Source organism: Eumetopias jubatus, unplaced genomic scaffold (genome assembly GCF_037043125.1).
Source record: "Eumetopias jubatus isolate StellerSeaLion01/CBP00866 unplaced genomic scaffold, mEumJub1_p1.0 scaffold_6, whole genome shotgun sequence".
Taxonomy (NCBI): Eukaryota; Metazoa; Chordata; class Mammalia; order Carnivora; family Otariidae; genus Eumetopias; species Eumetopias jubatus.
In genome coordinates, this window is record NW_028274812.1 from 10,383 (window position 1) to 153,031 (window position 142,649).

At 48.5% G+C, this 142,649-nt stretch overlaps 6 protein-coding genes and 3 pseudogenes across 7 annotated transcripts in view; 3 read left to right on the forward strand and 6 right to left on the reverse strand.

Annotated features, from left to right (window-relative positions):
* Positions 1 to 9,651: 9,651 nt before the first annotated feature.
* Positions 9,652 to 10,846, reverse strand: LOC148164032 (histo-blood group ABO system transferase 2 pseudogene; annotated as a pseudogene).
* A 13,563-nt stretch (positions 10,847 to 24,409) lies between these two features.
* LOC148164033 (voltage-dependent N-type calcium channel subunit alpha-1B-like) lies at positions 24,410 to 46,584 on the reverse strand. Its single transcript, XM_088024224.1, is given in 12 exon segments — positions 24,410 to 24,940; positions 25,351 to 25,595; positions 25,831 to 26,038; positions 27,421 to 27,537; positions 27,587 to 27,604; positions 27,725 to 27,842; positions 29,198 to 29,325; positions 30,335 to 30,447; positions 30,952 to 31,059; positions 37,268 to 37,376; positions 40,399 to 40,495; positions 46,457 to 46,584. Coding segments are annotated over 12 exon segments (1,920 nt in total).
* A 1,249-nt stretch (positions 46,585 to 47,833) lies between these two features.
* On the forward strand, positions 47,834 to 48,382 carry LOC148164034 (ribonuclease P protein subunit p20-like). Its single transcript, XM_088024223.1, has one exon. The coding sequence runs from the start codon at positions 47,960 to 47,962 to the stop codon at positions 48,380 to 48,382; it is 423 nt and encodes a 140-aa protein (XP_087880349.1). The 5' UTR covers positions 47,834 to 47,959.
* A 4,232-nt stretch (positions 48,383 to 52,614) lies between these two features.
* On the reverse strand, positions 52,615 to 57,592 carry LOC148164035 (voltage-dependent N-type calcium channel subunit alpha-1B-like). Its single transcript, XM_088024219.1, has 6 exons — positions 57,503 to 57,592; positions 57,029 to 57,145; positions 56,560 to 56,628; positions 55,120 to 55,211; positions 52,761 to 52,905; positions 52,615 to 52,623 (listed from the first exon to the last, which is right to left on the reverse strand). Exons 1-6 carry the CDS (start codon positions 57,590 to 57,592, stop codon positions 52,615 to 52,617), a joined length of 522 nt encoding a protein of 173 aa, XP_087880345.1.
* A 34,221-nt stretch (positions 57,593 to 91,813) lies between these two features.
* PDCD2 (programmed cell death 2) lies at positions 91,814 to 98,184 on the forward strand. The gene is made up of 6 exons (XM_028103274.2): positions 91,814 to 92,122; positions 92,612 to 92,854; positions 93,204 to 93,335; positions 94,859 to 94,962; positions 96,678 to 96,791; positions 97,570 to 98,184. Exons 1-6 carry the CDS (start codon positions 91,840 to 91,842, stop codon positions 97,726 to 97,728), a joined length of 1,035 nt encoding a protein of 344 aa, XP_027959075.1. The 5' UTR covers positions 91,814 to 91,839; the 3' UTR covers positions 97,729 to 98,184.
* Positions 98,185 to 101,664: 3,480 nt separating this feature from the next.
* TBP (TATA-box binding protein) lies at positions 101,665 to 123,615 on the reverse strand. Of its 2 annotated transcripts, none has more exons than XM_028103275.2 (8): positions 123,513 to 123,615; positions 120,716 to 120,918; positions 116,320 to 116,699; positions 111,705 to 111,792; positions 105,984 to 106,075; positions 104,102 to 104,269; positions 102,823 to 102,917; positions 101,665 to 102,343 (listed from the first exon to the last, which is right to left on the reverse strand). In XM_028103275.2, exons 2-8 carry the CDS (start codon positions 120,767 to 120,769, stop codon positions 102,264 to 102,266), a joined length of 957 nt encoding a protein of 318 aa, XP_027959076.1. In that variant the 5' UTR covers positions 120,770 to 120,918; positions 123,513 to 123,615; the 3' UTR covers positions 101,665 to 102,263. The 2 variants fall into 2 exon arrangements, with proteins under 2 accessions (XP_027959076.1, XP_027959077.1); XM_028103276.2 differs by having other exon boundaries at positions 120,716 to 120,921.
* LOC114209246 (small ribosomal subunit protein eS27 pseudogene) lies at positions 113,232 to 114,056 on the reverse strand (annotated as a pseudogene).
* LOC114209269 (replication termination factor 2 pseudogene) lies at positions 123,121 to 133,399 on the reverse strand (annotated as a pseudogene).
* The window catches only part of PSMB1 (proteasome 20S subunit beta 1), a 22,336-nt gene continuing 13,061 nt past the window's right edge, over positions 133,375 to 142,649 (forward strand). The window contains exon 1 of the mRNA XM_028103374.2: positions 133,375 to 133,558. Within this exon, the coding sequence (XP_027959175.1) occupies positions 133,446 to 133,558 (113 nt within the window). The 5' untranslated portion in view covers positions 133,375 to 133,445. The remainder of the gene's footprint in view (positions 133,559 to 142,649) is intronic.

Here is a 142,649-nt window from a genome sequence, read left to right on the forward strand (position 1 = left end):
ACGTCCCCGTGAAGGTTCCTTCCCGGCTGTGGCTTCTCTGGGAGACCCTGGGCTGGGCTCTCTCTCTGCAAAGGCCCACGGAGAGCAGGCATATGGGTGAGCTTTTCTCCTCTCACAGCTGCTCCACCACCTGAGGAGCTAGAGCCCGATCTGGAGGGAGGGCTGGTGCCTGCAGTGACTTCAGGAGGAGACCAGGAGCCGGCAGGTGACCCGGCACCTGCCCACGGAGAGCCTGGCTCTGTCCAGGAAGAACTGGCACCTGCTCCTGCCCCAGCCCCTGCCCCTGCCCCTGCTACAGTTCCTGCCACTCCCCCTTCCCCCACCCCAGCCCCTGCCCCTGCCTCGGACCTAGATCCTGACCTGGCTCCTGCCCCTTCCCTTACCCCTGCCTCTGCCCCTGCCCCAGCCCCTGCCCCTGCCTGTGCTCTTGTTCCTGCCCCTGCCCCTGTTCCTGCTCCTGCCCCTGCCAGAGCCACTGTCCCTGACCCAGATCCTACCCTTGCTCCTGCCCCTGTCCGTACTCCTGCCAGAGCCACTGCCCCTTCCCCTGCCCCTGCCAGTGGTCCTGTTCCTCCCCCTGAGCCAGATCCTGTCCCTGCTCCTGCCCTGGATCCTGCACCTGCCACTACTGCTGACCCTGTCCCTCCCCTTGCCCCTGCCCCTGTCCCTGCCCCTATCCTGAGCCCTGCCCCTACTCCTGCTCCTGCAGGGCTCCCACAGCCACATCCAGAGCCCACAGCCCTGCAGGGAGAGCTCCTTGTACAATCACCCTTACTTCCATACCCGGAACCCGAGAGCCCGCCCGATTGTTTCATCCCCTCCCCCTGTGTTCTTTCTCTCTGGTACATATTAACTGTTATTTTATCCTTCCATGTCCTATATACTGTTTATTATTTGTTTTAAATAAAATTACTTGTTTTCAATTGAACACGTCTTGAGCATTAAGTACATGCCCAACGCTGTGCCACCACACCCCAGAACATTGCCGCAGAATATCTCATTCCCCAAAGGAGGCCCCGAACCAGAAGCCCTCCCTGCCCATTTCTCCTGCAGCCCAGACCCCGGTGACCCCTAAGCTGCTTTCTCTCTCTGTTCCTTTACCTATTCCTGATGTTTCTGTAAGTGGAATCACACAATAGGGGCCTTTGTGTCTGCCCCCCTATTTTCAAAGGGGACCCATTTTCTTCTGTGTTTATTTGTCATAAAATTTCCCTTATTTGATATTGAAATCCCCGACGGATGACACATCAGATGGAATCATAGAGGCCACTTTAGGAATTATGGGCACAATCTCGGGGCTGAGACCCCTGGTCCTGCTGGGACACCACAGCCTGAACCCAGACAGGACAGGGCTGGTTCCTCCTGAGACCCACACAGAAACCAGGGAAATGCAGAAAGCTGGAAGACACACCACAAAGGGCAAAAGCATTGCTCACAACCCAAGGCCAAAGAAAGGGTTCACCTGACTCTGGTCCAAACCACGCTCCAAGTCACTGGGTTCCACAGGGACGGAGACCAAACACATGCAAGTCCAAGGCGGAAGGATTGGCACGCAGGGAATATGGGTCAGAGATGCGGGAGCTCCTGGGGAAGGACTCCGGCAAAGGAAACCCTATGGAGGCAGCGCTGGTCACCCTCAGACTGGCAGGTGTCTGGTCTGTGGACCAGCAGCCCTGGGGAGAACATGAGGAAGTAGAGGTCCCCTGGAGAGAAGGGTGACAGGCACCCCTGTCTGGGAGAACAGTGAGCAGCACCCATCCCAGGCCACAGGTGCACCCATCCTCAGCCTCGGACTCAGCCCCGGAAACTCCGGCTCGGTTTTTCACACACCTATTGTCAGGAGTGTTCATCACAGCGGTGCTGGAGAGAGCAGGGAATGGAACAACACTAATGCCCAAGGAGATGGATGGGATCCACTGTCCCAGTTCTCATGATAGAATGCCCTGCAGCTACTGTCCCGGTGTCATCCAGGGCACAGGATCTGGGAAGCTCCTCCTGAGACCCACCCGTCCTGCCACCCTGCCCCTGGGAACATTGGGAATTGTTTGAGGAGGAGGGGGAGAGGATCCAGGATGACAGCGGGTGCAAGGAGAAGGAAGGTCAGCACTGGGAGGATAGATGGACGTGCCCTGAGCCACCATCCAGGGCCCAGGCTGTGATGCCCTCGGACTTCACCCCAACTAAGGACTCCTGATTTATGGACCCAGCTTCTGTGGTTTTACTCCCTCCCTCATTCATTCTCTCCCTCATTCATTCCCCACCTCCAACCCTCCCCTCCCTCCCCTCCCCCTCCCTCCCTCCCTCCCTCTTTCCTCCCTCATTCAGCAGAGGATCTGGGGTCCCTGCTGTGTACTGAGCACTGGGGCTTCATCAGTGAGCACCCCCCAACCCACATGGTCACGTCCACTGTGGGAGGTGACGGGGGCAGTCCTCAGGGCTAGCACTGGTGATGAGCACCAGGAATCTGCTCCTGAAAACACCGGCCAGTTGCACAAAGAATGGAGAGACCCATGCTTAGCACTTCCTCTAGAAAAATCTAGTCCTGAAAAGTGATGAAAAGTAAGTATATCCTAGACTTCATGCGATGTGAGTTCTAATGGCAGGTACCTACTGATTCCTAGAACCAACAAAGAGTAAATCATCCAGTGTCGACTGGGGTGTTGTGACCCAACTTTTCTGACCAAATGACACGTTTCAGCCAACATCTCCAGGGCCTCTGAGTTTTCCCAAGGGTCTCTGCGATTCTCTGATCCTTCCATCAACCTCCTTGGGAAGCTCTATCCTGTCGTCTTCCTTGTCTCCTGCCTCTTCTGGGACCCTTCCGTGGCCTCTCCACCAGGGCCACCCCCACCAGGACTCCCTGTGCCCCCTGGCCTGACGCCCACATCCCACGCTGGGTCCTGTGAGTCCGGTGCTTTTTGCAAGGACTGTGTGCTCCCTCTGGGGTCACTTGGCATCTCTCTTGCAGTGGCCTGCATCTTCCTGTGCTGGGTCTCCTCTGAGCAGTCTGTGAGGCCAGACTGTACCCATGTCACGGGCATGGAAGCGAGAGTCCAGAAGGTCCAGACGACCTGCTCCCAGTCCCAGCGTGTGGAGCATGGGTCAAGGATGGTCCGCGAGCAGAGGAAGACTTGGGCCCAGGGAGACTGAGGGAGGATGTGGCACAGTGAGCCTGCAGGAAGAGAGTGAGCACTATGTGGGCCTGGTGCTCAGACCTGCTGGGAGACCGCATCTCACCCACAGCAGCTCTGTCCCCAGGGCTGGAGGGTGTCAGGGTAGCCACCCTCCGAGGCTCTAGGCTGACAGTGACTGGCAGGAGAGGAGGTGCACCTGATGCAGGAGAGAACCCTCAGGCAGAGAGGAGGGGGCAGGTGCTTCCCCAGCAGCTGGAGGAACTCGGGGTAGCCACCCTCCCGGGGTGCAGGATGGCAGTGGCCGGCAGGGGAGGAGGCACCTGGTGCAGGAGAGAGCCCTCAGGCAGAGAGGAGGGGATAGGCTCTCCCCCAGCAGCAGGTGCACTGGGGCAGGCTTAGGGGGCATCCGTGGACAGCAGTGCCTGCAGCTGGGGTCTCCACACAGACCCCCTCCTCAGGCTCAGCACAAGCTTGTCTGGATGGCCTTTGTCCCCCAAATACAAAGTCTGGCCCAGGACACTCCTCAAGCCCTGACTCCCAATCCTTTGACCTCAGCTCAAGTGACAAGAAATGGCCAATAGTTTAGGTGGGGTTGGGTGCACAGGGACATTTGCTTTTCTGGCCCATGCTGTAACATTGCTGGCATTTTAAAGATCTCAGGGCTTTGATTCAAAAATGGTAGGATGCCGGGGACCCCAGTCAGCTTTCGGGAAACCTGCCTCTGGGCCTTGCAGCCCTCCCATCCCACCAGTTCTGCTCAGAATCCCTCCAGGTCACAGACCCACAGTCTTGGCTCCTCAGATGGCCCGGACGATGCACCTTCAAAAAGCGATCCCGGTGGGGCAGCAGGACACACTGTGGATTCCAGCAAATACACCTCCCAGAAACTGAGGGTGCTGCTGCACGAGCTGTCTGAAAACAGCCATGTCAGGGTTCCAGGAAGATACCAGAGGCACAGGAGTAACTGAGGAGCATCTGAAGGTCAGGTAGGGGCAGTCAGAGCTTCCAGACCCTTCTTCCCTAAAGCTCCTCATTCCTCAGCCTTTCTTCCGATGATTCTGCCTGGTTTCTATTTGCCCCAACTGTTATCCATTGCCTTAGGCAGCAGAGACTCATGTATGCCTTTAAATGTTTTGGACATTGAATGTCCTCCAGTAGCCACTTCACTACTGGGAAAGTTGGTAGCAAGCAAGAAGTCCCAGAGGACTCCAAGGGTCTGGACTTGGTGTTTCCCTCTCCTGAGATGGGGACACTTGTGAGAGGTGCAGGTGGTCAGCTGGGGGAGGGGGGCAGGCACCTGACGTGGACAGATGGGGCATAGGTGAGGCCCGAGGCCCCCGGGGTATGTGCCTGGCATCCGGACTGAACAGGTCTTCAGAGCTGCAGACTGGCTGGGATCATCTTCAGGCTGAGGAGGAAGGTGAGGGGAACAGAGGGGACTGAGGAGGTTCGGCTCAGACAGGAGAGGGCTGAGCCACACTTTTGGGGGAAAAGTGGGGTCAGGTTCAGGCTCACAGGGACAGACCTTGAGGCCATTATGCCATGTGAAATAAACCAGTCCCTAAAGGACCGACACTGGAGGACCCCACTTGTGAGGGATGGAGAGAACTCCCATCACAGAGGTGGAAGGAGCTGCTGGGTGCCGGGGCTGGGGAAAGGGAATGGGGGGTTAGGGTCTCGTGGGTAGAGGTTCAGTTGGGGATGATGAAAACATTGTGGCAATGGACCGGAAGTAGCCGGTGCAGAACAGGGAATATACTTATTGCCACTGAAACACGCTTCATGGTATCAACTGTATGTCCATTACACCACAATACAAAAGAAGTGAGTCAGGACGTCAGGGCCGTCACAAATCCCTGGAGGGCCCAGGAGCAGGGAGCCTGTATCTTAGTTCTCACTCTCACGCTCTGCCCCTTGTTGGGTGACTGAGCTCAGTAAGTGCTTGCTAAGACACAGTGCAGGCAGCTGGTCCAGAGAAAGTGCACAAGTGCAAACCCACTGGTGGGCACTGAGGAATCCCAAGGGGACGTGCATCCAGACGGAGCGAGTGCCCACATTTCACAAACACCAGCATAGAAATAGCCATTTATTTTTTTTAAACATTTTATTTATTTATTTGAGAGAGAGGGAATGAGAGAGAACACGAGAGGGAAGAGGGTCAGAGGTAGAAGCAGACTCCCTGCTGAGCAGGGAGCCCGATGTGGGACTCGATCCTGGGACTCCAGGATCATGACCTGAGCCGAAGGCCGTCACTTAACCAACTGAGCCACCCAGGCGCCCAGAAATAGCCATTTAAAACCAAGGCAGGAACCTTATATAGCCCAGAGGGCTCCACGCTCCTGGAGGCAGAGCTAGTGGCCACGGCCAAGGCCTCTGGTGGTGAGGGCACTGGGGGGTCTGAGAGGTGACTCGGCGCACCCTGACCCTGAAGCCCCACGGCTGCGGTGAGGTGTAAGGACTGGGAGGGAAGACCCGGCCAGCACCTGTTCTGGCTCCATGGCTGCTACAGGGCTGCTCCCAGCACCAACAGGCAATGTCTGTTTAGAACCAGAGAGAAAACCTTTTCCCTCAATCGTTCTTTTTAAAGATGGTTGCTCAGCATTGACACAGAAAAACCTCTGACATAAAACTGGAGCCGTTCACCGTTGCAAATGACCCCGAAATGATCAAAATGGAGTGACCACAAAGAGAGGAACGTGTGCCCCCAGGCAGGCCTCCTGTGCACAGGGGTGCCTGGGGCGTTGGCGTGCCCGTGCAAGCAGTGCTGGGCTCCACAGTTTCCCTCAAGGGGACAGAAGTAGGAATCTGCTCTGACAGCTCCGCTCAAGGCAGCACCCCCTGATGGAGACGGGGGCAGCCCCTCGTGACTTCCAGATGTCCTGGTGATTCTTGGGCACAGCCATGGATCTCAGCTTCTTCATGACCCAGGGAATGATGGGGGGCCAGCCCAGCAGCCTCGGGTCCCGCAGATCCTCCAGGGGACAGCCCAGCAGCCGCGGGTCCTGCATGGCCTCTGGGGGCAGCCCCTCATGAGTTCTGTGTGTCCTGGTGATTCTTGGGCATGGCCCGAATCTCAGCTTCTTCATGACAGGGGCCAGCCCAGCAGCCGCGGGTCCCACAGGTCCTTCAGGGGACAGCCCAATACCGTGGATCCCATAGCTCCTCTGGGGACAGCGCCTCATGAGTTCTGGGTGTCCTGGTGATTCTTGGGCACAGCCATGGATCTCGGCTTCTTCATGACCCGAGGAATGATGGGGGCCAGCCCAGCAGCCGTGGGTCCCACAGGTCCTCCGGGGACAGCACCTTGGTGGGCCTGTGCAAGTCCCGTGCGCTCCCTCTGGGGTCACTTGGCATCTCCGTTGCAGCGGCCTGCGTCTTCCTGCGCTGGGTCTCCTCTGAGCAGTCTGTGAGGCTGCACTGTGCCCATGTCACGGGCACGGAAGCGAGAGTCCAGAAGGTCCAGATGACCTGCTCCCGGTCTCACCATGTGGAGCCTGGGCAGGGAGTGGTCCCTGAGCAGAGGAGGACTTGGGCCCAGGGAGCCTGAGGGAGGATGTGGCACAGTGATCCCACAGGAGGAGAGTGAGCAATGTACAGGCCTGGTGCTCAGACCTGCTGGGAGACCACATCGCACTGGCTCTGTCCCCAGGGCTGGAGGTTGTCAGGGTATCCACCCTCCCAGGCTGCAGGCTGGCAGGGACTGGCAGGAGAGAAGGCCCCTGGTACAGGACAGAGCTCTCAGACAAAGAGGAGGGGGCAGGTGTTCCCCCAGCAGCTGGAGGAACTCTGGGTAGCCACCCTCCCAGGCTGCAGGCTGACAGTGACTCGCAGGAGGAGGCGCACCTGGTGCAGGAGTGAGCCCTCTGCAGAGAGGACAGGGCAGGTGCTCCCCCAGCAGCAGGGGCACTTGGACAGCCTGAGGGGGCATCAGTGGACAGCAGTGCCTGCAGCTGGGGTCTCCACACAGACCCCATCCTCAGGCTCAGCACAAGATTGTCTGATGGCCTTTGTCCCCCAAATACAAAGTCTGGCCCAGGATCCCCCCTCAAGCCCCAACTCCCAATCCTTTATACTCAGCTCAAGTGACAAGAAATGGCCAATAGTTTAGGTGGGGTGGGTGCACAGGGACATTTGTTTTTGTGGCCCATGCTGTACCGTGGCTGGCATTTTAAAGATCTCAGGGCTTTGATTCGAAAACGGTAGGATGCCGGGGACCCCAGATAGCTTTTGGAAACCTGCCTCTGGGCCTTACAACCCTCCCATCCCACCAGCGCTGCTCAGAATCCCTCCAGGCCACAGACCCACAGTCTTGGGTCCTCAGATGGCCCAGACGATGTGCCTTCAAAAAGCGATCCTGGTGAGGCTGCAGGACACACTGCAGATTCCACCAAATCCCCCTCCCAGAAAGTGAGGGTACGACTGGACCAGCTGCCGAAAACTGACAGGTCAGGATTCCAAGAAGACACCAGAGGCAGCATCTGAAGGCCAGGTAGGGACAGTGAGAATCTCCAGTTTTGCCTAGGGGCAGCTCCCGTCCCCCTAAACCCTCAGTGGGATGGCTTTACTGGGGGATTGGGGGGGACCATGCCTGGAGGACCCATGGCTCCACTGTTAGAGGTCGCCGACTTGATCAGTGCACAGGTGGGGAAACCTGGCCACACCCAAAGAATTTCTAGAAACAGTAGCCATCTCAGTGGTAGCTGACCTGGGAGGTCAACCTTCCAGCTGCCTGAGGTGAGATCGAGCCACAGACCAGCACACTAGCCAGAAATGGAAGAAGGAGAACAAGTTCTTCATTTCATAGTTTCTAAGTCACCGGTTTGTTCCTACGGTCAGTATACTTTGCATCCTGGGAAATCTCTGCCTGTCTAAGGTCATGAAAATGTTCTCCTCATGTTCTCTGCTGGAGTTCTTAAAAAATCTCTGGTTTATAGGTAAAAATCATCCGGAATTGACTTTGGTTGGCACAGCCATGCTGGGAAAAGGATGGATTTTCCCCAAAATACTAAAAATAGAACCCCTGTATGATCCCACTGTCAGGTAGACCTTTTTAGGAAATGTAAGTCAGTTTCTCGAAGTAAGATCTGCACTCTCCCACCCAATCTCCCTGAGGAGGGGCGGCCACCCTTAGCAACCCTCCCATTGAGGCAGGTGCCTCCCTGGACAAGGGGCTACCCCAGGGCTGGGAGGTCTCCACAGCAGCACACCCAATATCCTGGATACTAGGAGACAGAGTACAGCACCAGGCCAGTGAGGGTCAGGACACACTAACCTAAATATGGCATGTTGGCAAATTAAATATAGAAGCTAAAAGAACTTTTGCATAGAGCAGAAGCAAGAAGGTCTCTCTGACCCCCAGCCATCAGCCCTTCTTCCCTTAAGCAGGTCAGAATACTCCCATGTGGAACTTTCTCTCCCCGGACCACAGGGATGACGTGCTTATCACCAGAGTCAAGGAATTTAGGACCACGGGGTCTATACGAACACACCTGGTTAAACGAACCCTTATCTTCCTAGTTAACTTCTTTACCGTTTACGAGCCCTAGTCCAAACCCCTGTGTCTGTCAATTCTTCACACACTTACTGCTTCTTTGTCTAAAAGGTAGAAGAGCTGTCTGCTCCAGTCACCTCTGCTGGTCGTCATGGTCTTGTGAGGTTCCCACCAAAACAATCAATACATTTTGATTGCTTTTCTCCCGTCCATCTGTCTTTGTCAATTTCCAGACTCAGCCAGGGACCTTCAAAGGGTTGAGGAAAACTTTTTCCTCTCTTGCAACACTGTGGGGCGGGGGGTGCGGAGTCAGAAAAACCCATCCCATCTTCCTGGCTTTGGTGAAAACGGACCTCTACTGGGAAGCAGCACAGGACAGTGCATGGCTGGAGGAGCCAGGGAGAGAGGCACATGGAACATGTAGGAGCTATTGGCCCCCAGCCAGGGGACTTGGCCCCAGTGACAAGTCCAGGGTGTGATTATGATTATTATAATGGAAGCATCCCGAACATCAGACCTTCCCCACGCCAGGCTTCATGATTGCTGCTCGTTGTAGTTGCTACTGTTGGTTTAGTGACTTTTCTGAATTTACTTTGTCAAGTCTGTATTCTTTGCTGTGTGTATGGCTACTGAATCCCTGTGCTGTTAACTTAGTGGTCAGCCAGTGGCTGGGCAGAGAAGTCACCCCTGTTTCCGAGCTATGGGCTACAGATTGGAGGTCCCCACAACCTCTTCAGGTCTGAATAATCTGCTCCAGTGGCTCATGGAACTCAGAGAAACATGTTACTTACTAGATGACCAATTCATTGAAAGGACAGAACTCAGGGCCAGGCAGCCAGAAGCGATGAGCAGGGCAAGGTGTATAGAAGCAGCTCAGAGCTTCCCCGCTCTCTGAAAGAGGCCTTTGCCCACCTCCACTCTGACCTTCGTCTATACTTCCTAACTGATGACGTCCTTCCTTCTGACTCATCTGTTAACTCGAGTGAAAGACCCGGTGGGCACCAAAACGACTCCTCAAGTACTAACCACTGCTGCCGTCCTGGTGATTCTTGGGCACAGCCATGAATCTCAGCTTCTTCAGGATGGGGGGCAGCCCAGTAGCTGTGGGTCCCACAGGTCCTCTGGCGGCAGGCCAGCAGCTGTGGGTCCTACAGGTCCTCTGGGGACAACACCTTAATGGGCTTATGGCCCAGCAGGTACCTGTTCAGGTGGCTCTCATCGTGCCACACAGCCTCGATCCCATTGGCCAGGTTGACCCCCATTGTCTGGTGACAGGCCAAGGTCAGTTGGTGAACCTCTACCACCGACCCCCCAGAAAAGGCCCCCTTGTAGTCAAAGTAGCCCTTGCCCCTGGGAAATGTGCACCTGGGACTGTGGCCAATGCTCGTAGCTGAAATCCTTGTGGGCCGCCTGGTAGAAACCGGGGTGCAGGGTGCCAAAGAGGGTCTCCATACTCACGTGGTCGCGGAACTTCATGTCCACCTCTGTGCACACCAGGTAGTCCACCTCACAGAGGAATTGTGGAGTTAATCTTAGAAAATATATTGTCAGCCCTAAGGAGTGATTGTGGAAGCAGCTGAAACGTCAGCAGCGTTCCTGTTCTCAGGCTACTGACCACAATGGCCCGGTAGGAGCAGGATCCCATGATCCCCAGGGGCAGGGCAAAGGTTAGGAGCCAGGAAAGAATGTAACCCTCCGTGCCCCCCTTCCTGCACCTGGCGTTTGCTAGCACAAACGTCCCACTCTTCCCCGATCCCATGACGGCCTCCCTGCGTGCCTGCGCGTAGAGGAGGGTGCAGGCCTGCTTCACAGCTTCAGCATACTTGCCATCCCTTTGTCCTCCTTTCCCACGCTTTGAGGCGTCTGCCTTTGCTTTTCTGATAAAAAATGACGTAAAAGCGATGTGCAGAACCCAGCTGCTGCTGCCCTACTTACAGAGGCAGCCCTGCATGGCCGCTCAGATTGGTGTCTGAGAACTTTATTTCAGCGCACGATGATGGGAAAAGCTGCTTACAGAAGCGGCGGATCATCACGTGCTCTGCATGGACGCGTCCTCCCAGCGCGGGGTGCCGGGAACCTCGAGCACCACCACCCTCTGGCCTTCCCGGAGGGGCACATGGGGCCCGGCGGGCAACTGATTGGTGAAGACGTAGTAGGTGACCCTGTGTCCCACCGTGAACTGCTTCTCAACTCTCTGCAGGAACATCTCCAGGAAGACCATGTATCCACAGGGACAGGGGACAGGGCTGGAGGAGGGTCACTGCCAGAGGCTGGCAGCAGGATCCCAAAACTTGGGCCGTGAACGTGTGCACTTTCTTCAAGGAGGGCAGGCCCTGGGCTGCTTTAAGCAACAGCCACCCTCCTGGCCTGGCCTGAGCGCGTCTGCTGGTGGGGCCTCCCTACCTTTGGCTCCCAGAGATGGGAGCCATCAGGACCCCATCTTACAAAGGGGAGCCTGAGGCTTAGAGGCTAGAAACCCATGCAGCTGATTCTACCCAGTCTGTAGGCCATAGAAACAAGGGCTGTGCCCAAAGGTGCTCAACTCATGGCAGGTGGGGACAGAACCTGCAGGGGGTCAGCCAGGGGAGGGGACGTGCAGGGTTTGCCGGGGAGCTCAGCACAGGGGGAGTGTTCCTGGCTCTAGCATGCTGACTGTCAGGCTTCATGGGTCACAGGGTCACCTACCCTAACCCTAACCCTTAACCCTAGCCCCTAACCCTAACCCCAACCCTAACTCTAATCAAACATCATGCTCAATTTTGAGGACTGACAGCTCTACTCTGAAATCAAAAACAAGTCCATCATGCTGGCTTTCACTCATTGCTCAGTATCGTACTGAAAGTTCTACCCAGAATGATAAGGCAAGAAATCCACATGTGGAAGAAAACAGTAGAACTAGGTCTATTCAGAGACCAGAGATGACATCATCTTATAGACAGAGCTTCCTAAACAATCAACAAATGATTACAGCCAGTTAATATCAATACACAAGAATCTCTCTTATTTGTATACATTAGCCATGAATCATCCAAAAAATAATTTAAGAAAACAATTCCATTTTAGGGAACATTATCATTGACAAAATACTTAGGAATAGATGTAATCAAGGTGCAAGTCTTATACGCTGAAAATTACAAAACATTGCTGAAAGAAAGGGAAACCTAAATAAATCTGAGGACCCCACGGTGATGAAAAGACATACTATTGAAAAGATGGCAATAGTACACAATGCAATGTGGAAATTCAATGTGTTCCCAAGAAAATTCACAAAGGCCTTTGGAAAGAACTGCACAAGCTAATCCTAACAGTCATATGGAATTTCAAGGGACCACAAAACAGCCAAAACAATCTTGAAAAAGAAAATCAAAGGTGAAAGGTCATTCTTCCAAAGTTCAAATATTAATACAAAGCAACAGTAAATAAAACATTTTGATACTGTCATAAAGGTATGCATTCACCCTGAAACAAATAATACATTATATGTTAATTGAATTTAAATTTAAAACATTTTTAAAAATAAATCATTTTTTTAAAAAAGATATGCATACACATCAGTGGGATTTAACTGAGAGCCCAGAAATAAACCCCTTCATCTATGGTCCACTGAATTTTGACAAGGGTGGACAACATTACACTGGGGGAGAGAAGGGTCTTTTCAACAAAGGGTGCTAGACAATTGGCTATCCGTGTACAGAGGAATGAAACTGGACCCTTACCTCACACCACATATAAACATTAACTCAAAATACATTAAAGGCTTAAATGTAAGAGGTAAAACTATAAACTCTAGAAGAAATAAGTGGTGATGAATCTTCATAACCTTGGATCTAGCAATGCTATTAGATCTGACACCAAAGCGTAAGAAAGCAAAGAAAAAAATAGATAAAATAATATCCTCAAAATTAAAAATCTGTTCTGGGTGCCTGGGTGGCTCAGTTGGTTAAGCGTCCGACTCTTAATTTTGACTCAGATCATGATCTCGGGGTCATGAGATAGAGCCCACGTCAGGCTCCACACTGAGTGTGGGGCCTGCTTAAGGTTCTCTCTCCTTCTCCCTCTGCCCCTGACCACTCGCACACTCACTCACTCTTAAAAAAGAAATGTAAAAAAAAAAAATTAAAAATCTTTGTACATCGTAAGATACTATCTGGAAAGTGAACAGATAGCCCGCCAAATGGAAGAAAATATTTGTACATTATGTATCTAATAAGAGTCTGTTGCCCAGAACATGTAAAGAGCGTTTACAACTCCTCAGCAAAAAGACGACCCATTTCTTAAAATAGACAAAAGACTTGGATAGACCTTTCTCCAAAGAAATCATACAAATGGTGAAGAGCACATGAGTAGATGTTAAACATCCTTAGTCTTTATGGAAATGAAGGTTTAAACCAGTTAGATATCCTTTTACACACAAGAGAATCTCTATAATCAAGGAAACTAAAATAACAAATTTTGGAAAGGATGTTGAGAAACGGAAACCCTTACACCTTGCTTGTGACAAATGGTGCAGTCTACGTATAAAATATTTTGGCATTTAGGCAAATAGATCAAAGTAGAATGACCGTATGGTTCAACAATTATACTCCCAGATACATACCCCAAAATCGAAAGGAGAAGTACCCTTATTCAGCGCAGCATTTGTCACCGCAGCCAAAAGGGGGAAGCAACCCAAGTGTCCACTGACAGCCGAATGGATAAACGAAACGCGGTGCACACACCACGGAGCACGATTCAGCCTTAAAAACGAAGGGGGCTCTGACACAGGCGACACCACGCATGAAGCGGGAAGTCATCACGCTGAGCGACATCGGCCAGTCACAGAAGGACAGACGCCCTGTGGTCCCACTTACAGGAAGTGTCCCGAGACACACAGTAGAATGTGGCTGCCGGGGCCGAGGGGAAGGGGACGGGGAGCTGGCGTCTCCCGCAGACAGAGCCGCCCTCGGGGAGAAGGAAGAAGTTCTGGAGGACGACGTGCCCCCGCGGGACCCCGGCTACGGCCGGGAACTGCGCACCGGACACGTTCTGAGGGCTCGGTGGCGGGTCCGCGGGACGGCGCCCCGTCGGGGGTAACACGCCCTGAGGCACCCCGCGGGCGGCGAGGAGACGCGGCTGGGGTCTGAGTGCGGAGACGGAGGGGCTGCGCTGCGCGGGCGGGTTTCCCGCAGAGTCGGCTCCTCTTCAAACCACCACGTCCGCGCGGCCCCGAGAAGCCGAGCCGCCGACGTTCGTGCCGCAGGCGGAGCCCCGCCCCGACCCCGACGGTGCGGCCGCGGGGAGGACACGCAGGGCCGAGGCCCGGGGAGCGCGAGCGCCGCGGCGGGGGTCCTTGGAACACCTGTCCTCGCCCCGGAGGAGGAGGGCTGAGCGCGCATGCCCCGCACGGGTCGCGGGGCGGGACTCGGGCGCCTCCCGGCGGGAGGTGGGGGCAGTGCAGGATGCGGTGCACTCAGTTCCGTGGAGGCACCTGTCCCTTCTGGGGTCCAGCTGAATCCATTACATTTGGGAAATTCGAACTGAAATGGAGTCCAATTATCCTCTGACTTCTCCAGAAATAGAAACTATTAATTAGAAACCGTACGGAATTAAGTGAAATGCAGACACAGGCGTTACAACTTACACCAAAATTCATTTAAAATTGTAGATAAATTTAAAATAGATTTAAAATCAAAATAAAGGGGGCGCCTGGGTGGTTCAGTCGGTGAAGCGGCTGCCTGCGGCTCAGGTCGTGATCCCAGGGTCCTGGAATCAACCCTCCGTCGGGCTCCATGCTCAGCAGGGAGCCTGCTTCTCCCCTGCCTGCTGTTCCCCCTGCTTGTGCTTGCTCTCTCTCTCTCTCTCTCTCTCTCTCTCTGTCAAATAAATAAATAAAATCTTTCAAAAAACAAAAAGTAAAAAAAAGAAAATCCACATGGTCTTGGGTTCAGTGATGAGCTTTAACACACAACACCAAAAGCCAATCCACAAATGAAAAAAATTGATAACATGAACTTCCTAAAATTAAAACTTTTGCGGGGCGCCTGGGTGGTTCAGTCGTTAAGCGTCTGCCTTCGGCTCAGGTCATGATCTCAGGGTCCTGGGATCGAGCCCTACATCGGGCTCCCTGCTCAGCGGGGAGCCCGCTTCTCCCTCTCCCACTCCCCCTGCTTGTGTTCCCTCTCCCACTCCCCCTGCTTGTGTTCCCTCTCTCGCTGTGTCTCTCTCTGTCAAATAAATAAATAAAATCTTAAAAGAAAAAAAACTTTTGCTCTGTGAAAGACCTTGCTCAGAAAACTAAAGACAAGCCACGAACTGGGAGGAAATATTTGCAAAGCGCAAATCTGGTAAAAGATTTGTATTCAAAAAATACAAAAGACTATCAGAACTCAATGATAAGGAAACAAACATCCTAATTGATAATGGGTAAGGATCTGAACAGATGCCTGGACAAAGAAGATATTCAGATACAAAATAAGCATACAAAATTATGTTTGACATCATCATTAGGAAAGTACAAATTTAAACAACAGTGAGACAGCCAGTACTGCACACCTATCACAAATACTAAACTCCAAAAACAAGAACACCAATTGCTGGAAGGTGAGGAATGGCAGCAACTGTCCCTTCAGAAGACATTTTGGCCATTTTTTCCAAACCTAAGTTAGTCTCATGTTAAGATCCAACAATTGCACTTCTAGTATTTAGCAACTGCTTTGAAAAAACTATTTCCGAACAAAAACTCACATGCAGTTATGCACGGTAGCTCCATTCATAATGGTTACAAACTTAAAGAAACCAGGATGTCCTTCCATTAATGAATCCATAAGCAAACTAAGTGCATCCACGTGAAGGAAGCAGAATATGCCATGCAAAATATACCTCTTTGGCACAAGGGATATTTGGGCTGATTAATTTTAAGAAACGCCAGACATGGGAGAATCTCTGAAAACTGGGTAAAAGTTGCCATTTGGTGAGTGAAATGTACACTTATAAAGGAACACCCCATTTGTAAGCCTGTCTCCCTCTGTATCAGGAACAGAATTACTAAATCTCAAGAAACTCTTACCAAAAGAGAAGGCACAGACTTAAAGCTGTGTAGCAACCATACCCTCGTTTACTGTGCTCACCTGATAACATCCCTTAACTGGCCTTCCCACCACCCAAAATCTTTTGGTCTTTAGCTGAAGATAGCATTTAGGGTGAGGGCTGGGCCACTTCAAGGAATTACACCATTTTCCTGGGTATCTCCCATGAATACAGGACATATGCATGATATTAAACTTTGACTTGTTTTTCTCCTGTTAATCTATTCAGCAATAAAAAGAAATGAACCATCACCCCATACAATCACATGGATGAACTTTACATGTATTTTTCTAAGTGAAAGAATCCATTCTGAAAAGGCTGCACACTGAGTGACCCGATTTGTAGGAGATTCTGGAAAAGGCAAAACTAGAGATGATATAAGGATCTGGGAGTGAATTCCATGATATTTTCATGATTTATACCTGCCATTAAGCATTTGACAAAACCCAAACCTTTTGGGGCACCTGGCTGGCTCATTTGGTGGAGTGTGCAACTCTTGATCTTGGGGTTGTGAATTCGGGCCCCATGTTGGGTGTGGAGATTACTTAAAAATAAAATCTTTAAAAAATACAAACATTTCTACATCCCAAAGAGTAAATAATAATCTACAGAAAGTAAGTTGTTTAGGATGTGGGAGTGTCACAGGATGGTGTGGGGGCCAAGGGCAGGCTGCCCCAAATCTGCCACTTTGACATACAGATCATTTTAAATAAAAGTTACTTAAGAGACAGCCTATGCAATGAGGACACTTAGACCCTCCTCTGTCCCCCTGGGAAGGAAATCAATCTCCCATGTGAAGATGTCCCTGTACCAGGAGGTAAAGACATTTCAACATCACCAGAGATGGGAGATTTGGAGCCCATAAGGCTGTATAAACAACCCTTGTTACTTTTTACTAATTTACGACCCCAGCCCAAATTTTGTTTAGAATTCCTTACTAATCGAAGCTCCCAAGGTTAAGTTTTCTTTGTCCTGTGATTTCATCACAGCTGTAGTTTCTCTTTGTCTAAAAAGTATAAAACCTGGCTTCCTTGGTCATTTCTTTAGACCTCAGGTTCATTATTGGGTCTCCATGTGCACATCATTGCACTTTAGGTTTTTTTCTCCTATTTATCTGTCTCATGTCAATTTCTTTCTTCATCCCGCGGTAAGAACCTTGGACCAAGGACAATTTCTTCCTCCCCTTCAATGGAATACAGAACGTGACACATAATCTAACTGTATTAGAAACATATGGGGGGGAAGAACCCTCCCTGTAGGTTGTATGACAAAAGGTGCTGACCTAAGTAACTTTGGAAATGAATGGAATCTGTAGATTAAAGAAAAAATGTACTGTACGTATACAGTGGACTCTATTTGATAAAGTTCTCTGCCATCAGAGTGGTAGCTAACAGTTCTGAAAACACCACATCTGTAATCTGGTATGGAGCAATGAATTAAATAAAGGGCCGGTGGTGAGAGCCAGGTTTGTCACTGTTAGAGTAGGAAGTTACAGATCAGCAAAGGGAGAAGATCACAATCTCCATGTGGTGGCGGACCAGGTTGGAGACATCAGTATAAACTCGTCCTTAGCTTAATATGGACGCAGACGGTTCCACACAGAAATCTTTATCATTAGGTGTGTCGACATAGGTGGGAATACAGGCATATATTGCCTTGCATTGTCCACTGAGCATGGACATTTAGCTCCCACGTGTAAGACTTTAATACCATTCTCTACTACCCAGAGCTCCTTAAAGAACTTGCTGACGCTAGAACTTGGACAGTAAGTATAGGAGCCAGGATAATCTTGACGTATCAGAAAGTAAGGAAGTACCAAGAAAAGAGCCACAGAGATGGAATGATGTCAATGGAAAGCAGGAGCCAATGGAAAGTGCTCTCCATCACCAAAGGAGGAATGAGCCAGCGACCAAACACTGAGGTGCTGGAACATAACCTACCCTGGTGTCCGTGCTGGTAAAAATAAATGATTCTTTTTAAGATTTTATTTATTTATTTGAGAGGGAGAGAGAGTGCATAAGCAGAGGGGAGAGACAGAGGGAGAGGGAGAAGCAGACCCCCCCACTGAGCAGGGAGCCCGACGTGGGGCTCGATCCCAGGACTCTGAGATCATGACCTGAGCTGAAGGTAGACACTTAACTGATTGAGACACCCAGGTGCCCCCAAATAGACGATTTTTTAAAAAGAAACCACAGGGCCAAAATGGAGTCACTTACGTCAGGAGACCCAAGCCAGCAAACCAAGACTTACTACCTGACCTAACTGCAGTTCCACACACCCTCACCTCCACGTAAACTTTAACCGGTCAACCTGGAAAATGAACTGAATGGCCCCTTCTGTTCCCCTTAGGAGGGGGACATTGCCTAAAATAGTGCATCCTTTTCTAGTAATTTCTTTTTTTCAATGCCCTCTCTGCCTTTAAAATCCTTCCCCTCCCTGCAGCTCAAAGGAGCCCCTTTCTTTTTGCTAAACGGGATGCTGCCTGTTTCATGAATTGGTCAATGAAGCCAATGGGACTGGGATCTTTTAAATTACTTTGTTGCCTTTTTATTAACAATTTACATAGCTTTTTATAAGGAGGATTGAATAGACCTCTCCTATAAGAATTCCAACTAATAGATGCAGATACTCAACCATTCATCAAGTAAATGGAGCTAACTCTCCTCTCCTAAAGTGGGGGCTCAGGGCAGTTGTCTTCCTGCACATGGGAAAGAGTAACTTCCTGGTGGGGAAGCCTGACCAATGCTGCCTCAGCCAGGTGACCAACGTTAAATGGGCAGTGACAAGTGTTCCCTTGTTGTAAAGTAACGACAAAGCACTTTACCTCCCTGATCTGCTTCCTCAAAACCCCATAACCCCAGTCTAATCAGGAGGAAAACAAGTAAATCCCAATGGGGGACTTTCTACAAAACGCCTGACCGGTCCTCCTCAACACTGCCAAGGTCACTGAAACAAAGCAAGTCTGAGAAACCGTCACAGCCAAGGAGAGCCTAAAGACACATGATGAGCACATGTCACGTGGTGCCCTGCATGAGATCCTGGAGCGAGAAAAGGTAGAACAGAGGGAACCTGAATAAAATACGGACTCCCGCTAAAAATAACATATCAATATTTGTTCACTAATTGTGACAATTTTGTAGAAAACTAGAAAAAGCGGAGAAATCAGGGGCGCCTGGGTGGCTCAGTCAGTTAAGCGTCTGCCTTCGGCTCAGGTCATGATCCCGGGGTCCTGGGATCGAGCCCCACGTCGGGCTCCCTGCTCCACGGGAGCCTGCTTCTCCCTCTCCCTGCTGCTCACCCTGCTTGTGCTCTCTCTCTCTCGCTCGCTCACTCTGTCAAATAAATAAATAAGATCTTTAAAAAAAAAAACAGACATTAAGGGTCAAATAAGGGAAACCTATTGCATCGGACTGGAAGCCTAGAGGAAATGGGTGATTTCCTAATAAAAATGCACAATAATAAAATGGACGCTAAAATAAGGAAAAAACAGGCAGACCAATTAGCCATCCAGGGCCTCATCTTACTGCTGGTTCTCCTCTCACTGTTCTGGGGTTTTCCTCTCCTAGGACAGAAAAGGAACAGGGACAGAACTGTTCTGGAGCTGCCCTTAGACCCGACCCCACTCACTGTCTTCCTCTCCCCCAGCCATACCCTGCTCAGCGAGGACACTGTGCGCAGGGAGTCTCAGGGATTGTGGATCCTGATGTGTCACCCAGTTCTTTTTTGGATGGCAAGGGACTGGACACACTTACTAAAGTAAAAGAAGTTAATATTTTTTAATGGTAGAAATACCTTAATACTTGCAAGAGACAAGAGTGGGTTTGGACCTGGCAGGCCCAAAGGCTCACACTCTCACAGTGTGACCTAGACACACTCCAACACTCCATCCTGCTAGGTGCCCTGGGGTGGCCCCATTCATAGGCACAGTCTCTCTCACTGCATCTGGGGACTCCCACAACTCCAGGCTGACACCCACTCACCATCCATTCTACTGGGAAGGGTTTCTCTTTCCCTTGGCTTCCATGAAGTCATGGCTTTAAGTGTCTTTGGCCCGGCTTGGGTCACACTCTCATCCTTGAAGCCATCAGAGCACCCAGAAAATAGAGAGCAAGGGGTTGGGTAGACTTGGATCATACACCCATCTCTGAAGTGGGTGGAAAGTGGGGTCTGCCCTCTGGAACTGTCTGGATGGTAGGCAGGTGACATGGGGTTCCCAAAGGCAAGCTGAGGTGCTGGACTTGGACGTGAGAAGAGATGCCAGGCTGGGAAAGCAGCAGATTCCGCATCACTGGTGACTGACTGCACGGCTTTGGAATCTGAAGCCCAAGGAAGGAAGGGGTCACTTCATTAGGGTCACGGGCTGCAGCCGCCCATCCAGTGCTCTTGCTATTTTCCCATGACGGCAAGGCGCTCTCCCACTTGCTGAAAAAGCAACTTTGCTGTTGGTAGGAAACTCAAGGCTCCTGCCTTGGATATTGGGTCCTCACACCTCAGAGACTGGAAGGCACACAGACCTCACTCTTCTCCCTGGGAGGAAGGAGCCCCGGAGTCACACCTGCCCCCCACATTAATCGCTCCTCCCCAAAGAACAAACTGGCTCATTCTCCAGTCTCTTCTCTCTCTTTTATGAAGAACAGAGAGCAAATGTGAGGATGATAAGGAAAGTATCGCTCATTGAAACAGTGGGAGGCTCAAGGATAATTCCACACCACAAATCCACACATGGCAGACTTTCTGGAGGCCACAGTCCCTGAATCATGCATGTGACTCTCTGAAACCAGGCAGCCTCACTGAGAAACTGCCTGCTGGGAGGCACAGTTACTCCCATAACCTTAATTCTTAACAAATACGTATGTCAAAGGTTTACATCACAATCGGGAGGCCAAAGGACTGCAGGGTCAGTCTGCCGAATGGCTGTATGGCTGCTGTGGACAGGGCCACATCCAACATTTGGAGGGTTAAGAGACGGTGAAGGAGGAAGCACTTGTCTCAACCACACAGATGTTGGGAATGGAAACATCCTGTGGGGCTGTCTACACTGCCCATGGGCCTGTTAACACTGCCAGGAGCATAGTCAGCTCAGTAATGGCTGTGGGGGTTGTCAGGACCCTTTCTGGCCTGAGCTGGAGGGCCACAGATGCCTCCCTGGATGGTCAGAGGCCAAGGGCTGTCCTGTCTACTGTCTGTTTCCTGCCAATCACTCAGATGGGACGAAGGATCTAGCCAGCGCCAGGGGGGGCCCCCAATAGCCCGCAAGAAGGCCGTACATGGGGGCGGGCAGGCCACGGCAGTCAGTCCTATATGAATCCATTCGTGTCTACAGAGTGCCCTCGTGGGGTGGGGCCGTGCTGGAACTTGCGGCTGCCCAGGCAGAGTGGGGCCAGCAGCACCCTTCCCAGGTGGGAGGGCGGAAGAACCCTGTATAACCTCTGAGTCCCCCTATAACCCCTGACTGGGGATGAGTTGGATCTCAGTCAGTGATCAGGTGGACATTTCACTTTTCTTCTGTCTGAGCCCAGGAGTGAAGGGCTGAAAACCAATGCTCCAGCTCACCTCTGACTCGTGTGTGACCCTGGGTGAGTCCTGTCTACCCTGGAGGCCCAGGGAGTTGGAGGAGGGGGAAGAAAGCCAATTATGCTTAAACCTAACCCCGATCCAGACCCTGGCCCTGACCCCAACCCATGACCCTCACCCCAACCCCACCCAGATTCTCAGGCTGATCCACACTTGCATCATGAACAGGCCCAAATCAGTTTTAGGGGGTTATTTTCTCCGGAGAGCTGCTCGGCTCTGCACTCCTGCCCACACGCCCGTGGAGGTGGCCCTGCCTTCTGAAGACGCACAGGTTGCTGACTCCCACACCTCTTGCATACATCACCCAGCAGCATGGTGGGGTTTGTTTTGATTTTTTGCTAAGTTTTATTTTAATCCAAGGACTTTGATTCATACAAAATGTCATTGTAGAAACAATAGCAGAATCCAAAGTCTGGGTGATCAATATTACTCAGGCAGCAAACTCGTCAATCACAGGATTGTTTTAAAGCAGGTCCCAGTTGTGTTGCATGGTTGGGACGTCTTTTTGGGTTTTTTTTTTTTTTAACACTGTTCTTAAATATAAAGTTTTGCAACAAACCTTTGATTTATATCAAATATAATTAAAAATTAACAAATGAGTACATTGTATCAAAAAGTACGAAGATATACATTTCATGCACATACTTGTATATATGTATATATGTATATATTTTACATGCACACATAACTTATTCAAACTACAGCCACTGCTTGACTGGTCCAGATGCAGACAACTGGTTAATGCATTTCAAATTTGGCAACTCACTATGAGATCTCAGTGGAAACATATGATAGCTGAGAAGAGACGATACAGAAACAAAATCCAAAGTCAGGAAAACAAGACACAGTATCTCTTCCCCCACTCCCTGTAGTTTTCACCAATTCCAGTGTCTAGAAGAATCCAGACAGACCGGTGAGGCTGTGTGGGGCTAGAACAGTGATTCTCCACCCAACATGGTCTGGGAAGCAGCTGTGGTTCTGCACAGAATGGATACATTCACAATAACATGGGCCAGAGATGAAACATCAGTATCAAAATACACATCCTTCTGCTTTGCAACAGGAACAGAGCTATCTCATGCAGAGTCTGAGATACCATTCCAGTTATTATTTCCTATTGCGGTAAAATACTCTGTAATCTTAAAGTTTCAGAGTGTTGTGCCTTCCAGTAAGGAGATTCTATAAAATGGTTTGGTCACAATCATGCTGAAACCCTAGAACAGGTGGTGGTCTTCCATGATTTATTTCTATTGAATGTGTGTCTTTTGTTGCATAGCCCTATGGGTTAACGACATCCACTCACTGGGACACACCTCCACACAGAGAAACGCACACACACGTCACAGGCCAAGTTTCTTTAAGGTGAGTCATGGGGCAACAGCCAATGGGAACACTCAAATGATCCAGCGAAGAGATCATCTGACATTTCCAAACACGGAGGATGCACCAAAATCTAATCATCTAAATATTCCTTTTGTTCACGAAACAAAGGGTCTCCCGGCATTTTATGCACAGCCTCCTACCTACAGTGTTTCCCTTTTGACAGTGGCCATGAGGTTGGATTTCCCTTTTGCTTCCTGCTTTCCCGTGTCTTGTGCCACAGTGCTGGGCTTCAGATGGCTCCTGCCTGAGCCTCAGTCGCCAAGCTTCTCCTTGCCCCATCGCTTCCTCCGAGTTTTGGCCTCATTTCAGTCAGGCTGTCCCAAGTGCCCACACCTGCACAGACACAGGCCCTCCCTCCTGCCCCGCCGGGTCCATCTCCACTCCCCCACCTCTCCCTCTTCCCACGACCTCTCCCTCTCTCTGGCCTTATCTGAAAAGAAACTTTCACAACAGATACCACGCCCTCTTTGGCAGGCATCCCGTCCCTGAGATTCAGATGTAGAACAGACTGAAAACACCCCATACAAGGACACGCTCTACACTGCTCTGTGGCTTCCCAGGAAACCCTTCCACTCGTGGGAGGAAAACAGGGAAATGGTCGCTTCGTTTCCAACTACAACCGTCCCACTGGATGTTATATGAGTGTTCTCCATGGACACCAGCTTTCTACTTGGTTGATATTTGGAACTGGAAACAGTTCCAAGGATTCACCCACGCTTCACACAGGCTTCACGTCACCGCCCCCAGGAGCCTGGCACGAGAGGGCTCGGAAGTCAGGCACTTGGTCGAGAGCAGCAGAAGCCAGGGGAGCTGGGGGGCCACCCAGGCTGGACGCAAGAGCATCTCCTCGCACAAGCCACACACACACACACACACACACACACACACACACACACACACACACACACACACACACACACACACACCCACCCACCCACCCAAAGAGCTGAGAGCTTCCTACAGGTTGGATTTTTTTTTAAGTTGTTACTATTTCCTTCCCCATTTTTCTGTTTTCCTCTTCTTTCTAGATCAAGTGTATGGAATTGACAAAAGAGGGAAGGGTGTTTCGATTAAAAACCAAAACCAACAGCAAGAATGTTTTCCAGATTTGGTCCCTGTCAAGGTTGACAGCATCTGGGAGAGGACAGAGAATGTGTGAGTGTATTTCTGGTGTCCATCTGCTGTTTCAGGTACAAAGAGCCACGCCGGATGTGTTTGTGTTTGTGGGCGCCGACAAGAATGCACGGAGCCACAGGCCGGGCTCCCGAGGCTACTGCTGTTGACCATCAACTCTGTCTTATCTGGCCAGGCATGTAAACATGCCTGGCTCCGTACCACACACGTGGATAAAGGATGGTCTCTACCAGATCCAGACCTCCTAAAAGTGGCCCCGGGCACACCCCCCAGACGCTGGGAGCCATCACACAGGATTCAGACTGACAGGGTCCCACTCAGCACATGCAGCGACTTCCCGTGTAGGGTCTGTGGTACAAGACCCAGGCAGGCAGCATACAAGGGGACAGAGAGAGCCACGTCCCTCTCCGAAAGGGCTTTAGGAATTGGTCCAGCGTGAAAGAGGAGGTGGGGGCGGGGGGGGGGAGCCGCGGGGCCTCCCCCCAGCTGGCCCCAAAGGCGGGGCCCCTCCTCCCAGGGGCTGCTGCCCCTGCCTCGGTGCCCCTGCACATCCCTGGGAGTCCAGCGTGGATGATAAAACTCATCGGCTGGAACGCGCCCACTGAGCAGGCGCGCGGCAGAGGTGCGGCTAGCACCAGTGGTCTTGGTCGGGGTGGTGGTAGCTATGCCGAACCCGGCCGCCCGAGCTGAGCCCCAGAGTGCAGTGGTAGCCGTTGGGCACGCGGCGGAGGGGGTGCTACTGGGAGGTCAGGGAGGACACATAGGAAGTCCGGGAGGAGCGGCCTGAGTTGGTGGCCACAGCCTCCTCGAAGGTAAGCGTGTCCTCGGGCTGGGTGCGGGCAGTGTCCTCACTGTCCAGACGCTGCCCCAAGTAAGGGTCAGAGCTGATCCTAGAGCCGGCGGCCAGGGGCTGGCTGAGGGGGTCTCTCTGGAGCAGAGCATTGTGTTCGGAAAGGCCACGGCTAAGCCGGCCTGGGGAAAAGGTGGGGAGGCTGGTCTGTGCCCCAGCAAAGTGGACAGGCGAAGAGTTGGCCGTCTTGTAGGTGACACTGGGACGGGGGGTCAGCGGAGTCTGGGGGAGCTGCCTCCGCCCACCACGGCCAGGGGTGCTAGCACCGGATGTTGACAACAAGGGGCTCCCGTTCACTGAACCACCACCCTACAAGAAAATAGAACAGAGAAAAAAAAAAAAAAATCAAAGTCCCAGACCAGAGGCCAATGCATGTGAGAACCATAGAGATGGGGGGTGAGGCATGGAGAGAGGCAGGCACCCTGGAAGGGGACCCGTAGGGTGTGTGGTGGAGGGGGGAAAGCCGCTGGTGCCAGTAGGCCTGGGGAGGTGGTTGGGGAACAGTGGGTAACAAAGGGACAGGCACAGCTCAGGGAGAAGGGAGACCAGAGGCCATTCCAGGGCAGTTGGGAGGGGAGGATCGGGCTGGTGCGGGAGGAATGGAGCAAGGAGGGGGGGAGCGCAGACTCGGGCCTGGGAACCAGGACATGAAGGAGGATTCGGAGCATGGTGGAGGGGGGGGCTCGTAAGGAGGGGCAGTGAGGGGGGTCCTGACTTACCGGTCTCCGGGGTCCTGGCTCCTGCCCAGCTGTTGGTGACGTGGGGTGGCTGCTGAGGGAGGGTTTGGGCTGCGAGGGCTCCCGGCCCCCAAAGCGGTCACAGGAGTAGAAACGCTGTTTCTCCGAGGAAGAGGAAGAGGGTTGCCTCCGCTCTTGGGACCGGCCCCGCTCCTGTCTGCGCTCCCTCCGGCAGCCTGTGGGCCCCTCTCCCGGGGGTGGGCCTGGCCCTGCAGCACTGCTGGGTGCTGGCCAGGAAGAGGGGAAGTCAGAACAGCGAGCCAGGTGGGGAGACAGACCCCCAGCCCAGATCCGGTCCCCAGGGCCAGCAGGGGGACCCAGGGGGAGAGCTGAGGTGCGTGGGTGATCCTGCCTGGTCCCCAGACCTGGGCCTCACAGCCCCCTACTCAGGGCCGTTTGGATGGTGGAAGCACAGAAAGGAATGCCTCAGGCCCTGGCCATAGGAGGGACCCCCGCACGCACCGCCATCTGTGTCTGCGGACAGGCTGGGCCCCTTCTCCAAGGACTTCTGCTTCCTCTCCCTGCGGCGATGGCAGCGGTGGTGGTGATGGGGCGCAGCCTGGCTGGCTGGGGCACGGTCCAGGGCAGCGCTGCAGAGATGAGCCACGTGGGGACGCTGGGGCGCCAGTGTGGAGATGGAGCGCTTCATGGGGCTGGCGTTGGGGCCCGGCTGCAGGTGGGATGTGGGTTGGCACACAGTCTGAGAGGGGCCTGGGGCAGGCTCCAGGGCGGCACTGCAGGCCTGGGGTTCAGGAACCACCAGGCCCCTCCCTCTCCCCAGAAAGCTCTTCTCCACCCAGGCCCACCCTTTCTCCCAGAGCACGCTGCACAAGGTGCTGTCCGTCTCTGCCAGCGGGGCCCAGAGAGCTGTTGGCCTCAGTGTCCCTGGGGGACAGGGAGGATGCCAGGAAGAGGGAGGCTGCGGGCCTGGCTGGGAGAACCCTGAGGGGTGGCTGCGTGTGATGGCCCTGCTGGGCCAGGGCCATGGGGCTCCTGCCCTGGGCTGAAATCGGGACCTGCGGAAAGAGGCCCTCCAAGGGGAGCTGACCCACAGCCTCCACTCGGCGTCCTCAAGCTGGCCGCCCAGCGGGCCAGGCTCAGGAAGGCGAAGAGGGCGGGAGCCACCACCAATGGGAGGCAGAGACAAGTTTAGAGAATGAAGTCATTTGGAATGTGCAGAACCAGGAACCACAAAAGGAGGCAGGGACAGAGCCAGCCGCAGGCAAACACTGAAGGTCCCCGGCTGGAGGAATGCCCCTCTAAAGCCCCTCACCATCCCAGGAAGTGAAAGCAGGGCCCCCTGACACAGCCTCAGGTCTGCAGGCCCCTCTCTGAGTCCTTGTGAATGGGCCCACAGCCCCCTTGCCCTGGAGCTTCCTGCTCGGTACTCAAAGCATCCCCGAAGGAGCAGGGGATGGAGGTGGTGCCGCCTCCAGAGTCCAGAGAAAGAACAGGGCAGGTCGGGCGCCTGGGTGGCTCAGTTGGTTAAGCAACTGCCTTCGGCTCAGGTCATGACCCTGGAGTTCCAGGATCGAGTCCCGCATTGGGCTCAGCAGGGAGTCTGCTTCTCCCTCTGACCCTCCCCCCTCTCATGTGCTCTCTCTCTCAAATAAAATAAATAAAATCTTTAAAAGAAAAAAAGAACAGGGCAGGTCCTCCCCAGAGCATCGATGGGGGAAAGGGAGGACCAAGCTGTGAGGCACCGTGTGCATGGCGGGGGGGCTGGGAGGGGCAATGCAGGCTGGCGTGAGGAGGGGTGTCCTAGAGAGAGGGAGAGTCTGGGTCAGGGACACTGGGCTGGGAGATGGAAGCCCCAGGGCCACCGCAGGAGGCTGAGCACCGGTGGGTGGTGGGGATTCCTGGCAGGCCTCCGAGGACTCTGGCTGCACCTCTTGAGACCATCGTCCTGGGAGCTCCCAACAGGGCTGACAGTGTCCAGGCCGCCGTGCAGGTAGGGAGCCCTCACGCGGGACACAAGCCCTCCCCAAGCCAGGACTCCTCATCCCCCACGCCCCCACCCTCCCATGACCCTGGCCCTCCCAGGCCACCCACCTGAGTCTCTGCAGCCAGGCGAGGCATGGAGGCCGCGCGTCCCTGGCTCTCCAGTCCGGGTTGGGGCTCCCCGTCCGGACCTCTCAGGGCCATGCTCTGCATCTGGACGTCCACAGCCTGGGCACACAGCAGCCCGCAGTCACACCGGCCCCCACCCCACTCTCACCTTCCCCCCCATCCTGGGCTCCCCGCCACACTCCTGCCATCTCCCACCATCCCTGTCTCACCCCAATCCTTATCTCATCCCCCATCCCCAGCCTGGCTCCCCAGCCCTGGGAGCCCTCCCCGGGTTTCCTGGCTGCACCACTGGGATCTCTGTAGAGTGGCCACGCTCCAGGGGTGTCCTTGCCTCATAGGGTACCTCCTGGGTCCTCTGAGTACCCCAGGAAACAGACTCCTTGATGCCACTCTCCTGGGTTTGTCTGTAGAGAAGAGAGGATTGTGCTGTTGGCTCAGAGGTCTGTGGGCCTTGGAAGGCCCACCAAGGACCTGGCTCCAACCTGCCAGGAACCTACACTGGCCCCTTCTACTCTGGATGAGAAGCAGCCCAGATGCATGAGGCCCTTCAAGTACAGGCTCTCAAGTGGCCACACAGCAAGGGATGTGGACCCAGTACCAGGGCTCAGAGCAGATGGGCAGAGAGGGCCCCGGACATGAGTCCGAGGGAGGTCTGGGCCCACCGCTTGCTGGTCTAGGGACACCCGGCAGGTTCCTCGGCCCTAGACAGGGCCTCCCAGGAGTAGTGGGAGGCCACATGTGCAGAGCATGCATGACGCAGAGGGCGGACATCCTGTCTACGCGGGTGCACAGCAGGCCCTGACCACTACGTTAGGGGCAGTGTAGTACTCAGGAAAACCTACCTGATTAACAGTCCAAGACCCACAACCAGGCTGCAGAAAAGAACATCCAAACATGTACAGATGAGGAGGAAATCAGGAGCCCTAAACATGCATGCTGTGCCCAGTCTGGTACCAGGCCCCACACCTTAGCCCTTGCTGGATGAGGCAGAGCACAGTCCCCCCTCTTTGGGCTCAGCCAGTGATTTCCTTTAGCCAATAAGGGTGTTAGCAGACCTGGGACCCTGCTGGCCCTGAGGGGGTGGCTGAGAGGAGCCTGCCTGCTACCACCCCCCAGCGACACACGGTACAAGACAGATAGGTGACTGTTAGTTCGCAACACTTGGTTTTGGGTGGTTCATTACCAAGAATTATTGTGGCAAGAGTTAGGGGTTAGGTAACAAGGACGTTACCAATTTGTCTACAAAATACAATTGCTTCAGAAATCACTACTGGAGTGGAGATCTGAGGAAAAATGTCTTAGAGGAGTTAGGAAGACTAGACACACACAGGCCGTCAACAGAATGGGGTCGAAACAAATCATTTCTCAACGGGCAGTGAGGAAGCAGAGGCAGAGGCCCCTCACTGGAAAGGGAAATGGGCATGCACAATGGGAGGTGACAGTGGGAACCACCGACTGTCTAAATCCACTGACCTCAGTGCCATCAGAGGCACCCGTGTAACGTTTTGGGAATTAGCTTTGGAGTCCACCATGGACCGCTCCAGCAGCCCGCCTGGACTAGCTTTCAGGCAGCATCTGAGGGGAACCATTTGGGGGGAGGTGGGCACGGGGTGGAACAGAGAGGCCAGTCTCCCAAAGTGGTGATGGGACCTGAGGGCTCCATGTCCTGCAGCACAGCCTACAGGGAGCCCCTCTGGGAGGGGGAGAAACCAGGAGTCCTACCTCCTCCGTGCACCTCACACCCTGGCCAGGTACTGACACGGCCCCGCCGTTGCTGAGGGACGCAGAGCTCTTCTGCCGAAGGAAAACCCGGGCTCCTCGGAGCACAGCCGGCTGTGTCTGCTCCAGCGTGGCCTTCAGAGGGTGGAACAGGGACACAGGGCCCATCTGTAGAAGGGACGCAGGGAAGAGGAAGAGCTCTAAGGGCACAGACAGATGTGCCAGAAAGCTGGCCTGACCCCACAGCATGGGTTGGTGCTCCTTCTGCCCTGCCCCAGCCCTACACAGGAGGTAGGCGGGGGCTTACTCCCAACCTGGCCTGTGAGTGACATCAGGAAAGTCATTTTACTTCTTGGAGCTTCAGTATCCCTACCTACAAAATCTGGGGACCTCATCCAATTAAAAATGGTAAAAGGTTTCATCTCATCATCAACTTGGATTGATGGGTAGAGGCTGCATGACCCCGGACTGAGCAGAATTCTAAGGACATTTCAGGGCTCGGGGGGTGGCGGGGGGGCACTAATGGGTGTCTGCAACAGAGAGGGGAATGGGGGATGTGGTGTGGGCATCAGATACTTCCCATCCCACGATGGGTGAATGTCCCTGTAAGCTCCGAACCAGGCAACTTTCTAGACAGAGTCTACGTATGGTCACTGATGGTTTGGCTGCATGTGTGGGAAAGTTGTTATCTTTGAAGGATGACGTCAGGAAGATGGGGCCCCAAACCAGCCCAGTCAGAGTCATGAGTGGAAGAAATCATGACCCTGGACCCATCAGTTTGATTCTCTCCGGTCCCTGCCAATGTGCACGGTAATCAGGTTCTCCTCGAACCTCCCCAAACAACCTCCTCAAATATTCTTCAAACTTCTTTCTTCTAACACTTAAAACAGTGGTATCTCCAGGGAACAGGTCCTCACCCCTTGTCTACTGCTCCTGAACACTAGGTCTCCAAGTCAGGGGGCCCCCAGTACCAGCAAGAGACCAGCCGTTGGAAAGCACTCAGGCTGTATGGGGTTTCTGACTTTGGGGTCGGAGAGTGAGGCTACAGTAGGAACCTCTCATCTTCCTTTTCCCGCCGTGCAATCCCCAGGAAGGATGTGGGTTTCCTCTGCCGTCAAAACAACTGATGCGTGCCAGAGTCTGAGGTTTACTTCTTGGAAATCCTGGAACTCGGTACCTGGGACAGGCCTCCCGTGGCCTGATGAATCTGGTCTCTGGGGGTCTTGTTCTGTTTGTAGAAGTCAAGTATCATCAGAGCTGCATACACCTTTCCTACGGTCATCTCATCGGCTGGAGGGAGAGAAAACAGAGGGTGGGGTGTGGAGGAGGAAGGGGAGGTGGGGGGGCAAGGGAACAGCCTCCACCACAGGGACTCCTGGACACGCTCAGGGAAGGGCACAGGGCTTGGCCGAAGTTGCATCTGTGGACACTGAGCACGTGTCCTCTGGAGCTGTACTGACTCTCCACAGGGCCCTCCATCTCCTCCCAATGAAGTGGATGTGGGGTTTAATCTTTAAGCACCTCATCTCTAACTGTAGGAGTCTCCCTGCTGTTCTCTGGATTTTTTTAAGTATACACCCCCACCAGGAACGTGGGTGACTGTGGTCAACAGAATAAAGCCCAGGGAATCCCTTCCCACAGTCCCTATGCACCCACTGGTAAGACCGTTCTCCCTGCAGGTGGAAACTAAGTCTAGACTATTGACGAGGTCACCCTGGCCCAGGCCTCCCGGCTCTGCCTCTGGGTGGGACACAAAAGAGGGGTGAACAAGGAGAATTTCTTGCCCTCACTTACGTTTATGGGGTGGCACCAGTAAATCCAGGGTCTTCTGGGGCAGATTGGCCCACACAGAGGAAATCTCCTTCCTCAACTCTGCATCACACTGATGCTGCTTGGTGCCGGCTGGGGCAGGACAAGGGTGTGGAGGGGAAGAGAGATGTTAGGAGCTGTCTCACGGGCCCCCTGGGGGAGCCGGCAGGGAGAGGTGTGGTGTGAGGGGAAATGGGGCAAGGACCGTGCCAGGAGAAAGGGCAGAGCGGGGAGAAGCACGGCCACGGCGTCTGTCAGAGCGTCCCTGATGGGCACGTGCAGAGACAGAGGCCTGTGTGCGTGGGCCCTGGGAGTGGAGAAGGGATATGGTGGCGGTCCAGCTGTTCGTCCAGCCATTCAAAACTATCAAGAGAGCACCCTCCCGTGCCAGGGACTATTCTAGGTGATGGAACAAAAGCAAAGGAGCCGCCTTTGTGGCACCATGTGGCTTGACTCAACAATAAAGTGGCAGTAAGTTCAAAACCTAGTGTGTTGGGTGCAGAAAAAGCTTAAGTAGGGAGGGATGAGAAATATTAGGAGGGCTGAAATTTTGGACAGGGTAGTCAGGAAAGGTCTCATGAGAAGGTGGTGTGTGTGTAAGACCCCGAAGGCAGAAAAGGACCAGGGGGTGCAAAGGCCTTGGTGTGTCACACAACCAGCCAGGAAGGCAAGGCTCACTGAGCGGGGGGTGGGGGTGACGGGCTGCAGGGAGCAGATGTTGAGATAGGAAGCAGCAGAGCGTGATAAGCAGAGGGATAAAATACTCTGACCTTTTTTTAGCATCAGGTTTACTATGGTATAATGTACATACAACGAAATCCACCCTTTTCAGTTATCCCATTCTATGAACTTTGGTAAATCCATAAAGCCACACATCCACCCCACAATCGAGTCATGGTATATGGCCCCACTGCCAAAGTCCCTCTGTGCTCCCTTTGTAGCTGACCCCTTGGCCTCCTCTCACCCCGTCCCATCCCTAGTGTGTTTTCTGTCTCGGTCTGTTTTGCCTTCTCCAGAATGCCCCACAAACAACGTCATTGGGTGTATTGGCTTTTGAGTAGGACTTCTCCACTCATCGTGGTGCCTTTGAGATTCAGTCCACGTTGTTGAGTGTATAAGTAGCCTGTTTCTTTTGATTGCAGAGTACTACCTTGTGGTATGGATAGACCCCAATTTGTTTATCCATTCACCAGTTGTGAGCATTTGAGTTGCTTACATTTTGAGGAGATTATGAAATAAAGCTGTGAACATTTGCATATAGGTTTTTGTGCAGATGTATGTTTTCTTTTCTTCCCACTTGGGAGTGGGCTGGCTGGGCCGTACGGTAAGGAACTGCCAAACTAGGATCACAAGAATTCCATATTATGCATTCTCACCAGGACTTAATATTGTCATTTAGAAAAGTACTTTAACTGTATTAATAACCATGTAGTGTTATCTTACTATGGCTTCATTTTGGATTTCTCCCATCCAAGTACGAACCAGGCCCGACCCTGCTTAGCTTCCGAGATCAGACGAGATCGGGCGCGTTCAGGGTGGTATGGCCGTAGACTTCATTTTGGATTTCTCTAATGATTAATGATATTGAGCATCTTTATAGGTGTTTATTTGCCTTCCATATATATTTTTTGGTGACATGTCTATTTGAATCCTTTACCCATTTTTATTAGGTTGTTTACTTTCTTATTACTGAGTTGTGACAGACCTTTATCTATTCTGGAAACTGATCCTATATCAGATACATGGTTCAAAAATATCTTCACCAATGCTTTAGCTTTGTCTTTTCATTTTCTTAAATGTCTTTTTGAAGAGCAAAAGTTTTTAATGTTGATAAAGTTCAATTTTTCAATTTTTCTTTTATGGCTCATGCTTTTTGTGTCTTCAAAAATCTTTGCCAAACTCAAAATTGCCAAAATCTCTCTCCTGTGTTTCCTTCTAGAGGTTTTATAATTTTACATTTTACATTTATGTCTATGATCAATTTCAAGTTAATTTTTGTAGGAGGTAAAAGGTATGTGCTATGGACTGAATTGTGTGCTGCCCCCGTTCACATGCTGAAGCCGGAACCCTCATTGTGACTGTATAAGGCCAAGAAGGAGGCAATTAGGTGAAATGAGGTCAGAAGGATGGGACCCTGACCCAGAGAGTTAGTGTCCTTATGAGAAGAGACACCAGAAAATTCGTTCACTCTCTGTATGCACTCAGGGAAAGACCATGTGAGCACACAGTGAGAAGGTGACCACCCTACAAACCAAGAGAACAGGCCCAGGAATGAAACTTACCTTCCTGGCACCTTGATTTGGACTTTCAGCCTCCAGACTGTGAGAAATAAATTTCTGTGTTTAAGCCACTCAGTTGTGGTTCTTTGTTATTGGCAGCCCTAGCAGACTAAGACGCTAAATGTCAAGATTTTTCCCTTTTCTGGGTAGTTGTCTAAATTTTTCAAGTACCATTTGTTGAAAAAATTATCTTTTCTTCATTAATTGCCTTTACAACTTCATCAAAAATCCATTGGCAATGTAAGTACGAGTCTCTATTGTGTTCCACTGACCCATGTCTCTGTCCTGTCACCAACACGATACGCCTCAATTGACGTGCTTTATAGAAAGTCTTTGATTCAGGTAGAGTAAGTTTTCTTTGTTCTCTTTTCAAAATTGTTTGTTATTCAAGTTCTTTTGCTTTTCTAGATACATTTTAGAATTTGTTTGTACATTTCTACCTAAAAACCTGTTGGGATTTTGATTGGGTGAACATTTATTCTATTGATGAATGTGGGAAGAATTGACATCATGACAATATGGAATCTTCCAATGCATGAAGATGATGCAGTGCTTAATTTTTAGATCTTCTTTGCTTCTTTCAATGTTTTGAAATTTGCAACATAGAGATCTCACATATATACTTTTTAGAGTTATCCAACAACAAAGAAGTACTTCATGTTTTTGGTGTGATTTTAATGGAACTTTTTCCCATTTCAATTGTTAATTGCTAATATATAGAAATACATTTGCTTCTTGCACACTGACCTTGTATTCTGTGACCTTGCTCTATACTTGGGGATGGTTTTAGTTACTTTTTTTAATGGCTTAAAACAACAGAAATTTATTATCTCAGTTCTGGAGGCCAGAAGCTCAAAATCAAGGTGTCCAGCATGACCGTGCCTCCTCCAAATGTTCTAGTGAAGAATTCTTCCTTGCCCGTTTCTAGATGTTGGTGGCTCCCAGCCATCCTTGGCATTCCTTGGCCCGTAGATGCCTCCATTTTATTCACTTTTTCTTAGAGTCTTTCAGATTTTCTCCATAGATAATCATGTCAGTTGTGAATACAGGCAGTTTTATTTCTTCCTTTCCAATTGGTATGCCTATTTCTTTTTCTTAACTCATTACAATGGCTAGGACCTAACGTATGGTGTTGAACAAGAATGGTGACAGCAGACATCCTTCCTTTGTTCTTGATCTTAGGGGAAAAGGGGTTAGTCTTTCTTTGTTAAGTGTGTCATTCGCTGAAGGTTTTTCATAGATATCCTTGATCAGATGGAGGGGGCTTCCTTCAGTTTCTACTCTATGCAGAATTTTTAAAATCATGGATACTGAATTCTTGTGAAATGCTTTTTCTGCATCTATTGAGATGATCATATAGTTCTACTTCTTTGATATATTAAATTATATTGATTGATTTTTTATACTTGAACTCAACTTGCATTCCTGGGATAAACCCTACTTTTGTCATCAAGTAAATAGATATATATACAGCCAGACTCAGTTTGAGAAAACTGGGTGGAATATTTTTGTGTCTACAGTCATGAGGGATACTGACCTGTCACTTTCTTTTCCTATAATGTCTTTGTCTCATCTTGGTGTAGGAGCAATGTCAGCACAATATGGTAAGTCGAGAAATGTCCTCTTTTTCTCTATTTTCTGGAAGAGTTTATATAGAGCTGGTATTATCTCCCCCTTAAATGTTTGGTGGACCTCACCTATGGAGCTAACTGGGCCGGGGATTTTCTTTGTTGGAAGGCTTTTAACTATAATTTAATTTCTTTAATAACTATAGTGCTACTCAGATTCTCTCTTCCTTTTTTTAACCCACTCAGGTTATCCATTCTTGAATGAGCTTGATATTTGGTGTCAAGGAATTTTTCCATTTCATTTAAGTTGTTGAAGTTATTGACAGAAAGTTGTTCATAAAATTTCCTTGTTATCCATTTAATGGCAGCAGGACCTGTAGTGGTGTTCTCTCTTTCATTCCTTATATTCGTTATTTCTATCTCTTTTTCTTGATTGGTCTAGCCAGAGGTTTATTAATTTTATTGCTTTGGTTTTTAACATGATCATTCTAGCTGTTCTGTTGCAGGCAGACAAGAACAGAGGCAGACCAGTCTGAAGCTACTCTAAGAATCGAGTCAAGACGCGAGAGAGGGGCTTGGACCAGGAGCTAGCAGTGGGAGAGGACATAGAAGTGATCATATTCTGGTATATTATGAAGGTGGAGTCAAGAGATATGACAGGAGATCATATATGGATCAAAACTGGGAAAAGAATTTTAAAAAAAAGAAAGAAAGAAAGAGGAGGTAAGAATGACTCCAGAGGTTTTTGCCTTGAGGGACTAACTGGAAGAACAGAGTTTCCCCTGATGGAGACGGGAAAGATCATGGGGAACACGCGGCGATCAAGTTTGGCCAAGTGAACTCTGGAATGCTTCCTGGGCCTCCCAGTGGAGACAGTAAAAATTCACATGAGAATGCAGAATGCAGGTCTGGAGTTCAGGAGGAGGCCTGCACTAAAAACACAAAGTTGGAATTCCCAGTATTTAGAGCCATGAAAATAGGTGGAATGACAAACGTGGCAAAGGGAACAGTCTGAGGGGCACAGTGACATTCAGAGGGTGGGAGACATGAGAAAACAGAACAGGAAACATCAAAGGGATTCAAGAAGAACGACAGGACCACGGAGGAAGGGCTGAGCCGCGGGCGGACGCAACCACGGAGGAAAGGCTGAGCCGCGGGCGGACGCGACCACCGAGGAAAGGCTGAGCCGCGGGCGGACGCGACCACCGAGGAAATGCTGAGCCCTGGGCGGGCGCGACCACGGAGGAAGGGCTGAGCCGCGGGCGGACGCGACCACCGAGGAAAGGCTGAGCCGCGGGCGGACGCGACCACCGAGGAAAGGCTGAGCCGCGGGCGGACGCGACCACCGAGGAAATGCTGAGCCCTGGGCGGGCGCGACCACGGAGGAAGGGCTGAGCCGCGGGCAGACGCGACCACCGAGGAAAGGCTGAGCCCTGGGCGGGCGGACACGGCCACGGAGGAAGGGCTGAGCCGCGGGCGAACGCGACCACGGAGGAAAGGCTGAGCTGTGGATTAGGTAAAATGAGGACCGAGTACACGGAGGTCGCCGAACAGCTCAGCAAGAGTGGCTCCAGCAGCATTGCAGTGGAAACCCACCTGCAGACCGGACAAGAGAGACCAGAAAGACAATACAGACCAGTCTCTCGAGGAGTTGGTCGCGAGGAGGGGAAGAATAAACATAGGGAAGCCAATGGAGGGAGAAGAAAACCTTTTAAAGACGGGAGAGATCATAGCTTGTTTATAAGTTGATACAAAGAATCCAATAGGGAGGAAAAACTGACAGGCAAGAAGCAGGGTGCAGAATTTCTGGCATGACAGCTTTGGGTAGATGATGAGAACGGGACCTAGAGGGCAAGGGGGGCAGGGTACGGGACTGGCCTCGACTCATCCGCTACAAACGAAATGGCTGAGCTCAAGGGCTCGAGTGCGGCCAGGAGGGTGGTGTGGGGGCAGAGACAGTGCAGATCCCCTCTGGTGGCTCTAATTTTTCTAATTTTCACAGGAGGGTGAAGGTGGAAAGGATACACTGGAGGTTTATTCTCTCCTAGATTTGGCACAGGCTATGCAGTCCTATCAGTCAGCTCAGGAGAGGACCGGACAGGGCCCGGGGTCACTACGGGGAGCGGACAGAAGGCACACAGACGCTGCACCCTGGAAGGGTGCTACCTCATGTGAACCTATGCTCTGCCGTCCCATGCTCTGGGTAACCTGGACAGGTCATTTAACCTGCACCTCAGCTCCCGCACATGAAAATGGGATCATTACAAGGCTCAAAGGCAGGGCGGTTATCAGGGGATGAGGTCAGTGCCCAACAGAGGCGCCATGAGCAGCTGTCCTTGGTCACCTCCAGACAAGCCTCCTCACCCCCCTTCCCTGCACACCCACCTGGGGTGGCTCTGGAGTGAGACCGCCCGGTCCTGGCTTGGTGCCCTCCCCAGATGCTGCCTTGCTCACCTGGAGCCAGCTCGATCTCCAGTGCAGTCCGAATGAGGGCCATCAGCGTGGACGTGAAGTGGACGGTCATGTCCTCATTGGAGATGGGCATGTTCATGCGAACCAGGCGCTAGAGACAAGGGGAGCAGGTCAGGGCCAGGCCTACCAGGGTCCCTCCACCACAGGACTACAAGGGGCTGGAGGCCCCTAGAGGCTGGGCTTCACCTCCTAGGGGTGCTTCTGCAGGCGCCCAGGCAAAGTTGGGTGGCTGGGAGTTTTGCCAGCATTCGCACTCACCCTTGGACCACCGCCCCCCCCCCATTGGAGCAGTCCCTCCTTCTCCTAGCTGCTGAAAAACAAAGTCCAGGTAAAGACTGTAGCATAGCACCAAGCCAGAAGCCTGGATCCCTCTGAAAGAACAGGCACATGCTTAGCCAGAAGGACCCCTGCCCAAGGCTGGAATAAGGGGCATGGGGCCTGGGCTGAAGAGGGAGGGATCTGGGCTGCAGAACAGAGGCGAGGCACCCTGGGATGGCCCACAGACAGGAGGGAAGACCCCTGTCCTTACAGCTCTGCCCAACGTCATCTCCTCCACCGGCAGCCTGGAGCACTGGACAAGGGGCGGCTTAGCCAAGAGCACAGCTCTGAGCTCCCACTCCCAGTGAGGCATCCCTTCACCCCAGGAAGGCTTCTGCCTCTTACCACCCAGCCAGGGGGCCTGGAAGAGGCAGCCAGCACCTTCCAGTCAGAAGGACCCAGAACAGATGGTACTGCACAGGGCCAGCGTGGAGGCTGGTAGGGAGAGGCTCAGGGCCATTGCACAGGAGTAAAAGTACTTCGGACCAGACTGGGAGCAGTGCCCTGCTGCTTTGCTCCCTGTTTCCGCATCAGGTGAACAGCCCCTTTTCTCTCCTCATTTTTCAAGGACAGAAGAGCAGGAGACAGATGTGTGTCTGTACCACAGACCTCCGGGTACAGCCAGCAGCTGCCCAGAGCCTGAGGCTCTGAGAACTTAGGTGGTGTCCAGGAAGAAAAGTACCCTTGGTGTGTCTGGCACGGTCTCAGCCTGGGAGGTCACCTAGCTGACCAGGTAGAGCCCTAGGGGCACCGTGACCCACCTGTCTTCTCTCACCGCTCTCTTGTCGTCTACCATAAGACAGAGCTAGAGAAGTGGGCACAGGGCCCCTCCCCGGGTTGTGCCTGTCCTCTGCCAAGCCCACATCCCATGACAGAGCAGCCTCTCTTCCCCTCTCGGGGGGGCCCCCAGCCCGGCCCCCAGCCCGGCCCCCAGCCCTGCCCCCAGTGTCTGGGCCCTAGATCCAATCCTCGGCCTAGTAGAGACTGGGTAGCTAGAGACACGAGCCCAGACTCTGCCCCCCTGAATGCTGGCAAAGCCCCACCTGGCACATCGAATCGTGGTCCCAGGACCTCACACATCACCTTTGTGATGCACACCAGGAAAATCGGCTTTCCAGAGCACAGGGTCCCTGTAGACCAGCACCGATGGCAGGAGGAGAGGCAGAGGGATTCCTCTCTAGGGAAGTCAGAGAGTCCGGTCCCAGCCTGAAGGGGGAGCAAGCAGGTGATTTCCAAAAGAAGAGAGCTCTGTCCAGGGCACCTTCACCAGAGGCTCTCCTCTGCCTGTCCAGGCCCTAGAAGGGCAGGGATCTCTGGAAGTGGCAGAAGGACAAGGCCAGGGTAAACAGACAGGCATCTCTGCCCTGGGCCTAGGACCTCCTGGTCATAGCACCCTGAGCATCTCCTGGACCCTCCCCAGCTCCCCAAGCCCATCCATTCCTACCCACCCTGAGGCCTCCCCTGGTCTATTCATGACCAGAACCTTGGAACTGGCCAGCACAGCTGGGGAGGGGCCCTAAAGGCTAGCCCATCAGAGCCCTGCATGCCCAGCCTGGCCCCAGGTATCAGTGTGGACAGAACTCTCCTCCTTGGGAACAAAGCTACAGTCTTGCATGCAGGCCTCAGGCAGGCGCAACATGCATGCCAGGCAGGGGAGGGCTGAGGAGGACAGCAGAGGCATCTGCCGATGGCCTGAAGGAGCCACTTAGCTTCCAAAGGCTGTGCTGAGCCAGGTGACAGAGGGAGGCCCAGATTGAGAGCACAGAGACAGACAGCACGGACAGAACCAGAGAGAGGAAAGCTCTGCTGGGAAGCTCGCTCAGAGAGAGGGCGGTGGCAGAGAGGCTCCAGACACATGCTGGTGGAGCCGCACGACTCGGGCTGGCTCTGTTTTCTGGGAGCAATGGGAGCTGCAGCAGGGCTCTCGGTGTGGCGCGACGGGTGGGGGGTGGTGCTGGAGGGATGGGAGGTGCCTACACACCAAAGGGCACATGGGGCAGGTGGGAGCAGGCTTGGGGCTGGGCCATGTGACCTGCCCGCCCCCCAAGGAGGGAGGCCTGGAGATGTCCTTCAGTTTACCCCCTCCTTGCCGCTCAGCCTCCTGGGCTCCTCAGCGATGGAGGGAGGGGGCGTGGGACTACCTGTCCTTACCCTGCAGCAGTCTCTGAAGCCCCAGGAATGACAGCAGAACGCCTCTCCCTGGCATCCTTTCCTTCTTAATGCCACAGCGCCTCCTTCCCGCTGTGGAACTTACAAAGCCCTGGGGATGCTGCCTCCCCAGGCTGACAGCAGCCCAGACCTGGGGAAGTTCTGCATGTGCGGAGCTGAGTGGGGGTTCCTCAGAAGTGCCAGAGGCCCTGCAGGCCCCTATTACCCCAGGTTCAGACCCAAAGGGCTGGATACCTCCACCCTCATCAGGTGCTTATGGGACAGAGAAGCTGAGTGCGGTCCTGAGCCCGGAACAAAAACAGCTTCTGTCTGAAAGGTGGTCTGTCCCCTCATTTCTGGGAAAGAGAAGGAAAGGAAAAAAGGCAGGTGGAGGGCTCTGGCTCCGTCTTCCTGAGCTTCTCAGGGGCTCTCAGAGGGGGCAGACCTGTGGGCACAAGGGGCAGGTGCAGACACCATCATGGTATCTGTGTCCCTCTGTCTGGGAAGGTAGAGGACATGGCTGGAGCAGAGAAAAGGAAGAAACAGTGAGACAGCAGAGCGGCAGACAGACAGATGGACAAGCCCCGAGAGGAGACGGGAGACCAGCCCCAGCACAGCCAGCCTCGGGGTGCAGGGTCGGGGTCTACCTTGTATGCAACTCGGGCACGGCATTTCTCCCCCAGCCCCAGGGGTGGGGACATGTGTTTCAGCATCTCAAACATGTCATTGTAACTGATGCGCCCACTGGAGACCCGGCCCAGGGAGGCAGAGGCAGGGTGGGGTCCACAGGAAGGGGTGCGGCGGGAGGGGGTGGGGGGAGGAAGCAGACAAGAAAACAGATCCAGTTAACCAGCGTCCGATTACACGCCAAAAGTCAAAATACGTAAAATGAGGGACTTCTCTGCTTGACCCGACCCCTCCTTGCCCCTCCCAGCCTCACCTCCACACTCCAGCCCCACGCAGGGCAGCGGGCAGGGGTGACATCTGAGCTAATGAACATGGAGGGATGAGGAAGGGCTGCATCGGGGCGGCTTTGGGTTGTCAACTTCTGATTTTACACTTTTAGAAACCACAGATAATGCCAAATCAGAAGAGCTGCTTCACCATGCCGGGAGAGCCGGCAGACAGAATTACGTGACTGATGAGGCCGGCCTGAGAACCATGGCAGAAACATAGCTTTCCGTCACGCTCAATTTGCTTCCAAGTTAGCCTAGAGGCTAAAGAAGTGGAGAAAACTCTACAACAAGCCAGAAAACTAGAGCTGGGGGAGCCCCGAGGCTCTAGAGACAAACTTGACCGGTGAGTCCTGCTCCAAGCCCAGAGACACCCTAGGCCGCCCAGGGCGGGGCTGCTGCTGGGAGTCAGGGCTGGGCAGGAAATGGGAGATGGGGGGGGGGGTGGAGGGGGCAGGGGCGTGGTGGGCAGCTGGGGTGGGGTGTGGCTTGGAGCCACTCTTGCACCCTCCTGTCCACACCAGGGGCAGGGCTGGCCCCAACACACGGGACAAGGCTGCGGATCCAGGGAGGTGTCTGGGGGCCGATGACTGTCTTCCAAGGTAGACAGGCCACCAGGCCTGCAGCCTCACCTCCACCCCTGGGGACACCTGCCTATGGGACCTGCTTGGGGTCCTAGAGACGAGGTCGGGTTCAGGCCACCCAGGAGAGAAAGGGGACAGCTTTTTCCTGGCAGGCACAGCTGCCCCAGGGCCTGGCCCTCCTCCCAGGGTTCCCAGCCTTGGCTGAGTGGATCGATCCAGAGGTGAAGCAGGAGGGCCCGTCTTTGGGCCTCCACTGCCTCTGTCCTCGCCTCCCTCGGGGACCAGAAGCCCCTCGGTTGTCAGGCTCTTCAGACTGGGAGGGGCCGCTCCTCCTGGCCTGCTTGTGCCCATGCGCTCCTCCTCTGGGGCCCTTGGCCTCCAGCCTGTCTGACCATTAGCCCACCCTGCAGAGCCTGGAGGCAAAGCCGAGAAAGACAGCTGCTTCCTCGGGCACAGGCAGGGCCTGGCCCCCAGCTCCCACCCAGCAGCCGACCCCTGCCCTCCAGGCCCAGCCAGCAAGCTTCGTGTGCACCGCCTCAGAAGGCTGCCTCTCCCCAGCCAGCGGGAGGGGTCGGGAGATCAGATGGGGCACCAGAGCGTCCAGGAGGTTGGAGTGCGGGGCGGGGCAGGGCAGGAGGAAAGAGAGCTGAGGTGTCGTCATTCCCAAACCAGGCAGGGAGTGTGCGCTGTGTTTGCATTTCGGGCAGGGAAGGGTATGTCCCATGGAGGCTCTGAGTTGCAAACCTTGTAGGCCAACCTACGAGGGCAGTTCTTCCCTAAGCCGACGGGTGGCGCAATACAACGCAACAAACTGTACGTATCCTTACAATGAACCCGGCAAGTGGAAAGGAAATGTCACAGGTTATGGCAACCAAGGCACGATGAGCCCGTCCCGCCCGCCCACCCAGCCTGCGACAGGAAGAGGAGCCGGGCGGCTGGACAGGCAGCTCCCTGCAGGGAATCCTGGGGCTCAGAAAGCCCCAGGAGGCAGGGCAATCCCAAGACCATTTCCAGAGCCTGACGCGGGCAGGAGGCACACCATACAGAACCAGTGCTGGCCCCTGTCACAAGCCCCCACTGTGCACGCACTGCAACCACTGGTCCGCCTCCCCCCGGGGTCTTGTTCGCCCACCCTCTCTGGCAGCCCCTGCTCTCGCTCCCTGAGTTCTGGAGACCCCACGCCTGGCTCTCCTGACCGTCTCTACCTCCTGCATCTCCTGGAGTCTGCTGGCCCGGCTAAGGACCCCCTAGTCCCAGGGTGGGCACCCTGGCCAACACCGACATTTCTCTTTTCTGTCCAGTCAGCTCCAAGTCATTTCTGCAAAAGAGGGAAGAAAGAGGAAGCCCCACTTTGGCCTCACCCAAGGTGCTTGCTACCTCACTGGACCTAAAGGATCATGACGAAGGGTCTGGAAGCATGGTGAAGCCCCCAGCCCCAATAATCACCCAACCCAATTCACAGCCTGTTCTCTGGCTCATCTCCTCTCTTCCACCGAATCCCTCACACGGCACCAGATGGAAAGTGGGGGCACCATACTGTCACTGCAATGCAAAAAACTGTCCTCGCTGTCTGTAAAGCAAAGTCAAAGCTCCTTGTTTATCCCAAATTTCAAGACCTTCTCAACCTGTCCCAGCCGCCCTTCCAGCCCCTTTGCAATGCGTTCTCTTCTCCATCAGACACAATCACACCCCCTTCCCTTCAGCCCCGGCCCCAACCTCTTCTCTAGAGCTCAATCCATCCTGCCCTCTTCAGTTTGGCTCAAATGCCACCTCCTCTGACTCACCGGCCAGATGGGGTTTCTCCCTCCTCGAACACCCCGGGCTCACACTATGGCTCCTCTGTTCTCCCACAGTCCCATTGGACTCAGCATCCCGAGAGCACGTGCTTGCTTCACCTACACACCCCTGGTCCCCAGCACACGGCGGATGCTCAGGAATGTTGACTGCACAGATGGATGAACACAAAGATGAGTAGACAGATCGCTTACAGGTGTGATTGTGATTCTCCTCTCGACTCTCTACCCTTCACCAAGTGAGGCAACGGGGAAGATGGGAGAAGGCGGCACCATAAAGCAACAACCCCACGCCTTCTTCATCTCCCCACAGCAGGCATGTGTGCACGCACATGTGCACATGCATACCCATGCACACCTGCGCTCACACACATGTGCACACACAAGCATGCACGCCCGTGTATACCCATGCACACGTGCATTCACACACACGTGCACACATGCACTGCACATATCTGCACACAATCACGTGTGCACGCGCATACGCATATATACAAACCATGTGCGTGTGCGCACGTGTACACATGTATGTCTGCTGCATGTTCACACACGTGCACACAAGCACACACACGTGCACATATGCACTGCACTCACATTTGCACACACGCGTGCACGCTCATACGCGTACACACAAACCATGTGCATGTACACCCATGCACACACGCGTGCACACGTGCACCGCACTCACACATTTGCACAATCACGTGTGCACACTCGTACGTGTACACACAAACCATGTGCGTGTGCGCACATGCACACATGTATGTCTGCTGCACACGTGCGTGTACGCATGCCACATGTGCACACAAACACACCCGTGCACATATGCAACACGCACACGTGTGTACACTTGTGCACACACCCACAGAGCCATACACACATATGAAAGCTTGGGAAATTTCACAAAGTTTTGTTGTTCTTTAAGTCTCTCCAAGAACGAGGAGACAGCAGAGTGGCCACCCGGGATATAAAGCGGACCACATCCCTACATCTGCCACGGAGGTTAGGAAGGGCTCAAAGCACCCTCGGTCCTGTGCCCAGGACTCAGTCTCCTCAGCTGCCTCTGCTGGGCCTTCCCCTATCCCCTGCCATCTGGAGGCAGGCTATGTTTTCAGCCCAGCCCACTTGGGAGCAGCAAGTCTGAGTGTTAGTTGCGGGTCACATTTATGCTACTTTTGGACCATGGTCTTGTGTGCTATTTCACAGATGCCACCTCTGGGGTGACGCTTATATTTGCTGTCTACTCTTCCACAGCACTTTCTTTACCCCACTCCCAATGGCCCCTGCCTTCCAGAGGCCCCATTTTCAGAACTCTGGATTTGGGAAACAGTCTGAGCCCCCTGTGCACCATCACAAAACCACAGTCTGGCCCAAGTCCATTCCCTGTATGTCCAAATTCTGCTCCACCTGTGGCTGGACTAGGGGAAGCCCTGGGTCTACAGTTCATAAAGATTGGGGGGAAGTCCTCCCCTCTCACAGGCCTGCACTGACTTGCTTTTGTCGTGCACCTATGAACATACTGCCCATACAGCATCTCTGCTTCCCTGCAACACACCCTTTAGAAACAACGTGCCCGGTCCTCCCTTTGGCAGCACATATACTGGAAACAATGTGCCCAGAAACAGCAGCATCTCTTGAGACCACAGTGCAGATGACCCTCCTAGAATGAGCCTCAAGCCTGCCTCACTTGGAGTCTCTCCTGCTCTCTGACCTGACTGGGCCCTCCTGACCAGAGAACCCACACCTACCCCTGACCCAGAATGACACTGGGCACTGCAGGGCCGATGTGCTGACGCATCAGCAAAATGACAGGACTCTCCGAGGCCACAAAAACGGTCACCTACACCATGAAACATAAATAAATCCATGCTTGTTCTGCACTGCGTGAAAATTATTCAGTTTTCACTACAATGGAAAACACCCAGAGACACTACAGGAATGGAAATGCCCTAGGGTTGCTGGTGCTACCAGTGGTTTCAGGACTTGCCCAGCCTGGGAAGGGTCTCATACAGCATCTTCTGGATCCTCACATGATGGGGTAGGGGCTCCGGGAAGGCTGGATGAGAGGAGGGTGGGGGAGCCCAGCCAAGCTCCCAGGGGCTTGAGGGTCAGAGAGCTCTGGAGCAATCCCCTTGCTGAGCTCCAATTTAGGGAAAAACTGTGGGCAGTAGGGTCCTCACCACGACGACACTGACCATCTCCTCCAGGCCTCTACCACGCAAGGGGTGACCAAACACAGAGCTGTGCGAGGGGGACACGGGCAGGCTGGGAGCCTCGGAGAGAGGAGGTGGGAAGTGGAGACACTCCATCTTCACAGTCTTCTCATTCCCTTCGAGCGTGGGAAGGGACGGATGCCCATCCGTTTACTGATGCACTTGGTTCATTCACATTCATGTCTGCTGAGCGCTCACCATGAGTGAGGCGATGAGCCGGCCTGTGCCTTCCCCAGCAGCCAGGTGTCTTGGCCCTTCCATGTCCTGTGTTGGCCTTGCAGAGAGCATGCCCTGAATAACTACTCAAGTATCCGCTTGAGAGAATGAATAAATGAATAAGCAAATGAAGAAGCGAGTGATGAAGGAACAAATGGGCAGATGGTGAGTCCATGCTGCTTTGCTAGCCCCGAGGATAAGAGTATGTGTCCTGGGTGTGCAGGACTCTCCCATGGATCACGGAACACCCTTCTAATGCAAGCCAGTCCCCTCATGACATACTTGCTCTGTCTGGAAACAAACTACCCCTCACTTAATGCAACACAGTAACCCTTTCCCACCATGACCAAAGGGTCTTCAACATACTAGACCCTTCCTGGTAGCTCCTTTAATTTCAGTGAAAGTTCACCAAGCGCCCGCTATTTGCAGCCTGGGCTGGGGACACAGGTGCATGTTGGCTCCTGTTCCCAGGAGATGGCAGAGAGGGAGAGGCCTGAGCCCATTGGCGGGAAGAATGTCATTTCTGCCATGAAGGCCTCCAAGCTTCATGAGGATGGTGAGGCCCCAAGGGAAGGCCCTCCTGCTGTGTCCACACCCTCTCCCTTGAGCCCTCCACGCCCCTCATGTGACAGACCTGTGAGGAGACAGTACACTCCCATTTGGCAAGAGACTTGAGCCTCACAGACCCCTTGGAACCTCCTAAGCCTGGACTAAGGGTCTCACAGAGCATTTCTCTGCCCAGGGAGCTGTGTAAGAGCACTGTGGGCATGAGAAGGAGTGTGCCACCTAGAAGGGGACCTGGCACCACCCTCTACGGACCCCGCCAAAACCTGAAGGGGTTTGACAAAACCTGTGCCACATGACACAGGTCTGAAGCCACCCAGCCCTGTCCCGAGATCCGTGGCACGGACCACCCTGAGGACCACGGAACACGGGGGCCACTCACCACGCGGCCGGGTCGTACTCAGCCCAGACCCGGATGAACTCATCCAGGTGGTGAGGCCCTAGGATGGAAGAGTCCCGTGTAAGGTACTCAAAATTGTCCATGATCACGGCCACAAAGGGGTTCAACATCTGCAGGACAGGAAGGAGAAGGGGTGACGTAGAGAGACCTCAGCCCGCCCTCTACCCTACCCTTACCCTCCAGCCAAAGTCTGTGCGAAACTATCGTGGCAGCGGAGGCCACTCTGACTCAGCCAGAGCCCATCCAGCCCTGCTCCCCCCAGCCTCTGGGCCTCCCCTGCACCACCACCACCACCACCAGCCCCCGCAGCAGCCAGCCTCCTACCCCGGGGTTCTGGGTCCCGCAAACTAACCCAGGTCCCTCCCACTCCCTGCTTCTGCTGCCCTACCCTAATTCATGTTGGCACCCCTCCCGCCCCACCTCCCATCACCACCCTCTTCCCCACCTAGCCAGCCTTCAAGGAAAACAGTGACTTTGGAGTTAGTAGTTTGGACTCCAGAGGCCAAAAGCTCAGCTTCTTTTTTGTTTAATTGAGTTGAAATTCACATAACATACATTTAATCATTTTGAAGAGTACAACTCGGTGGCTTCAGTGTATTCACAATATTATGCAACCACCTCTCTAGTTTCAAAAAAATTTTTTTTTTAAAGATTTTATTTATTTATTTGACAGAGAGAGACACAGCGAGAGAGGGAACACAAGCAGGGGGGGGGAGTGGGAGAGGGAGAAGCAGGCTTCCCGCGGAGCAGGGAGCCCGATGCGGGACTCGATCCCAGGACCCTGGGATCATGACCTGGGCCGAAGGCAGACGCTTGATGACTGAGCCACTCAGGTGCCCCTCAAAAATTCTTTATCACCCCAGAAAATGCCTCCTACAGTAAGCAGTCACTCACTTATTTCCCCTTTCTCCCGTTCCCTAGCAATCTCTGTTCTGCATCTATTGGCTTGTCTATTTGGGGTACTTCACATAAAAGGAATCCTACAATACAGAACCATATAGGGCCTTTTGTGCCTGACTTCTTTCACTTAGCGTGATTTTTTGAGGCTCAGCCATTCATTTGGGTCAGAACTTTATTGCTTTTTAAGGCTGAATAATATTCCATGGTAGGTATATACAAGTTTGTTTATCTATTCATCCATTGATGGATATTTGGGTTGTTTACACCTTTGGGCTGAACTGTTTTCCACAAAAGTTGCTACATTTTACATTCCTATCACAATGTGCAAGAGTTACTATTTCTCCATGTCCTTGCCAAAGCTGGTTATTTTCCATTAAAAAATTATTATCTTTCAGGATCCCTGAGCCGTAAGGGCGGCCACAGACTCGCAATCCTCCAGCGCGCGGCTTTTCTTCTCTTCCTCGGTCCTGCGTGTCCGGCGCCGCGCGCTCAGTCCGAGCGGGTGGGCGCAGCGCTTGAGTGGCTTGGCCCGGAGCGGGCCGCGTGCTCGGGAAGGGGACTGTGGACTGGAGAGTGGCACACAGCATGGCGGAAAACCGAGAGCCCCGCGGGGCCGTCGAGGCTGAGCTGGACCCGGTGGAGTATACCCTTCGGAAGCGGCTCCCCCACCACCTGCCCTGGAGGCCCAATGACATTTATGTCAACATGAACACTGACTTTAAGGCCCAGTTGGCCCGCTGCCAAAAGCTTCTGGACGGAGGAGCTCGGGGTCAGAATTCATGCAGTGAGATCTGCATTCATGGCTTGGGCCTGGCCATCAACCGTGCCATCAGCATTGCCCTACAGCTTCAGGCAGGCAGCTTCGGGTCCTTGCAGGTGGCTGCCAATACCTCCACCGTGGAGCTTGTCGATGAGCTGGAACCAGAGACTGATACACGAGAGCCACTGACCCGCATCCGCAACAACTCGGCCATCCACATCCGGGTCTTCAGGGTTGCACCCGAGTAATGGAAATGAGGATGGCCACCTTATCCACCCACCCCCACATAAGTAGGCTCAGCTGTGGCTCTTCTTGTACTGAGTACAGTCATGGACCTTCTACCAGAGCCACTAAGAAAAAGCCTGTCCCCTTACAGCCCAGAGGACTCTGAACTTCGAGGGAGAGTATTGTCTCTTGTTGGGCCCAAGCATTGGGTCTTCCCAAGTCTTTGTGGTCTGTGACCATTGTCCTAGACAATAAAAACTACCAAGTTGTGTTAGTATGCAGCCACCCCCCCCAAAAAAATTATCATTATAGCCATCCTAGTGAGTGTGAAGCAAGTGTGTGGTTTTGAGTTTCCTGAATGCCCAAAGGTGATGAATGTCTTCATGTGCTTGTTGGCCACTTTGTATATCTTCTTGGCTAAAATGTGTATTCTGATTTTTTGCCCATTTTTTATATGGTTGTCTTTTGTAGTACAGTTCTAAGGGTTCTTTATGTATTTTGGATACTATCCTCTTATAAAATATGTGGATTAGTATTTTCTCCCATTCCTTAAATTGTATTTTCACATTTTTTATACTCCCCTTTGACACACACAAGTGTTTAATTTTGAGTAGTCTAATTTATTTTTTTCTTTTGTTGCTTGTGATTTTGGTGTTGAATCTAAGAATCCTCTGACAAATCCGAGATCATGAAGTTCTGCCCCCTATGCTTTCTTCTAAGAGTTTTGTAATGTTAGCTCTCTCATCAATTCTGGGTTCCTTTTTGTATATGGGCTGAGGTAGGGGTCCATCTTTATTTTTTTGCATGTGGACATCCAGTTGTCTCTTCACCATGTCTTAGAGAAACTATTCTTTCCATACTGAACAGCTTTGGCATCCTTGTCAAAAATCAACTGTCCATAGATATTTGGATTTATTTCCGGAATCTCCATCCCACTCCACTGGTCTATCCTTACGCCAATACCATACTGCCCCGGTATCATCCTTATTAAGATATATATAACTGACATAATTATAAGAGACTTAAAGTGCATATTGTGGTATATACACATACATAAACATTGTGAAATCATTCCTACCATCTAATTAACACATCCATCACCTATTTTTTTTGGTAGAACACTTACGTTCTACTCTCAGAAAAATTCAATTATACAATACAGTATTATCAACTATAGTCACCATGTTTTACTTTACATCCTCAGACATTATTCATATTATAGCTGAAAGTGTGTGCCCTTTTACCAACTTCTCCCTATTTCCCCAACTCTCTAGTCCCTGGCAACGACTCTTTTACTCTCTGTTCCTACGGTTTGACCTCTAAAAAAAGTTCCACATATAAGTTATACACGTAGTACGCGTCTTCCCCTGTCTGGCCTTTTTCACCTAGCATAATGCCCTCAAGATCCATCCGTGTTGTCACAAATGACAGAAGGATTTCCTCCTTTCCCATTGCTGAAAAATGTGGGCGTGTGTGCGTGTGTACACACACACCAAATCTTCCTTATCTAATTCATCTGTTGATGAACACTTAGGTTGTTTCCATATCTTGGCTCTCAGGATTTTGATTTGCATTTCCCTGATGATAAGTGATGCGGAGCACCTTTACATGTACCTGTTGGTTACCTGTATGTCTTTGGAAAAGTATCTCTTCAGCCACATTGTTTTTACTCATGGTACCTTTATAGTAAGTTTTGAAATAGGGAAATGTGAGTTCTCTCACTTGGTCTTTAATTTCAAGATTTTTTGTTATTTGGGGCTCCTTGCCATTCCATATGAATTTGAGGATCAGCTTTTCCATTCCTGTAGAAAGGCCACTGGAGCTCTGACAGGGATCACACTGAATCTAGAGCTCACTTTGTGGGGACATTACCACCTTACCAATATTAAGTCTTCTGATCCATGGACATGCATGTCTTTCCATTTAATTAGGTCTTAACTCATTTTAGCGATATTTTACAGTTTTCACTGTACAGGTTTTCATCTCCATGGGTATTTATTTATTCCTAGGTATTTTATCCTTTTGGGTGCTACTGGAAATAGATTTATTGCCTTAATTTCCTTTTCTGGTTGTTTACTGTGTGTTGATTTTGTACCCTGACACTTTAACTCATTTATTGGTATTAGTAGCATGTGTGTGTGTGTGTGTGCTTCAGGATGATCTACATATAGAATAGTATCATCTGCAAATAGAGATATCTTTACTTCTTCCTTTCCAATTTGGATGCTTTTTAATTCTTTTTCTTGCCTAACTGCTCTAACTAGGACTTCCAGCACGATGTTGAGAAGTGATAAAAAGTGGGCATCCTTGGTGATGGGTATTAAAGAGGGCACGTTCTGCGTGGAGCACTGGGTGTTATATGCAAACAGTGAATCATGAAACACTACATCAAAAACTAATGATGTAATGTATGGTGATTAACATAATTTAAAAAAAGTGGGCATCCTTGTCTAATTCCTGCTGTTTGGGGGAAAAGTTTGTAGTCTTTCACCACTGAGTATAATGTTAACTGTAGGTTTTTCATAAATGTCCTTCATCATGTTAAGGACGTTCCCTTCTACTCCGAGTTTGCTAAGTGTTTTTGTCATGAAAGGGTGTTGAATTTTGTCAAATGCTTTTCTGCACCAATGAGATAATCATGTGGGTTTTTTCCTCATCACATTGGTTAATCTTTGTATGTTGAAAATGCATCCGTGCATTCCTGGGATAAATCCCATTTGATCATGGTGTATAATCCTTTTAATGTGTTATTGGAACTAGTCTGTTAGTATCTTGTTCAGGATTCTTACTATATATTTATCAGGGACATTGGTTGTAGTTGTCTTTTTTTGTGGCATCTTTGCCTGCCTTTGGTATTAGGACAATGGCAGCATCACAGGATGTATTAGGAGGTGTTTGCTCTTCTACTTTTTGAAAGAATCTAAATAGGGGGCACTTGGTTGGCTCAGTCAGTTAAGCGTTCGAGTCTGGATTTCAGCTCAGGTCATGATCTCAGGGTCGTGAGATGGAGTCCCATGTCAGGCTCTGCAATCAGCATGGAGTCTGCTTGAGATTCTCTCTCTCCCTCTCCCCTCTAAAAAAATAAAAAGAGTTTGGATAGGATTGATGTTAATTCTTTTTTAATACCATTTTCTAAATTGTTGTAAAACATACATAGCAAAAAGCTTACCAATTTAACCACTTTTAGGTGCACAGTGCAGCGGCATCAAGCACACTGACACTGTTGTGCAATCATCCCCACAGTCCATCTCCAGAATTCTTCCATCCTCCCCAGCTGAAACCCTGACCCCATTAAACACGAACTCCCACCCCTCCCCCAGTCCCTGGCACCCGCCATCCTACATCCTACTCTGTCTCTGTGAACTTCACTCGAGGGCCTCAGATAGGTGAAACCATACAGTTATTTTTCCTTTTGTCACTGGTTTATTTCACTTGGCATAATGACTTCACGATTCATTCATATTGAAGCATGGGCCAGAACTGCCTCTCTTGTTAAGGCCGAATGATAGTCCCTTGTATGTTCATGTCACATTTTGTGTACCTATCACTTGCTGATGGGCACTTTGGTTGCTTTTACCTCCTGGCCTTTGTGAATAGTGCTGCTATGAACGTATGTGTACAAATATTTATTCAAGTCCCTGTCTTCAATTCTGGCATATGCCCAGAAGTGGAGTTGCTGGATTATACTGCCATTCTAGTTTCAGTTTACTGGGGAGCTACCATACTGTCTTCCACAGCTGCTGCACCTCGTCACATTCTCACTGGTGTGAACGAGCGCCTGTTTCTCCAGCACCCCAGCAAACGGCAGGTGCGGCTTTCTTTCTCTTTTTCTCTCATGCCTGTGCTTACTCATCAGTCATGTTGGCTCTGTCTTTAAAGTGCAGCTCAACCCCCTTCATCCCCACCCTTCTCTAGGCACTGTCACCTCCAGCCACCTCCTGACCACTCTTCAGCCTCTCCTGACCAGAGGCCAGAGCAAGGTTTTAAAGTATCAACCAGATTGTGTCATGCCCCTGCTCAAAGTTTCCCAGAGGTGTCTGCTGACTTGGACCTAGTCCACTTACCACCCCAACAACCAGTTTCCTGAGGCTCATCTGCCCCAGGCACACCAGCTGGAGTGCTGCTTCTTTGTAACTCATCACCATGGCAGAGGCTAAAGACTAAAGGACAGTTGTCCCATGGAAACTTAAAACCCTTTCTGAGAAGGAAAGGCAAGGCCCACAGGAGCTCATGACAGAGTGGGTCCGTTTAGAGGTCATCGTCTCTGGGGAAACAGGACCATCAACACAGAATCCGCTTGTAATGTGACATGAATCAGTATCAGGGATCAGTGAGAGATGGAGGGGGGGCCTGGGATGGATTGAGACAGGTGGACACATGGGCACAGTGACCAGGACTTACCAGAAAGGAGCAAAGGAAGATGAAGGAGACGAAGTAGAAGTAGGCAAAGTCGCTCCCACACTCACTGGCATTGGTGTGCTCATCACAGGCCCGGTTGCTGAGACAAGACGGCATGATCTCACGCCAGGCCTCCCCAGTGGCACCCCTGAGAAGAAGGGCAGAGCCATGAGACCCACAAAGGAAGGCCCAGGCCAGCCTGAGACGAAATCTCAGAAGAGCTGGCTCAAGTGCATACCCTCCCTGGGCTCCCTCCCACAGAGAACCCACTCATATGTAAGGTCTAGGTAAGAGATGCCTGCTTCTTAAAAAGAATCCTCTGGCATTAGGTTTTCAAATTGATCATTAACTCGGAAAGAACTAGTTACTGACAACAAGACACTGCACCAAAAATCAGCACTATGGTGAGCGCCCCTTCATGGACCTCTGGCACCTCGAAGCCCACACAGCCCTTCCTGGCCTCCCTCACCCAGCATGTGCCATCCCAGCCTTCCCTGATTCAAGAAATGAGGGCTCCATCCCGTTTCTTAGGCCAAATATACTGCAGGCATCCCTGCCTCCATTCCTTCTCACCAGCTTCATCAGCTCATCTACCTTCAAAAACCAGCTAGACTCTTACCACTTCTCAGCACCCTGGGCTAAGCAACAACCACCTCCCCTGAGCTGCTGCAATAGCTTCCTCACGGATCTTCCTGCTCTGCCCCACCCAACGGCCAAGTGGGTCCACTACACACAGGTGAGATCAGGTCACTTTTCCTCTCAATGACCCCTCACTTACTGCAAAAGCCAACATTCACACAACGGCCCACAGCTCTGTGAAACTCGCAGCCTGCTCTTTCCCCGTGGTCTCTGCTCAGTCCACTCCAGCCACACCAGCATCTGCTGTTTCCGGAACACACCAAGAACAGCCCCACCAGCCTGAGTGGGCACCCTGGAGGACCTTTCTTCATGGACTTTTGTCCCTGGGTGTGCGGCCAGCACGAGGGCCAGGTGTGCACTAGACTAGCAGGCAGACCAGAGGCCTGGGCCCCCCCCGACACTGGGTGTGCCTGCATGGCCAGCTCTCGGCACAAGTGGAGCCCACTTCCCATTAACAATGGCTAGGAGTAGGGGGCTTTTCCTGCAGGGCAGCTGTCCAATGCCAGGCCTGACTGATACTGGTGCTCACACGTGACACAGAGACCAGGGAGGAAAAGAGATCTTTGAGAACAAAGACTTAAAACTGAGGCTGGTTTCATAGGCCTGCCTCAACTCTTGCAGCACGAGGCAGGACGTTAATTAATGACGAGATGAAATGAACGTAATAGCTAAAGTCCAGAGAAATGATGTCATTTGGAGAAAGTGTAGGCCTAAGGATACTTGTCTATCTGATTTAAAAAACAAGAGTCAGACAACTCTCTCCAGGCAGCTTAGCTAAGCAGATCGGTCTGATCTCCCTCCATAAAAAGAAGAACCTCCACGGGCCCTGGATGCATCTGCCTGGGATTCACCGCGCTGGGCATCTCCCAGCACAGGCCTCACAGCATCCTGGTGCGTCTGCATGAACAAACACGCGTGTGGGCACCCCAGGCAGGGTTTTATGTCAGCACCCCTCCTCCACAAGTCCCTGCGAAGCGCTCCTTTCTTCCCTCCTAGGGTCATGTGCTGGGCTTGCCTTAACGAAGGGGACACGGAGGCAGTGAGACACATTCACCCCCTCCCCACAGCCCCCACGCCAGGATGGGCCACAGAGAGTGTGTCACGTCTCGGAACAGAAGCTGACATGCAGCCCTGTCGAGCACACAGGGAGGCGCCTGAGCCAGAAACAAGCTGCTCTGCCTGCCTTGGAGCCTGGAGCCTAGGGGATTGCAGTCCTCTGAGCCATGGGGCACTGGAGGCACTCACTCTGGCCAGTTGAGTTCCCTGGGTCCCTGAGGAGCACACTCTGTGTCCCCCTGCCCTGCCCCCGCCCCCACCCCCGATCCCACAGACCCTGCAGTCAACAAGGTGAGCAGATGCAAAGCCTATGGCCAGCACACCGAAAAAGGCCCTGCTGGACACCTTCTGTCCTCCCAGACCCTTGGCTGCAGCTTCACCAGAGGCCTTCTAGCCACCCCCAGGGATCTGAGCTGAGGTGGTCAAGGCCAGCCTCACCTGGGGCTCTCAGGTTGACCTCCCTCATGGACTTCCCTTCCATCTGTCCCAAGACCCAGGAACCCTTAGGGAAGGAAGGAGGAAGAGGGGAGAAGAAGCTGGGAAGGCCCACTGAGGGGAAGCCAGCACTGGCTGGGGTCGGAGGGGGTGGCCCTCTGGGTCAGCACACGCCCTGTCCCTCCTGAACGGAGGAGCCTCTGAGCCTGTGCTGACTCCCCAAACAACACACCTGAACAGTAGCATCAAGGCTTGCAAAAACGTCCTGAAGGTATTGTGCCGGTTGATGCTGGTGTCATCATCCAGGGCAATATTTCCAAAAACCTGAAATGAGAAAGAAGGCTGCAGGCTGGTACTGTTGGGCCCTCAGGAGCTGTGGCCAGGCAGAAGAGGATATGTGCACGTGAGGACCCATAGGGCACAGGACGCTGCCCTTAGCCACCACCACTGCTGCAGGGGCTGGAGAGGCCAGCACTTCCAGCCAAACACGTCACTGCCCGCCCCCCCGCCCAGCTCCGCATGTCTACACCTGCAAGTCTGCATGCCGGGTAAAAATGCCACCTGGAGCTAAGTTTACATGGGCTGCGCTATATATAAGACAGGAAGCATTTGAAATTTCACCCTGTCATCGATGACTCCCAAGCAGTAATTTTATTGGTAATAGCTATGGGGTCAACTTGAAAGTTTCTTTCTAAATTTCTGTGCAAATATCACAATGGGCTTTTTATCCATTTTAACTGATTTATTTTTAGGGTTAGGAATGCAAACAAGTCAGTAACTGTACTTGGCTTAAAATCTGGAATCTGGCTGAAAAATTTATGAACTATCACATATTCACCAAAAACAAAGATCAGTGACCCTTCTGGTCTTATAAATTCCCAAACCAAAGCAGGCACAAATATATATATTTTTTAAATAGCATCAGATCTCAGCAAATTTTAAAGGAAGAGAACCTTTTCAATCCCTGAAGTAGAGTTTAAAAATCACTTCTCAGCTAACCTTTAAGACAATGGCTTCTCCCACTATAATTTAACATTTGGATCCATCTCCCATCCTACTGTTGAAAAGTGGCCAGATGCCAAAGATTTAAAACTGGAACACTGCTTTCTTTTAAATGTTTTTCTAAGTAGCTGACAAAGGGTTCTTTGGCAAAATAAAGGCAATCTAACTTATCCAAGCTGAACTTGACAGTACAGTGATCTGGTGTGATCCTGTTGACTTTTTTCTTCTGTAACATATAACTTCCTGTAAAGGATCAGGTCAACTCTCTGGACTAACAGAATGACCAGCTCGTGCTTTGCAGGCCACTCAGAACCAGGCAGATGTGCTCAAAAGCTCCACCACCATGGGGGCCCAGCACCCAAACATGCCCATCAACACCCTAACAGCCCAATGGGGTTCCACTCAGGAGCACAGCAGAGCATTTTCCCACAGACGGTGGAGCTACGCCTCACTAGTGGACTCTGGGTGACAGGCCCAAACCCGTGGTGCCCAGCCTCCGTGTCCTTATCGGTAGAACAGCCTTTCTGAGAATTAAGTTCATAAAGTGCTTCAAACATAGAAATGTTCCCCAAGTGCCAATCTGTCACTGATACCATTTGATGACCATGATCAGTGCCCTTCTGCCCCAGGGCACAGGGGCCCCTTCTGCTCCCTGTCCCATCAGGCACACCCACCTGCATGCTATGATGGCGTAGATGAAGAACAGCACGGCAACGAGCAGACACACACAGGGCAGGGCCTGTGGAGACATACAGAGGACAGGGCAGCTCCAGGGAGGGCTGCCCAGCTACCTTGCTCGGGCCTCGTCTGCAGAGTGGACGGTGGCCGGGTCTCGGGGGCCACCCAGACCCCAGCGACCACAAATCCACCCCCACTGACCATGAAGCCCCTCCACCAAGAGACCGCCTCAGTTCCTTCGTCTATAATCAGTCATAGAACCCACCTCAGAGTCAGTGAGCATTACCAAGATGCTCTCTGGATCACTTAAAATGTCTTTGTAAACTACAATAGGATAACAGGTGCCAACAAGGAGCCTCCACGAGGAGGGGCTGCTCTGGTGGCGAGGAGGAGGTGGTGGCCACAGCACTGTGCATCACACAGGGGAGGGTCAGGGCACGAGGGCCGTGCCTGGGCTTCACCTTGAAGGACTGGACGAAGGTCCACAGCAGGATGCGGATGGTGTAGCCTCGGCGCAGCAGCTTGATGAGCCGGGCAGCACGGAAGAGGCGGAGAAGGCTGAGGTTGATGAAATTGTTCTGTAGGGAAGAGAGCCTGTTCTCTAACCTGCGGAGACCAGCCTCCTGCAACTGCAGGTGCTGCTCCCCACCCACCTCTCCCTGGCGTGCTGTGGTCCTGAAGAAAAGTGCATACAAAGAGAGATCAAACAAAACGTCACTGCTCTATGGTATAAGCAGCAATCAGCCACCAGAAAACCTTCCAAAAGTAAAGCTTGTCATTGCAAATCACTTCTCATGCAGCAAATCAAAGAAACCCCTCCGCTTTAGGCTCCCCTGCACCCAACAGGGAGGGAGAGAGAGAAAAATTCTCAGAAGCAGCTCCTTGCTGCCAGGTGGAGCCAGGAGACCAACTGTGGATGGGCCTCTAACACTGACCGCCTCTGGCAAGACACAGCCAAGCCGTCCAAGTGCCGGGCAAGGCTGCTTCTTCACCGAGAGCCTCTGAAGGGCCCTTCGCTTCTCCATATGGCTAGCAAAGCCCCTGCTGCCTGGGACCTGGCAGAGGGGCAAACATCTCTTCTGGGGCTGCTCCTGGTGCCTGCAGATAAGTCACCATAGGAAGGGTAAGTGTTGGCGACCCTGAGGCCCACACCACGGAAGCCACTTATGAAATTCGCAAATGGTCTCAACTCCAGAGATCCCAGGGTATCTAGCACTGCTCCCTCATCCAAGAGGTTCAAAATCAAGCACAAAAAGAAGCAATAAACTCTGGACTCCACAGATTACCTGGGAGTGAGGCTTACCCTGGCCCAGGGGCGCCTTGAGTTATTGGCATATCCCTTTCAGGGAGCACAGCTCTGGACGGTGTCCATGACGTGGGGGTGCTTGTGGCCCTGGACAGTCTCCCACCCTCTGTCTGCTTGGAGACCAGGTGCCCGCACGCAGCCTGACAGCAGCTTCCTGCCACTTTGGTGTTTTAACATATGCAAGCAGCTCAGGCCTAGACACATCGTATCGCCAGATTCAGTGGTCAGATGAAGAGAAAAGAACACGACGTGTTGAATGAGAGCAGCAGTAGGAGAGCACGTGCAGGAGGCATGGGGAGCCTGGGGAGAGCTGGCCGCCCTCCCTCCAGGGCTGCCCATCTGCTCTAGGCTGGGCTGAGGCCTTTGGTGGAGAGGCAGGTCTCACTCTTACTTCTAAGGACAGTGGCCCCAACCCAGCCCTTGTCTGCCTCTTCAGTTCCCACCGGGGTGGCTGGAGACTAGACTGTCTCTGCTGGAGGGCTAGATGTTGGAGCCATGGGGTGGGAGGTCTGGCAGTCACAAGGAGGTGCTGACTGTGGTCCAGATCAGCAAGAAGGCAGGAGTGGACCTTGAGGTGTGACCCTGGAGGGCACACAGTTTGCCTAGAGCTCCCTCACCTGCTTGTGCTGGGGAAAGAGAATCTCAGTGGTACAGGATGGCCAAGAGACATCCACCCCTGCCCCGTGGGCCCCAGGTTCTCAAATGAGCCAGTCACCTTGGGAGGATGGGCACAGAGATGGAAGGGAGACTTTGTCTACAGTGCTGGGAAATCCTGTGTACAAGACAATAAAGCAGAGGAATGGGAGGGAGCTTCCAAGGGCCCGGCCTCTAAAGCACCTGCTCACTTGGGTCTGGAGGGGCCAAGACTGTGATAACACAGTTATCATTTGCCCAGCCCAAAGCGCTCTGCTCAGGCCACTGGCACAGATGAGAAGATTTCCTGGAGATATTGGGGAAAATCGAGGCTCTGGGTGAGAAAGAAGGGATGGAAGACAAGGCAGGGGAAGGCACTGTCCATCCACATGGTGCATGAACGCAAAGCTCAACAAGTCACCTGCTATGTTCTGTTGAGACTCGAGTTCTCACCCCTCCTCCCAGATGTCTTTTCTTGGGGCTCCAGTGGGCATTCGGGAGAGGGGTGGGGGTGGCAACAGACAGCCAGCCCTAGAGAGCCATGAGGACAGATGGCGACAGCAGCCACAGGTACTCTGAGCACAGTGTGGCAGCCAGAGCACTCCGTGGCTGTGCCCAGGGCGGGAGCTGCCAGGCAACGCCATGCGAGCGCATGCAGGAGAGCAGGGGGCAGCAAGCACACGGCAGCCTCCCACGGCTATGCATAGTCGCCTCTGGCCTCGGCCAACCCCTCAGAGATGGACATAGCTTGCCCCATCCTCCCAGAGTCCGTGGTTTCTGTCACACCAGAGAGCACCTACTACTTCCCCTACTACTTCAAAGCCAGGCCCTTCCTTATTGCCATCTGCCTCTGCATCAGGACAGGTCTAGAGCACCCCAAAGATGCATCATCGCACCTCTCAATGTGGTAGCTGATTCACTTGAGGGTACACTGGTCCCTGGCTCCTCTGAGCCCCTTGCTTCCTCATCCACAAGATGGAGACATTAGGACATTGTGCCCAGACGGTGAGGAGTCCGAGATTTAAGGGATTTAAAGGTACGCCGGGCATTGTGAAACATGGCCCCCACAAAGGGGATCAACAGGCCTCAGACCCGGATCGGGTCTGAGATACTGTATGTACCCTAACCCGTACCCTAACCTGTACCCTAACCCTACCCCTAACCCCTAACCCGTACCCTAACCTGTACCCTAACCCTACCCCTAACCCCTAACCCGTACCCTAACCCTAACCCCTAACCCATACCCTAACCCTAACCCTGGCCCTACCCTAGGCCCTAACCCTAACCTTAACCCTAGGCCCTACACCTTAACCCCTATGCCCTAGCTGCTACGCTCTAACCCCTACGCTCTAACCACTAGGCCCTAACCCCAACCCTAGGTTGGCTCCAGAGTGCTTTGTTCCCTAGGGCTCGCTCCAGAGCAATACCAGAGGACTCACCTTCCACCCAGAAAGAAAGCCCGCCGTTTGGAACTCCGGAAAGAATTCACAGCAGGAGAACGCGGCATGCCCATCCCAGAGAACCCACACTTTCAGCGGTCCCCTGGCCGAAAAGAAGAGCAAGACCTCACGCTGACCCACACCCTTGACCCCCACCGCCGGGAACCTCGACGCAGCGCTGGCACATCAGGCCTCCCGTGTCCCTATGTCCTAACACTCAGCCTAGGTTGGCTTCTGAGGGGTCAGTCCCCAGAACCTGGCTACAAAGCCCCAAGATTCAGGACACCTGAGCAGTATCGAGCAACTCAGGCTGCCACCCAGAAGGAAAATGCGCCATTTGGTACTCGGGAAAGCATTCAGAGCAGGAGAACTCTGAATGCCCATCCCAAGGAACACACAAATTTTGCGCCCTCTAGCGGCAAACCCTGAGCCTGACACTCAACCTAACCCACGCCCTCAAAACAAACCCCGGGGAAGCAGGCCACAGTGCTGGCACGTTGGGCCTTCCCAGCCCCTAAGCCCTAACCCTATACCTCGCTGGCTTCTGAGGGCTCTGGCCCCAGAGGCCTGGCTCTAAAGCCACAGGGATCAGGGGCACCTGAGCAATACCGGAGGATTCAGCCTGTCTCCCAGGAGGAAACCGCACCATGGGGAACTCGTGGCAAAGCTTTCCGAGGAGAACTCTGGGTGCACATCCCGGCGAAATGCCACATTCAACGGCCCCCTGCCCGCCAACCCTGAGCCTGACACTCACCCTGACCCACACCCCCCACTCAGACCCCCCGCCCCCCAAAGCTTGCCCCAGCGTGGGCAGATCAGGGCTGAAATGACCCTAGGCCATAAGCCTATCCCTAGGTTGGCTTCTGAGTTTCTGTCCCCAGAAGCCTGGCTCCAAAGCCCCAGGGATGGCAATAACTGAGCAACACCAGAGGACTCGGCTTGCCAAAAAGAATTCAAACACACTACTTGCAACTGCAGAGAGGGTTCAGAACACAACTCTTAATGCCCATCCCAGCCAACGCACAAATTTGGCGCCCTCTGGCGGCCCACCCTGAGCCTGACACAACCTGACCCACGCCCTCAAGACACACCCCCCAGAGCAGGTTCCAGTGCTTACACATCAGCCCTGCCGTGCCCCTAGGCCCTAACCGTCACCCTAGAGGCCTCTGAGGGTCTGTCCCCAGGGGCTTGACTCCAAAGCCCTAGGGATTTGGGACACCTGACCATTACCAGAGGACTCAGCCTGCCACTAAAACGGAAAACATGCCATTGGGAACTCCAGTAAGCATTCAGAACAGGAGATCTGGGCTGGTCCATCCCAACGAAACCCAAGTTCAATGTGCCCACGCCGCAATCCCTGAGCCTGACACTCCCCCTGACCGACAGCCTCAACCCAGATCCCGGGAAGCTCATCGCAGCGCCGGCACATCAGGCCTGTCATGCCCCTCAGCCCTAAGCCTAACCCTAGGTTGGCTTCTGAGCGGTCTGTCTCCAGGGCCTGGCTCCAAAGCACAAAGGATTCGGGACACCCGAGCAGTATCAAGGGACTCAGGCTGCCACCCAGAAGGAAACCGCACCACTGGCAACTCCGGAAAGCATTCAGAGCAGGAGAACTCTGAATGCCCATCCCAGCAAAACTACACTTTCTGTGCCCCCTCGCGGCAAACCCTGAGCCTGACACTCAACCTGACCCCCACCTCCAAGACTAACCGCCCATCCCAAGCCCACCAGAGTTCCCGCAGACCAGGAGTGCCGTGCACCTGGGCCTTAACCCTAACCCTCGCTTGGCTTCAGAGAGGTGTCTCCCTAGGTCCCTGGCTCCATGCCCCACAGATTTGGGCCACCTGAGCAATACCAGAGGACTCAGCCTGACACCACAAGTCAAAATGCACCATTTGGCACTTCTGAAAGCACTGAGAGCAGGAGAACTCTGCCTGCCGTGCCCTAGGCCCTAACCCCAACCTTAGGTTGGCTCCTGAGTGCTTTGTTCCCTAGGGCTCGCTCCAGAGCAAGACCAGAGGACTCAGCTTGCCACCCAGAGAGAAACCCCGCCGTTTGTAACTCAGGAAAGGATTCACAGCAGGAGAACGCTGCATGCCCATCCCAGCGCACCCACCCTTTCAGCGGTCTCCCAGCTGAAAAGAAGAGCAAGACACTCACACTGACGCAAGACACTCATGCTGACCCACGCCCTTGACCCCCCACCCCCAGGAACCTTGACGCAGCGCTGGCAATCAGGCCTCTGGTGTCCCCATGTCCTATCCCTCACCCAAGTTGGCTTCTGAGGGGTCAGTCCCCAGAACCTGGCTCCAAAGCCCCACAGATTCGGGACACCCGGGCAATATCCAGGGACTCTGGCTGCCACCAAGAAGGAAAACGCGCCATTTGGAACTCAGGAAAGCATTCAGAGCAGGAGGGCTCTGAATGCCCATCCCAGCCACCGCACAAATTTTGCGCCGTCTAGCGGCCAACACTGAGCCTGACACTCAGCCTGACCCACGGCCTCAACTCAGACCCAGGGAAGCGCCTGTCATGCCCCTAAGCCATAAGCCTAACCCTAGGTTGGCTTCTGAGCGCTCTGTCCCCAGAGCCTGGCTCCAAAGCCCCAGGGATCTGGGACACCTGACCAGTACCAGAGGATTCTGCCGGCCACTAAAAAGGAAAATGTGCCATTGGGAACTCCGGGAGGAATTCAGAGCAGGAGAACTGTGCCAGTCCATCCCAACGAACCCCAAGTTCAATGTGCCCAGTCCGCAATCCCTGAGCCTGATGCTCCCCCAACCCACGGCCTCAACTCAGACCTCAGGAAGTTCATCACAGCGCCGGCACATCAGGCGTGTCATGGCCCTAAGCCCAAAGACTAACCTTAGGTTGGCTTCTGAGTGGTCTGTCCCCAGAGCCTGGCTCCAAAGCCCCAAGGATTCGGGACACCCGAGCAGTATCAAGGGACTCAGGCTGCCACCCAGAAGGAAACCCCGCCACTGGGACTCTGGAAAGCATTCAGAGCAGAACTCTGAATGCCCATCCCAGTGAAACTACACTTTCTGCTCCCCCTTGCGGCAAACCCTGAGCCTGACACTCAACCTGACCCCCACCCTCAAGACATACAGCCCATCCCAAGCTCGCCACAGTTCCCGCAGACCAGGAGTGCCATGCACCTGGGCCCTAACCCTAACCCTCACTTGGCTTCGGGGAGCTCTCTCCCTAGGTCCCTGGCTCCATGCCCCAGGGATTTGGGCCACCTGAGCAATACCAGAGGATTCAGCCTGACCCCACAAAGCAAAATGCGCCATTTGGCACTTCTGAAAGCACCGGGAGCAGGAGAACTCTGCATGCCGTGCCCCTGGGCCCTAACCCCAAGCCTAGATTGGCTCCTGAGTGCTTTGATCCCAGAGGTCTCGCTCCAGAGTCCCAAAGGCAAGGGACACCTGAGCAATACCAGAGGACTGAGCTTGCCACCCAGTGAGTAACCCCACCGTTTGGAACTCCGGAAAGGATTCACAGCAGGAGAATGCTGCATGCCCATCCAGCGCACCCACCCTTTCAGCGGTCCCCTGGCCGAAAAGAAGAGCAAGACACTCACGCTGACCCACGCCTTCAACCTTCACCCCCGGGAACCTCGACGCAGTGCTGGGAGGTCAGGTCTCCCGTGCCCCTATATCCTAACCCTCATCCTCGGCTGGCTTCTGAGGGGTAAGTCGCCAGAGCCTAGTTCCAAAGCCGCACAGGTTCGGGACACCGGAGCAATATCGAGCGACTCAGGCTGCCACCCAAAAGGAAAATGCGGCATTTGGAACTCCAGAAAGCATTCAGAGCAGGAGAACTCTGAATGCCCATCCTAAGGAATGCACAAATTTTGCACCCTATGGCGGCAAACCCTGACCCTGACACACAACCTGACCCACGCCCTCAAGACAAACCCCTGATGCTGCCACGTCGGGCCTGCCGGGCCCCTAGGCCCTAACCCTATCCCTCCCGGGCTTCTGAGGGCTCTGGCCCCAGAGGCCTGGCTCTAAAGCCACAGGGATCAGGGGCACCTGAGCAATACCAGAGGATTCAGCCTGTCTCCCAGAAAGGAAACCGCACCATTGGGAACTCGGGGCAAAGCTTTCCGAGTAGGAGAACTCTGCGTGCCCATCCCAGCGAAATGCCACTTTCAACGGCCCCTGCCCGCAAACCCTGAGCTTCACACTCACCCTAATCCCACGCCCCCGACTCAGATCGCCCGCCCCCTGAAGCTTGCCCCAGCGTGGGTAGATCAGGGATGAAATGACCCTAGGCTGTAAGTCTATCCCTAGGTAGGCTTCTGAGTTTCTGTCCCCAGAAGCCTGGCTCCAAAGCCCCCGGAATGCCAATACCTGAGCGACACCGGAGGACTCAGCTTGCCGAAAAAAATTCAAACACACTACTTGCAACTCCGGAGAGCATTCAGAACACCAGAACTCGGAATGCCCATCCCAGCCAACGCACAAATTTGGCGCACTCTGGCGGCCGACCATGATCCTGACACTCACCCTGACCCACGCCCTCTAGACAAACCCCACCGAGCAGGCTACAGTGCTTGCACGTCAGGCCTGCCGTGCCCCCAGGTCCTAACCGTCACCCTACGGGGGCATCTGAGGGATCTGTCCGCGAAGGCCGGCTCCAGCAAGACCAGAAGACTCAGCCTGTCACCCAGAAGGAAAACACGCCATGTGGAACTCAGGACAGTGTTCAGAGAAGGAGTACACTGCATGCCCATCCCAGGGATGCCCCAGGTTCATCGGCCCCTTGGCCGCAATCCATGAGCCTGACACTCATCCTGAGGAATGCCCTAAAGTCAAAACACCCGTACCTCGCCACAGCGTCGGCACTTCGAGCCTGTCAGGCCCCCATGTCCTAACCGTGATCCTATGGAGACTTCTGAGGGGTCTGTCCCCAGAGGCCTGGCTCAGTTCCCAGGGATTCAGGACACCTGACCCGTACAAGTGGACTCAGCCTGCCACTACAACGGAAAACGTGCCATTGGGAACTCCGGAAACCATTCAGCGCAGAACTGTGCTGATCCATCCCAACGAACCCCAAGTGCAATGTGCCCAGGCCACAATCCCTGAGCCTGATGCTTCCCTGACCCATGGCCTCAACTCAGTTCCCGGGAAGCTCATCACAGCCCTGGCAGATCAGGCCTGTCATGGCCCTAAGCCCTAAGCCTAACCCTAGGTTGGCTTCTGAGTGGTCTGTCCCCAGAACCTGGGTCCAAAGCCCCAAGGATTCAGGACACCTGAGCCATTTCAATGGAGTCAGGCTGCCACCCAGAAGAAAAATGCGCCATTTGGAACTATGGAAAGGATTCAGAGCAGGAGACCTCAGCATGCTCATCCCAGTCATAATCCACATTTATTGGCCCCCTGGCGGCAGACCCTGACCCTGCCACTCACCCTGAACAATGCCATCAACACAGACCTCTGGGAAGCTCTCCCCAGTACGGACATGTACGGTTCGCCCTGACCCTAGGCCTTATAAGCACAGGTTGGTTTCTTAGGGTTGTGTCCCCAGAGGCCTGGCTCCTAAGCACTATAGATGGGGACATCTGAGCAATACAAGAGGACACAGCCGGCCACCATGAAGGAAACCACGCCAATTGGAACCCCAGAAAGCATTCGTAGCAGGAGATGTTTGCATGCCAATTCCAGCGAACCTCAACATTCAGAGGACACCCGGCCACCAACCCTGAGCTTGACACTCACCCTGATTCATGCCTTCAACTCAGACCCCAGCTCGCCACAGTGCTGGCACATCGACTGCCATGCCCCTACGGCCAACCCTAATCCTAGGTAGTCTTCTGAGGTTTCTTTCCCCAGAGACCTGGCTCCAAAGCCTCAGGGATTCGGGACAGCAGTGCAATACGAGAGGACTCAACCTGCCACCCAGATGGAAAACACACTATTTGGAACTCAAGAAAGCATTCAGAGTAGGAAAACTCTGCATGCCCATCCCAGCGTACCCCTACTTTCAGTGGCTGCAAACCCTGACCTTAATCTCACTGTGACCCATGTGGTCAACTCATGCCCCTGGGAAGCATTCCACGGCACAAGCCGATTGGGCCTGCCACACCCGTAGGCCCTAACCCTTACTCAGGGTTTGCTTCTGTGGGCTCTGTCTTCAGAGGCCTGGCAATAAAGCCCCAGGGATTGATGACACATGGGAAATACCAAAGAACTCAGCCTGCCACCCAGAAGGAAACTGTGCCATTTGGAAACCTGGAAAGCATTCAGAGCAGGAGAACCCTACTTGCCCACCCCAGCCAAACCCCACATTCAGGGGTCCCCTGGCGGCATACCCTGAGCCTGTCACTCACTCTGACGCATCCCCCAACTCAGAGCCCTGGGAAGCATGACACAGTGTTGGCAGATGTGGCTGAAATAACCCTAGGCCATTATCCTAACCCTAGGTTGGCTTCTGAGGGATCTGTCCCTAGAGGCCAGGCTCAAAAGTCCCAGGAAATGGGACACCTGAGCAATACTGGAGGACTCAGGCTGTCGCCCAGAAGGAAACCGCACCATTTGGAACTGTGGGAAGCGTTCAGAGCAGGAGTACACTGCATGCACATTAAAGCACACCTGCACTTTCATTGGCCCCCTTGCCGCAAACCATGAGATTCACACTCACCCCGACACACGGCCTCAACTCAGACCCCCGGGAAGCTAGCCATAGTGCCATAGATTCAGCCTGCCAAGCCCCTAAGGCCCTACCATAACCTAGGTTTGCTTCTCAGGAGTCGGTCCTCAGAGGCCTGTTTCCAAAGCCCCAGGAATTGGGACCACCTGAGAAGTACCAGAAGACTCAGCCTACACCCAGAAGGAAACCTCACCGTTTGGACTCCAGAAAGCATTCAGGGCAAGAGAAACCTGCATGTCCACCCCATCAGTCTCCCACATTCAGTGGTCGGGCCTAAAATCCTGGGCCTGGCACTCACCCTGACCCATGCCCACAACTCAGCTCCCTGGGAAGCTCACCACTGTGTTGGTAGATCAGGCCTGCCACGCACATAAGCCCTAACCTTAAACCTGTTTTGGCTTGTGATGGGTCCGTCCCCAGAGGCCTTCCTCTAAACTCCAGGGATTGGGGACAACTGAGCAATACCAGAGGACTCAGACTGACACACAGAAGGAAACCTCGCCATTGGGAACTCCGGATGCCCATCCTAGCGAACCCCCACTTTCAGCGGCCCCCTGGCCAAAATCCCTGGCATGACATTCATCCTGATCCACGCCCTCAACTCAGTCCCCTGGAAAGCCTGCCACAGTGCTAGCAGATCGGGCCTGTCATGCCCGTAGTCCCGAACCCTAACCCTGGCTTGGGTTCTGATGGGTTTTTCCCCAGATTCCTGGCTACAAAGCTCCGGGCACTGGGGACACCTCAATAATAGGAGAGAACTCAGGCTGCCACCGAGAAGGATCCTGCGTCATTTGGAACTACAGAAAGGTCTCTGACCTGGAGAAATCTGCACGCCTATCCCGGCGAACCCCCACATTGCACTGTACCTCAACAAGAACACTTCACAGTTCGATATGCATTTATGATAAAAACTCTAAACCATCTGGGTATAGAGGGAACACACCGCAAGATAACAAAGTCCATATATGAAAAGCTCACAGCTGACATCATACCCAAGGGGGAAAAGCTGAAAACATTTCCACTAAGATCAAAAACAAAACAAAGAGGGTGCCCGTGTGGCTCAGATGGTTAACCGTCTGCCTTCGGCTTGGGTCACAATCCCAGAGTCCTGGGATCGAGTCCTGCATCGGGCTTCCTGCTAGGCGGGGAGCCTGCTTCTCTCTCTGCCTCTGCCTCTCTCTCTCTGACTCTCATGAATAAATATAAAACATATTATATAAAAGACAAAAAAACAAGACAAAGATGCCCACTCTCATCACTTTCATTCAACACAGTATTGAAAGACCTAGCCAAAGCATTCAGACAAAAAGAAAAGAAAGAAAGAAAGAAAAGATGAAATCCAAATAGGAAAACTGTCACTGTTTGCAAATGACATACTATATATAGAATTCCATAGAGATTCCAACAAAACTGTTAGAATCAACAAATTCAGTAAAGCTGCAGGATACAAAGGCAATATACAGAGACCTGTTGCATTTCTTTTTTTAAAGACTTTATTTATTTGACAGAGAGAGACAGGACAAGCAGGGTGAGCAGCAGAGGGAGAGGGAGATGCAGACTCCCCACTGAGCAGGAAGTCTGCTGCGGGTCTCGATGACAGCACCCCGGGATGGTGACCTGAGCCACAGACAGATGCTTAACCGACTGAGCCACACAGGTGTCCCAACTTGTTGCATTTCTGTGTACTGATGACAAACCTTCCCAAAGAGAAAAGTAGAAAGCAATGCCATTTACAATTGCATCAAGAAAAAACAACCTAGGAGAAAAGTAACCAAGAATGAGAAAGACCTGGTACACTGAACACATGTTGGAAAAGGAAGGAAAAACAGATGCATGTTGAGGGGGCATGTATGGGTCAAAGAAACAGAGGACGACACAAATAAACGGAAGCGTACGTCCTGCTCATTAACCGGAAGAGTTAATCATGTTCACATGTCCACAGCAACAAAAGCAATCTACAGATGTGATGAAATCCCTATCTGAATTCCAGTGCCATTATTCAAAGAAATAGAAGACAGTCCTAAAATTCATATGGAATCACAGAAGACACCAAATACCCAGAGCAACCTGGAGAAAGAAGAGAGCAGGAGTCGCCACACGCCCGGATTTCAAGCTAGATTACAAAGCTGTGCTCATCAAAACTGTATGGTGCTGACATAGAAACAGACACACAGGTCAATGGAACCGAATAGAAAGCTCAGGAAATGATAATCATAGCACTTTGGGCAAAGTGTACTCATTAGAGTCAGTACATTAAAGGTATATTTAGACTTAGCTCTGATATAATTATTATTAACTCTGAACGGGAATTAATATTTATCTCCTGTTTCAACAGCTGATTCCAATAAATGCATTTCTTTAAACTTGTTTTATATAAACACATATTATTAAATAAGAGTGATTTAGAATCCACATTTTTAAGAAATATTAAAATCACTTTAATAAACCTATTAGGGAAAAGAAACAGAGATATCAATCACCACAACTGACAGCATCACAAAAGACAATCAGACACAATCTCTTATCGGATGGAAGAATATAACATTTTGAGTAGTTCTGCCCAAATGTTAAACCTGTTGAAAGCTATAAATCCGGCAAGTCATTTACAAAAACACACAAGAGAAATGTCCTAACAAATAGTATGAACATGTAATCAATAAAGTCCACACTGCGTATATTCCAACAGGAAAAAATACTTTCCCAAAAAATAAACTGTAAAACAAAAAAAATGAAGGAGGAGGAGAAGGAAGAGGAAAAGGAGGAGAAGAAGAAGAAGAAGAAACCTGAGAAACTAACCCACACATGTATGGCCTTAACTTACGACACAGGAGCAGAAAATATACAACGGGGAAAGGACTGCCTCTTCAGTGAACGGTCCTGGAAAACCGCACACTACATGCAGAAGAATGGAGCTGGATCGCTTTCTGACAGCACACACAAAAATTTTAAATGGATGAATGACTTGAATATAAGACCGGAATCCATAAACCTCCGAGAACAAAACACAGGTAGTGAGTTTCTCGACATTGGTTTTGGCAAAGAGTCTTTTAGATCGGACACCAAAGGCAAAGGCAACAAATGCAAAAATAAACAAGGGGAACGACATCAAACTGAAATTTCTACATGGCAAAAGAAACCGTCAAAACTTAAAAGGCAACCTACCCAATGAGAGAAAAAAATCTGCAAATCATATGTGTGAGAAGAGGCTAATATCCAAAATATACAAAACACTTCTACAAATCAAAACAGACAAAAAAAACCTGTATAAAAAATGGGGAGAATATGTGAATACTTTCCAAAGATGGCACCCGGGTGGTCAAAAGACACAGAAAAAGTTGTTCAACATCACTAATCGTCGTCAGGGAAACCTAAGTCAAACCCATAATCCGCTATCTCCTCACACCTGTCGGGATGGCATTTGTCCCAGAGACAGACACCAGGTGTGGTCAAGGGTGTGCAGAAAAGGGGACCCTGTGCACTGTTGGTGGGAATGTACATTGGTGCAGCACCTGTGACAAAGAGTATGGAGGTTCCTGGAAAAATGAATCCAACTACCACATGACCCAGTGATTGCTCTGGGTGGATTTATTTGGAGAACACAAAAACACTACCTCAAAAAGATAGATGCACTCCCATGTTCACTGCAGCATTCTTCACAGTAGCCAGACATAGAAACAGAGACCTTGGGAGCATTATGCTAAGTAACTCAACACAGAAAGACAAATACCAGATGTTCATGGACGTTCCACATGGAAAAAAAAATACTGAATGCACAGATACTGAGAACAGATTGCTGGTTGCCAGATCCAGGGATGGGGGAGGAATGGGGGAAGGTGGTCAAAGGCACAATGTTTGGGCGCCTGGGTGGCTCAGTTGGTTAAGTGACTGCCTTCGGCTCAGGTCATGATCCTGGAGTCCCAGGATCGAGTCCCACATCGGGCTCCCTGCTCAGCAGAGAGTCTGCTTCTCCCTCTGACCCTCTTCCCTCCCGTGCTATCTCTCATTCTCTCTCTCTCTCAAATAAATAAATAAAATCTTAAAAAAAAAAAGGCAAAATGTTTGAGTGATAAAATGCATAAGTCATGGAACGTTCTGTGCAGCATGGAGACTAAAGCTAACCCTGCAGGATGGCGTACAGGTTCCCCCGCTATTTGAAAGTAGTTTCCTTCCTTCCTAGGAAGGAAACCTCTCACAGCAAGAATGGTGTAGACCAAAGGAGGAATTACCATTCATTTCTACAGAAAAAAATAGCGTGCTCAGGCTCCAAAAACGACTTCTCTTTGGCTTTTCCTAGGCCTCGGGACACGACTTCCTAACAGATGCCCAAAATAAATGGAGATGAAGCACAGCAGATGCTCACAGACACAATTCAAAGTGCTGGGGCCTGGACGCGGAGAGCGGTTCCCAGGAAAGACCTGGTTGAGGTGCACGCCGCCTCTGCAGTGGCTCCCCGCAAAACAGATGATGAACGCAATGCTCACTTTTCGACTTTTTTCATCAGAGCGAAATCCTCTTCAGGATTCCTCCTGTTATTGAAGCCGGGTAATGACATAGATCTTTAAAAAAAAAAAAAAAAAGCCATGTGTACCGTGAACTTTTAAAAAGTGGGGGATACTTGTACTTGAAAGTTGCTGAGGGAGTAGATGTTAAATGTTCTCCTGGACACGCACATCAGCAGATCCACCGTGAAAGGCACCTTCCTGAGCATGCGGAACACAGACGACCTCCTACCCCCAGAAACCTCCTCCTTCCCCTTGCTCAGGACAACCAGCCACAGCTGGGAGTTACCCCAATTCCTCCTTTCTCCCATTCCCAGTATCTAACCCATCAGCAAATCCGGTGAGCTCCTTCTTAAACGTACCCAGAATAGGACTGACCACTCCTTCCAAGGCCACCTGTCCGGTCCATACTAAAGGCCATCTCTTGCCTGAGTTCCTGGAAAAGCTTCATCATGGACCTCCCCTGCCCATCCTCAACACTCTGTCATCTGTTCTCAACACTGTAGCCAGGATGGCCCAGTGAAACAGGGTCCCATGGGGTCACAGCACTGCAATGGCTTTCTGTCTCCCTTTGTCACCTCCCTGAGGTGATGTCCTAAGCTGTCTCCCGTGGCCACAGGGCCTTCTTGCTACTTCTGGACATACCTGGTACGCTCCTGCCCCGGGACTTATACACATGCTTTCCTTCCGTTTAGAATGCTCTTGATGTGATATCACTCACCTTCTTTAGATCTTGACTCAAGGATCACCTTCCTAGTGAAGTCCCACCTGGCTCTATGTGAATAGCAAGCACCACCCTTACCTCCCCTGCAGCACCCCAGCCCTGTCTCCTGCTCCGTATTTCCGTAGCAGTTATCACAGTCACCAGTCCATCTCGGCAGGGCAGAAACGAAGGCCTACACTGACGCTTTCACCACTGACTCCCTCCGATTTCCTGGTCCAAAGCCCCGGGGGAAAAGGTGCCCCAGGGCTCTGGCACAGCCAGGATGCCAAGGACCAGGGGTCCATCGACTGCACCCTGAACACTATCAGGAAAATGAGCCACACGAGGAATCCACCTGCCCATGAGACCTGAAGCCAGACACCTTCCCCAATTACAGGTGAGCACTCACACTTCCTCTCCTTGCCTGAGGTGCTCATCTGAGAAAGCTGAGCAGAGACCCATCCCAGGATCCAACTCTCCCTCTGGCCAACATCCTGGGAAACAGACATCTCTCCTCCCTGCACCAACCACCTGGGATTGACGTCCGGAATACTCCTGCGGTCAGGCAGAGTGGTGCACCTGTCCCTCTTTCCTGCGATATCATCACAAACCAGGCTGTGCTGCACATTTTCCAGGAAGGAGCCTGCAGCGGCATCAACAGGCCGACCTGGCTCGGCCTCAGTCTTGCACATCAGGCCCCATGGAGACGTAGAACTGCACGGATACTGGTGTCCTGTGTGGCCTCGGAACCTAACGGTAGGAGCTGAGATTTCAGTTGCAGATGAAAAGCGACCTCTTGCACACAGCACAGGAATGTGGAGAGGATTTCTCAGGGGTGGGGCTCTGGAAGAACTGCTTCTGCTGACTGAATTCACACACACCAGGCAGAGGACATCTGCTGTGCCTCCCCTGAGGAAGCAGGGGGCACGATGGGCAAGAATCGATAATGCTGCCTGTGGGCTGCTTCCCACCAACCACCCTGCTGAGCCGAGGGCTCAAGCACCAAACAGGAAGCAACTCTCTCATCACATCTGCAGCAGGAGGGCTGGCCAGGGAGTACAGCCCAGTCCCTGTCCCTGTAGCAAGCTGGCCTGCCCATCATGAGCAATGGTCCACCACCACGGCATCACAACCTCCCAGCTATCTGATCCGACTACCCTGCCAGGCTCAGACCTGCTCACACAGTGAGTCATAAGACCCAGCGACGTCTTTCCACTGCAGCTCAATGCTTCTCATAGAGAAGCAAACTCCAGCCTCACAAATGTGCTCACCATTAGCTCTGGAATTCCCTGCGTGACGTCTACACTGGCCCACACAGGTGTCCCATCCAGACCACTCCACAAGTACCCTAGGGTTTCAAGCCACTTTCAAACTGCCCTTAGAAAGGCAGGAACTAGCCCGATTAGGCACACCAGCCAAGTGACTCGATGTGCTGGAAACTCGGACAACGTCCTCTCTGAACACCAAGGCTTCCAAGTCCGAGCTTCAAACTTTCGCTCGCTGGGCATTGAGCACCATGTCGGCATCAACACTGGTCTTGCCATTCACTTGTCTCCCATTCCTTAAAATCAGAAACCAAACTCCAGTCACCACTCCATTTTCCCTCCAGAAAAATAAGGCAAATGACAGAATAAAACACTACGTGTGCACAGCACACTTCTAATCGAAATATAATTACTTGGTCTTTCTCATACGGGCAGCCCTACATTACCCATACTAATGAGAGAGGCCACGAGTTCAATCATTATATATATATATTTGACCTTGTGTTTTTCCTTACGATATTTGTATCTCAAAGTCAATGTCTATATTGTTTTCTTAAAATAATAATAATAATAATAATGACATGGTCACATAAGGGTCTGGATCTCCATAGCCACACAACATGGCTCTGGTCCAGATAAGGATGAAGACACTACCTCAGCCCACGAAGCGAAGCCCTTTCCCTCAGGGATCCCCACACGCCTCACGGGATGATGAGTTCCTTTGCTACATGGAGTTGTCCGAGAACAAAGGATGCAGGCACCCTCCAGGATTCCTTCCATTTTCTTCATAAATTCCCCAGCTCAAGTCACAAGTGACTCACCGGGTCAAGCTTCCAGGGCCCAGGATGGGCCACCAGGTAAGCACTCCCCTCGGGGAAGGCTAACAGGGGGCTCGATTTCCGTTGGGAGCACGATGCACCACTCCCTGAGCTCCTAAAGAACCTACACTCCTCCATGTGCCCCTCTCACAAAGGACAGGGCACCCTGTTACAGCTCTGAGGCTGTGTTTTACTTTAAAACATGATTTCTAGTATCGGAATGTGGTTCATGGAAGAGGAAAACATGAACACCCACCAAGGATTCTCATATTTCGGAAGATTATTTTCCCACTGTTTAATTAAATCGGGATATAAAAACACACAGATAGCCCCTTCCACTAGCAGGTATGATTCACTTTGGTGATGGAAAGAAGAGCAGGAAATAAAAGAGTAACAGATGTTCAGATGACCCGTCATTTCCATAATCAAAATTTTGAAACTTCACACACACTCAAAGAAAGAAACTCAAACAAACATCTTGGCCTGGCACCTCTGAGACGTCTGAACTGGAGTGACAGGGACAGACGATGACGTCGTGTATGTTGGGTGAGGCTGGTGGCACAGAAGAAGGTGCTCGGCCAGCTCTCCACCTGGGCCTCACCTGTCCTCGGCCAGGAACCTCCTCACGGCCCTCCACCTGTCACCACTCTCACCCGGGAGACCCAAAGCCACCCCTGGAGCCCGCCCTGCCGACACCCTCCTGCTCGATGCACTCAGCTCTCCTCTGAGACCCCTGTCAGCTTTACCCCGACCTGGAACTCCCCCATCCACTGCAGAGCTCCAGGACTCCCCTCTTCTTCCAAAATGACACTGGCCCAAGGCTTTCATGAGAAAGGTGGAAGGCTACCTAATGAAGGGTTCACTACTTTCCCCTTCTGTCGTATTTCTCTCCACTTACCTTCCTACCTGGGCAAAATGTAAGGAACATATCAAGGGAACATGGACATGCTCTGAGACCTGCTTCTTTCATTGCAGCCTTCTGAGGACTCCTTGTACAATAAAACACCGTATCCTATGATGGGGGGGGGGCGGTTAAAACCTTTATTCACAGAATAACACAGCCCAAATCACCTCATTTTTAATTGCTCTTCATTAGGCAGAACAGTTTCTGTGGAAAAAGCCTTTCCATAGATATTAGATGCCAGCAATTTCATAAGGAGTCAATGGAAGCTCTGTGGGATAACCTGACTCACCTAGGGTCAGGCAAGCAGTTCCAGAACTCAACCTGTGCTCCTGACGCCAAGCCCCTTGATGCCACCAGCATCCAGAATTCTCAAAGACTCTCCTTCTGACTCCACCACCAAAGAAGCTACAGAGAAAATCGGCATGTCAAAATATCTAGATGACACATTTAGAAAAACTAGAAAGTCAAGCTCAACTTTTATTTTTTTTTAAAGATTTTATTTATTTATTTGACAGAGAGAGACACAGCGAGAGAGGAAACACAAGTGGGGGGAGTGGGAGAGGGAGAAGCAGGGCCCCCGCGGAGCAGGGAGCCCCATGCGGGGCTCGATCCCAGGACCCCGGGATCATGACCTGAGCCGAAGGCAGACACTTAATGACTGAGCCACCCAGGCGCCCCTCAAGCTCAACTTTTAAACAGTAAAAGGCTGCTTTGAATAATTTTGATTTTTCCCTCGACCCTAATTGTAACTCTTCTGATGAAAAGACTAATCAATTATGAAACATCACCTTTGACAAATGACAAGACATCATCCGAGTCTGTATCTGACGACAAAAAGCCAACTAACTCTAGATGCTGGCCACTCAACCATATCCTAGGCCCAAATGAATAAACGCTGTTAGATGAAGGAACAAATGATATGTTAAAAACACACAAAGAGTAAATTTCACCTTCCCTTTCTAATAAAGGTTACTTCTAGGAAACAGATGATCAGAATCTATTTTGTAAGCAATAAATGAATAGAGAAAATGGGATCCCCTGCACCTGCAATCTTCTACCTGCAGGGAAATTAAGTAACTCCTGCACCAAATGGAGAATGCTGACAGCTACTGAAGTTTTACTTCGTGGCTCAACTAGAGAAAAGAGGAAAGCCCAGGAGGTTTGGGGTTCACGAGAGGATTTACCTCCTGTCCTGACATGATGATGACACTGTGCCAAATGGACCTGCTGCTTTCTCTGAACGCTGACGTCCTGTGACAAGCTGCATCACCGACTCACATGCTGATGTTCAGAACTTCGGGTCTCCTGGAGCCAGAGCAGATAAGTGCTGTCAGGTGGGGATAAGTAGGTCCTCTGACCTATGGCCTGCACACCTGCTTCGGTTTCTGGGAGAAGGGGAAACACACACTTGTTTTTTAAGTAGTCATTATCTTCATTCTAAAGTAGACCAATGACTTTGACCTTTTTGGAAAAGCGAAATTACTCTTCCAAATGAACACCTCAACTCATCTGTTCCTCATGCAACTTGAGTGGGGTCTGGTTTACTCCAGCCTCCAGGCCCCCACCTGGAAGACCCTCCTGCACCATCCTGTCAGCCCATTACCACCATCCCCGGGGGACATGGGGCACAATCCTGAAGTTGGGGGATGACTCTAGGGCTTGTTGCCACCGCACCTGTGCCTGGGGGAGCAGGAACATGGAGGGCCCTCCCAGATGATCATAAGGGACCATTACCACCATCCCCCTGAGGACATGGGGCACAATGCTGAAGTTGGGGGATGGCTCTGGGGCTTGTTACCACCACACCTGTGCCTGGGGGAACAGGGGACACCCTGCTGAACTCGGGGTGCTGCTCAAGGTCCATTACCTGCACTGTGCCAGGGGACAGGGGGCACCCACTGAAGTTGGGGACTGTGTGCGGTCCTTACGTGCACTCTTCCAGGGGAACGAGGCAAACCCTGAAATGTCCGCAACCCATCCCCCAAAAACTCGGGTGAGCGGGGTCCTGGAGTTCACGGGGCTGGGGGATATGGCCAGTTGAAGGGCTTTCAAGGGAAAAAGAAAACTCATCTGAGTTCGCGGGATTAGCTCACTACCCGCCGCTTTCGAGAACCCCCAACTCCCACCCAGGGCGCACCCTGCCCCCGGGGACCCCCACCCCAGCCCACAGCGTGCTCTCACCCAGCCGCGAACGCCACAGGGGAACTCCCTGGGAGCGGGCCGAGCTGCCCGACCTCTGCAACCCCCGGGGCAGCTCCGGGTCCTCCCGCAGAGGTAGCTCCACCCCCACGCGGTGGTTGGTCGGGGAGGGTGGTGCCCCGAGCCCATTGGATGCCGCGCCTGCCTCTACCGGCCAACCCGCCCTCACCCCGGGGCTCCCCGCGACCGCAGGTGGTCCAGGAGGCCCCTCCTCAAGCCAGCACCTGGCTGGGCGGCGCAGGCATGGGCGGGGGTTATGGGCGGGGTCCGCCCCAGGCACACACCCGGCCCATTCCGCGGACGCCTCGGGCTTCAGACCACCCCCAGAGCCCTGCCCCTTCCCTTCCTGCACCAACCCTGCCTGCAGAGCTGTTCCTGGCCCCCCGCAAGGTCAGCCACACTCGGACCTTCCGAGGCTTTGGGCTTTAGGAAAGGCAATGGTTTCACGCATTTCCAAGGCAGTTTTAAACCCAAAAAGTAATTCTCTAGGCGGGAAGAGCTTCACTTTCTGGTCTCACCCATGGAGTGGATAGTGCTTCTTGGACCTTCAAAGCATCCTTGTAGGATGAGCTCTTTTATGCTGGAATATATATATACATATGCTTGGTTCTGCAGGGAAGCTCCAGGATGAAGAACAGCCGCCCTTCTGTGCTGTTGGAGTCGTGAACCAGGAACATTTATTTTTCACTTAAAATGAAAACGTATTGTTATTGTCGACACTAAATGAGCAAACCCTTTTAAACAGCTGAGAGAGAAAGGAAGAGAGTTTTATTCAAACCCACCTCAGGACAGCTGCCTGGGAGACACAATCCAGAAAGAAGGGAGTGCTCCGGGGAAGGAACATCTGGGGCAGGTTTATATATTTGTTCTGTGTTGTTTTACATACAGCGTTACACATCGTCATGAGGGAGAACGTTCCGGAAACTTATAGACTTCTTCCTGTGTTTTCCGTTTGTGCAAGTCGGTATGACTTTAATCTTATGGGACCCAGAGAGGTTCTTCCGTTTTTCTTATCCTTATGTTTGCAATGGCGTTTTTGGGTTATCTTTTTCTTCTCAAACCAGATGTACAATATGTGCTCGGGACAGAAATAGGACCCACGCTCTGAGGTTTTGCCCATTCGGAACTTGGTAAAATGTTAAAGGATAGCTTCTCTGGGAGCCCAGGATCCAGGCCCATGGATGGTAAAAGATTAAAATTTCCATTATCATTAGAATTACTACTCAAGGGAGGAACTTGAGACAAAAGTACCTTTAAGGATAGTAGCAAGAAATCAAAATGATGCCTACAGAAGTTTACCTCTTCCATGGTCCACACAGGTAACAGAGGGGTTCAGAGACTCTGGGCTCCTCCCCTTCTCCTGCCCAAATCTCTGAAGCACACAGATAACTTAAAGTCAGAATTTTAGAACTACTAGACATCTTAGAGATGTCTGGCACCATTCCCTTAGACTACAGAATAAAACAGAGTAGCTCATTTTCACAGCACTAATGGAAACTTGAAGTGCTCCTAAAGCTTGGATACACTGTCTCAGTTTTTTCCTTGCTGATTTCGACTAATGTAAGTCTTAGTCATACCATATAAACGCTAGGATGGTTGGGAAGGAAATAATCGTAGCTAAGAGACTATTTCAGCTGTGTTTATAAGCACTGTCTCACTTCGTAGAAGAGGCTGAGCTGAGTGTTTTTAAATACTATTTCAGACCTGTCTTACGGTACACTCTGATCATACCAGAGCCTGAACCAATTAAAAAAAGATAGTTCTTTCAGTAACTGTAATATTAGAAAAATATTATAATGTCTCTATTCCTAGAGATCTTGGAGTATCTCACTCAAAGATCCTTCAATTACGATGGGCAGAGGTTAAAAGGCCAACTGAATTCATTCCAGTTGGCCACACAACATAAAATTCCTGATCCTTGATATGTTTCCAGATAGAGAAGACCAGAGATAAGAGGGAAATAGCAGGGCGCCTGGGTGGCTCAGTTGGTGAAGCGACTGCCCTCGGCTCAGGTCATGATCCTAGAGTCCCAGGATCGAGTCCCACATCAGGCTCCCTGCTCAGCGGGGAGTCTGCTTCTCCCTCTGACCCTCCCACTCTTGCGCTCTGTCATTCTCTCTCTCTCTCAAATAAATAAATAAAACCTTAAAAAAAAAAAAAAAAAGAGGGAAATAGTACCGTGTATGGAATAACAAGGGATTTGGAGTCAGTTTGGAGATCCCACTTAGGTCTCTGACACTCAAATCCTCTGTGACTTGTATCGTTTCTGAGCCCCTGTCTAACCATCTAGAAAATGTGACTAATAATACCTACCTCATAGTTTAGAAGTTCAAGAGGGAGAATTCCACAAAGAGCCAGTGTGATGGCGCTCAACGGCAGGTGCTCAGGAAGCCATAATTACTATTTGGATCTATTTCTTTTCCAGATAAATGAACACGTATTGAAACCCTATTTCTAATAGATGACTCACAAGATGATTTTCAAACCTTAAGGAAGGTCAAGAAGCTGCTATTGTGTCGTATTTCACTCAGAAATCATGTTGTTGGACTGGTGAGGACAATACAATAGCACCATCGTCACTAGGAGTGTGGAGCTTCCCATTTCCACATGGCCATGTTGTCCCCCTTAGCTCAGGGCCACCAGAAAGGGCAGCTTGGGTGGGAGACACCATCATCACTAGGAGTGTGGAGCTTCCCATTTCCACATGGCCATGTTGTCCCCCTTAGCTCAGGGCCGCCAGAAAGGGCAGCCGGGGGCGACCACATACCAAGGCTGCCAGGTGTGGCTGAGGCAGGCAGAACTCGGACTTAAGCCTCAACTCCTGTCTACCTTATTTATAGTGCTCTTCATGGATAGAATGCCGTTGTCTGTGAGCTCTGATGTAGGAAAGATCGAGAATTTCCATTGTGATTCCCTCTCTGACCCTTAGGATATGTAGCAAAGTTACATTTAAGTTTTAAACATTGAGGGACTTCCTGGTTTTCTTTTCATTATGACTATGGCTCAATTCCCCTGTGGTCAAAGAATATAATCTAGTTAATTTCAGGCTTTTAAAATGTGTAGACTTGATTCACGGCCCAACGTATCATCTATTTGGGTAAATATTCTAGGACCACTTGAAAATAATGTATTCTGCACTTACTATGTAATGTTCCATATATGTCAAATAGGTCACATTTCTTACCAATGTTTTGTCTGTTTTTCTATCGGATATTGCGAAAGGTATACTAAAATCTTCAAACAATGCTACTCTAGTCAACATTACCTTGGAGAATCTCCCAAGTGTTATAAGCCAAGAGAAACAAAAAAAATACCCATTGAGGAGATAATTGTGACTATTCACAGATAAGATGATGGTGTACATAGAAAATCCAAAGTAGTCTATAAATACACTATTAGAATTAAAAATGGAAAACTTGTAAATCTTAGAACCAAGGAAGCAATACAGAAAGCAGCCAGGGGGAAGAGATTTCTTACGTACGGAGGGAGGAACATCAGAATAACGTCAGAATAACACCAGGGAACTGGCAAGCCAGAAAGGGCTGGAAAGACAAGTACACAGTACTAAATGAGAACATGCAGCCAAGGATACATAGCCAGGGAAATGTTGCAAAAGAAAACCAAACTTGGGGCATCACAATGCCTGACTTCAATCTATATTACAAATCTGTGACAGGATGGTATTGGCACAAAAACACATAGATCAATGGAACAGAATAGAGACCCCAGAAATGGACCCTCAACACTATGGTCAACCAATCTTTGACAGATCAGGAATGAATGTCCAATGGGAAAAAGACAGTCTCTCCAATAAATGGTGCTGGGAAAAGTGGACAGCCACATGCAGAAGATTGAAACTCGACCATTCTCTTACATCATTCACAAAGATAAACTCAAAATGGATGGAAGACCTCAAAGTGAGACAGGAGTCCATCAAACTCCTAGAGGAGAACAGAGGAAGTAACCTCTTCGACATCGGCCACAGCAACTTCTTTCAAGACATGTCTATAAAGGCAAGGGAAACAGAAGCAAAAATGAACTTTTGGGACTTCATCAAGATAAAAAGCTTCTGCACAGCAAACGAAACAGTCAACAAAACTAAGAGGCGACCCATGGAATGGGAGAAGATATTTGCAAATGACATTACAGTTGAAGGGCTGGTATCCGAGATCTATCAAGAACTCAAACTCAACACCCCAACAACAACAACAACAAAATAATAATAATCCAATAAGAAACGGGCAGAAGACATGAACAGACATTTCTCCAAAAAAGACATAAAAACGACTAACGTTTACCATCACTAGCCATCATGGAAATTCAAATCAAAACCACAATGAGATACCACCTCACACCAGTCAGAATGGCTAAAATTAACAAGTCAGGAAACGACAGATGTTGTGAGGATGTGGAGAAAGAGGAACCCTCTTACACTGTTGGTGGGAATGCAAGCAGGTACAGTCACTCTGGAAAACAGTATGGAGGTTCCTCAAAATGTTAAAAATAGAACTACCCTACTAACTAACAATTGCAGTACTGGGTATTTCCCCAAAGATACAGACGTAGTGAAAAGAAGGGGCGCCTGAACCCCAATGTTCATAGCAGCAATGTCTGCAATAGCCAAACTGTGGAAGGAGCCGAAATGCCCTTCAACAGATGAATGGATAAAGATGCGGTCCATATATACAATGGAAGATTACTCAGCCATCAGAAAGGATACATACCTACAATTTGCACTGACGTGATTGAACTGGAGGGGATTATGCTAAGTGAAATAAGTCAAGCAGAAAAAGACAGCTATCATATGGTTTCACTCATATATGGAACATAAGGAATAGTGTGGAGGACCACAGCGGAAGGGAAGGAAAACTGAATGGGAAGAAATCAGAGAGGGAGACAAATCACGAGAGACTCTGGACTCCAGGAACGTAACTGAGAGTTACAGAAAGGAGGGGGGTGGGGAGATGGGGTATCTGGGGGTGATGGGTATTAAGGAGGACACATGTTGTGATGAGCACTGGGTTATATGCAAATAATGAGTCATTGAACACTACATAAAAAACCAAAGATGTACTATATGTTGGCAAACTGAACGTAATTAAATAAGTAAATAAATATGCTTTCTACATGAAAAACAAATAATAATGAGTACAGAATTTCAGACTTGCAAATGAAATGTTCTCAAGATATGTATCACAGCAGTATAAATAGACTTCACACTACCGGACTTTATACTGAAAATGTTTAAAATGGCAAAATCAATGTTATGATTTTTTACAATTTTTTTCCTTTTTTTATTACGTTATGTTAATCACCATCTATTACATCATTTTTCCCTTCCTACTATCTTCTTTTTTCTTAACATATAATATATTATTTGTTTCAGAGGTACAGGTCTGTGATTCAACAGTCTTACACAATTCACAGCGCTCACCATAGCACATACCCTCCCCAATGTCTATCACGCAGCCACCCCATCCCTCCCAACCCATCCCCACTCCAGGAACCCTCAGTTGGTTTCCTGAGATTAAGAATTCCTCATATCAGTGAGATCTTATGATAGATTTTTTACCATTTTTTAAAAGTACATTCTGTATGATTCCATTTTTACAAAGATTTTATTAATTTATTTTAGAGAGAGAGCGTGGCACGAGAGTGGTAGTAGACACAGGAGGTGGAAGAGAGAATCGTGAGCCCGCGCTGCCCTGAACACAGACCCTACGTGGGGCTCGATCCCACACCATGAGATCACATCCTGAGCCAAAATCAAGAGTCGGCGGCTTAACGGACTGAGCCACCACCCATCTCCTTGGGCATTAGTACTGGTGCATTCCCTGCTCTCTCCACCACCGCTGTGCTGAACACTCCTGAAAACACATCTGTGAAAAACCGGCCAGAGTTTCCGGGGGGGAGTCTGAGGCCAAGCACTGCCAGGTGATGGCTGCACCCGTGGCCTGGGATGGGTGCTGCTCACTGTTTTCCAGGCCTGGGGTGCCCAACACCCTTCTTTCCAGGGGACCTGCAGGGGACCCCCATGTCCTCAGGTACCTGAGGGCAACCCGGCCCAGGAATTCACTTTCTCTAGCAGAGGACAGATGGGACTTCTTTCTCTGGCCAGGAGTGTGAACCCTGATCCCGGGAAAGGAGAGCTCTCCTGGACTCCTCGCCCAGCCAGGCAGCTGTGGCCATGATGTATGTGACGGAGCCAGAGCAGCTGGGACTTGGAGGGAATGAGTGCCTTAAACCAGCCTTGTGCGGGGCATGCGGGAGCAACAGCCCCTGCTTCCTGGGGAGCAGTGATGTGTGCAAAAGGGAGGAGGCTGGGGTGGAGCCTTCCAAGCCGCACCACAGTCTCTCCCTTGGTTCTGAAACCAGCAGGAAGGGACCTCCAAGGGCAGAGACCAGACTCCAGGAGGATGCCTATCCAGGGAAAGGGGGTCCGCTGGAGGGCAGTGAAGCAGCCAGCCCCACCGACGCACAGGCCATTTGCACAGGATCACCTCCCACATTTCCTCAAAACGTTGTCCGTCTTCGTGTGTGGACAGTGACTGGCCCACTCAGGGCTGGTGCACTTCCAGAGGAGGACTAGAGACTTTTCAGGGCTTGCTCATGGGTCAGAGGACCACCGCCAAAGAAGCAGAGGATATCCCTCTTCCTCCGGAGCTGGGGAAGGCAGCCACCGTCCTGGGGCGGGACCGGGTCCAGGAGTGTGTTCTTTCTGAAGCCTTCCGTGGGCACTGCTATGCCTGAGAAAGGCCCCCTCAGCCCCAGAGTCAGGAGCAGTGAGGAGCTGTCTCCAACCCTGGCCCAGGATCACGACCCGAAAGCATCCTGTCTTTGGGAGGACAGGTCTCCTGCAGGAGCCAGGGAGGGGACTGGCCCCTCTCCCCTCCCCAGGTCCAGGACTCCCGGGACCTGCAAGAGCTCTTCATCTGAGGAGGAGTCATGGAGAGCAAGTGTGTCTCGTCAGCCCAGCAAGTGAAAGAACCAAACTCCAATGCTCAGGTTCTAACAGAAGCAGAATTTCAATGTACTGTTTGGGGGCAGCCTCTTCCCCTCTTACGGGGCCTTGTGGGACCCCAAAGAAAGTCTTTGTTCTCCTTCCCTCAGAGAGAGGAGCTGGCCTCGTGTGCCCAGGTCCCCACAGTGTCCCAGTGCTGAGGAAGAGCCACACGCAGGGGCCTGATGTCAGGAGTGTGGTCGGCCACTGCTCCTGGGCTCCCAGCCAGGGGCCTGGTGGCTGCATCAAAGAGCTGAATTGCTTTTGGGGGAAGGAGTGCTCACTGCCCACACCGCTCGCCATCCCCCTCTGCACTCTGCAATCCAGGCTCTGTGCCCAGCTTACGTCGATCACCAGCACTCCACATGTTCCTGCCATGGGAGGGATCATTCAGCATCACCCCATTGCACAGAGGAGGAGAGCGAGGCCCAGAGAGGGGAGGTAAATGGCTCCAGTCCCAGAGCTGGTCAGCAGAGAAGCTGGAAAGCCAGGCCTCCAGAGACCCTGCTAGACCAGCCAGAGACTCCCTGAGTGGAAAGCGAGCCCTCCCCTGCCTGACCAGCCACGCACTAGCTCCTGACCTTCGTGATGGCCTGTTCTTGACCGTGAAGGTGAGCTGGCCGACTAGGAGGGGGAGTCCAGCTGGTGCGACAGGCTGTAGCTACAGGACAGAGTGACACGTCTGAGCTAGCAGGAGCCACACTCTGGTCTCCCTCCCGGAGCCTGCCTGGGAGCTGGAATATGGGTGCCTTAGGGGTCAGCATACAATAGGGTCTGCACTGACCAGGGGGCCATGGCCCCCAGGAAGAGTCCACTCTGCCCTCTCCCCGCACCTGCCTGTCCTCACCTCTCCTCACTGTGGGGCTGCAGGACCTGGAACCAGGCCCCATAGGGATGGCTTGGTTCCAGCCTGTAATGATTTTGCAGCTCCCGGAGCCCCTGGATTTCCAGGGGCTGGAGGGAGGACTGGCTGTGGACCAACTGGGCTGGGGAGGATGCAGGGCCTTGTGGAGAGTGAAGGATGGGGCAGGGGCCGAGTCCTGGGGCCACTGCGCATGTCTAAAAAGGGCTGAAATCCCTGAATGCCCATGGGGTCCCTCATTACAGTAACGACCCCCTTCACACTCGGGCATCCTGCTGGTGGGCCCCTCCACCCTGGCCTCCTTCCCGCCCCTCTGATTCCAGCTGGGGCTGCAGCCAGGGACAGGCTGGACGTCCGTCCCGGATCCTGCCAGGAAGACAAGGCAGAAGGAGGAGAGGAGAAGGGGAAGGGGCAGACTGATCTTCTCCCTGTCCTGAGTCGGCCTCCACTGATGCCTCCAGGTCCTCTGGCCCAGCCCTGCACTTAGCTGGACCCTGAGAGGGAGTCTGCATTCCAGGCCAGCTGGGTGGGAGGGGTATTCAATGACCTGTGCGTCCCCAGATGTCCTACCCACCTGGCCTTGCACCCTAAGGCCTGCCGCCCAGGGTGGGTGTGATTGCGGGGCCCAGTGGACTTTGGGGCCACAGAGCAGTTGGCTGTGGTGAGGGAATGTGGGGGACCGGTCAGGTGCAGAGCCATGGGTCTCGTGTACATCCGCTGCAGGGCTGGTTCACCATACAGGTGCTGCGTGCAGGTCCCCTTTGCACACCTGGCTATGACACACCTGGCTGGCCCTCTCGGTGGGGAGGCCTGGGTGCCTGGTGCACCTGTCCCCCACCTACCCCTGGAGGAGCGGCCACGTTCAAGCGTTTCCATGTCCAACCCTCAGGGATAGTTGGGAACCTGGGTCAAGAGAGGCAGACACTGGCCCAAGACAAATGAGGGGTGCAGAGCCCAAGGAGCAGGGCTGCTCTCCAGTCCTAGGCCAGCCCCAACCCTCCCATGACGTTTGCTGTGGGGGTGAGAGCCCCTCAGAACCTCGGGGAGAGCTACCCACCATGTCCCATGTGGGGACATGACCTTGGCATCCCCAGGCCTGTAGAGGCATGCGCACCTGCAAACCCACCCACACGCACCACTCTGACTGCCCAGCTGGGGGTCAGAAGGGGAGGACACCCTGGGAGCAAGGTGGGGACAAGGGGGAAAGAAGAAAGAGGTTGGAGACAGCTGGGCCGTGGGGCAGGGCATCAGGACTCCCGGCAAGGACCCAGATCCAGAGCATGGGGAGGGGAGACAGGCCAGGCTGATGGTCAGGGGTCCCCAAGGGCCCCAGGGGGTTGCCAGGGCACTGGGAGAAGACAGGGTCTGGGTTCCGGTGTCCACCACCACCCTGGGCACTTGGGAGTAGGAAGAGATACCCACCCCCAAGTCCAGAGGGGCTACAGCCCAAAAGGCCTCAGCTTCCTCTGCTGTCACTTGGGCTGCAGAGATGCAGTGTCCCAAGGGTCCCACAGGCTTGTAGAAGAGCCTGTTGGCCTTGGATCTCCATCCCCGACCCCCTGTGATCCCAGTCTGGGGAAAATGTTTTCTACCCCCTCGAGGTCCTTCTCAGCAGAGGACAGACTCGGGGCTTGGGGGGCTGAGGACCTGGCTACACAGAACGGGGCAGAGCACTGGGCCACCAGTTCGGAGACCAAGGTCAGGGCCCTCCTTGTTGCAGCCTCAGGGTCCCCATGTGGAAGAGGATCCAGAATCACTGCTCTGGTCAGGGTGAGGAGGCCTTAGGAAGGAATGGAGCACCAGGACCGGAGAGGGAAACGGGGACAAGGGAGGCTTCTGAGGTTTCTCACATCGCCCATGAAACCCACAGATCCTGCTCCTGGGAGAGACACAGACACAGAGACAGAGAATGAACACAGGACAGAGGGAACCAGTAGAAGTCACAGACTCCACCAGCTTGGAAATGACATCCCGGCATTTTGTGCCATTCTGTTCCTGACAGGGCCGTCACATTGGCCATCCACCCTGGAGGGCAGGGGTTTCCACAGAGATGCGTGACCAGGACTCAGGGGTGCCAGGAGCCACTGTGGGGACTGCCCCGCACATGGGCACAGACGAGGCCCAGGGACCTGAGCCTAACCCTAATGGGAGCCCCTGGAAGTCTGTGTTGTGAGAGGACAAGGTCAGAATCAGTTCATTACTACCTTCCCACAGGGGCTGGGACACAGGCAGGAGCGGGGTGGCTTTGCCTGGACCCCAGAGCAGACCCAAGCCCCTCTGAGCTGTGTTCCATGCCAAGCCCAGCTCCTTGGCTCATCCTTGCATTGCCAAGTATGCACCAGCCTCCTGTGAAGGCAGGTACGGAACATGGGTAGAGGTCCTACCCCTGATGGCATCCCTAGAACTAGAAGCCAGAATACCCCGATGTGCAGATGGGGAGCCTGGGGAGGCCCTGAGAGGCACGGGGTCTGTCCAGGGTCATAGCCCTGGGCATGCACAGGAGTCTGGTCTGAACCCAGCTCTGTGTCCTCACAGCAGGGACACCGGCTGCACCCAGGCCTCCCGGGGCTGTGGGTGGGCTGTGAGGGTGTCACTGTATGGATGGGGCATGGGGGGAGGGTGAGCATTCCGCAGCGGGGGAAGGGGCCCCTCGGGGGGCTCTTGTGTGAGGAGGAAGTTGGGTAAGGGGACCCCAGGCAGTGGTGACCTCACTTCCCTGACAACAGAGCCCAACAGAATTTGGAACCCCGGTAACCAGGCACCCACATTCCACAGACAGCCCCCTGCCCAGCTCATTTCATTGGAGATCTTAATGGCAAAATGTTCACGTGTTGCCTGCCAAGGTCCCGAGGCTGCAGGTGGAAGAAGGCGCGCCTTGAGGACGCTGTCCCCCGCTGGGGATTTCATGTCAGGACTCCCCACCGCCTCTGGCCATTTGGTCGGAAGGACAGAAAGGTGACAGCAGGAGGCCCAGAGCCGGCCACCCAGCCCCACTTGCTCTGATGACCTGTGTAGCCCCAGGTGCCCTCCCTGTGTGTGTGTGTGTGTGAGTGTGCACATGTGTGTGTGCGTGTGTATGTGAGTGTGTGTGTAAAGAGGGGTCATGGGGGTGGGGACTGGGCAGGAGGACAGTGCGGATGGCCGGGCAGGGCTGTGATGCCTTGGGGCCGGCTACCAGTCCCTGTCTTTGCAGAAGGCCACGGAGGACACGGAGAGGCAGCTGGCGGACGTGCCCTCCTCCCTGACAGAGGGGGTGACCCCAAAGGCATCCCAAGAAACAGGTGCTGGGGATTGCGAGGCAAGACCTCCGACACCACGCGGACCACCGTCCCAGGTGGTCGTCCACTGGACAGTGGTCCAGGAGCCGGAGCCCATGGAGGCTGAGGCCGAGGGTGAGAAGCCTGGGGCTGGGTGTTTGTGGTGTGTGGGGACGGGTCGGTGCGGCCCCACAAGGGAGGAGCTCCCAGAGGCTGGTGTGGGGCCACGAGCAACGACTGGGCAGAGAGCACACAGCGGGTGGACTGCAGTTGGGGAGACGACCCCGTGAAGGTTCCTTCCCGGCTGTGGCTTCTCTGGGAGGCCCTGGGCTGGGCTCTGTCTCTGCAAAGGCCCACGGAGAGCAGGCATATGGGTGAGCTTTTCTCCTCTCACAGCTGCTCCACCACCTGAGGAGCCAGAGCCCGATCTGGAGGGAGGGCTGGTGCCTGCAGTGACTTCAGGAGGAGACCAGGAGCCGGCAGGTGACCCGGCACCTGCCCACGGAGAGCCTGGCGCTGTCCAGGAAGAACTGGCACCTGCTCCTGCCCCAGCCCCTGCCCCTGCCCCTGCTACAGTTCCTGCCACTCCCCCTTCCCCCACCCCAGCCCCTGCCCCTGCCTCGGACCTAGATCCTGACCTGGCTCCTGCCCCTTCCCTTACCCCTGCCTCTGCCCCTGCCCCAGCCCCTGCCCCTGCCTGTGCTCTTCTTCCTGCCCCTGCCCCTGTTCCTGCTCCTGCCCCTGCCAGAGCCACTGTCCCTGACCCAGATCCTACCCTTGCTCCTGCCCCTGTCCGTACTCCTGCCAGAGCCACTGCCCCTTCCCCTGCCCCTGCCAGGGGTCCTGTTCCTCCCCCTGACCCAGATCCTGTCCCTGCTCCTGCCCTGGATCCTGCACCTGCCACTACTGCTGACCCTGTCCCTCCCCTTGCCCCTGCCCCTGTCCCTGCCCCTATCCTGAGCCCTGCCCCTACTCCTGCTCCTGCAGGGCTCCCACAGCCACATCCAGAGCCCACAGCCCTGCAGGGAGAGCTCCTTGTACAATCACCCTTAGTTCCATCCCCGGAACCCGAGAGCCCGCCCGATTGTTTCATCCCCTCCCCCTGTGTTCTTTCTCTCTGGTACATATTAACTGTTATTTTATCCTTCCATGTCCTATATACTGTTTATTATTTGTTTTAAATAAAATTACTTGTTTTCAATTGAACACGTCTTGAGCATTAAGTACATGCCCAACGCTGTGCCACCACACCCCAGAACATTGCCGCAGAATATCTCATTCCCCAAAGGAGTCCCCGAACCAGAAGCCCTCCCTGACCCTTTTTCCCAAGCCCAGACCCCGGCAACCCCTAAGCTGCTTTCTCTCTCTGTTCCTTTACCTATTCCTGATGTTTCTGTAAGTGGAATCACACAATAGGGGCCTTTGTGTCTGCCCACCTATTTTCAAAGGGGACTCGTTTTCTTCTGTGTTTATTTGTCATAAAATTTCCCTTATTTGATATTGAAATCCCCGACGGATGACACATCAGATGGAATCATAGAGGCCACTTTAGGAATTATGGGCACAATCTCGGGGCCGAGACCCCTGGTCCTACTGGGACACCACAGCCTGACCCCAGACAGGACAGGGCTGGTTCCTCCTGAGACCCACACAGAAACCAGGGAAATGCAGAAAGCTGGAAGACACACTGCAAAGGGCAAAAGCATTGCTCACAACCCAAGGCCAGAGAAAGGGTTCACCTGACTCTGGTCCAAACCACCCTCCAAGTCACTGGGTTCCACAGGGACGGAGACCAAACACATGCAAGTTTGGGGGTTGCTAGATTATGTCCAGAGGGGAGATGTGTACCTCAGCAGAGGGGTGGGAAGGAGGCACAAGGGCCAAAAACATCCACTTGGAGACTTAGGAAGAGAGAGGAGTGGAGGTGGTATTGATCCCTGAAATGAAAACTGATGTCTTCAGATCCACTGTAATAAAGACAGAAACTAAAGCTGAGCCACAGGCTACAATTGATCTGACAGTAAGTTAGGGGAAAGAAGGACACAGAGATTTGAACATTCGTCCACTAAACACATGCTAGAATTCATGATACCTTGATTCCAAGTAAAAAATGTTCAGTAATTAATAAAAAGCAGAGGGATCTACAGTAGGAACTGAAACAGATCTCCCAAATGGGTTTCAGTTTTGAAGGAGGGTCTCTGGCATTCTCATCTTCATATGACTGGATTATGGGTGTCACAAAAGAAAACAGTATTTCACAGACTTGAGGTGTAAAAAGTCCCTGGATTCTCTAAGCAGTCCGGGACTCCACTGCTGTTAAGAAATGTTTGTTGAGTGGGCACCTGGGTGGCTCAGTTGGTTAATCGACTGCCTTCAGCTCGGGTCATGATCCTGGAGTCCCGGGATCGAGTCCCGCATCGGGCTCCCTGCTCGGCGGGGAGTCTGCTTCTCCCTCTGACCCTCCCCCCTCTCATGTGCTCTTTCTCTCTCACTGTCTCTCAAATAAATAAATAAAATCTTTAAAAAAAAAAAAAAGAAATGTTTGTTGAGTAAAACTGAGTTGGAGCAGGCTGTCACTGAAGTGAAAGAGAACATTCCTCAACAATCTGCTTTTACGCACTGTTTCCTGACTTCAACGGGCCGACAAGAAACTAGTTTTTCTCCCTCAGAACACAATTCACATCTACAAATACCTTATCTTATAAGGGATGTGGCTTACTCAATTTCAAGAACTTCGTTTTTTAAGATAAACATTCTTGCGGCACCTGGGTGGCTCAGCGGGTTGAGGATCTACCTTCGGCTCAGGTCATGATCCCGGGGTCCTGAGATTGAGCCCCATGTCAGGCTCCTTGCTCAGCAGGGAGTCTGCTTCTCCCTCTCCCTCTACTCCTCCCCCTGCTAATGCTCTGTCTCGTTCACTCTCAAATAAATAAATAAAAATCTTTTAAAAACTTAAAAAATTTTTTTCATATTGTTTTCCCTTCAGTAAAACAGAACTGAATTTAGTTGCTTCAGAATCTAAGAATGATTAACATGTGCTTTGAGAAACAAAATAACAGCACAGAGGTAACACTAAGATGAAAAAGAATATTCTTAACTTTTACAAGAAAGGAAACGTTAGATGTTATTTTGCTACAAACTAATTACTGGAAAAAGGAGCATCCGGGCCATAGCTACATTTGCTCACGTCTCACTGAGATTTAAACAAACAAAAAAAACGGCCAATAACATCCTCACCACGCAGAAGGGGCGCAGGCCCGGCCCACCAGGCAGCGCTTCGTGCAGCCTCGGTGCCACGTGCGAGGCGGAGGCGGCGGCAGGAAAAGGAGCAGGTGACAACGGCTCCTTTGGAGGGTGCCAAGTTTCAGACTTGTTGCATTTAGAATTGAAATTGTCAATTTTTACTTAAAAAAATAAAACTCTCAGTGTTCGAAGTGACGAAGGCTGCCACGTCCTACAGGCAGAAGAGAGGAAAAAACAAAACTAAGGACACAAAGAGCCGGCGAACGTCCACAAGCCTCTCCTCGGCTCGGGAGAGCCAATTCCTAACCCCGCCCCCACCTCGCGGGCCCGGCAGGTGGGGACGCACGCGGCGTGCTGACGTCCGGCCATTTCCTTAGTCCCGCCTCCTCGCCCCTGCAAACGCCGTTCTGCGCGCCTGCCGCGGGCCGATCTCCGCCTTCCGGCCGCGAAGTGCGCAAGCGCGCGAGCGCGCGGCTCCGCTCGCTCTATGGCGGCCGCCCGTGCGGGGCCGGCTGAGCTGGGCTTCGTGGAGGCGGCGCCGGCGTGGCGGCTGCGCCGCGAGCAGTTCCCCAGCAAGGTGGGCGGGCGGCCGGCGTGGCTGGGCGCGGCCGGGCTGCCGCGGCCCGAGGAGCTGGCCTGCGCGCTGTGCGGCCGCCCGCTGGCCTTCCTGCTGCAGCTGTACGCGCCGCTGCCCGACCGCGCCGACGCCTTCCACCGCGGCCTCTTCGTCTTCTGCTGCCGGGCGCCGCCGTGCTGTGCGGGCCTGCGCGGTGAGCGGCCGCCGCGCCTGGGGCCCGTGGGGGGGGGGGGGGGGCCCGTGGGGGGGGCCCGTGGGGGGCCCGCGCCCGCTCAGCCCTGCCTCCGGCCGCCGCGCTTCCGGGCGCGTCACGGCCCCAGCTTCTGGGTGGATCAGTGGGAACGGGGAGTGCGTGCGCACACCGACAGAATTCGAACTGTGTTCCAGAAAGCTGGGCCCACATAATGTTTCCGAATTTCTGCAGTGTGACTTAACTGTTGGTCTATTTGATTATTCTGAACGAGCTCAAAGACCCAATTCAGATTGTTGTGGGAACCCGTTTCTTGTGCTTTTGCACGTTCTTCTGTCTCCCCTTTCAGAAAGTAAGGTCCCTGAAATCGAAAAGTTCCCTCTATTTCTCTTTTTAAGAAATAGTGTCTTTTCAGTCCTGTGTGGACTGGAGGCTCGACTATTTGGCTTGCTATATTACTTAACGGTATTTACATTTCTCGTTTCCTCTTAGTGTTTAGAAATCAGCTACCCAGGAAAAATGACTTTTACTCATATGAGCCACCTTCTGAGGATCCTCCTCCAGAGACGGGAGAGTCTGTGTGCCTCCAGCTCAAGTCTGGTGCTCATCTCTGCAGGGTTTGTGGCTGTTTAGGCCCCAAAACATGCTCCAGATGTCACAAGGCGCATTACTGCGGCAAGGAGCATCAGACTCTAGACTGGAGATTTGGGCATAAGCAGGCTTGTACACAATCAGGTGAGTCAACTCTTTTTAAGTCTTAGCTCAGTTTCATAGCATCTGTCAACCCAAGTTTTTTGTTTTGAGGATAAAAGTTAAGATTAGAGAAGGTATTATTCTTTTCAAAATTTTAGTACCTGGTAACATGAACACCTCTAAGAAAGAGGAGCTGTGAGGTCTTGCCTGCTCAGTTATGTCCAAGACTTGCTTTAATATTGGTGTTTAATTTATGACCTAAATTGCTGGAACTACATGTATTAATTTACTAGGGTTACTGCACAGAATATAGTTTAGAAATGGGAAATTATTTGATCCTCTTTAAAACTAAACGATTAGTAATGATGCTAGTTACCTTTTCATGTTTCAGATTATTTGGACAGAACAATTCCAGACCACGGCTTCCTTTTTCCAGAATTTGAAATTGTAATAGAAACAGAAGATGAGATTACACCTGAAGTCGTTGAAAAAGAAAATGATTCGGAAATTATAGGGAGCATGGGTAAGGAGTCACTTTTAGAACTTTATTCATATAGTGCTGGAAAGAAAAGGCTCTGTGTCAAAAAGAGAGGTAGGTACTGACAGGAAGTCAATTCACTTTGGAGTCTGTGCCCTATGATTTTCAAACACTCTCATTTGACAGTATCTTTCCTGTACCTCTCTTCCTTGGCATGTATATCAGATAGATTCTGGTTCTGATGAAGACATGTCAGGGTAAGTATCCAAGTGGTCATTTGGGTAGGACTCCTCCACATGATGCTGGAAACTTGTTAAGTTCATTTGGATCCAAGATCTGTTTCTCAGATCAATATAGAATATGTGAGACCCTTAGCATAGTGTTTGGCGGGTGACGGGCCCTTTAAATGTTTCATCAGCTAGTTTCAGATACCCAATTTTACAGGTTATCTAGATGATAGTACGCTAATGTAGTGCCTAGGCCTACCAGATACTAAGCGAAGGATTAGTAGCCAACATTTATCCAGCACTTACTCTGCACCAAGGGCTATTTGTGCATGATCTCATTGAAATCCTGAAGGCAGTACAGTGAGAAACTGTACCTCATTTTGCAGTGAGGAATTTGAGGTTTTCTGGGTAACTTGTTTGGTCACGTAACCAAAGTTGTTAAAGTTTTAGAACTGCAGTTTGAGCTCCCATGTTGTTGACTCCAGAATTTGAGCTCTTAACTACCACAAAATTGGGTTTTAGAGTCTAAATCAGACTTTACAGTATCAGCTTACTGGTTTATAGTTCATATTCAGGTGATGTCAAGAATATACTTTGGTACATGTAACACAGACTAAATCCTGTTGAGGACAGCAGGGCTTCAGACAGCTGGGATTCCAGGAGAGGAGGAATGTGCAGGAATGTGCAGAGAACAAGCTGGTAGGTCATGATGAGTGATGGCTGAGTGAGTGTACCAGCTGGGAAAAGACATGTGTGAGACGTGAAGAATCAGGGCAGTCCAGGCAGCTTAAGGGCAGTAGTGAAAATTAAAGGCTCAGCATTTGTTGGGTGTCCTGTCATCTACAGGGCACAAGTCTTAAACCCAGGACTTGGGTCTGTTCTTTCATTTGAAGATTTAAAGAGAAGCACTCACTAGGAACCTGCCCAGTAAAGTGGGGTACCTGGAAAATCAGATGGTCTTGAAATACTATAATGAATTAAAATAGGGAAAGCCTGTGGGAACATCTGGCTTTCACTATCTGATTTATTTATTTGTTTGTTTTTAAAGACTTTATTTATTTATTTGAGAGAGAGAGAGAGAGCACATGAGAGGGGGGAGGGTCAGAGGGAGAAGCAGACTCCCCACTGAGCAGGGAGCCCGATGCGGGACTCGATCCCGGGACTCCAGGATCATGACCTAAGCCGAAGGCAGTTGCTTAACCAACTGAGCCACCCAGGCGCCCTCACTATCTGATTTAACATTAAGTTGGTTGTTTGAAATTTCCTGCCCTCAGCATGCAGGAAATGTCAAGTCACGGGGACTAGTCCTGTTGGTGTAATGGTTGTGTTGATATTTTTCAGGTGAAGCACCTGAGGAAGAATTGGATTCCATGGCAAAACATGAATCCAAGGAAGATAAAATTTTCCAGAAGTTTAAAACTAAAATAGCCCTTGAGCCAAAACAGGTAAACTAGAACTCCTACAACTCCTTCTTGTGTTCTTTTCAGGGTACAGTCCCTGAGAAGTAACTACTATAAAGCTAGTCTCTTGTTATAGGAGTCCTTCACACAGATAGTCTGCTGATCCTGTCAGTAGTTACTGAAAAACTACAGGTTATACTGTTTATCATGTAGGGTCCGTATTTTAAAGAAGGCATCTGAGACAGATGAGTAAGATGTTGCCTGTAATACAGGAAGTTTGCACCAGTGGCAGAAAGAAAGGAACAGATATTTTTGCCCATTTATCCAATAGGAACCTTTTGCTTGTAAAACCAACATGACGTGTTAACACAGACACTGGTTTTGTGAAAAGAAAAATGGGCTTTGGAGTTGGGAAGAAGCCTGGATCCTAGAGTTACACGAAGAGCTCTGACGTAATTGCATCTACAGTGTGAAAAAATTAGAGGTCAGTTGTGAGGATGAAGGAAGAATGTAGGCACATATTAAGTGCTCAGCAAATGTTTCCCTTCTTCATCCCTGTTCTTCTGTTAATATCATTCCCCTTAAAGACATTCAACATAAACCTAAATCACTGAAGAAAGTTCGGCTAAACTCCTGTAAAGCAGTCACTGAGTCAAATATCCAGGAGAAGAATATCATAAGAATAGACCTAGGTCCTAAACACGGTGAAGGTAGTTTTTAGCAATGCATATGCTTTTAACAAAGCATAGGAAAGCCACTCTGTTGATGTTTAAGATCTTACAGTGAAATTTATCTCTGTAGTATTTATCTAAACAACTGTATTACTTGGTATTTGTCCCTTTAAAATGAAAATAATATATGAGGGCACCCACAAGCGGGGGTGGGGGGGCAAAGGAAGACTTTTTAATTTTAAGATTTTCTTATTTGAGAGAGCATGCAAGAGAGAGCGTGCATGCACGCCTGAGCAGGGGGAGGGGGAGAGGGAGAGGGACAAGCAGCCTCTGTGCTGAGTGTGGAGGCTCCATCTCAGGCCCCGAGACCATGACCTGAGCTGAAACCAAGATTTAGGCACATAACCGACTGAGCCACCCAGACACCCTTGGTCCCTTTTAAAATTTTTAACTGAGGAAAAGAAGAAGAAGATAGCAGGAGGGGAAGAATGAAGGGGAGTAAGTCGGAGGGGGAGATGAACCATGAGAGACGATGGACTCTGAAAAACAGACTGAGGGTTCTAGAGGGGAGGGGGTGGGGGGATGGGTTAGCCTGGTGATGGGTATTAAGGAGGGCACGTTCTGCGTGGAGCATTGCGTGTTATGCACAAACAACGAATCATGGAACACTACATCAAAAACTAATGATGTAATGTATGGTGATTAACATAACAATAAAAAAATTTTTAACTGAGGTTCCTTTTATCTGTGAAAGAAAGCACAGATTCTGGGCTGCATTTTGGATTTAGAAACTGGTAATGGAGAAACAGGATTAGAGTGGGACCCTCACAAAATACTCCTAGGATTTAGATTCTAACCATATTACCATGTATGAAATAGGATTTGGATATCCTGAGTCATTTAAGCTAAAATAACTGATTTGATGACACTGGAAAAGCATTAACGGTGCCAGGTCTGAGTTGGGGGAAACAGTAAACTGCGTTTCGGATGAGTGTTCCATCAAGGCTCTCCAGATTATTATCCAATCACGTGCTACCACTGGAAATTTAGGTGAGATGGTGATTTGCACATGATCCCGGTTGATTTTAGGTTCTCAGATACGGCAGAGGGATTGCTCCCATCTGGATCTCTGGTGAAAATATCCCTCAAGAAAAGGATATTCCATATTGCCCCTGTGGTGCCAAGAGAACATTTGAATTCCAGGTATGACCTTAAATGAGTATTTTAATATGTGTAGTCACCCTAAGTTATGTTATTAAAGGCTCCAAAACTTTACTGAAATAATACATGCCCATGGGTCCTGTTACTACAGAAAGTGCCTTGTCCCACCTAAGAGCTTATTCCCTGGAGGGAATTGTCTTTTACAGTTTTATCTGGTAGTTCTCTAAGTAACATGCTTTTTGTGGTAACTTGTCAGTTTACTAGTTTTTAGACATTATCCGTTGACTGGCACGTGCAGTAATGAGGATTTAAATGTAGTTTCTTACACCATCTGGACCACCCTCCCACCTCCCAGTGTGGTTACATCATTATTTTTAGTGTCTGCATTTTGTTACCTTAAAATTTTAAATATTCCTTCTTTTCTTGTTATGGCAATTAAGGTATTTTGTACTTTGTGATAGGAACGTTTTGGAGGCCTTAGTAAGGTTTGGTTTTAGTTTGTGGATTTGTTAGGAAAACAGATGGATATAATCATTAAGACAAATGGTTTTTCAAAAGGAATTGTTAGGATCACAATCCATTTGGGTTGGGTAGAAATGCTCTTGTTGATTTGCTAACCTTACAGAGTGGCAGGTAATACTTTTTGCTTAGGGTAAAAAAAGGAATTGTGAAGACTGTATCCAACAGTAACTGGTTCTTAGTGTCAAAGCTGGAGATTAAAAGACCGGGGTGCCTGCAATCGCCCTGGCAAGGAAGGTCTGTTGAAAGCAGACAGTGCTCTCTGCCTCAGCGCAGGGCTCTAATTCTGTCATCCTCTTAGGTCATGCCTCAGCTGCTCAACCACCTAAAGGCCGACAGACTGGGCAGGAGTGTCGACTGGGGTGTCCTGGCTGTCTTCACCTGTGCTGAAAGCTGTAGACTGGGGATTGGCTACACAGAGGAATTTGTTTGGAAGCAAGATATAACAAATACACCCTAAAGACAATGTCGTAAAGCCTTAAAAATGCTCATAATCTCTTAGACCTTGCAAGTCCATTTCTAGGACTTTATCCTAAGGAAATAATTATAGCAGAGACAAAGGTACAAAGATGTTGTTTTAGGTGAGTTTACAGTGTGTAAATATTAGTGCAACAAAAATGTCTGGTGACAGGTATTTAAAGAAATTTTGGTGAATCCCTACAGCAGAAGGTAATGCAGTCTTAATGATATACATCTATATGTACAAGATACAGGTTTAAACTGACACCAAGATATTCATAGTATGTTCATATTTTTGTAAAAGTATTTATACATGTGTATGTCCACAGAAATCTGGAAAGATACGTACTCGGTGGGAACTAGTTAACTATGGATGGTGGGACTATGAAATGATCGTTTTACCTATGTGTTTGTTTCTTTCTACAATAAAAATGGGTTAATTGCCTAATTAAGACAATCCATTACTCAGCATTTTTCCTCCTAAAATTTGCAATGTTAAAACCAAGAGAAAACTAGTTGGGTAAAACCCAAAGAGACGTGACTGGTTATCAGGTCATTGTCATGGGCTCTAAGACACATGAAGTCCAGAACACTGGAAAAATACAAAACTCCAGTAGGCTGGTGAATGTGATGAATAACTGACTTCAGAGAGAGGCTCTACTTCGAAAGTGACCTTGATCTGCCAACAGCACTGCTCACAGATGACGGAAGGCAAGAATAATGGTCTTTCTCCACCCCCCCCCCGCCCCCCACTCATGCCAGTGTACACATGGGGCGTAAACCCAAGTAAGGAGGCAGGAATTGGCCATTAGAATTTCCCTAGGGAAATCTGGCCCTGAGGTCAGCTAAATCTGTTAACCGTGCTAAGGCTCCTTCCAGCCCCTAGTGTTTGACAATGATGCTGGGACAATTCCCAGTTCTTTCAACACCAGTGATGCCTGCCCAGCACTAAAGCAAACCTGAAGGGACACTGCTGTTGATCAGTGCTTGAAAACCTACAGCTAATCTAAGTTGGCTCATACTCTCCCATAAGTGCATCTTTTTTGGATATAACACCATTAGTTAATGTCAGTGACTACCTTGTTATTTTACTACACTTTTATATGAGAAAGTCCTGGTCTATTAGCCCACATTATAGGTATATATGTGTTATTCATAAAGAGATGTGTATGAAATACAGTGAAACATAGCTCCATATGGGAAACCAGTATGGAATTCTGATGGGGAGATTTGTTACTAGGCTACTTTTAAATACAACCTGTAAAGGGGGAGGATGGTGTCACAGTTTTCAAGCTGGAAGAGTGAAGTCTGAGAATGACCTACAGCTATGGTGATACAGCCCGTTGCTACTGGAGGACGCGTTATAAGTTGTCCATCATCTGGTGGCAAGAATCAACACTTGGTAGGAAGCTCAGTGGCTTCTGGAAAACTGGACTAGGGGGTCTTCACATTGCCAATTGTAAATGATTCTTAAAAGTCAGGGGATGTTATAGTAAGTTTTCCAAAACAGAATAGTGCCCTGACTGTTAAGGACTTTAAGCAAACCCATTAGGGTCTGTTTGGAGACATCACCAGATGATTGTGGACATTCTTGCAGGTATGTTAGGAATAACCAGCCAAGCTGTCCTTTAGGTATGTATCCCTACCAAGTTCTGGCAATTAGGGTGAGAGTTCACAGGGTCCTTCCACTTATAGACTAGTCCAAATCAACAGAAAGAAAATGTCAATGTCAACTAACATCCATGCTGAAACATAATCCATCATGTGAAAAATACAAAATAAAAATAACCTAAAACCAAAAATTTACATAAAAACATTGAGCAACTCAGTTACTTCTAGAAATGTCAAGATGCATTTAAAAACACCCTAAAATTATCATGTCTCACCCAGTAACTTCCTGTAGAGGATGTCATTCACTATTGCCCATCCACGTACTCCACTCTCCACCAAAACTTCTGTTTGGCTCAGACACTGCCTGAGTCGGGTGACCCGACTGCTCACCCCTCCTTTTATTAGATACTGAACGCTGGTCTCATCATCCCTTGACAATTCAGAGATAACAACAAAATAAGTATGTTTAAGTGCTTTTGATAATCACCTTGGTAGTAATGCAATCTAAGACTGTTGCATGTATAGTGTAAGATAAAGTAAATGACCATGGGATTTCCTAACATTATTCCGTGTGTCTTTAAAAATTAAGGATTATCGGTGTAAATAATAAAACTGATTAAATGAAACCCCCGTAGTCCTGAATTTGAATTGGATATATCAATTATGAATTCATGAGGTATTTAATCTCGAAAACTTTCAAAGGGAAAGCAGCATTTATCCTGCTATATGAAGTGTATCACTTTATAAAGTATTCCAATGAACGACTGGAAAATAAGTAGAATTTCATCATTTGCAACCCACTAATGAATTCACAGATCAATGAGAAGTCTCTGGATGTAGCTGCTCATTTGCAGGAAATCGAACACAGGAACATGCTGAACTACACCATGAGTTTGAAAACAGCAAAACACATACTGTAAGAAACTACCAGCTGTAAATTTGGCCTAACATTTTAAGGAAAAGACAGGGAGGGGGAATATAAGGAGTAAAACAGAGAAGCATCCTTTTTTTTTTTTTTAAATGGAAGATTAACCCATATTAGTAATTTAGGTCATGACTATAAAATGATTACAAAATTTAAGATAATGGTTATTGGTGGGGGGTGTTGTGGCTGGACTAGAAGGAGAGGCCCCTGGGACACGGGCAAGGTTCTGAGTGGTGGTTGCAGGGATGTCTACTGAGTAATACACTATGCTAAATATTTGTTTTGTTAGGTTTTCTGTGTGTACTGTTTCACAGGGAAAAGCCTCAGAATTCAGTAAAGTGATTGGGAATAAGATAAATATGTCAACAAGACTTGTAATGAAACATTACATTAATACCAGGAACCAGAGAAACTTAGGAATTAACTTTTATGAAATGTATAAGCCCTATATGAAAAAAATAATAAAACTTGACTAAAAGAAGATCTACATGGAAAGATACTTCTTTCTTGGGTGGAAGGGGATAATATTGGACCGATGGATGGCAGTGGCTCCTCTCCTAGGCATGTTCACTACAGAAATGCCTGCACTGAACCACAAACAGGCATATAAGGGTGCTTCCTACAGCTGAAACACTGCTGATAATTAAGGAAATAGGTAAATACATAAAGGTACGTAAGAGATGATGTACATCTGTGATGCTATCAGACTCCACGACATACTGACTGAAAAAAAAGCAAAGCTATAAAACAACAAATGCTTTAGTATTTTCTAAATATGGGATCAAAAGCAGCCCAAGGAAAGAAACTGCACAGAAGGGGGCTTGGGAGATACCTGGGTAAGTAAGCAGAAGGGAGAGAAGGAAAGAACTGTTCCTTTCTGATTATGTGCCTCTGAACTGCTTGAAAATATACTTTGACAAATTAACCCAAACAATAAAATCCAAGAAATTACAAATTTCCAGGTAATATTCATGAGAAAAACAAACACCTCACCAAGCTGTACACATACCCAGCTTTAATACTGAAGGACTCTGGCCGAGAGCCTGGTTTTGCGTTCCCTAGCTATGTACCCTGGGGCAAATACCGCAGCTGAGGCCGGAGTTTGCTCACCTGGGAAAGAGGAACAAAACCGAATTATAGGTTTTGTGAGAATTACAGGCAATGTATCTGGGAAACAGGAGGTGCTCGATATATGGAAGATAATAAATCCATGTTTCATGAGCAACCTTAAATTTTCAGGTAGTTCATCCATTATCACTGCGACATACAATGCAATGTTGATTGAAACAAACAACGAGCAAGCAAGCACACATTGAAATGGTTTCAGGCAATTATATCTAAAATACAGCTTTAACAGTATGATCACACAAATCTTACAAGGTATCATTTATAACATCAATCTAACACTTTTATAAACAGCATTTATTGTACAGAGTACTCTGAAGGAAGAAAAATATGTACAGCCATTCGTTCTCATTAATACGGCTACTTTGTCCTGCAATACTGAAAAGGCGGAATGTGTCTGGCACAAAAATAACCCCTAGGAGTCACGAATTAGAAAAACAACACTTTTAAAAAAGATTTTTACTTTTCTGGTAGAAATATAAAAACTGTGGTTTATGGGGAAGAAATTAAACAAAAGAAAAAGTCCAATCAATTGTAGAGGTGGCTTTAACACTTGAAGTTTTGTACTTCAAACCAACCTGCTGACAGCAGTATGTGTTTAAAATCTAAATATAAATAAACGGGCAGCCCTGCACAAACAGCAGCACAGTATGAGCAACTTACACAGCGCCGCAGAGTTCTCTGTGCAGAAGTAAGACCACTTCCCGGCATCACTGCGGGGAACGCAGGATGGAGAGCTTCACCGGGTGCCACAACCCACAGAACAGCCATCTTCTCACCAAATCGGGGCCATCCACAACACCACCATTTAAATGTACCAAAATTGATTTGTTTTAAAAACAAGTGGGTGCAGAGGCAGGAGTACGTAACAGCCATTATGTCGTCTTCCTGAAACCCTTTAGAATAGGGTAGATATTTTCGAATGCTTCATAAATTTCTGCTCTGACTTTAGCACCTATAAAGACAAGTTGGAGAAGAGAGTCTGAAATAGCTTTTCTTAACATGTTAAAGAGGTAAAATTACTTTGAAATAAAATTACTTTAAAACCATAAGCACAATTCTCATCCATTATTCTCCCACTTGCTGTCTTTAAGCAAGCTCTTCTGAACCTTCCCCTACTGTCTCCAAATGGCATTGTTGATGAATCTCAAAGAGTTACAGAAGGGTTTCCACCTTAAAATGCCATCTCTTAACCAATGTAATGGCCACCTTCCCTGCTCTCCCCACTACAGGTCTTGCTGTGGTCTGATTTCCCTGCTCTCACTCCCCCTGGTGGATATGTTTCTCATCAGTGTTAGGGTGGAGGAGAAGAAAGGGGCGAAGGCACTTGCTAGCCACCTGTCCCCAGTCTTCGAAATTACTTCTCAGCACTGAGAAAATGCTGTTCTCGAAACCCTTTCAAACCTTCGGACACTACTTCCTGTTACAACTTACCTGTTAATACAACTTTTCCAGAAACAAAAATAAGAAGAACAATTCTGGGTTTGATCATTCTGTAGATTAAACCAGGAAATAACTCTGGCTCGTAACTAGGAGGAAAATGGCAAAAAGAGTTTAGAAATTAAAAGCTGCCCATGCTTTAGGTAAAATGAGGACCTGCACAGGGAAAATACTGACTAAACCACAAACTCACCGGGAGATGAACCCAGAGGAGGGAGAACTTAAGGACAGTGAGGGCGACCTGTCATCAGTACTTGAGGACTAACAAACTATTTCTAATGAGTCTGGATTTTCTGCTGTACAAACGAGACCTTTAGATTTATGCTCTTCAGTGTCCGACCCTTATCAAGGCTCACGAGTGGCATGTCTGATTCGAACCCCAGCAGCCTCATTTCCCCAGTTCAGACAGCCTGAACCAGTTACGGTATCTGTGATTAACCTACTGGGAGACGCAGGACGGGCTTCTCTGAGGGAGGTACACTTGGGTGGGCATCTGAAATGCGAGTGGAAGTTTCCTAGGTGAAAAGTGGAACAAGAGGGTGCCAGGTATAAAACTGGGATATACTAGGGGCGCCTGGGTGGCTCAGTCATTAAATGTCTGCCTTCGGCTCGGGTCATGGTCCCAGGGTCCTGGGATCGAGCCCCGCGTCGGGCTCCCTGCTCCGCGGGAAGCCTGCTTCTCCCTCTGCCACCCTGCTGCTTGTGTTCCCTCTCTCGCTGTGTCTCTCTCTGCCAAATAAATAAAATCTTAAAAAAAAAAAAAAAAAAAACCCTGGGATATACAAAAGCCTTGGTCCAAGAGAGGCAGGGCAAGTCTGAGGGGTGCAGGGAGCAGAGAGGCTGTAGAGGTGGGCAGTGGCCTTGTAAGTGGCAGGGAAAATAAGAGGAAAGAATTTCACTCAAGTTTATACTTTGCAGGTAGAACTCATATAATGTTCACTAGAAGAAATAATTCAGAAAACTGGGGATAAAAATTGATAGACGAGGTTGTGGATTTAATTCATGCATTTAAAATGCATTTACTGAGCAGTAAAATAACAGGGAATCAATTTCATCCCAGTCAAGGCGAGTTATAGATGTCAATAAGTGAAATGGGAAGTAGGAGAATGGTGAGAATAATATATTTTCCAAGACGTAAGGGAGAAACTTCATTAAATACATCTGTCACTACATCATTTACACTTACATACTGTTTTGCACATGTTTTATCATGAACAATGTTTACACAGATTATAAATGAACTGTTGCCACAGGCAATACGTTTCAGACTCACCTGCTAAACTGTTGGTGGGTCAGCACAAGGCCTTCTAACCTTATAGGGAACTTCACATCACAGCTCCCCACCATGTTCTGAATCTTGAAGTCCAAGAACTTTGCTGGAAAACCTAACTTCTGTACAACCCTGGCATATTTCCTTGCTGCTAGTCTGGACTGTTCTTCACTAGGGAAAGGAAAAAGTGAGATAGTCATAGTCAAAGCCACCTAAAATAATTATTCAGATGAGTAACTTTATAAAAAGTCAAAACTAGAAAAGTTATTTTTTAAAAAAGTACAAAATGTCACCCCCCTTCCAGTAAGAGAAAAGAACAAAAGACACTAACTATTTTATTATAAAGTACTCCTATGTCCTTGACAGATAACTAAAGGCCTGCACCAAATTACTGATATGCCCAGGTTTTACAAAGTGGAGTATCTCATCATCACCATTATCATTACTATTACTATATTTTAGCCCACAATCCTGAGATGAAAACTAACAACTTCTTTTTGATAGGAAAATACTGATGAGATTTATACTTGTCTAATGCATACACTAATTCTGTCCTCTTTTATGTCAAATCTCTCATTATCCATTCTTATAACTCATCGGTTAGATAAAACTATGGTTTAGTAATATAGAGCTTATTAAGAAAAGCAAAATAAAAGCAAAACCATCATGAACAAAAGACTCTCAAGTACAGGGGTCAGGAATGACAAAAATTAAGCATACATACATGCAATGCTTTTTTTTTCTTGAGGAAAATAAATTTATTTGCAGCTTCCTATTTTGATAAACTAGATACATACTATTCAGTGTGTAGCAAATGGATAAAGAGAGCTAAACAGTGCACATGAAAAGCATGTCTAGGGGGCACCTGGGTGACTCAGTCGTTGGGCGTCTGCCTTCAGCTCAGGTCATGATCCCGGGGTCCTGGGATCAAGCCCCGCATCGGGCTCCCTGCTCAGCAAGGAGCCTGCTTCTCCAGCTCCCACTCCCCCTACTTGTGTTCCCTCTCTCGCTTTGTCTCTCTCTGTCAAATAAATAAAAAAAAACTTTAAAAAAATAATAAAAAAAAAAAGAAAGAAAGAAAGAAAGAAAAGCATGTCTGGGAAAGAAAAAACCATCTAGCATTGATTAATAAACCAGAAGCTTTCGACGCTCCGTCCAGGGGAAACAAGCAAGTCTCCTAAACGAAGACTTATATGAAAGCCAGGGATAGACCCACATCTTGCCTTCTGAAAAAAACTCAGAGACCAGGAACCACAATATCCACAACAATAACTGTCCCTTCATCCAATAAGCAAAAGCATCCACAGCCCCCTCTGTGTGTGGACAACTCCAAGTCATATGAATTATCTTTTATTTTAAAAGTTTAATTTACTTCATTTGTTCAAGCTTTATGAAGCTGATATATTATATCTACTCTTTCCCCAACCTCTGCCTTCTACCAATTACGTGGAGTCTGTTAGACAAGGTTTAAAGTCAAGGTCCCAAAGTGTTAACCTTCATAGACAGGATCACTCCAAACAGATGCAGAATGTAGGCAACAGCCATTTTATGAAAAGGGTACAATCCTTACGACCTGCATAACCCTGACACTCATGAGGCAGACTATTTACAACAAGGGGCAGCAGGCATCTGTGACCAACACACATGGTACTGTTCACTGCCAGGACCAAGCAGATCTGTACACTCTCACACCATCAGCTCTGAATTTTGTGATTCCTGACCAATTTTTTTTTCACTTGGGGATGAATTCGTGCTATATATAGAATTTTTTACATAAAGGGATCCTTAGTAATAACTTGGATGTTACATTTTATCAAACATACATAAAATGCAACTAAATAATCATGATAATATATGACCAGGAGAATAAACTCCTTAAACCTACCTCTTGGCTCCTGTGCACACCATTTTCCCAGAACTGAATATCAGTGCAGTGGTTCGGGGCTCTCTTATTCTCATGATTACAGCAGCAAATCGCTAAAATGGTCAGAAATAATCGTTAATGAGGTCATGCCAAACTGCTGATTTCCTTTAGGAGAACAAGAAAATGACAAACAACATCACAACTGATAAGAAAGACCTGTTAAACATAGAGTTCTCATAATATTTGACATATGTTCCTATACAGGATTCTCTTACATCACCATGCAGCATGCATGGTTTTGCACAGGGAGCAGAATAAACAGTAACTACTAAGTACGCTGAGCCAAGATCTGTGTATTCTTTCACAGACATTACAACAAGAAATATCTGCAGGGTGCCTGAGTGACTCAGTAAAGCAAATGACTCTTGGTTTCAGCTCGGGTAATGATCTCAGGGCGGTGGGGGGGGGGGGGCGGTGTGGGATAGAGCCCCACGTCGGGCTTCGCGCTGGGCATGGAGTCTACCTGGGATTCGCTCTCTCCCTCTCCCTCTGCCCTTCCCCCCCATAAAAAAATATATTTTCAAATTTTTTACCTTACCTATGACATCCTTAATAAATACCAGTGTCTCTTTCTACCTTAGATTTGCTAGCTTCTAAACTGTAACTTTTCTGTTTTATTAATGATTTTTTTGGCAAATAGATTGATAAACCTTCTTTACCTCCAGAGGGAGTAAATCAGATTACAAACATACCAGTATGTAGTAAAATGACCCTCTGTTTCCAACTGGCTTCTAGAAACAGTATTGAAGTATTAACACTTACAAAATTGCAAAATAAGAAAAAAAAAATAAAAGTTCTTATCTTTAATTTCTACTTTTTAAGTTTTAACAATGTTTTTATTGCTAACATTATAACTCAAGGGGAACATATTTCAGCCATGGGTTGAATTAATGGCCTCCATTACTAGTGTAATTACATAAGAAAAAATTCATATAGGGGCGCCTGGGTGGCTCAGTAGGTTAAGCGTCTACCTTCGGCTCAGGTCATGATCCCAGGGTCCTGGGATCGAGCCCCACATCGGGCTCCCTGCTCAGCGGGGAGCCTGCTTCTCCCTCTGCCTCTGCCTGCCTGCCTGCCTACTTGTGCTCTCTCTCTCTCTCTCTGTCAAATAAATAAATAAAATCTTAAAAAAAAAAAAAGAAAAAATTCATATATTTCTAATCAAGATGACTCTAACAAATTAGACTGCTTTAGCAATGTTAGTTTAAAAATGCCGTCTTCCCTCAGATTTTACCATCATGCAGAACTCCTAGCACCATATTCTAGTTTATATGAGTCCCAGGAAAAGCCGAAGCATTTAGCACTTCCTAAATCCCCTCTACTGGTTTTATTGATCAAATAGTATCATTTCATTGGAGACTATAAAAAATTGTAAAACTATGTATTCAAAGTAAATAAAATGATACAAGATTAATTATTCTAATGCTACACATTATACAGGCTTGCCACGATGGACAAACGGTTACTTCCAGACCTTAGTTACCTTAGGATCTTAGACAAATACTTAAAAAAAATTTTAATATTTAGGTAAGTTCTTAAGATAATGATAAAAACACAGGTCAACAAACAGTTTTTATTGCTATATAAATAACCATTCAATTTCTTGGTGGAAGGACAATGTTGATATATATGTTTACTTTACCACTTTAAACAATTATAGAAGGGATATATATCGTGCACTGATGGAGAGACAGCAATGGAGACATTTCTTGGTCATCTACCTTCTACTTTTCCTTGTGTCTGTAAGCAACAACATTGGTTTGCTTTGGCTAAAGATAATAACTAATACAAATAGTTAAGACTATACCAGGCACAATAGGTAATAAATATTGTACCTTCTTATTAAGGAAATTGTTACAGTTTATTAACATCACAAATTCAACATTACATATGTATCATTTTACTTAATATGCTGATATTACATTTCCAAGTCAAAGGTAAAATGCTTTAAATGATGAAAAAAGTTAAAAGTTCTGACTTTTCCTTTTTCTTATATTCTTACTCTAAATTAAAAAAGCAAAAAAGAACTGTTTTTACATCAAAGTATCTTTGTGGTTTCTTAAATGGCCACTGGGTAAACATAAAGATTTATTCTCATACCATAAAAAGAAGGGTAGCTAAATGAGTCATTTTTGTTCTTAGCCAGTTATTACAGCAATTTTTATCTTGGACATTTCTACCTAGGCTACATCTTTCTCACTTTTATATAAAAGACAAGGTTATGTTTTAGAGATTTAGAAACTCGCTCCAAAACCATTACTTAACATTTTTCTCAACCCACAGCTAATATTTATCCATCCAACTTAGCTATCTGTTACAGCTGACAAACATACCCCTACACTTCTATATTACTTTGTCTGCTTTCTATATAACTGTTAAATAATGCTCCAATCTAAACCCAGCTACTTTACTTCCCTTCCCTTAAAAAAAATTAAACTATTTTTGTAAACTATCAAAATAAATCTAAACCTGCCTCATTCTGACTGTTTTGCCCTGATGATACATCCTAGACATCTTCACTCAATGATTTATATACTTAACATAATCAAGGTATACTTTATACTGATATAGTTTAACTTCTAAATATTGTTATAAAACACTCTGTTACAACAGCTCATTCTACTAAAAGTTATTTTACTAGAGGATCATGAGTAAATATTAATAGTCCATAAGATCTGGGTTTACGTCATGAGGAAAATAAGAGTTTTCGATCTTTTTTGAGTATCTCCAATTAAAACATTAAACATAAATTGGTGACTTATTAGAAAAATCAGACTTCTGAAGGAAATATCCATTGTAAGATTACACCCTACTCTAGGGAAAGGGGCTTCACTATACTATGCAAACACCAGCTCTTACGAGGTTTAGCCACCACTGACAACAGAATAATATATATAGTTTTTAAGTTGAGGTGGGAGGCAGAAACTTAGTCATTGTATTTCTCTTTGTTTTATTTAAATATCTCAAAATGGCTTGGTTCCACTCAAAATCATCTTCAAATTTTAATACTTAGGCATGTGCACACACATATGTGCATACAAACAAAAAGCCACCAGCAAAGACAGAGACAAATATGTACATTGATTCAAACTCTACAAAAATATTGGTGAGGATATTTAACTTGAGAAGTTCAAAAGGCTACTTCACAGGCCAAGAAAAACTGTAATAGAGGGCAAGACTCTGAATTCTCACTTAGATGTGATCTAGTAGCCAAACCAAAAACTTTAGATATGCTTAATAATAGCGTGTCTGTAGTTCTCCTTTTGATTGAAGCTTTCCTTTGTTAAAAGGCCAATGTTAAAACAGTCCAAGTTTCCAAAAAGAGTTTTATTTTCCTTCGCCTAAAGTCTTAGCCCTAATGACGAGGTGAGTTACACCTCAAAATCCCCACAAATTCTCACCCTATGACACTGTTTCTGAAAGACCTAGGAAAATTGGCCTGGCTCCTACTAATGGTCCACTAATTTGCTATATCTTGGTCTTGTCAAGCACAGGTCTCCCCGGCTACTGGAAAGTGGAGTATTCCTGTGAAACCTTTTGTAAGCTAAAATGGAGTAAAGTGAGGAAACAATTATCATTTTGTAAAAGCAAAAATTCTCAGATGTCTTTCTGTTAGCAAAAACAGGTACTAATGTAGGTCCTTCATAAGAGCAAAGTGACTTAATGCAAACTTCTGGATAGCATGGGAAACCTGGACTGGTCAAACCCATGTGTAATATACAAAGTCTTGTGCCCACTTACGGGTAAGCTACATTTCCAGAGGAAACATCACTGCACACATCTCCATGTGATATACAGGCAGACAGAAACATGAAAGAGATATCAGTGGAAGTTGGCTTCAAACTGTCTAGAAGAAAGTGTTTCAGACTCTCCTCCCTGAAATACTTTTCTCAAGCATCAGGAATAGATGCATGGATACCTTCCCCAGTTTGCATGTACTCAGAATCCAAATGGATATGGGTTCTGCCTGAAGACTAACCCCAAATCTACTAAAAGGCCTCCAGAAAGTGATGACTCCTGAAAATACAGCTTCCTCCCAAGACTTCTCTGAATCAAGGACAGGACAACAGACTTTGTATATTTAATGCCTTTTCTTTCTCTCACTTCTTCCCTTTGGTTTTAATCATTTTGTGCTGTTCGCAAAATGTGGTACAAGAACATGATTTCACTTTGTGTATGAGACTTCTACCCTGACTGGGGAGTTCCTGAACTAAGACAGGAGCTCCTGGATTGTGGCTCAAAAAACAAATGAAACCACTCCCCCAAAAATCATAAATTCACTGGCTAAAACAGAGTCAGATAATAAAATTGTCCTCAACTATTTTATTGGCCAGCCAAGTAGTATTGGTACAATTGTTAGTTAAGTGGATAAATACTGGGGGTGGGGAGGGGGGACACAGAACAGAACAATCACTTGAGAAGAAGACTTCATTCTTAAAATTGACCCAACTGATTCTTGGGAGTTAATTCTTCTGGTTAGGCATAAGAAAACTTAAGAAAAACAAAAACAAAAACAAAAACAGAAAACCTGGATATATGAAGTGAATTTCACTTAATTCTTATGATACTTAAGATGCTTCTTATTCTTTGCTACTCTTCCACTGTCAAATATCCAGGTGCTAAAATGCTGCCACTTGGCCACTCTTTCAAGATAACATTCAAATACTACCAAATAAGAAAAGGAGTAAAACCCTCATGGGCAACCTAGACTGGAAATTTAACTAAAGGGGGGACATGGGAGACTTCAGTAAAGGAAATGGTGCTAACCTGGCAAAAATGAGAGGCACTAAGCAGACACTGACACACATTACACAGACAGCCTGTCACATATAATTCAGTTAAATTCTTGAGTTTTTCTTTCTGCTTGCTTTTTTTTTCTTATATAAAATCTTATTCTTCCTTTGTTAGACAAAATAAATTTAGTATCAGCTCCCCATGTATAAAAGTTAACAGCATGCTAATAATAGATGTTCTCAACTTTAGGGGAACTGTCTTCTGCAGGGCCCTGTCCCAGAGGTCTTCAGTCTGATCATCTTCTACACTCAAATGCCTGGTCTGTCTGGTCTGGTCCTCAAAGAATGTCCACTCATTTGTATGTGCAAATATTTACTATTTTTTTTAAAAATAGCTTATCTACTAATGCAGAGTCTTACCATGTACTCAGGCTACTATCTTAACATCAAAAATCTTGTATTTTTACCCCATAATCTTTTTATTATAAAAAGCTTAAAAGTTATACAAATACAGAAAAATATAATAAACTCCCTTGTACTTACTACCCAACTCTGAAAATTATTAACTTCTGGCCAATCCTGTTTCACCCAAGTGCCCTTCCCCAATTCTCCAACTGAATTGTTTTGAAGTAAATTCCAGAGAACGTATCATTCCCTTCTACATAGATTTCAAAACATAAATGAAACCATACCACATATTTTGTTCTTTAATGTCACAGGATCCCCATCACAATGGGTACATAAATTTTAGTAGTTTAACTTGTAGACTGCCGTGACTCTAGGGTCTCTCACATGGTAGCTATTCGATAAAAAAAAAGATACACATTTTGCTTTAATTCCTCATTTTGTTGGTGTCAACAAACATAAGCATGACATATTTTGGTCTAGGGACCTTTAACAGTAAATTCCTGTATTATTATAGTTTGAAATACATTAAAATTGCTCTGACCTTGGGATTATATTCAGCATTTCGGGCACGAAGTGCAATGGTCTTTAGGTCAAGCTTACAGCCAAGATTCACTGTGGATACGATATTTCTGCAAGACATTTGAAAAGAAAACATGATCATTTAACTTTTATAGGTTGAGATGTTAGATCATTATCTAGAAATCCGATTGTTTTACTAGAACAAATTTAATTACATTAGTTTAATTTAAACTAATTTAAGTTTTAAATTTTTTTTAATTTGTTGACATTTATTAAGTGTTTACCATACACCATGGTGAGCATCTTACACAGGTTATCCCACTTGATACTTACAATGCACTATGAAGTAATAACTATTAATACTCACATTTTCAGATGAAGCTGAGGCTTAAATGGGGCAGTTAACTTGCTCCAGATAATCTATCCCTAGAGCCATGCCTTAGCCTTTTGTGAAGCCCTTATATGCCCTTTGAATGAAACTAATTGCCCATAAACCATCATGGATGGGCATGGAACATCACTGTCCTGTGAATACTGATTCCAGATTGCAAATACATCTCCAATAGTTTCTAGCTCATTGCTGCTTGATTCTTTTCCTGTCCTGTCAAAATGCAATACTCTGAAAACCTGATGGCTCACAATTTGATTGGATAAGAGAAGAGCTGTGTACCTTAATACACAACGGTAAGACCAATTAGAATGATCAACCCAATGAATGTTTTCATTTCTATATCATCTGTCTTCTTCCAATCAATTTTATATACACACCTACCTGTAGCATTTCTCTCCTTACAAACTGAATCAAATAAGTTGTGGTGCATCCACCACAAATTTAGTCATATAATTGCTACATGTATTCTTTTTTCTTTTTTTAACCAAGAGTACATAAGGGTTCAAATTTCTCCATATCCCCAACATTTGTTATATTCTGTTTTTGACAGTGGCCATCCTAACGGGTATGAGGTGGTATCTCACTGTAGTTTTGATTTGCATTTACATGTTTAGTGATGTCAAGCATCCTTTCATGTGCTTATTAGTCATTCATGTATTTTCTTTGGAGAAATATGTATTCAAGTCCTTTGCCCATTTTGGAATCAGGCTCTTTTTTTGTTGTTGGGTTTTGAGTAGTTCTCTAAATATCTATCAGATACATGATTTGCAAGCATTTTCTCCCACCTTCTGGGTTGCATTTTTACTCTGTGACCAGTGTCTTTTGATACACAAGTTTTTAAAATTTTCATGTAGTCCAATTTATCTGTTTTTTTCTGTTGTTACCTGTGCCTTTGGTGTTACATCCAAGAAAACACTGCCAAGTCCAACATCATGAAGGTTTTGTCCTGTTTTCTTCACCGAGTTTTGTTTTGGGTCTTACATTTAAGTCTTTGATCTATTTTGAGTTAGTTTTTATTTTTTTTATATCCAAAATCTGTTTATTGGGATAGTTGCTTTTTCTTTTTTTTTTTACGATCTTATTTATTTATTCGACAGAGAGAAACAGGGAGAGGGGGAACACGAGCAAGGGGGGGTGGGAGAGGGAGAAGCAGGCTTCCCGCCGAGCAGGGAGCCTGACGCGGGGCTCAATCCCATGGGACCACGACCTGAGCCGAAGGCCGACGCTTAACGACAGAGCCACCCAGATGCCCCGTTTATTGTGATAGTTTCACACTCATCTTGATTCCTGGTGCTTTCGGTGCTGCTTCCGCCTAAAGGAAGCCTTGGCTTTTCCTCCTGTGGGCTGACAGAGGACAGCAGAGCAGCCAACCCACAAAACCACCATTTGTGGCTAAAGACAGTGGTGATTATGTAGCATCCCAGGTACTCCACGTCCATCAAGTAGGAGTTGGGGCCTGCACCAGGTGCTTCTTCTTGTACTTCCTCTTCTCCTCTTCCGGGGACGGGTAAAGGAGGTTCTCCACAAGAGGCATGCTCTCGGGGGGAGGTCGTCACCGCCGGAGAGCTATTTTGAGGTAGTCTGTGTGTGTGGTGTTAGTTAGGGGCCCAACTTCATTCTTTTGTATGTGGATACCCAGTTGCCCCAGCACCATTTGTTGAAAAGATCACCCTTCCTCCACTGAACAGTCTTGGCTCCCTTGACAAAAATCCACTGACCATACATGCAAGGGTTATTTCTGGATTCTTGTTCTCCTGTATCGGTCTATATGTATGTGTCAATGCCAAGACCATGCTGTTTGACTACTGTAACTTTGTAGTAAATTCCGAAATCAGGAAGTGTCAGTCCTCCGGTTTGCTCTTCTTTTTCAGGATTGTTTTGACTATTCAGGGTCCCTTAGGATTCCATATGAATTTCGGCATGAGCTTTTCTATTTCTGCAAAAAATATCATTGGGATTTTGCTATGATAGCGCTGAATACATAGATCATTTTGGGTAGTATTAAGATTTTGACAATATTAAATCATGAGATGTGTTTCCACTTACTCAGGTCTTAATTCTTTCAGCAATGTTTTAGAGTTCTCATCCTAAGTCTTTCACATCCTCGGTTAATCTCGGTTTACTCTTTTTGTTCATGTTGTTAAGGGAATTGCTTTTGTAATTTCCTTTTTATATTGTTCACTGTGTACTGAAATGCAACTGATTTTTGAGTGTTAACTTTGTATCCTGCCACTTTTCTAAATAAATTCCCTTATTATATCTAATATTTTTTTTTGGTGGATCTTCATGATTTTCTATGTATAAGATCATAACATCTGCAAATAGAGGTAATTGTACTTCTTCCTTTCTACTCTGGATGCTTTTTATTTCTTAGTATTGCTCTGACTAGACCTTCCAGTACTATGTTGAATGAAAGTGGAGAAAGAGGTCATCCTTGCCTTGTTCCTGATCTTACAGGAAAAGCATTAAATCTTTCAACATTATCAGGCTTGCTATGATTTTTTACATATTACTATGTTAAAGTAGTCTCATCTTTTCCTATTTTGTTGTGTTCTTATAATGAAAGGGTGTTGAATTTTGTCCATTCTTTTTCTGCATCAATTGGGATGATCACTTTTCTTCTTCATTTTATTGTTGTGGCATATTACACTGGTTGGTTTTTATATGCGGACCCATCCTTGCATTCTAAGAATAAAAATCCCACTTGGTCATGGTGTGTAATATGCTGCTTAATGATGTTTCCTAGTATTTTGTGGAGGACTTCTCCAACAATGATCATGGGGATACTGGTCTGTAGATTTTTTTTTTTTTTTTTTTTTTTTACAGTGTCTTTGGCTTTGGTGTCAGCATAGTCAGTGAATGAGTTAGGAAGCATTCTCTCCTCAATTTTTTTGGAAAAGTTTGAGAAGGACTGGTGTTAGTTCTTCCTTAAATGTCTGGAAGAATTCACCAAAGCCGTCCGGTCCAGGGCATTTCTCCTGCTCTGCCGTCTCCCCAGAATCCTTTTCTTTCTTTTCTTTTCTAAGTTTATTTATTTAAGTTATCTCTACACCCAACATGGGCTCGAACTCACAATCCTGAGATCAAGAGTCACATGTTCTTCCAACTGAGCCAGTCAGCCCCTTAAAAACATATTCTTATATATTCATTAATTATTTACCCAATTCTTCATAAGCCTGTAAGATCTAGAGGCCACTGAAATTCCCACCCAGAAGGGCTCTTAGTGGATATGGGAACTCAGTAATGTGGCTGACTAGATGCTTTGTAGAATACCAGAAAGTTTAAGGTGCCAGCAAGAAACAAACACCCCATCACAACTGGTTATAACTGATGATTTAAACAAGGGGTGCAAACTTAAATGCCCATAAGACCCAGACAAGCGTGCAAAACAGGGAGTGGTGTTGACAAAGGTGAATTCACAAGTGATTATCTCTCTAAATCAGTAAAATGAAAACTGTTTGATTTTTAAAACTGTGTCAGGTCAAACACCCAAGGCAAGATTTGGGTAACAGGACCCACAATTAAATATTATTAGTTCTAAAAACGACCAGAGATGGTCTACAAGAAAACTGGATGATGTAGTTATTGCAAATGACCCTTCCATTTGGCTGTTTCCTAAAAGCAAAAGCTATGTACGTCTCATCGCATGAGAATATTTGTATGTTTTCCAGAAATTGTTTTCCCACCTCACCCACCCCACACCCAATGTTGTCACATATAGAACCCATTTCATTTATGTAGAAAAGTCCATTTAGGACAAGAACGGACATCCTCAGCTTGTGGAAAGGACACAGCTCTCAAAGAGTTATATGCAGCCCTCATAATAACCAATGAAGACAAACAAGGGCCACTATGAACTAACAAAGACTAAGTAACTAATTTTCCCTTCCCCCAAACTGAAAATTTCGCAAGGGAAGGAGATTACATAAGGCTTGATTCAGCAAATCAGCTTCAGGAAAATGTCTATAATAACAATTTGGTAGCTTGTGTCTATATATTTGGCCCAAAATTATAAACACAAGCTACCAAATGTCTGAAGATGTTATGCGAGCCTTCTACTGAGGGGACCGAATCACTCAGGCAGCTTAGCATCCCCTTCTCATGTGAGAGAGAGAGAGCAAATGTTGATACATGGTTACCACTAGTACTACACCCTTAAACCAATCCACCTGAAAACAAAGAAGAGCAGCACCCAGTCAAGGGACCCTTCCAGGGTGAGGGAGAAGACACAACACAAAGTACTCACTGCAGCTGCGGCACGATCCCCGAGCTCTCAGAGGCTGGTGTGGCAGGGGTAATGGGGGTCATGGGGGTCATGGGGGAGGGATACAAGGGGGTGGTGCCCGGCAAGGGGGCAGTGGTGAGAGTCTGTGAGTGGAAGAGCTGTGGCGTCTGGCCCGAGGCCCCCTGTGTTGCCTGCTGGGATGTCGACTGCTGAACCGCCGCTACGGCCTGCTGCTGGGCCTGCTGCTGGGCCTGCTGCTGGGCCTGCTGCTGGGCCTGCTGCTGCCTTTGCTGCTCCTCCAACAGAGAGAGGCTGCTGGTGTTCTGGATAGGCTGTGGAGTCAGTCCTGTGCCATAAGGCATCATTGGACTGAAGATAGGGATCCCAGGAGTCATGGCACCCTGTGCAAAGTCAGGAGAACAGTATAGTTAGGCCAGCTGGTATCAGGTATTCCTGGCACTTATGTGGTAGAGGAGGAGGTGAGAGGTATGAGGACAGATGCCTTCCCATTATAAATGGGGTTATGATGCCTTAATAGAAAGGCATCTGCGGGGCGCCTGGGTGGCTCAGATGGTTAAGCGTCTGCCTTCAGCTCAGGTCATGATCCCAGAGTCCTGGAATCGAGCCCCGCATCGGGCTCCCTGCTCAGTGGGGACCTGCTTCTCCCTCTCTCCCTGCTCATGCTCTCTCTCTATCTCTCTCAGTTTTATTTATTTAGTATTCAGTCTCAACTGAATAAACAAAATCTTAAAAAAAAAAAAAAGAAAAAGAAAAAAGAAAAAAGAAAGGCATGTGCTGTTCTTACACGTATCACTTTCCTTTTCACCATAACATAGGAGGTAAAAGCTCAGTATGTGGGGTTATACCTAGGTGTGAAATCCAACCCTGTGACTTACTACATGTGAAAACTCGAGAAAGTTGCTTAGGCCTTCAGGCATATCTACAGGATAATAATGTTCTAATACCATTAGAATAAAGGAAATAACTGGAGTGACTGCCCGTCCGTGTTTAAACTATTACCCTAGTATATTGCCTGGGTAGTTCCCTGTTCACTCTCAATGGATTTGTCCAAGTTTGGATGATATATATGCTTACCCTAGAGATGCCACTTAACTCATTCAATGCAATGACAGGCACTAGAAAACACTGAAGTGTTAATAACAGTAACAACAATTATTAGAATACTATTCAAAAAGGTGGATCATTTGCTCTCCAAAAAGTTTAAATCAAGAAAATCCAACGCAACTATCAGAACAATATCAATTTGTTTTTCCAAATGCTTAACTTTTCCAGACACTGTTACATTTATTAACTTATAAGTCTCAAAATAGCCCTTTGGTAAAGGAAAAAGTAGATGCTGTTCTTCCCACATTAAGGACAAGAAAACTGACACCAGGAGCAGCAGCTAAATGACTTTCCTAAGACCACAGATCTCACTAGTAGAGAAGCCACAATCACAGCTAAGATTTCCTGAGACCCAGTCCAGTGCTCTCACCCAACACCAAAATCCACAGAGCCAATGAAGCTTGCAGAGCCTGCAGTGACTTTGTGGACCTCTTAAAATTATATCCAATATTGGGGCGCCTGGGTGCCTCAGTCAGTTAAGCGTCTGCCTTCGGCTCAGGTCATGGTCCCAGGGTCCTGGGATCGAGCCCCACATCAGGCTCCCTGCTCCGCAGGAGGCCTGCTTCTCCCTCTCCCGCTCCCCCTGCTTGTGTCCCCTATCTCGCTGTCTCCATCAAATAAATAAATAAAATCTTTAAAAAAAAATTATATCCAATATTTCTGCATGAAGGAATCCATAGTTTTCATTAGATTCTCAAATGGGTGCAAGATCCAAAAGAGCCATAATCCTTTCCCACTTTCTTTGGCAGAAAGCAGAAACCAAAACTGAGATATTTACGTTACACTGTTTAACCAACATAGTGGCAGAAAGAATGTGGGAGGAGGATCTAAAGTATACTGCCACCCTAACAGTACAGGCCTTATTCTACTGCCTCTAACAGGTCTATAAAATAGTGGCTAGAAAACATTCAGGTTCTGTTATTTAAAAAGACTAAGGTTTTTGAAAGGTCTGCCTTTCTTTATGTCACATATACGAATGAACTCAAAATGGATCACAGACATACATGTAAAAGCTAAAACTATGAAGAAAAAAATCCTTAAGACTTTGGGTAAGCCAAGATTTCTTAGAACACAAAAGCACTAACGATGAAGTAAAACTGATAAATGGACTTCAGAAAAAAAATAAGAGCTTCTACTTTCTGAAAGACATCACTAAAGAAAATTAAAAAGTAAGGCACACCACGGACTGAGGGAAAACATCTACAGTACCTACACCTGAGAAAGAACCTCTATCCACAATACATGAAGAGCAATTCCACTTCAATAAAAGATAGACAAATAATCCAATAAACAAATGGGCAAAAGATGAGAAGGACATTCTACAAACGAAGACATGTAATTGGCCAGTAAGCACTTGATAAGATGCTCAAGATCACTAGTCATCAGGAAAATGCAAATTCAAATCACAAAGAAATACTACTAAGCAACCACTAGAATGGCTAAAAGTTAAGGCCTCAAGTGTTAGTGAGGATGTGGACCAACCAGAACTCTCACATGCTGCTGGAGGAACTAGAACACGGTTTGAGTGTTTCTTGTAAAGTGAAACATACACTTACCATATGACCTAGCAATCCCACTCCTATGCATTTACCCACGAGATAGAAACAGTATACACAAAGCCTGTTCACAAATGTTTACAGCAACTTTATTCATAATAGCCCAAACCTAGAAACCCCCCTAATGTCAGCAACTGGAGAATGGATACACAAAATGTGGTACATCCATACAATTGAGTACTACTTGGCAAAAAAAAGGAATCTGCAGACATACAAATGTAATATTGGGGAAAGAAGACAGACACAAAAAAGCACATACTGATATTCCGTTTGTATGAAATTCTAGGCAAGGCAAAACTATCTTTAGCTATGGATCAGCAGATCAGTTATATACAGATATATACAATTATCGAAACACTTAAAATGGGTGTTTTCATTTTATGAAAATTATATCTAAAGGTTATTTTTTTATTTAAAAACTTTATTTAAATTTAATTAATTAATATATGTGTATTATTAGTTTCAGAGGCAGAGTTTAGTGATTCGTCAGTTGCATATAACACACAGTGCTCATTATATCCAATGTCCTCCTTTTTTGGGGGGCGGATTAAGATTTTATTATTTATTTGACAGAGAGACACACAGCAAGAGAGGGAACACAAGCAGGGGGAGTGGGAGAGGGAGAAGCAGGCTTCCCGCGGAGCAGGGAGCCCGATGCGGGGCTCGATCCCAGGACCCTGGGATTGTGACCTGAGCCGAAGGCAGCCGCTTAACTGACTGAGCTGCCCAGGTGCCCCACATCAAGTGTCCTCCTTACTGCCCATCACCCACCCACCTCCCCTCCAGCAACCCTCAGTGTGTTTCGTAGAGTTAAGAATCTCTTGGTTTGTCTCCCTCTCTGATTTCATCTTATTTTTCCCTCCCTTCCCCTATGATCCTCTATTTTGTTTCTTAAATTCCACATGAGAGAAATCATATAACTGCCTTTCTCTGACTTATAGGCTATATTCTTTTTTAGATTTATTTATCAGAGAAAGAGAGCATGAGTGGGAGGGGCAGAGGGAGAGGGAGAACAGATCCCAAGCTGACTTCACACCAAGCCCAGAGTCCAACGTAGGGCTCCACCCCCACAACCCATGAGATCATGACCTGAGCGGAAACCAAGAGTCAGATGCCCAACCGACTGAGCCACCAAGGCACCCCACAAATAACATATCTACTTAAAAAAAAAAAATGTAACCTTTTGGGGCACCTGGGTATGAGCTCAGTCAGTTGTGCAGCCAACTCTTGGCTTCGGCTCAGGTCATGATCTCAGGGTCAAGGGATCGAGCCCCATGTTGGGCTCTGCACTCAGTGGGGAGTCTGCTGGACATTCTCTTCCTCTCACTCCCCCACCTCTCTCTCTCAAATAAATAAATAAAATCTTTAAAAAAATAAAAAAATAAAAAGTAGATATGTTATTTGGAACCTTAAACATAAAAAAAATAAAACCAGAAAATAATTTGGTTAGAGTTACTTTCAAAATCAAAGACCCGATAATCAACATTTCATAAATGTTTATGGAAAGATTAAGATTTATAGACAAATACATATTTTAACTTCCAAATAAACTCCCAAAATTTAACACTATCATGCCTATTCAAAGCCTAATAGAACTTCTCAACAAAATAAGAGAAACTTAAAACCATATAAATCCATTTTCAACAATAAATGGTTAAATTCCCTTCCTTCCTTTTTACACTGTCTCTCACAATGCAGATTCTGTCCCATCTACACACTCCCTCCAGCTGTATTACCTGAGGGGAGGCCAGGCCCTGAGCATAAGGCGGCAGGCTGTTGTTCTGATCCATGATGTTCACTTTCTTCTTGGTAAATCAAATACCTTTGGACTGGAACTCGCCTCGGCATTCAGTCTTTTCCTAGAGCATCCCCAGTACACGCTTCTTAGCAACTTCCTCAACTGCTTGCGTTATCTTCATGTACACCAAGAAACAGTAATCTGCTTTGAAAAAAGTTCAAAGTTTAATATAAGAACACAGGCAGGCTGTAGTCTTATAAACCAGTTCCAAGATTACACAAAAACTAGGAAAAAAACAATGAAGCTATTTTGGAATATATTTTTTTAACCTTATAATGCTGAAATGTTATTCTTTCCATGTTTATTGTGACTGCATGTAAAACTGTCAATAGAACAAAAATTGTTTTATTACATATTTAAATACTTAGAATGTTCAAAATTAAGGTGTCATAATCAACGTTAAAAACCTTTGGGGAAAAACACTCAGGGAAAACAAATTCCTAAGCAAACTGTCATATCTGAGTAGAAATATTTATTGAGCACTGTATACACAGTGCTATTAGATATTTTATATCCTCCACAATGTCTTGGGTGTAAGTTCAATAAATATTGAATTGGATCCAATACACTTTGGTGTGATCATTTACTGATCTACTAATTTAATAGAACACTGTGATAGAAGCTTTACAGACTCCAAAATAAAACATGTTTTATTACTTGATCTCTTTAAAACCTGTAAATACAAACTGTGCTCTATCTAGTTTTCCTTAACTCATCAGCTCTTTACTGGCTACACCTTTTTTATTCCTTTTAGACCAAAGAACCAAGTGACTACTGACAGAGCTTTTGTTGAGTTTTGTTCAGATGGATTCTTAACTGGCTGAGGATTGCTATAAGAACTGACTGATTCAAACAGGACCGCTGATTAACACATCAAGAGCAGCATCTAGTTATCACATAGTAAGCACAGGATAAATGTTAGCTGCTATTATTATTAGATTTCAGTTTAAACATTATCATCTAATAAGATATCGTCACATATAGAACTTGCTGATACATCAAAGACACACATGATCTTCAAGCATGTATTGGTACAAAGCAAGTACTCAGATATTTGTTGGATGAATGAGAGAATCATATATCCTACATACCCATCACTGTAAAACACCAAAAAAAAAAAAAAAAGAGAGAGAGAGAGAGAGAGAGAAAGAAAAAAAAATGACCACTCTGCTTCAGAAAATGTCAGAGATAAAAAAGTTATATTTTTAAAATTGTTATCCTATAACAGAAGTGCTACAAATATGAAAATGATGAGGATATAGTCATTAGCATCAGAGTTCAATTTGAAGGGTATGCAAATAATTACTGCCAAACTGAAGTGCTATAATAACAGAGATGTACGATGCTGTTCCTGAGTGAGAATCCAGCAAATGTCTTTGCAATCTCTACTTGCACAGAGCACGTAATCAAGAACAAACGCGTACATGCTATGGAAAGAGAGCAACTGCCAAGTGTTTCTGAAGGGGAGTATTTTCACAAAGCACGCACTAACTTGGGTCTAGCAAGGTAAGCAGAATTTTACAAATCAGAATTCAGGCAAAAGATCAATCATAAGACCACAAAGACTGAAAGAGCATGCAGTATGCAAGCAACAAGCTTAAGAGAGGAGACAGCAAGTATCAGTGCAGCCACACTGTTTCCGAGTTTGACTCGTTCTTACACTGGCAAAAGAGCAGCGACGAGATTTTGAAGTGCCGCCTGAATAGATCTACTTTGGCAAGAGTGTGGTTGAACTCGAAGACATAAAACTGGAGGCTGGAAGTTCAGTTTAAGGCAGTCACTGCTACGGTTGAGGCAAGAAAGGAGAGCGGGGTTTAAAGCACTCATAAACACGACAAGAGATTATCCAGAAACTGGTGGCTCCAGACCCCATGGGGCAAAGTCAAGTCTACACCAGGTGCGGAAGTACTAGGTTGGGGCCTGACGTCACGGCTGTTCGGAGCCCGTCTCTCACTCCCAGTGATGGGACGGGCCATCTTTCCTCACCGTGAAGACCGCAGCTACTACACTTAGCTATTACTCAGAACCTACCCTATAAAACTAACTTCTCCTTCAAAAAGAGGGCTGTTTGCAGAGTGTGTTCCTATTTTGGAAACCGAAGCACCAAATCTGACATTTTTAAAAGACCAGCCCTGGTGAGGGAAAAGAGTCAGTGAGCTCCGCAGAGCCTCCAAGCACGCTCCTCTTCACACGGAAGCCTGTCCAGACTTTTACAAGACACCTAGGGCCGAGACGGCGAGGCCCGGTGAAGAAAGAGCTGTGCGCCTCCGCCTGACGCTCCACGGCGCCGCATCTCCGGCCGCCGACACAACGTGCGCGTCTCAAGCACCCTTCACACTAAAACTACCCCTGCTGGTAGCAAAGCAGGTGGACACGGGCCAGGCTGACCCTGCCCTCCGACACCGACAAGGAGACGAGGACGGCGGGAGCGGACGACGCCGGCTCCGGGATGTGCGGGGCTCCTCGGTCCCGGGCCCTCCCGGAGCCCTGCAGCCCGCGCCCCGAGGCTGGAAAGCCGCTTCCGAGGCACCGGGCGTCCGGGCAGGAGGCCGGGCTGGGTGGGCGGCCGGTACGGGCCCGAGCGGCGGCGGCGGCGCGAGCGAGAGGAGCGCCCCCCTCCCCCCGCGGCCTGCGCGCCCACTCGGCGTCTCCCCCGCCATCGCCCCAGGGCCTCGCTGAGGTGGTCGCCTCTGCACGAATCCTCAGAGAAGAGGAAAGGCAAAAAGTGCTGTTACCTGGAGTCCCTGCAGACCACTGCTGGCCCGCGAAAACGAAGTGAAGCCGCAGGCGGCCTAGGCGCCCGCCACGGCGACCCTGCCCGACCCTACTCAACTTCTGGCGCACGTTGATGATGTCACTTCCGCCAGTTCCAGCCTGGGCCTCAACAAGTTACCCACACGCCAGAGCGGCGGCCATGGGAAGTGTGGGCGCCCGGGCACTTCCGCTGTTTCCCTGGTACTTGGCTGAAAGGAAAGAAGGGGCGGGCGGAGCTCCTCCTGAGCTCCGGGTGGAGGCCGCCTGACCGGAGCATTTTCTACTTGGTCCTTGCTGCAGGGAGGCAAGGTAATGATTTTCAAATGTTGGCTTTTTAAACTGTCTAGCGCTGTAACATTTGGCAAGTTACCTGACCTCTCTGCCTCAGTTAGTAGAAAGGAACACTAATAGCAGTTACCCTCTAAGGAAGTTGCGAGATGGATTAAGGAAATGCTTGAGCAGTGCCTGGCACGTGGTAAGCTTTCGGTGAGGAATGAGCCTGGTTTACAAATTCAATTATGTTTTCCTTCTGCTACTACCATCGTATGCACTTTTCAGAGACTGTTACGGAACCTCAAGTTCAGCTGCCCGTGGCTTGAAAAGCCACTACTCAAGAGAGGAGCTTTGATTGGAAAGGAATATGAGCTTTATTCAAATAGGAGGCCCGACCGTCACCTGGGGAGAAGGCGGATTCCTGTCCCAAGGCCAACTCCCAAGATTTCTGCCTGGCCCAGGGATTTTTAAAGGAGTTTAGGGCAGTTAATCAGTAAAGGGAGGGCAGTGGTCTGTAACCTTTCTTGATTAGGTGCAGACCCATGATACCAGCTACCCACGTTATCACAGCGCTCAGAAGTTGCACAAGGGGGTCTGGTTCCTTAGTGGCCGGGATTGTGCACCCAGGGTCTGGGTTGTTTCCTGACCTGCAGAGGTGCTCTGTTATTTCTAGTAAAGAATGCATGGTGTAGGGGGCACCTGTGTGACTCAGTCAATTAAGCATCTGCCTTCCGCTGGGATTATGATTCCAGGGTCCTGAGATTGAGTCTGGCATTGGGCTCCCTGCTCAGTGGGGAGTTTGCTTCTCCCTCTCCCTCTGCCCTGCCCCCTGCTTGTGCTCTCTTGCTCTCACTCTCTCTCTCAAATAAATAAATAAAGTCTTAAAAAAAAAAAATGCATGGTGTATGAGGCTAAGGGTGCTTGCTAAAGCTCAAAGAGTAGTAGTTTGGCTGGACCGGCAGAGGAGGCTTCAATTCCCCACTGTCAATTTCATCATTTCATATCTGTGGGATTAAAGGTAAAGGTCGTCTTCTGTAGCTACTTCCTCCTGATTGGGGACCACGGAAGAATTTTGGAGTAAAGACTTTTTTACAGAGTGGGGGGGATCTTGTTTCTGGCATTTCCACTGAGGGGAACACTAAGGGCATCTCCAAGCTAGTAGTATGAATAGGGTGAGCTCCTGCTTGACAGATGCAAAAAGTCAAACAACCAAAGACAAGGAGAACAAGAAATATAGCAATACTTAATAGAGTATGTTTCCATGTAGGAGTTAAATTTAGTCGATTTGTAAAAGGATCTACAGCTAGGGCATCTATGGTGGTGATGTGTTTAACCCTTTCATGACATCAGTTACATTTTTTGAGTAATTTGGGACATATACACAACAAATACTCTTAATGAGCGCACAGGTTCTCCTTGAGCTGCAGTCAACTATCCAGAAAAACCATTTGGTTTTAGAGAACCACCTTCTGAATTTGTGAGTGACTGAGTGTCAGGTTTGCTTAAAGGTGATGCTGTATGCTTGGCTAAAGCCTCTATTTGAAATTTTAATTCAATAGAGGCAGCTCCTGGGACAAATATAGCTATAAGGGGATAAAAGCATCAAGAAGCCTTCTTTGTTGGATGTCTAGCCTTAATAATACCCTAATTAGGAGGGATTGCCAGGAAGTGGGAGATGACTTGTTCCAGGAAATAAGGGTATCCCCAAGTGCATCATCCAATCCTATCCTAAGGAAAGTGGGGTGATCCATTATCGCTACACAAGCCCATAGTTAACCCCATGGAATGGGGTATGCTCCAGCTTTAAAGGAGCAATTTTGTCATCCCAACCACATAGAATTGGTCAACGTGATAGTTGAGTTATAAGATTGTTGGGGAATCCATCCCATTGTCCAACTGTTCAAGTAATCATATGCCCATGGGGTCCTCTTATTATCCCCACAGAGAAGCAAGCATGAAGACTGTCTATACATGAGCTATTGTGACAGTTTCTCTGAAGTGAACCTTAAGTTGTCTAGCATAGGCAAACAACAAACACTCAAGGATAATCAGGACTAGAGTTTAACATCCACAAAAGTGTGTTATTGAAACATAATTTTTCTCCCTAAAGTCACCCTCATTTCTAAAGATAGCTAAATTGAGACTAATTCATTTGAAAAACAAGTCCAATTTTAAAAACCTTGGCCTAATTATTTATAGAAGCTCAGCAAGGATAGTGATTTACCATATAAATTATTTAATACTTGCTTTGCTAGAACTCTTTATAAGGAATCTCTAGATTGAACTTTTATTTTATTTATTTGAGAGAGAGAGCACAGAGCAAGAGTGAGAGGGAGAAGCAGACTCCCTGCTCAGCAGAGACTCTAATGCAAGGCTCAATCCCAGGACCCTGAGATCATGACCTGAGCCAAAGGCAGGTGCTTAACCCACTGAGACACCAAAGCACCCCTAGATTGAACTTTTAATAGCCTCTTGAGGCTAGAAGCCAAGCCAAATACTTGTCATCAGATTTGCCTGTAATACCTGTAGATTTGGGTGAATTCCTCTTCTTGAGGTCCCCCAAATAGCCTGAGGTTTCCTGCGCCTGCCAGAAAGTGACATTCTTTACTCACCTGGTAAGGCTGCTGGGAACTTTGTAAGCAAGGAATTCCATTGACATCTCTAAGGACTTTATTGACTCTGTAAAATTAACCTTAGTTCCTTAAAGCTGCCCAGTCATATCTGATTCTATGCATGTCTCTCTCAAATAGGACATTCCAGTCAAAGCCTTGGTAGTATAACCAATATTTCCAATGGTATCCTGTTAAAAGGAGAACAGATTTTTATCGAACTTACGCAAATAATTGTAATTGCCATGACAAAAAAAGAATACTGAGAGTTTCTGAATTCATGAGGGTTTGGGTAAGGAGAAAAGCTAAATGTTTAAATTTGTTCACAAAGGGATATTTTACCATATTTCCGTAATTCACAGATATCTTAAGAGAAAATTTCCTTAAATTTGGAAGAGCAAACATTAGAGAACTAGCAATGTTTCAAACCAGGTTTATCAGTAACTTAACATACCAAATAAAAAAGCCTAAATTAGTCAAAAAGACTTCACTTAGAAATTGAATCTAGGAAAGTTTGTTTTAAAAAACCTCAGGAAGTTCTAAAGTACATGCCTAAATAGGACCATTATCATAACACTTAATATTTAATTACCTATTTAACCAAGGTGGAAATAAGAGATTCTACACAAGGTTATACAGTTAGCAAAACTTAGTTCCTTTAATATTTGAGGTTTTTTTGTTTCGTTTTGTTTTTCCCAAGGAATCTGGAGTCTTTATTTCAAGCATAAGAAGTGCAGCCAACGCATCTTCCGGGATGTGGGGAGGGCGTGAGCCTGTGGGAGGGGCGGGCAGGGCCAGCATTTCCCCGCGGGAACCCACGCGCCTCACAAGCAAGAGCGAGCGCTCCAGCTCTGAGATTTGGGAGGCCGCAAAGGGAGAGCTCGCGGAGAACAGGGCACGGTAACGCCCACGCCACCTGCCCGTGGAGACCGGAGCGCGCCTGCGCGCTGTGGAGCGCCGCCAGGGCTTCAGACCCAGCGGGTGGTGTGGGTGACCCGCGGGCAGACTCCTCCTTGCAGCGCTTGGCGGAGCTGTGAGTCGTGCAAAGGGACTTGTAAGCTTCCGAGTCTTCGCTGCGGGCAGTGCACCTCTTTGTGGTTCCACACAGAGGCTTCCCGACTTTTCCAGAAGAGCTCCCATGTGCTGCTGCCCTCTGGGCAGCTGAGCTGCGGCTTCTCTCCAGCATCAAGGCTGGTTTCTTCAGGCTTCCCTGTCTTAATTTTTGATGGCGCTGGAGATTCTTCACGGACGCCTGGCCTTGGGACACGCTGCCGCCTTGGGTGTCTGCTTTCTTGCCCAGCTTCGCCGTCAGCCTCCTCTCCTCCAGCCTCCTCTTCGGCGTTTCCCACGGCGAGCACGATGACGCCCTGCGGGATGGCAGCCCCACATGAGTGACAGACTTGTGCTTTTCTCTCTTTCAGGGTGCGTTCAGAAAACACGCAACCACCGCGCCGCGGGGAGCAGAACCTGTGCCGGCCGTCCCTCTCCAGGCCCGCAGCGGGCCGAGGCAACGAGCCGCCGGAGCTCATCGTGTTTGTCACCTTGGTGCGCCCTTTGTCCCCTTCCCAGGCAGGCGTATCAGAAAGCCTTAGTGCTGTCACATTCTTAATGCTTTTCATGGAGATGCTGCCTTCCCAAGAGCCTTTTTGGAAGACGTGTCCAGTAGAAACTCAGGGGCGGCATCTTGGTTACGAAGTCCGCCGAGTTCACAGGCAGCGGTTGGTCGCCTTGATATTTCTTGACGTCGGGTACAGTGGTTCCGCTGGGCCACTAACCATCTGTGCCAACCTTCACAGCCCTCTTCGGCCCCTTCACCAGTTCGTGTCTCTTGGGGATTATTCCTTCGCTAGCCAGTAGTCAGAGTCCGATATTTGAGAAGTTTTAGTGCTCTTAAGTAATCAAAGTCCTGACAAAGGGAAAACAAACTTTGGTTTTGTGCATAGAAAAAGAAAAAAAATTTTGTTCATACTTTCTTATCACGAACTGACCAACAATCCCAGAAAACTTTGTCTTTTTAACAGAGAGAAAAGCAGAATTCATTTCCATCTTAGTTTTGAGCACACATAGAATTCTTTCCCAACGTTTTCCCTTCACAAACCTTCTACAGCTTTCTTTTTCATTCAGATTTTGTCCTAAGCCTTTTCTTTCTAAATAACCAGTCTCATTTTAGGACAAAATTACTTTCTTTTACCTCAACAAAAACATATTTGAATTTCTTCTTTTTAAAAATATTTTATTTATTTATTTGAGAGAGAGCGAGATAGCACAAGCAGGGGGAGGAAGAAGCAGACTCCCCACTGAGCAGGGAGCCCGACTTTGGGCTCGATCCCAGGACCCCGGGACCATAACCTGAGTCGAAGGCAGACCCTTAACGACTGAGCCACCCGGGCGCCCCTATTCTCATTTCTTATACCTTTCCTACACATCTCTTTCTTTCCTACATACAGAGTTGCCTTCCTTATTTCCATCGGTCTTAATTACATTTAGCAGAATTTTAACTCTTAGAAACCTTAGTCTCCAGTGAAAATTAAGTAGTAACCAACTGCAACCTGTCTGTTACACCAGGATTCTGTAGGAGGCAAATTTATGAGTACATTTCATAATTTCTAAAAACGTATGTTTTATACCACAATCTTTCAGTTAACTGTGTTTATTAGCAGACCCAAATATCTTTAGTTTCTCCATATTGAGAAGCCAGAAACAGATAAGCCTGTGTTTAGCAATTAATATTTCAGTATTTTATGTAATTTGGAAAATAATTAGATATCTAATGAGTTCAACCCAATTTATCATTTAACTTAGCAAAAGTTTCAGGTTACCAAAGACTTTGAAAGCTCTATGCCTTTTTATTTATTCAACCTACTTGTTCTTAACAATTACCTATGAAAACTTTGAGACAGACAAAAGCAACCATCCTTTTAAGTCATTTTTTTGGACAAATTGCAACAGATACAACATAATTTTAAGTAATAAATTCAGGTAGAATAAAAGCTGATTATCTGGATCATATTCCATGTAGATAACTCCAAAAACACGTTTATTTTTAATTAAACCAACAACAATAAATTAGCTTTAATACTGAACATGTTACATCTGTGTCTGCTAAAAGACCATTAATTTGTTGCCCACTGTCACTTTTTACCTGGGGCACCTGTGGGGAAATCTGAGGTAAGCAGTTTAAGTCCAGAGAGCCACTGGATCCCTTCATGTTGATTTGGAAGGTGCTTTACCTTGAACCTCATAAGGAGGGACCCAACAATTTGGGGTGCTTTTCGCTCCTTGATAATGAGGGTAGGAGGAGCAGAAGCCGATGGCACCCCAGGCACCGAGGATGGTAGAGGAGCTAGCTATGTGAGCGGTGCCCACAGTGGTGCAGAAACAGGAGGAGCAGGAGGTGAAGGCACAGCTGCAAGGATGTCACCAGAAAGCCTGGAGGCAGATTCAAAGCTTAGAGTAACACCCCCCACCCACCCACCCCCGTCTGTCTCTGGGTCTCTCTCTCCTGCAAAACAGGTTTTTTCTCTGGTTGCTTTTCAGCTCTCTGCACCATTTATTTAAAATATGTCCTCATGGGCGCCTGGGTGGCTCAGTTGGTTAAATGGTTGCCTTGGGCTCAGATCAGGATACCAGGGTCCTGGGATCCAGCTCCCTGCTCAGTGGGGAGTCTGCTTCTCCCTCTCCCTCTGCCCCTCCCCCTGCTTGTGCAAGAGCGTTTGCACACGCGCGCTGTCTCTCTCTCGCAAATAAACAAACTCTTTAAAAAAATAATAAAATAAATAAAATATGCCCTTGTGGACCTTCTTGGGGAACAGAAGGAGTATTCCCCATCTTCCTGCGCAAAAGTTCAGAAAGAACACAGAAGAAACAAGACTATGACTAAATGAAGCCTAGAGTACCTCCATCAGCATTTGTTCTTCCCTAAAAGTTGGCTTCACCAATTGAACTGAATGCTTCCTAGTTTCTGGTTTCTCCCCAAAGTTGGAGTTTCACCAACTGAACCAAACGGCTTCCTAAGAGAGCCAAACCAAGACCCCTTATTTAGAGGCAACTGAATGGGAGGAAGGAATCCAAGGGAGCCATTTAGTGACCATTTTTCATCTCTAAATGGTACATTGGCCAAACTGTGTTACAGTAAAAGATAATCTTTTTCACAGTCATAGCTCCTGGCTATCCTTTCACTTACTCAAAATTTGGCCCAGTGGGCTATTTGGTGGGATAGAGATGGAATTTCCCATTATACACAAAGTTGCCATAACACAACACAGCCCACCCCTACCAACACACACCAAATCAGATCTGTTCCAAATTCCTAACAAATTGACCGTTATTCAAGTCTCTTTTAGTTTCTCCCGAAAGCCATGCCTTTCTAAAGGGAAAAAGCATGGACAATGAAACAGAAGCACGCTGTGCTTCGCAAATGAGAAACTTGCATCAGCATGCACTTCGATGGATTCACCTGGTGCAGAAGTTTGTCAGCATCTCCAAATGCTCCTTCCCTTTCCGCTCAAAACAAAAAACAAACTTGGCCACTAGATTGTTTGGGAATCAGCAGGTAGTTTCCCTGAGACAAAAATAGTCTCCTCAGCTGCAGGGACAGATCCCTCAGATTTCCTCTTGGAGACCAGCTAGCCCCAAGCAGCTAACTTCCTGCAGTCCTCCAAGTTACTAGCCCAGGAAACTACCAAGGAAGCCATGGCACATTGCCAAGGCCAAACTGCTCTGCCTTAGGATTCCCCAGGGGATCTGGATGCCACAGGAGCATTGGCTCCTGGGTGGCTCACCAAAATTTGTCACCAAATGCCAGGGTTGGTTGCCCCTGGCTTGAAAAGGCAATACCCAAGAGGCACTTGGCTGGCTCAGTCGGTAGAGTGTAGAGCATCTGACCTTTAATCTCAGGGTTGTGAGTTCAAGCCCCAATCGGGTGTGGAGCCTAGTTTAAAAAAAAGCCAATACTCAAGAGAGGAGCTTTGATCGGAAAGGAATGTGAGCTTTATGTAGGAGGCCCGCCACCTGGGGAGAAGACTCCTGTCCAAAGGCCAACTCCAAGGTTTCTGCCTGGCCCAAGGATTTTTAAAGGAGTTTAGAGCAGTTAATCAGTGCAGGGAGGGTAGTGGTCCATAACATTTCTTGATTATGTGCAGACTCGATGCTGCTGGCTACCGACAATATCGCAGTGCTCAGAGATTGTACAAGGGGGTCTGGTTCCAGTGGCTGGGATTGTGCAAGAGGGTCTGGTTTCTTTTTCCTGACGTGCAGAGGTGCTCTGTTCTTTCTTTCTTTCTTTTTAAAAGATTGTATTTATTTATTTGAGAGAGAGAATGAGATAGAGAGAGAGAGCATGAGAGGGGGGAGGGTCCGAGGGAGAAGCAGACTCACTGCTGAGCAGGGAGCCCGATGTGGGACTCGATCCTGGGGGTCCAGGATCGTGACCCGAGCCGAAGGCAGTCGCTTAACCAATTGAGCCACCCAGGCGCCCCGGTGCTCTGTTCTTTCTAAAAAAGAATGCATGGTGTATAGATATACAAAGACAGGTTAATCACGCGGGCTAAGGATGCTTGCTAAAGCGCAAAGTGTACTAGGTTGGCCAGAAGGGCCAAGGTGGCTTCAAGAGTATCAGTAGTTTTTTCTCATTCTGTTCACTTCCTGATGCTTGGTTGGACCCGGGTATCTTCATCTCTCCTATGGTTCATTTAAGCATAATTATATATTCTTCTGTAATTTGCTTCATTTGTAGTGTTAGCCCTTGAACGATATAGGGGCTAGAAGTGCCAACCTCCATAGAGATGAAAATCCACACATAACTTTTGACTCCATTCAGCCTATTGTTGACTGGAAGCTTTGCTGATAACATGAACAGTCGATTAACACATATTTTCTATGTTATATGTACTATATGCTGGATTCTTACAATTAAGCGAGATGGAGAAAAGAAAATGTTATGAAGAAAATCATAAGAGAAAATACATTGTAGTACTATATTTATCAAACCTGTGTTGTTTAAGCATCAACTCTATTTTATATAATCAGTAAGGATGTGAACTCCTTAAGGATAAAACATGTTATATACATGTTTTGTATTCAGGACAGCATCTAAATAAGTATAATAATTTTCTGTCCATAAGCAACAAAGAAAATCCTGTTTTATCCTTTGTTTACAGTAAAACATGGGGAAACTTTTAATTAAATACTTTTCAAAAAATCTTTTCTGGTCCCCAAATTACATGCATCAGGTGGTCCATTCTATATGAGCAAATTGCTTGTTTGCTTGTTTTTTCAAATGATATTTTTAAGATAATAAAATATATTCATATAAGGAAGTGCATAAACACATGTGGAGATTAACAGATGATTATACATCAAGAAACCTAGTATTGCAGCGCCAGAACCTCCCTTCCATAGTCCACCCAAACAGGCTCTTCCTACTCACTGTGTACTCGTAAGTTAGGGAACATGTATTCTTATGCACAACCTTGTAAGACACATCCACGTTGCTGTGTCCCCCCTCTAGGTGAAGTCAGTCAATTTTCTTGGCTGTGACCATATCCCTCAATTGGTTTATCCCTTCTGCTGTTTATGGACATTTGGCTCATTTCCAACTTGGAGCCATGAAGAACAACGCTATATGAACATTCCTGCACTTGTCTTCTGGCTAGGATACAAACCTCGGCAGGGAATTGCAGGGTCATAAACTGCATGCATCTTCAACTATGCTAGGCAACTCCCATAGCGTATTCGAGCTTCCGTTACTCCACAGTTCTGCCAATTTTTTTATATGGTCGGACTTTAAAATTTTTGTCCATCAGGCGTGAATTCGAGTGTTTTCTTACGAGAGCAGAACCTTTCTTAGGCCCCCCCCCAAAATCTGTCAGCCTCCTTGGAATAGGGGGCGCTAGCCAAAGACAGGAGCAACGACAGGCGCGAGATAGAGCGGCCGGAAGGAGCTGCGCCAGAAGCCGGAAGTGGCCGGACTTCCGGCCGGGCGCCATCTCGCCGTGAGACAGCAGCAGCCGCCGCCGAAGTCGCAGCCGTGCGATGTTGTCGACCGCCGTGGGGTGCCGGGGACCCGGCCGAGACCTGGCAATGGAGCCTCACAGCACCGCGGGCCCTCTGCGGCTGCGCTTCTCGCCCTACGCTTTCAACGGAGGGTAACGACCAGAGAGCCTCGGCTTTCATTCGTCCCTGCTGAAGTCTGTTGGGGGTCGCGGCGGAACCCGCGCTGGCCCTCCAGCCGCGGGCCTCCCTCTCCTTGGGTTGCGGGGGCAGCTTCTGGCCGAAGTGCTTCACCGTACAGGCCCGTCAGTTGCGCGCGGGCTGCTCTTTGTTGCAGTGAGACAGTGGATAGACGCCGAAACCTGGCCTCTGGTGTGGCAGAGCTTTAGGCGAGACCTAACCTTTCCTTACGGTCTGAACAGACTGCTCATGCCGGAAGGCGAGGGCACAGGGTTAGCATCTGATGTGAGGAAAGGTGAGGGTGGATTGGTTAGTGCCGTGAGATGCCCGATCACGGTTGTGTCTGCAGCTGAAACGCCTGATCAACGTAATCGTTTTCTGTCATTTTAAATGGAAGGCAGCGTTAGTTGGCCAGATTTAGGTCCGTGCATCAGTGCTTGTTTTTAAGGTTTAGCTTAAGTTCAGGGAGAAAGTAGGCAGAAGAGAGACCTTTTAATACGTGTGTTCTTGCATGTTACACTCAAGTTGTCTTTTTTTTTTTAAACTAGCAGTTTTATCTTTAACACTTTCCTTCATAGTGCACTAAAAGAGGTGGCCGTGTAAAAAGATCTTGTGCAGTGTGACTTCTGACCAGTGAAGAGGTGTAACTTGAAGCAGTGGTGTGGCTTACCACCCAAACTTTGTACATTAAAACGCGCACACCCAATTCAAACAAACAGATGGTTTTTTGAGATAACCAGGTTAATTAATCATGTCCTTATGGATTTGAAATTTTAATGCAGACTTTTTAAGTATGTTGGAAAGAGAGGGGAAGTCTCTGGTTTTAGCCTCGTTTCTGCCACTGAAGTTCAGGTACCTTTCAACTTCTTGAACCCAGATTTCATTATCTTCCTAGCTAGTCAGCAGTAGAGAAGCGTTTTGTACATTGTAAGCAGTTATATTTTTTAATTCTCAGGATAACTGAGTGTTAGATGGTATTCGCTTCATTTTTACAAAGGAACCAGGGCTCTTAGAAGGTAAATTGCTCGAGGCATAGAGCGGATGTGGGGTTGAGCCAAGACTTGAATCTGTTGTTCCTCTGCCACTGATTTTATGTATGCTCTTACCATTGCACTTCTAAACACTTTCTGTGACAATTAATGAAGTAGTTCTATCACAAGATGAGTTGTTAGACCCAATTCATGAGGCAGTTATAAAGTATAAGACTTTTCAGGGTGTTGGGTATTCAGTACTCATTACTCTTTAACCCTTTGTAATCCAATTTAAGCCATTACTGTCTTAACCGTTAGTGAGTTATGATCTTGTGATTATTAAGTTACCTTTCTTCAGTCTTCTTCGTTTTCTTTTTTTCCCTTTAAAATTTTTTTATTGTTACGTTAATCACCATACATTACATCATTCATTTTTGATGTAGTGTTCCATGATTCATTGTTTGTGCATAACACCCAGTGCTCCACGCAGAACGTGCCCTCCCTAATACCCATCACCAGGCTAACCCATCCCCCCACCCCCCTCCCCTCTAGAACCCTGAGTTTGTTTTTCAGAGTCCATCGTCTCTCATGGTTTGTCTCCCCCTCCGATTTCCCCCTCTTCGTTCCTCCCCTCCTGCTATCTTCTTTTTTTTTCCTTAACATATCTTGCATTATTTGTTTCAGAAGTACAGATCTGTGATTCAACAGTCTTGCACAATTCACAGCGCTCACCATAGCACATACCCTCCCCAATGTCTATCACCCAGGCACCCCATCCCTCCCACCCCCACCACTCCAGCAACCCTCAGTTTGTTTCCTGAGATTAAGAATTCCTCATATCAGTGAGGTCATAGGATACGTGTCTTTCTCTGACTGACTTATTTCACTCAGCATAACACCCTCCAGTTCCATCCACGTCGTTGCAAATGGCAGGATCTCATTCCTTTTGATGGCTGCATAATAATCCATTGTGTATATATACCACTTCTTCTTTATCCATTCATCTGTCGATGGACATCTTGGCTCTTTGTCCACAGTTTGGCTGTTGTGGACATTGCTGCTATAAACATCGGGGTATACGCACCCCTTCGGATCCCTACATTTGTATCTTGTGGTAAATACCCAGTAGTGCAATTGCTGGATCGTATGGTACCTCTATTTTCAACTGTTTGAGGAACGTCCATACCGTTTTCCAGAGTGGTTGCACCAGCTTGCATTCCCACCAACAGTGTAGGAGGGTTCCCCTTTCTCTGCATCCCCGCCAACATCTGTCACTTCCTGACTTGCTAATTTTAGCCATTCTGACGGGTGTGAGGTGGTATCTCATTGAGGTTTTGATTTGGAATTCCCTGATGCCGAGCGATGTGGAGCACTTTTTCATGTGTCTGTTGGCCATTTGGATGTCTTTGGAAAAATGTCTGTCCCTGTCTTCTGCCCATTTCTTGATTGGATTATTTGTTCTTTGGGTGTTGCGTTTGATAAGTTCTTTATAGATTTTGGATACGAGCCCTTTATCTGATAGGTCATTTGCAAATATCTTCTCCCATTCTGTGGGTTGTCTTTTGGTTTTGTTGACTGTTTCTTTTATTGTGCAAAAGCTTTTAATCTTGATGAAATCCCAATAGTTCATTTTTGCCCTGGCTTCCCTTGCCCCTGGCGATGTTTCTAGGAAGAAGTTGCTGTGGCTGAGGTCAAAGAGGTTGCTGCCTGTGTTCTCCTTTAGGATTTTGATGGACTCGTGTCTCACGTTTAGGTCTTTCAACCATTCTGAGTCTATTTTTGTGTGTGGTGTAAGGAAATGGTCCAGTTTCATTCTTCTGCATGTGGCTGTCCAATTTTCCCAACACCATTTGTTGAAGAGACTCTTTTTTCCATTGGACATTCTTTCCTGCTTTGTCAAAGATGAGTTGACCATAGAGTTGAGGGTCCATTTCTGGGCTCTCGATTCTGTTCCATTGATCTATGTGTTTGTTTTTGTGCCAGTACCATACTCTCTTGATGATGACAGCTTTGTAATAGAGCTGGAAGTCCGGAATTGTGATGCTGCCAGCTTTGCTTTTCTTTTTCAACATGCCTCTGGCTATTCGGGGTCTTTTCTGGTTCCATACAAATTTTAGGATTATTTGTTCCATTTCTTTGAAAAAAGTAGATGGCATTTTGATGGGGATTGCATTGAATGTGTAGATTGCTCTAGGTAGCATTGACATCTTCACAATATTTGTTCTTCCATTCCATGAACATGGAACGTTTTTCCATTTCTTTGCAGCTTCCTCAATTTCTTTCATGAGTATTTTATAGTTTTCTGAGTACAGATCCTTTGCCTCTTTGGTTAGATTTATTCCTAGGTATCTTATGGTTTTGGGTGCAATTGTAAATGGGATCGACTCCTTGATTTGTCTCTCTTCTGTCTTGTTGTTGGTGTATAGGAATGCCACTGATTTCTGTGCGTTGATTTTATATCCTGCCACTTTACTGAATTCCTGTACGAGTTCTAGCAGTTTTGGGGTGGAGTCGTTTGGGTTTTCCACATACAGTATCATATCATCTGCAAAGAGTGAGAGTTTGACTTCCTCTTTGCCGATTTGGATGCCTTTGATTTCTTTTTGTTGTCTGATTGCTGTGGCTAGGACTTCTGATACTATGTTGAATAGCAGTGGTGATAGTGGACATCCCTGCCGCGTTCCTGACCTTAGGGGAAAATCTCTCAGCTTTTCCCCATTGAGAATGACATTCGCTGTAGGTTTTTCATAGATGGCTTTTATGATATTGAGGTATGTACCCTCTATCCCTATACTCTGAAGAGTTTTGATCAAGAAAGGATGCTGTACTTTGTCAAATGCTTTTTCTGCATCTATTGAGAGGATCATATGATTCTTGTTCTTTCTTTTGTTAATATATTGTATCATGTTGATTGATTTGCGGATGTTGAACCAACCTTGCAGCCCAGGGATAAATCCCACTTGGTTGTGGTGAATAATCCTTTTAATGTACTGTTGGATCCTATTGGCTAGTATTTTGGTGAGAATTTTTGCATCCATGTTCATCAGGGATATTGATCTGTAATTCTCCTTTTTGATGGGGCCTTTTTCTGGTTTGGGGATCAAGGTAATGGTGGCCTCATAAAACAAGTTTGGAAGTTTTCCTTCCATTTCTATTTTTTGGACCAGTTTCAGGACAATAGGTATTAATTCTTCTTTAAATATTTGGTAGAATTCCCCTGGGAAGCCATCTGGCCCTGGGCTTTTGTTTGTTGGGAGATTTTTGATGACTGCTTCAATTCCTTAGTGGTTATAGGTCTGTTCAGGTTTTCTATTTCTTCCTGGTTCAATTTTGGTAGTTGATACATCTCTAGGAATGCATCCATTTCTTCCACGTTATCTAATTTGCTGGCATAGAGTTGCTCATAATATGTTCTTATAATTGTTTGTATTTCTTTGGTGTTGGTTGTGATCTCTCCTCTTTCATTCAGGATTTTGTTGATTTGGGTCATTTTTCTTTTTGATAAGTCTGGCCAGGGGTTTATCAATCATGTTAATTCTTTAAAAGAACCAGCTCCTAGTTTCGTTGATCTGTTCTACTGTTCTTTTGGTTTCTAGTTCATTGATTTCTGCTCTGATCTTTATTATTTCTCTTCTCCTGCTGGGTTTAGGCTTTATTTGCTGTTTTTTTCTCTAGCTCTTTTAGGTGTAGGGTTAGGTTGTGTATTTGAGACCGTTCTTGTTTCTTGAGAAAGGCTTGTATTGCCATATACTTTCCTCTTAGGACTGTCTTTGCTGTATCCCAAAGATTTTGAACAGTTGTGTTTTCATTTTCATTGGTTTCCCTGAATTTTTTTAATTCTTCTTTAGTTTCCTGGTTGACCCATTCATTCTTTAGTAGGATGCTCTCTAGCCTCCCTGTGTTTGAGTTCTTTCTGACTTTCCTCTTGTGATTGAGTTCTAGTTTCAAAGCACCGTGGTCTGAAAATATGCAGGGAATAATCCCAATCTTTTGGTGCCGGTTGAGACCTGATTTTGTGACCTAGGATGTGATCTATTCTGGAGAATGTTCCATGGGCACTAGAGAAGAATGTGTATTCCGTTGCTTTGGGATGGAATGTTCTGAATATGTCTGTGAAGTCCATTTGGTCCAGTGTGTCATTTAAAGTCTTTATTTCCTTGTTGATCTTTTGCTTAGATGATCTGTCCATTTCAGTGAGGGGGGTGTTAAAGTCCCCCACTATTATTGTATTGTTTTCAATGTGTTTCTTTGCTTTTGTTATTAATTGCCTTATATAATTGGCTGCTCCCATGTTAGGGGCATAGATATTTACAATTGTTAGATCTTCTTGTTGGATAGACCCTTTAAGTAGGATATAGTGTCCTTCCTCATCTCTTATTACAGTCTTTGGTTTAAAATCTAATTTGTCTGATACAAGGATTGCCACCCCGGCTTTCTTTTGATGTCCATTAGCATGGTAAATGGTTTTCCACCCCCTTACTTTCAATCTGGGGGCGTCTTTGGGTCTAAAATGAGTCTCTTGCAGACAGCATATCAATGGGTCTTGTTTTTTAATCCAATCTGATAGCCTGTGTCTTTTGATTGGGGCATTTAGCCCATTTACATTCAGGATAACTATTGAAAGATATGAATTTAGTGCCATTGTATTGCCTGTAAGGTGACTGTGACTGTATATTGTCTGTGTTCCTTTCTGGTCTATGCTGCTTTTAGGCTCTCTCTTTGCTTAGAGGACCCCTTTCAATATTTCTTGTAGGGCTGGTTTCATGTTTGCAAATTCCTTTAGTTTTTGTTTGTCCTGGAAGCTTTTTATCTCTCCTTCTATTTTCCATGACAGCCTAGCTGGATATAGTATTCTTGGCTGCATATTTTTCTCGTTTAGTGCTCTGAAGATATCATGCCAGTCCTTTCTGGCCTGCCAGGTCTCTGTGGATAGGTCTGTTGCCAATCTAATGTTTCTACCGTTTTAGATTACATATCTCTTCTCCCCAGCTGCTTTCAAGATTTTCTCTTTGTCTCTGAGACTCGTAAGTTTTACTATTAGGTGTCAGGGTGTTGACCTGTTTTTATTGATTTTGAGAGGGGTTCTCCGTGCCTCCTGGATTTTGATGCCTGTTTCCTTCCCCACATTAGGGAAGATCTCTGTTATAATTTGCTCCAATATACCTTCTGCCCCCCTCTCTCTTTCTTCTTCTTCTGGGATCCCAATTATTCTAATGTTTCGTCTTACAGTATTGCTTATCTCTTGAATTCTGCCCTTGTGATCCAGTAGTTGTTTCTCTTTTTCTCAGCTTCTTTATTTTCCATCATTTGGTCTTCTATATCGCTGATTCTCTCTTCTGCGTCATTTATCCTAGCAGTTAGTGCCCCCATTTTTGATTGCACCTCATTAATAGCCTTTTTGATTTTGACTTGGTTAGATTTTAGTTCTTTTATTTCTCCAGAAAGGGTTTCTCTAATAATTTCCATGCTTTTTTCAAGCCCAGCTAGTGTCTTTAAAATCATGATTCTGAACTCTAGGTCCGACCTCATACTAATGTCCGTATTGAGTAGGTCCCTGGCAGACAGTACTACCTCTTGTTCTTTTTGTTGAGGTGATTTTTTCCAAGTCTTGTCTTTTTGTCCAGAGGAGAATAGATGAATGAGAGAACAAAATGCTAACAGGTTAACAATGTCCCCAGCAAATATACTCTAAAGAAATCAGAAAAGACCTGAAACCAAGGGGAAAGAAAGGGAAAGAAAGAGAGAAAAAGAAAAAGGTAAAGATAAAAACAAACAAAAACAGAACAAAACAAAACAAAAAAAACAAAATATGATCAAATATGATCAGGCTGGTGCATAGATCAGTGCCACACACTAGATTTTGGGCATATTTTGGTCTGTTAGAAGAAAGTGCCTCCCAAAATTTTAAAGAAAGAAAGATTTATATATGTACAAAATAAGGGTTGATATGATGAAGTGATGGAATATGACTGTAAAGATGAAAATTATAAAAAATTTTATAAAAGGAATTGATAAGTTGTTTGAAAAAACAAGAGGATTTAAAAAAAAAGAGAGAGAGAATGTGATCAGGCAGGAGACTAGAACAAAGCCATACACTAGATGTTTAGGGTATATTTTGATCTGTTAGAAACTGTATCTCAAAATTTTAAAGAGAGAACAACTTATGTCTATATATGCCAAAAATAAGGGTAACTACTATGAACAGATAGACTATGACTCTAAAAATGAAGAGTAAAAATGTTTTTTTTAACAAAAGGGATTGATAAGATGTTGGTTGAAAAAGGGAAAAAGAAAAATTCAAAAAAAAAAAAAAAAGACAGACTAAGGAATCATGGTAAAAAAGCCAGGGGAGGAAGGGGAGTCTCCCCGGCTCTGCCGCTTGTTGGGTCCCTGCTGCAGGAGCAGTGGCCCCACTGGGCCGCGGATCACAGTTTATGGACACCCCGAGCTGAGCCCGCGCCTCGGCTCCGTCTCTGCAGCCGGCTTCCCCGCCCCGATACCTGGGAGCTCTGGTGCACTCAGGCTCCCCCGGTCTTTCTGTGACCCCAAGGGTCCTGAGACCACACTGTCCTGCAAGGGTTCCACCCCCAGCTTAGCCACTGGAGCGACGTCCCTCCGCGGAGCCGGCTTCTAAAAGGTCCGATTTTGTGCTCCGCGGCTCTATCACTTGCCAGAAGTGACCGATGGAGGCCCCCTCCCCCGCTGTCTATCCTCCCGAATATCACCTTGGATTCACTTCTCCGCTGGTCCTACCTTCCAGAAGGTCGTCGCTTTTCTGTTCAGAGAGTCGTTGCTATTCTTTTCTTCGATCTCCTGTTCGTAGGTGTTCAGAATGGTTTGATCCCTATTCAGCTGAATTCCTGAGACCAGATGAAATCCAGGTCTCCTACTCCTCCGCCATCTTGCCTACATTCCTCTTCATTTTCTTTAGTGCTTGTTGCTGCTGGTTTTTGGGCAGCCTTTGCTTCTAGAAAGCAAGGCTTAATTCCGTATCTTCTACTCTCTGTCTTTAAACGTAGTTAAACCCCATTATTAACATTCTCATGTCTCATTCATGGGAGGATAATTCCCAAATGTGTTTCTTCAATTTTACCTCTCATGAGTTCCTCCTTTTGGGCTTCTTAAATGAAACATTTCTATCTGGATTTTCTGCCATCACCGGATGGCAGAAAACAAAATTCAAGATATTAAGACAAAACAAGATATTAAAACAAAAATCAAGCTAATTATTCCTCAGTCACCTTTCCTTCTTTGCATTCATAATTAATGCCATCATCCTGCTTAACCAGGCTTAAAATCTTGGACATCACAATTGGCTCTTCCCGCTTCTGTCACATTTTGGTGGTTACAAAAACTTGTACAGTTTGTGTTTGTGTTTTTTTCCAATTCCTGTTTCTTGCAGTTCACACTGCTACTGTGCTACTACATTAATCTTACTGGAACAGTGCTTTCATCCCATTTCACATACTGTGTTATTGTCACAGTAGCCTTCTTAAAACTCCACTTTGCATATGGAACTGTTCTCATTCCAAAAATCTTTAGTTAGGGATTTTTGGGAGTCAGACCCCTGTCCATCATATTAGCCTTATGTTCCTCCATTAGCTTACACAGAAAGGAACACCTTAATAAGTTGTTTGAATGTATTATTTGGGTTATTACCTGTTTCACTTTATTCATTGTCCATATTACCCGGAGTGCCATCCTTTTGTACTGCAGAGCTTTAGTGCACATTCCACCTCAGTAAAAATAATGGATAAGGTTTTCTGAATGCTTGTGGTCTGTGAGGCATTGTGCTGGGTGGTGCTTTTGTGATCTATGTCATTCAACTCTTATCAGTCATCCTGTAACACAGGAACTGTTACTACCAATAACGTGAATTTGGATAATTTGTCTGCGGTTACAGAGCTGGGAAGTGGCAAGGACAGTTCTCCAGTAACTCCAGAGCCCAGGTTCTCAGTGATCACACTCTGCTGTCTTGTACCTGTGCCCCAATGATCAAGCTAATACTGGAGGACCAGATATGTTTCAGGCACAAGTAAAAGGGCTTTACAATTATTAACTCATTTAATTCTTGCAAAATTCTAATAAAGTAGTT

Coding starts and splice junctions, on each gene's coding strand:
- LOC148164035 (XM_088024219.1), bottom strand. CDS start 57,592: ATGGAGAAGCGAAGGGCCCTTCAGAGGCTCTCGGTGAAGAAGCAGCCT. Junction 55,212..56,559: donor CCATCATAGCATGCAGGTGG/GTGTGCCTGATG, acceptor TTCTCATTTCAG/GTTTTTGGAAATATTGCCCT. Junction 52,906..55,119: donor GCCTTGATGCTACTGTTCAG/GTGTGTTGTTTG, acceptor CCTTCTTCTCAG/GGGTGCCACTGGGGAGGCCT.
- TBP (XM_028103275.2), bottom strand. CDS start 120,769: ATGGATCAGAACAACAGCCTGCCGCCTTATGCTCAGGGCCTGGCCTCC. Junction 111,793..116,319: donor GGGATCGTGCCGCAGCTGCA/GTGAGTACTTTG, acceptor AATGTCTTGCAG/AAATATCGTATCCACAGTGA. Junction 104,270..105,983: donor GTGTGCACAGGAGCCAAGAG/GTAGGTTTAAGG, acceptor TCCTTTCCCTAG/TGAAGAACAGTCCAGACTAG.
- PDCD2 (XM_028103274.2), top strand. CDS start 91,840: ATGGCGGCCGCCCGTGCGGGGCCGGCTGAGCTGGGCTTCGTGGAGGCG. Junction 92,855..93,203: donor GCAGGCTTGTACACAATCAG/GTGAGTCAACTC, acceptor TTCATGTTTCAG/ATTATTTGGACAGAACAATT. Junction 93,336..94,858: donor GGAAATTATAGGGAGCATGG/GTAAGGAGTCAC, acceptor GATATTTTTCAG/GTGAAGCACCTGAGGAAGAA.
- LOC148164034 (XM_088024223.1), top strand. CDS start 47,960: ATGGCGGAAAACCGAGAGCCCCGCGGGGCCGTCGAGGCTGAGCTGGAC.